Source organism: Podarcis liolepis (genome assembly GCF_965112155.1).
Source record: "Podarcis liolepis genome assembly, chromosome: 7".
Lineage (NCBI taxonomy): Eukaryota > Metazoa > Chordata > Lepidosauria > Squamata > Lacertidae > Podarcis > Podarcis liolepis.
The window spans coordinates 90746866-90869197 of NC_139561.1; the positions used below are offsets into that span (position 1 = coordinate 90746866).

Here is a 122332-nt window from a genome sequence, read left to right on the forward strand (position 1 = left end):
CAGTGAGAAAAGCCTCACCCTATCAGGTGGTGCTATTAAAGGAGGAGAGCGCAAAATATGGTCTGAAGCTCAACATCAAAAAACCCAAGATCATAGCCACTGGTCCCATCACCTCCTGGCAAATAGAAGGGGAAGAAATGGAGGCAGTGAGAGATTTTACTTTCTTGGGCTCCATGATCACTGCAGATGGTGACAGCAGTCACGGAATTAAAAGACGCCTGCTTCTTGGGAGAAAAGTGATGACAAACCTAGACAGCATCTTAAAAAGCAGAGACATCACCTCGCCAAAAAAGGTCCGTATAGTTAAAGCTATGGTAGTGATGTATGGAAGTGAGAGCTGGACCATAAAGAAGGCTGATTGCCAAAGAATGGATGCTTTTGAATTCTGGTGCTGGAGGAGACTCTTGAGAATCCCATGGACTGCAGGAAGATCAAACCTCTCCATTCTGAAGGAAATCAGCCCTGAGTGCTCACTGGAAGGACAGATCGTGAAGCTGAGGCTCCACTACTTTGGCCACCTCATGAGAAGAGAAGACTCCCTGGAAAAGACCCTGATGTTGGGAAAGATGGAGGGCCCAAGGAGAAGGGGACGGCAGAGGACGAGATGGTGGGACAGTGTTCTCGTAGCTACGAACATGAGTTTGACCAAACTGTGGGAGGCAGTGGAAGACAGGAGTGCCTGGCGTGCTCTGGTCCAGGGGATCCCGAAGTCGGACACGACTAAACGACTAAACAACAACAACAACAACATTAGAGGAGAGCCATTTGCAAGCTGCTTTGTCTGCCAGAACCGCTTTATTCCTCCCCCCCCCCCCCCCCGCCCTCCTTCCCCTCCGAGCTTGCCAACCTGTGGTCTATCCATGCGCAAAGGCGCATCTGCCTGCAACACCACGCTGGCACGCAAGGGTTAATGCCCAGCTGGTTGGGGGCTGGGGATTGGCTGCGGCCGAAGCCAATGGGGAGTGAGCATGGAGGCTGAAAGTCACCCTCGGCAAGGATTTGGGTGGGGAGGGAGAGGGGAGGGTGACAGGCAGGCCGGTCTTGTCTCCATGCCACCTCGCAGCCAATCGCAGCCCGGTGGGGCTGGCTCCCCACCACTGCGGCGGCTGGGCATTGGCTGGCGTGCTTGGCAGGGTGGGCACCGCCAGCCCTGTGCAACCACCCCGAGGGCCAGGCTGGGTCATGCTGGCCCTTTGGTGCACTCTAGCCTGCAAGAGGCGGCCGGGTGTGTGTGCGCGCATCCTTTCAGTGACAAGGCTTAAATAACCCCCTTGCCAGATCCCCTGCTTGCATTGCTCCAAAATGACAAACCCTTTGTTGCGATGGAGCGCAATTCATGCGTGTGCAAGAGGCTTAACTTCAGACGGCACCTTTCCTTTCGATTAAAAACCTTTCAGGCTGGGAGGGAAAGGCAGGCAGGGAGCGGACTGTTCCAAACATGAATCCATAGCAGGCAGGCACCTGGCAAATGTCAGGCCTCCGGGGCCTGAGCGGTGGCAAGGCAGCAGCTGAGACCGCCACCGTGGGCTGTTGTGGGCTAAGAGATGCCACCACCGATCTCTCCTCAGACTCAAATTTAGAGAAGAACCTCAGCCTCGGGACACTCGCCGCTGCGTGCAATAGGACAGCAGCAATCTGGGCGGCTTCCGCAAAGACCAAAAAAACACTAATATGTCACACATTAAAAACTTCCCTAAACAGGGCTGCCTTAAGATGTCTTCTGAATGTCAGGTAGTTGTTTATCTCTTTGACATCTGGTGGGAGGGCATTCCACAGGGCGGGCGCCACTACCGAGAAGGCCCTCTACCTGGTTCCCTGTAGCTTTCCTTCTTGCAGTGAGGGAACCGCCAGAAGGCCCTCAGCGCTGGACCTCAGCGTCCGGGCAGAATGATGGGGGTGGAGACGCTCCTTCAGGGTGCAGCAAGATGCTGCGCATTTGAAATGTGCTATATTAGGTATGTGGGTGGCACTGTGGGTTAAACCACAGAGCCTAGGACTTGCTGATCAGAAGGTCGGCGGTTCGAATCTCCACGACGGGTGAGCTCCCGTTGCTCAGTCCCTGCTCTTGCCAACCTAGCAGTTTGAAAGCACGTCAAAGTGCAAGTAGATAAATAGGTACCACTCCGACGGGAAGGTAAACGGCGTTTCCGTGCGCTGCTCTGGTTTGCCAGAAGCGGCTTAGTCCTGCTGGCCAGATGACCCAGAAGCTGTACGCCGGCTCCCTCAACCAATAAAGCGAGATGAGCGCTGCAACCCCAGAGTCGGCCACGACTGGACCTAATGGTCAGGGGTCCCTTTACCTTTAGATTAGCATCACCAGAAACGAGGATTCGCCGAGGTTTTCTAGGAGAGGGAAAACTCACCAGAACAGTTTCCTTTGATGCTTTCCCGAGGCACCTGATAAATTATGCCTGGCTGTAGCGGTTCTGGATGCTTTCAGAAGAAAGCAGGAACTTATTAATGCCATTATAGAATCATAGAATCCTAGAGTTGGAAGAGACCACAAGGGCCATCGAGTCCAACCCCCTGCCAAGCAGGAAACACCATCAGAGCACTCCTGACATATGGTTGTCAAGCCTCTGCTTAAAGACCTCCAAAGGAGGAGACTCCACCACACTCCTTGGCAGCATTAATATGTGTTAATACTAGGCTAGAACTCATGGGCATGCAATGATGAAGCAGAATGTCGGAAGGTCCCAGGCAGAAGGTTTTAATTCACGCAGCGCGAGGTGAAACTATGAATCTCCCAACAGTTAGTTTCATTGAAGAATCTCAGCTTCTGGTTATGAGAAGAAAGGGAGGGGAACGTCTCTCTATCCAATTTCTCCACACTGTACATAACTGTATATGCTCCCCTATCCCTTTACTACCTTTCTTTCTAAGCTAATCCTAGAACTGCAGAGCTGGAAGGGAACACCAAAGGTCATCCAGCCCAACCCCCTGCAATGCAGAAAGCCCAGATGTTGCCTTCCTTCCGGGGGGCCTCGCTCAAACCCCGTTTCTTTGCCATCATGGAACCAGAGGTAGCCTCTGGGGGGGTTCCCAAGAATTTCCCTCCAACTAGCCTCCCAACCTTAGGGTTAAACCACAGAGCCTAGGACTTTTACCCTTTACCCTTAGCCCCCCATCCTGCTTAACATCAGCAAGGCCCTCAGACTCCATTCCCTGGGATCCTCTGACAGCAGCCTTGGATTTCAAAGGAAGTCCCAACCCCTAAATTAGGAGAGTGTTAAAAAAAAAAAGAAAACAGGCACCCAAACTCTCCTTTGGGATTTTTCTGTTTTGAAACCAGTCCAGGGTTTGCCACTGCACACAGACAAACGCTGTGTCAGCAGAAATGCCTTTAACTGGGCCATTTCTGCCATGCCCCTTTCAAAGAGGGACGAGAGCCCAGCTGGCAACGGCTTTTGCCAGGCCAGCACAGCTTTACGCGTCTAATTATTAGGGAAATGGGGGAAATGAGCCTGCCCAGGAAAATGGATTGCCCATCTGTGTCCTCTAAATGTCAGCAGAGGCTCAGCGATAAGGGCCCACTTCACCCAAGCCGGCGCATTGACGCAAACTGGAGTGCAGGAGGTCGAGGGCCGAGATAAAGCCAGATTTAAGTTCTGGTGCAAGTTCTCCCGGTCTGATTTTGCAGCAAAGAGTTCTCCTTCCCTAAGGTGGCTTTGTAAACATTTCCAGCTATGGGTGTTTCATTCTTTTACTACAACTCCCACTAAGGGACGCGGGTGGCACTGTGGGTTAAACCACAGAGCCTAGGGCTTGCCGATCAGAAGGTTAGCAGTTCGAATCCCTGCGACGGGGTGAGCTCCCGTTGCTCGGTCCCTACTCCTGCCAACCTAGCAATTTGCAAGCACATCAAAGTGCAAGTAGATAAATAGGTACCACTCCGGCAGGAAGGTAAACGGCGTTTCCGTGCTCTGCTCTGGTTCGCCAGAAGCGGCTTAGTCATGCTGGCCACATGACCCAGAAGCTGTACGCCGGCTCCCTCGGCCAATAAAGCGAGATGAGTGCCGCAACCCCAGAGTCGGTCACAACTGGACCTAATGGTCAGGGGTCCCTTTACCTTTACCTTACAACTCCCACTATCTGTGACCATTGGCTGCACTGCCCAGGGGGGCTGATAGGATTTGTAGTGCAAAACAGCTTTTGGGCAACAGGTTGGCAAAGACTGTTTAATTCATCTTTTATTCCACAACTGAAGGCAGTAAACCTCACTACTACTACTACTACTACTATCATTATTCATTCATTTATTTATATCTCCCCATCCTCATTTATCCTGCCAACCTAGCAGTTCGAAAGCACGTCAAAGTGCAAGTAGATAAATAGGTACCACTCCTGCAGGAAGGTAAATGGCGTTTCCGTGCACTGCTCTGGTTCGCCAGAAGCGGCTTAGTCCTGCCGGCCACATGCCCCGGAAGCTGTACGCCGGCTCCCTCGGCCAGTAAAGCGAGATGAGCGCCGCAGCCCCAGAGTCGGCCACAACTGGACCTAATGGTCAGGGGTCCCTTTACCTTTACCTATCCTCACGACATCCCTGTGAGGTAGGTTAGGCAACAGCTAGCCCCCAGGTACACACCCAATGAGCTTCACAGCCAAGTGGTGATTTGAACCCTGGTCTCCTGGGTCCTAGTCTGACACTCTAACCACTACACCACACTGCCTTTCACATGGCAAAGTGGAAATTTGAAACAAGGATTAACTTGTTTCAGTTGTTACCAGCCGAACGCTAACCAACAAATTCAGCCCCCCAGTGCCCAAAGAGTTTCTCAGAATTAAAATTCTGGAAACTCTGGATTCAAACACAATCAAATTTAAATGTCTGTGCAATTTCACCGCAGTTCTATATGCCAGTCCAGTCCTGTTTGATCGTTCAACCTGCTTTTCATAAGCTTTGCCGCAAGCAGAAAGGATCTCTTGATCTTCTGAGGTCTAAGCCAGCTGGCAGGATCACTTCTGGGGCAGTTGGGCGAGGCTGCTTTTTTTGGGGGGGGGGGGTAAAAATATTTATATACTGCTGTGTCATGGAAACGTATCACAGCGGTTTACAACAATATAAAAAAGTAGAACAAGTTAGGTCTCAGAATTTCAGGTCCACCAGTCTCTGGGTGGCTTCCCACATGCAGGGACAATGGGGGAAAGCCCGTCTTATTATGGGAATCTATTTTAAGAGCGTTAAGAATAGCCTGAGGCTGGATCAGGCCCAAAGGCTCATCTAGCCCATAATACTCTTCTCTCAATGGAACAACCAGATGTCTCTGGGAAGACTGCAAAAAGACTTGAGCACAACAGCACACTAAGCACTTGTGATTCCCAGCTTTCAGTGGCATGTTCGGTTTTAGGATTCGGCTATGGCATATCACAGAACAAAAGGCATGGCTCCTGAGCACGTGCAGAGCGCTACCGCCAGAGCAACCCCAGCCCACTACCTCAGGAATCCGGGTTCAAGGGGTGAGATTTTCAGGTCATGTGTTGCAAGGCAGGTTTAATTTCAGCAGGGCTTCTGCAGGAATTGATGCGAGCAAGCCGGCACACGACTCCAGAGAACCACCTTTGTACACACTTCTTCAAGTGCTGAACCAAATATTCCTGCGCTAACAAGTTCCTTCCTGGGAGGTTTGCCTGCTACGCCACCCCTTTCCGAAACCAGGCAGCTAGGCTGCAGAGTTCTGCATGCTTTCCACTGAACTGAGCAGCCTTTTCCGCCAGGAACCTGCGCAGGAACCAGATGTGTGTCTTCCTGTTCATTGCTGCTGCAGAGGCAGTGAGAAGAGTCACCCTAGCCAGGAATGTCTGCCCTGGAGGACTAAAGCTTTGACCCCCCAAAATACAGATGATAATAATATATTTTTATGTATATGCCCCCCATCCACTCTGGGTGGCTTTCAATAATTAAACTCTCTCTATATATATTAGAGGGACGCAGGTGGCATTGTGGGTTAAACCACAGAGCCTAGGACTTGCCGATCAGCCCCCCCCCCCCACATGATCAGCGGGTGCCTGGATCCCAGTGACCAACTGCTGGCGAGCTCTTCCGCGACTCGGATTCTGGCAGTCCAGATTCCGCGATTCTGGCAGTCCAGCGGCGCACCAGCAGGGAGTTCCGCAGGTTTTTCCCAAGGCAAGGAAAAAAATAATCAAAAAATCCCAACCCGCTTTGCTTTTTCGGTGGGTTCCAATACAGGCGTCCCGTTTGCAGCCGCGTCACTTTAAGAAAATGCTAAATGAGCGTTTTTGCCTTTGAGAGGCTGAACAAAGCAGGCCAAAGAAACTGATTGTTACCTGGCGCTGAGTAGCTCAGGGGACGGGCAGAACCTCGCACACTTTTAATTACGTTTTAAAAAAAAAATAGGCCCGGGGAAGCTTCCTTCCCTTCCTCATTCCAGTATAGTTGAGTGAAAGCTACGGGCGGTTCCTCAAAGAAAAGCACTCTGCACATGCTCAGGAGCACGCTCTTCACTGCGCCTTCCCGCGGGTCGACATCCTGGCTTTGAAAATGGCAGGTCCCAAGAGAATTGGCCCCGATCTCCCTGCGCTCTCCTTTGCTTGGCGCGTTTGCTTCCCGTTTTCCTCTTAGCCCGGTCTTGGATGAAGCGGGGCACTCTGCCCATGCTCAGAGGCACCCTTCCTTACCAACACGCGCCCTCCCCATTGCCTGTGTGGTGGGGGGGAGGAGAAAAAGCTCCTTCTTCTCCTGGCGCTCCAGGGCGGCGTCCCTTTCCAACAATCCCCATAATTTTCCGTGCGCCCTCGCCCCGCTGCGCGTTTTTACGCAGGCGGCGGCGGTGGCGACGGCGCCTTTAAGCGGCGCCCGCTTCCTCCGCCTGCCGTGTGTGAGTCGTCCGGCCCAGCCCAGCCTCCTCCTCCTCCTCGGCGTCCTTTTTCCTTCCCCTTTTCCCCCTCTGCTCCTCCTCCTCCTCTTCCTCCCTCCTCGCGGTCTCCCGTCGGCGTTGGCAGGCTCCTGCGGGGGGCGCTCTCTTTCGGCTTCCTCCCCAAGCCCCCCTCCCCGCCCCGACCGCCTCCAGCCCGCCTGCCGATGGCGGGGAGCCCCGATGGCTGCCTCTCCGCCCGCCCGGAGCCCCGGCAGCCTTAGGTGAACCCCGCCTCGGCTGGCGCAGGAGCAGCGGCGACGGCGGCAGCAGCAGCAGAGCCACCGAGCTTTGTGCTGGCGGCGGCGGCGGCAACGACGGGAGGGGGCCTGCCGGTGGCTCGGATTGCGCCCGCCCGCCTTGGACGCCCGCATCCCGGGCGGACCTCTCTCCCTCCGCAGCCCTCCTCCCCGCTCGGGAGCCTTATGGGGGGTGGCAGGAAGCGCCTCTGCCCTTTCCTGCCTGCGGGGAGAACGCGGCGGCCGGGCTGGGCGCGCAGGCTCTGAGAGGCAGCCCCGGCACCAGCAACTGACCAGTGGCCTTTGCAGCAGCGGCGGCGGCGACGGCAGCAGCCTGCCCTCCACCCCACTCCAAACATGAGCCCCTCCTTGGGGAAATAAGCCCCCTTTCCTCGGGGGCGCACGGAGCGCCTTTCGCCTTCTTCCCCCACCCATCGCATCTCCCTTTCCAGCGCCCTCCGTCCGTCCGTCCCTCCTTCCGCCGGCCCGGTGCTTGGAGGCTTCTATGAGTGTCCGCTTGGGGGGAGGCCAGCAGGAAGGTAGCCCCCCTCGCCCCCGCGGCGGCCCGGCTCCGGGAGGAGGAAGAGGAGGAGGACGATGTCTTTGCGCACCGCGCTGGCGACGGGCAATGAGCGCAATGCCGAGACGGTGAGTCCCGTTTGTTTACCGGGCGCTGTGTGTGTGTGTGTGTGCACGCGCGCGCGTGCAAGAGCCGGTGGGGTGTGTGTGTATGGGTGGGTGGGTGGACGGGGTGGGGTCGGGGTGCGCCGGTGGCCCCTGGTTTGGCCGGTACGCGCGCGCGCCCGCTGGCTAGCCAGATGGGGGGCTCGCTTTTGCGCCCCCAGCCACGGAGCTGGGCACTGCGGAATGACTGGCAAAGGCAGGAACCTTCTCTCCACCCCACCCCCCACTGCCCCATCCCCCAGTCACTAGGGCGGGCAGCAAAAATCATCACAGGCTTTTTTTCTCCCATCGATCCGTTCCGGGACAGCTGAGCCAAGCCCGGCGTTGTTTTCCGGAGGCGGCTCTCGAGGTGACCCACCGGGCCCGGCTTCTTGGATCTCTCCCTCCGGGGGATGGAGCGCGCGACCCCGAGACCTCCTTCACCCTCTTCTGATGCGGCCTGAAAACACGGGTGGATAAGCCGCAGGGGGAGGGATGGGGGGGATACCTCACCCTCCTAACATTCTCCCTTGATTTGGCAAAGGATCCGCCCGCGAGGAAGGCCTGATGCCATCGGGATGGGCATCGTGCCCAGCCCTGAATGCCCGTTTTGCTTCCTCTGGCCTGCTGTTGTTAGGTAACATTTGGGTCTGGCAGCCAGGAGGTTTGGCGGCTCTGGGTTGCGGTGGTGCCTGCCTGCCGGTCAGTCAGTCAGTCAGTCGGGCAGGGTGGGCTCTCTCCCATGCGCACACCCCCCAGGTGGGCAGCCAGTAGGGGATATTTGCGTGGCTGGTTGGCAGAGCCCCAGAGAGATGCACCTGTGTGTTCAGGGGGGGTCCTCTCTGAGAAGGCAGGGGGTTCTGCTAATCTCTGCAGAGCTCCATCCATGCGGCGGCTGCTCATTTTGATGTGATTCAAAGGGCCTTGGCTGCTGTCCGTGGGGCCCGGAGGGCAATCCTTTGTCAGCCATGGAGGGTTTAAGTGGGTGCTTTGGAGGCAACGTGCAAACGCTCAGGCTGGGGCCTGTGTTCAGGATCCAGGTGTGTGTCCCCCATGCCAGAAGGCCCGTACACAGTGGCAGGCCTACACAGAGAGGGAGCAAGCTGTGAAGTCGAGGGATTCTCAGCCTTCATTCCGCTGCCTGTTGTGAACCCCCAAAAACAGCACACTAAAGGCACCCTGGAGATTACAAGAGGAACGTTTTCCAAGCCAATTTGTTCAGAGTGCTTGGTCTCTCTGCTCTGGGGGAAACGCTCTGTTCCAAAATATTATTCCTCAAGGCTGCAAGATGGATGGCGACTTGGCGGATATTGTGTGGAGCTCTGAATGGCCACATACTGACCCACAAGGCTCACGCCTCCTGCACGCAGCTGGCAGTAGTCCCTCCCTCTGCCAAAATATGCCCAGTGGCACTACCAGAATCCTTCATGGCCAGCTCTACATCTTACTCTGAATATTAGGCATTTGGCCTTCCGGAAATTTAACACACGCATGCACACACAAGTCCCTAGCCCTTATGATGGCTTAGATAAGCCAAGAAACGGAATACATAGCTTGAGATCTCGGGCGCTGCAGTGTGTTTGGGTGAGAGAAAGCTCAGGGTGGTGGTGGCAGTTCAGGGGGGGTGAGTTTCTCCTTCCCCTCCTCCCGTGTGGAGTAGCGGGTCCTGGGACAGGCGTCTAGAGCAGCCTTTCTCAACCTGTGGGTCCCCACATGTTGTTGAACCACAACTCCCATCACCCCTAGCTAGCAAGGCCAGAGCTCAGGGATGATGGGAGTTGTAGTCCAACGACATCTGGGGACCCACAGGTTGAGAACTGCTGGTCTAGAGGCACCTTCCTTTAGCGCAGGGGGTGAGAGAGAGCTGCCCCAGGTTATAAGAACATAAGAAGAGCCAGGTGCTGGATTAGACCAGTGACTCACCCCGTCCCGCTTCCTTTTCTGACTGTGGCCAGCCAGGTGTGTCTCCTGGAAAACTCTCGAGCACAACTACAACTTTGGAGGTGTTTTTAAGCAGCGGTTAGATGGCCGCGGGTGGCACTGTGGGTTAAACCACAGAGCCTAGGACTTCCCGATCAGAAGGTCGGCGGTTCGAATCCCCGCGATGGGGTGAGCTCCCGTTGCTCGGTCCCTGCTCCTGCCAACCTAGCAGTTCGAAAGCACATCAAAGTGCAAATAGATAAATAGGTACCACTACAGCGGGAAGGTAAACAGTGTTTCCATGCGCTGCTCTGGTTCGCCAGAAGCGGCTTAGTCATTCTGGCCACATGACCCAGAAGCTGTACGCCGGCTCCCTTGGCCAATAAAGCGAGATGAGCGCCGCAACCCCAGAGTCGGCCACGATTGGACCTAATGGTCAGGGGTCCCTTTACCTTTACTTTTAGATGGCCGCCTGTTGTGTATGATCTAGCTGAGATCCCTGCATTTCAGGGGGTTGGACTAGATGACCCCTGGCGTCCCTTCCAATGCCCCAGTTCTGTGATTCCATGGCATAACTTTCACTGATCCTGGAATAAATTGCTTTGGGGTTAGGGGCTGGGAGGGGGGGCACAGACCTAACTACAGAATGCAGTTCTCACGGACAGAGGGATGAGAGAAGGAACCCCCGACAATTTCTGCTCTTTTAATACAATAACCCCAGTCTTAAAACATATGCTTTTGTTTTTACCCAGAGGTAAGTCCACTGGGTTTTATGACCAAAAAAGTATACGATAGGTTCTGGTTTTCGACTTTAAAATTCTCAGGCGAGCCACGGGCTTCCTGGGCATGTCTCTCCCAGCCTCGGTTCCCCTGTGTGCGAAAATCGTAATGGGACGGCCTACCTCTCAGGCTTGTGGCAGGAAGGGACGGGAAGGGCTGTCGCTCAACGCTTGGCATGCAAAGGGTCCCTGGAGCATCTCTGGGTAGGGCTGGGTGAGAGAGCCCTTGTCTGAAACCCCCGGAGAGCCCATCTAATCAATCAAGAGGGACAGAGATGAGCCAGGGGTCCGATTCAGTGTGAGGCGGCAGTGGCGTAGCGTGGGGGGTGCAGGGGGGGCCAGCCGCACCGGGCGCAACATCTGGGGGTTAGGGTTAGGGGGCGCAAATCCACGGGTTAGGGGGCGCAAATTACTTGCCTTGCCCCGGGTGCTGACAACCCACGCTACGCCACTGTGAGGCGGTTTCCTCTGTTCCTCAAGAAGGAAGCGTCATTGGCCAGGCAAGCCGCAAATGTACATGGTGATGATAATGAAGATAGCAGTAATAGAAGAAATCTGTTACCCAGTCTGATAGGCGTGTGATTCCAGTTGCATCTGGCATGCGTGAGAGAGAAGAGAAAGAGAGAGGAAGGCATGTCTTCCTTCTCCCCTAGACGGTTCATTGTGAAATCCAGGTCTTCAGCCGTCATGGCCCACGTGGCTTTGAACGCACAGGTGAGACCGGCTCCCAACCCAAACAACGCTAGTTCACACCTTTGCTGTTGTCACCAGAGGCATTTCAGGATCTCGGGCCCCACCCTGTGCTGCTGCTGCGGCTGCTGTTAGCCGTTCTCGCCAACAACAAGAGCTCTTCTCTGTTGCAACCACCACCACTGCTGTGTTTCCATGGAAGCGAAGTCCTTGCCACGGCAGCCACGTGGGCCTCGCCCCACAGCCTGTCTTCGGTGGCAGCCACGCTCAAACTCGCAGGGCGGTGGCGAGGAGAAGGGTGCCTCTGAGCATGCGCCAAGCCCTCAGTGCCGAGCTCGTCTCTGCCCGCCCGAGTTGGGGGCTCGGGGACTCTGCAGAAACATTCCCTGCGGGTCAAGGGACGCACCCAAAGGACAGCGATGGCCACCGGATGGCTTTGAAAGCGGATTGGGCAAGTTAACGGAGGACAGGGCTATGGTTTTCTCAGGTTTTGGGGTGGCGCTGTAGAGAAGATGCAGTCCTGGTCCTTGCGGTTGGCAGGTATTGCGAAGCCAGGATGAGGCCTTCTCCTCTGCCGGAATCAAGGGATGGGAACTTCCTATTCTGTTTCAACAGCTCTGAGGCTCAAACTCTGAGATGCAGCCATTGACCTCAAGGGCCCTCGGCTGGAGAATATTTCTCTCCCCGCTGACCCCTAGACCACGGCATGGCTGCCCACTGCTAGCGCTGACCTGCTCCTGACATATTTGGTTTATCCTCCTGGCCTCCTTCGCATGGTTGTTGTAAGCATTCCAGCGGTGGTTACGTGAAGTCTTTTACACGTGCAGAAACTAAGCATGAAGAAGATTATGACGGTGGATCAGCGTAGGGGGCAGGTGTAAGGGCCTCCCCAGAATCCTTTGACCTCCCAGCCAACAGGGAGTTGTAGCACATCTAGAGGGTGCAGGGTTGGGGAAATCTGATGTCAGGCCACATCGCACCATACAGTGGTACCTCGGGTTACATACGCTTCAGGTTACAGACTTCGCTAACCCAGAAATAGTACCTCGAGTTAAGAACTTTGCTTCAGGATGAGAACAGAAATTGTGCTCTGGCGGCATGGCAGCAGCAGGAGGCCCCATTAGCTAAAGTGGTGCTTCAGGTTAAGAACAGTTTCAGGTTAAGAACAGACCTCCGGAACGAATTAAGTACTTAACCTGAGGTACCACTATACTTCTAAAGTTCTCTGATGCCGCTTCAAAGAGTCATGGCTTCTTCCCTCCAAAGAATTCTGGGAACTGTAGTTTAAGGATGCTGAGAATTATTAGGAGGCACCTCCCCCCCATTCCCCTCCCAGAGCCAAAAGGCCCAAAGCTTGTTTGCACTGATAAACCACCTTCTTCTCAAGTGACTTACCTCTTTCTCCTCTTCTTTGTTTAATGCCCACAACAACCCTGTGAGGGAGGTTAGGCTGAGGGAGGCGGTGACTGGCTCAAGGTCACACAGTGAGCATCATGGCTGAGTGGGGATTCGAACCCTAGTCTCCCAGGTCCTAGTCCGGCACACTAACCACCACACCACACTGGATCTCATTGGGAAGAGGATTTGAGGGTTAAACCTCTCTGAGAATTGTAGCTCGAGGTGGTGTTTGAAATTCCCCAGGCGCCAGGTGTGTGTTGCTACTGACACGAGTCCAGCTGCAAGTATGAGGAGATTTCTCACTGCCAGGTTTGGTTAAAGGTAAAAGGACCCCTGACCATTAGGTCCAGTCGTAGCCGACTCTGGGGTTGCGGCGCTCATCTCGCTTTCTTGGCCGAGGGAGCTGGCGTACAGCTTCCAGGTCATGTGGCCGGCATGACTAAGCCGCTTCTGGCGAACCAGAGCAGCGCACGGAAACACCGTTTACCTTCCCACTGGAGCGATACCTATTTATCTACTTGCACTTTGACGTGCTTTCGAACTGCTAGGTTGGCAGGAGCAGGGACTGAGCAATGGGAGCTCACCCTGTCACGGGGATTCGAACCGCCGACCTTCTGATCTGCAAGTCCTAGGCTCTGTGGTTTAACCCACAGCGCCACCCGTGTCCCTTCCAGGTTTGGTTACTACAGTTTAAAAAACCTCTGCCTTAGTCCATAGGTAATACCATTTCCATTTCCACTGTGGTTTTCTCTTTCCTGAACACTGGGACATGGGAATTGTAAGAGCAAGCTGCAGCCAAGCTGTGTATTGAGATCATAGAATTGTAGCTTCCAACCCTCCCGGTGAACAGACATTCCGTTGTGGCGACCACAACCTAGGTTTAAGGTGCTATTTGGCACCTAGCTTATACACCTGAGCTCCGAACACTAGCTCTGGAGTGTGTGTGAACAGGGGTCTCCCAATGTCTCTCAGCGGGTGGTGCTGTGGGTTAAACCTCAGAGCCTAGGGCTTGCCGATAAGAAGGTTGGCGGTTCGAATCCCCGCGACAGGGTGAGCTCCCGTTGCTCGGTCCCTGCTCCTGCCAACCTAGCAGTTCGAAAGCACATCAAAGTGCAAGTAGATAAATAGGTACCACTCTGGCAGGAAAGTAAACGGCATTTCCATGCGCTGCTCTGGTTTGCCAGAAGCGGCTTAGTCATGCTCTTACCTGACAGTAAGAGCTGTTCGACAGTGGGATTTGCTGCCAAGGAGTGTGGTGGAGTCTCCTTCTTTGGAGGTCTTTAAGCAGAGGCTTGACAACCATATGTCAGGAGTGCTCTGATGGTGTTTCCTGCTTGGCAGGGGGTTGGACTCGATGGCCCTTGTGGTCTCTTCCAACTCTATGATTCTATGATTCTATGATTCTATGCTGGCCGCATGACCCGGAACACTGGCTGCCTCGGCCAATAAAGTGAGATGAGCGCCACAACCCCAGAGTCGTTCACGACTGGACTTAACTGTCAGGGGTCCTTTACCTTTAATATCTTTCAGCACCCTCAAAACTATGCTTCCCACGATTCTTTGGGGGGAAGCGAGCCGTGGCTGTTTTGAAGTGGTGTCGTGGTGCTTTAAAGGCATGATGTGAATGTGGCCGTAGACTGAGGGCAACCCACAAGTGCGCTGGGTCCTTAGCCTTGTTCCCTTGGTGGCGCATTTATATACCGCTTCGTGCCGAAATCTCCGTGCCTCCCTTCTCCAACGAGGCGGTCGCTGTGTTGCGCTGAATGTCGGCAACCTCCCCGCAGCGTGAGGTGACCCGAGTGCTATACCGGTTTCTCTTGAAATTGCAGCTGGTTTTGCGGCCTCTGCACGCAGTTGTCTTTCGGGGTGAGGTGTCAGGGCAGGGCCTGTTTCCTGGCCGGCCTCCCTGCTCTGTTGATCTTCCTGAATGAAGAAGCCGATAGCATTTCATCAGTCTGGTGGAAAGCACAGCTCTCCTCCTGCATCCTCAGCCAGACGCTTTGGCCGACTACCCCCCAAATCCGCTGGGCTCCTGTTGCGGCTTGAGGGCTCCCTCTGCACGGAAACATCCGCGGCTGTCTGGGCGTGAGAAAGCCGGATCCTGCCCCAAGGAAATTGGAATCCTGCGCTCAGCAGAAATTGCGTGAGTCAAGGGAACTTAATGGGCCCTGTTTGTTTGCTCCAGGGTTTCCCCTTTTAATAACTGCGATGGCTTCGTAAGGAAAGCAAACCTGTACTTTGAGTTTTTTATTTTTTAAAGTGTCTCAAAAGTTAGGGTCGTTTTGCTCCCCAAGGAAAGCCCAGGGTAAAAGCGTACCTTTTTACTGGGACAGCTTAGATTGGTGTGAGAACATCTCAGCCCTTGAGTTGTGTGGAAGTTTTCGTTGGGAAGGACGCCAATGTTTATATCTCCAAAGCTATACAAATATATATATTTCAGTCTGAAAAAGCCAGGAGCTTTTCAAACCTGAGCGCCGGCTGGAATGTCTCATCCAAGTCTTGGGATTTGCTAGGTGATCTTTGAGTATCTCGCTGCCTCTTGAACCTCGATCTGCAATGTTGGCAAGGCTCCTGGGCTACCCTGCAGGGCTCCACAGAGACCATGGTGGTGTTTGTGAAGTATGTTGAATGCTGCGGAGTGCTCGGTCAACACTGAATGTGCCTGTATTTGGCCTAATCTCTGCTTCGTTCCCCAGTCCCAACCTGGTTATTGAGTTTGGGGTGGGTTAAAAAACTCAGCAAGCAGCCATGGCAGTGGAGCGGTGTTGTTGTTGTTGTTTAGTTGTTTAGTCGTGTCCGACTCTTCGTGACCCCCTGGACCAGAGCACGCCAGGCACTCCTGTCTTCCACTGCCTCCCGTAGTTTGGTCAGACTCATGCTAGTTGCTTCTATGACACTGTCCCACCATCTCGTCCTCTGTTGTCCCCTTCTCCTTGTGCCCTCCATCTTTCCCAACATCAGGGTCATTTCCAGGGAGTCTTCTCATGAGGTGGCCAAAATATTGGAGCCTCAGCTTCAGGATCTGTCCTTCCAGTGAGCACTCAGGGCTGATTTCCTTCAGAATGGAGAGGTTGGATCTTCTTGCAGTCCACGGGACTCTCCAGAGTCTCCTCCAGCACCAGAATTCAAAAGCATCCATTCTTCGGTGATCAGCCTTCTTTATGGTCCAGCTCTCACTTCCATACATCACTACTGGGAAAACCAAAGCTTTAACTATACAGACCTTTGTTGGCAAGGTGATGTCTCTGCTTTTTAAGATGCTGTCTAGGTTTGCCGTTGCCTTTCTCCCAAGAAGCAGGCGTCTTTTAATTTGATGACTGCTGTCACCATCTGCAGTGATCAGAGCGGTGTTAGAAACTTAAATATATAAGCTAGGAGCCATCTGGCTCCTTAAACCAAGGTTGCAGTTGCCAAAATGGAATGTCTAGTTGCCATTTAAGGGCAAGACGGCTCTCAATTCTTATTTTTCGAATGATGGACTGACTGTGATTGATTCTCAGTTAAACATCTGGCTAGCTTAGATGACAACCTTGAGCTAGGGCACAAACTTTGAGAACTTAAAGAAGAAAAGTCACTTCATCCAGGGACAGTCCACATAGATATTGGCCTATTCCAACCTCTCTTTCTTTATGGCGACTTCTCCTGCTCAGGCTCCACAGAAAAAGCAATTTGGTTCCAGAAATTCATTCCACTTGTGCAGATAGTATGTAACCGATACAATTCTACAAGATGGGGTATTAGTGTGTGAAAACAGTCCAGATCCAATGATCCCCAGATGGTGGAGAGGTTAGGCACTATCCTGGCCCCCAGGCATCTTCACTTGGTCCCAAGTGATCGAAGGTAAAGGTAAAGGGACCCCTGACCATTAGGTCCAGTCATGGCCGACTCTGGGGTTGCGGCGCTCATCTCGCTTTACTGGCCAAGGGAGCCGGCGTACAGCTTCCAGGTCATGTGGCCAGCAGAACTAAGCTGCTTCTGGTGAACCAGAGCAGTGCACGCAAATGCCGTTTACCTTCCCGTCGGAGCAGTACCTATTTATCTACTTGCACTGGTGTGCTTTCGAACTGCTAGGTTGGCAGGAGCAGGGACCGAGCAACGGGAGCTCACCCCGTCACTGGGATTCGAACCGCCGACCTTCTGATTGGCAAGTCCTAGGCTCTGTGGTTTAACCCACAGCTCCACCCGAAAGCCAGGTGCAAAATGCGTCGGGTGCCTGGCTCATTTTGAACACTGCAGTGGAGTAAGAATGGAGGACTCAGTACATCACTGGGCATGGCAGTTTGGGGAGGGGGCTTTGAGGGCAGGGTTTACTATGAGGGAATAATCAGGAAACTGTGTGGTGGTTTGGCGAAGGGCAGGTGTGGCCTGTCAATTTCTGAGCATCTCCGCTTGCGTCTAGAGCAGAGACAGATTTTTGCGGAGCTCAACCTATTCGCCTACACCGGGTGCTGAGCCGAAAGGGCACTGCGACAATGATGTGGAATGGAAGTCGAGAGGCAGGGGGTTGCCGAATTTTGGCGTTTCACAGGACGCTGCTGAAATTTGAAAGCCCAAAGTCCGGCACTGTCCAGAGCTGTGTTCTAGGTAAAATGTCACTGAGATTAGGCTGAGAAGCACCAGTCTGAAACTGAAGAGGGGTAGGTGACGCGCAGACTGTGTGTGTTGCCAACACATAGTTAATCTGTGGAACTCCATCCCACTGGAGGTGGGGATGGCCCCTAATGTGGATGGCTTTAAAAGAGGATAGGACACGGAGGAGAGTGGAATTGGTGGCTGCCAGCCGTAATGGCTCTGCTCTGTCAGAGGCAGCGATGTTTCTGAATCCTTGTCGCTAGAAAGCACAGAAGGGGAGCGTTCCTCTTGCGCACAAACGCTGCTTGTTGGTTTCCCACAGGCATCCGCTTTGGCCGCTGTGAGATCTGAATCCTAGGCTCCATGGGCCATGTGCAAGATCTTCTTACGTTCTTAATGCTCAGTTCAAGTTCCCCCTGCCTGGAAGATGCCAGGACCGTGGAGAAAGAGAGATCCCCTTCTGTGAGGACCAAAAAGCTTCCTGAGCCAGCCGTCTCCTTCTCTGGGGTCCTTGCCCATCCCCTTGGCTGCCAGGGGAAGATCCATCAGATCCGTCTGAATCCTGCAATCCCCACCTGCTTTCTCCCTGCCTGAATTGCCCAACCTGTATATCTTTCAGTCAAGTTACCTGTGATTTGGCTTGGACTCAATGAGCCTCAGCAACCCCAGTCTGCTGCTCCACGATTCTATTTTAGTGGAAGCTGTTTGGGTCGCTTCCGTGCCCTTTTCCCATTTTTTGTGCAACGTTTCATATGCATTTGGCTGTGTTGTTGTTTTTTGAATTTCGCACAATGCAGCAGCGCCTTCAATCCTTCTCTGCCTCGTCTTGAGCAGATTCTAAATGAATAAATCCCCCCCCCTCTCTCTCGCATGCAACACAAAAGCAGCCTCCTCTTTCCACACCTGTGTGCATGTGTGTGTGTTTTCATCCGTCCCCTGCTGGCACTCAGCACATCCCCTCGCCCTGCCCTCCGTTCCTTGTGGCGCACGGCGTGTTGTGTTCCAGTGCATTATTGATGGGCTTTGAGGTGGAGGCTGCAGAGGAGAGTGGGGGGGGTGGGCTGTGTGTGGTGTTAGGCCCTCCCCCCCTTTGCTAGCCTGACAGGCGTCCTTCCTCGGCGTCCCACAATGCAGCGAGGCATTCCTGAATAGCCTCCCGTGGGAATGCAGAGCCAGCTTTTCAGAAAGGCCAGGCTGTGACAGCGAGCATGTTACCAACACCAACTCCCTCCCCACCAAAATCTTTCCCAGACGGCACAAAAACCCCCAAACGCCAGAATGTGGTTTTTTTTCCCCCAGGGCTTGTGCGCAAGATAAGCTTGCAAGCAGTTCTCCCACCCCTTCCCCTGTCACCTGCCTCCGTCTCCGGAACCAAATTTGCCCTTTCCTTGCTGGGGAGCGAGCGAGATTCCTGGTCTGCGCACCCCCTGGAGACCAAGCTAGTTGCGTCCCAGAATGCATTGCTGCCGGCCAGCGCCGTCTCCTCTGGTTCGCGTTGGCACCTGTTGCCCAGGGCGCTTAATTTGGGGAGATCTCTAATCCCCCTTCCCAGGGAGTCTCTCTCCCCCCTTTATTTTGCAAATGTAAAAAAACAACAACAACAACCCGAACCACCAAAATAAGTAATTGGGAGTCTGGAGCTTTGATTTGGGCTGAGTTTGGCCTCTTTTGTTGTTTTTTGTTTTGTTTTTATAATAATATTTATTAAAGTTTCATAAACAATCAAAGCTTCCAAATTTAAACATAAAATACAAAAACCAAAAAAAAGCTACAAAAATGAGAAAATACAAAACACATAAAAGTACACAATAGAAAACAGTTAACAGAATAGGGAAAAAAAGAAGAAACACCGAAAAAGAAGGCAGAAAAGAAAATTAGTATTTTCATATCTTATATTTCATTCACTAGTTTCTTGACCTCCTCACACCTCCCTTTTTGTATTCCAGTTCAGATATTTAATTCAGCAAATCCTTGCCCTCTGTCATTTATCTTTACTCAACATCTTAACCTATAATAAATATATATTTTCCACCATTGTCAATCCATATTTGCATATTCTTATTAATCTTTTAACCAACACCGCTTATTTTCAATCCAACGTCCCTTTAACATTCATTAATTTTACAGTATTTCTGTAGATAGTCTTTAAATTTTTTCCATTCTTCTTCCACCGCCTCTTCTCCCTGGTCTCGGATTCTGCCAGTCATTTCTGCCAATTCCATGTACTCTATCACCTTCATCTGCCATTCTTCCAGAGTGGGTAAATCTTGTGTCTTCCTGGGTTTGGCCTCTTTTGAGTAAGCCAAGGCAGTGGGGCATTCCCAGAAAGAAAGAACACCGGCCTGGGTGGGAAATTGGGCTTTTGGCTGAATGTTAGTGGAGTCCCCTTTTGGGAATCCCACCTGTTTTTGCTGGGGAGGGATTCTGGTTCGAGATGGTGAGAGACATGGATGGTGTCGGTTTGGGGTTTTTTTTGCTCTTGTTTCCCACTTTCTTCTTCAAAGAGCTCAAGATTGGCCTACGTGGTTCTTCTCCCCCCTCCTCATATATAGTGGTACCTCGGGTTAAGTACTTAATTCGTTCCGGAGGTCCGTTCTTAACCTGAAACTGTTCTTAACCTGAAGCACCACTTTAGCTAATGGGGCCTCCTGCTGCCGCCGCACCGCCAGAGCACGATTTCTGTTCTTACCCTGAAGCAAAGTTCTTAACCCGAGGTAATATTTCTGGGTTAGCGGAGTATGTAACCTGAAGCGTATGTAACCTGAGGTACCACTGTAATCCCCACGAAACCCCTGGGAGGTAGGCTGGGCTGAGAGAGGCAGTGATTGGCCCAAGATCACCACCTAGCAAGCTTCATGGCCAGGCAAGATTTGAACCCTGGTCCCTCCCAGGCCCATGTCCCCATTAGGTCCAGTCGTGGCCGACTCTGGGGTTGCGGCGCTCATCTTGCTTTATTGGCCGAGGGAGCCAGTGTACAGCTTCCGGGTCATGTGGCCAGCATGACTGAGCCCCTTCTGGCGAACCAGAGTAGTGCACGGAAACGCCGTTTACTTTCCCGCCGGAGTGGTACCTATTTATCTACTTGCACTTTGACGTGCTTTCGAACTGCTAGGTAGTCAGGAGCAGGGACCGAGCAACGGGAGCTCACCCTGTCGCGGGGATCTGAACTGACGACCTTCTGATCGGCAAGTCTGTGGTTTAACCCACAGTGCCACCCGCATCCCATTAAAGTATTAATTAAAGAGATTAAAGTAAAGAAAGAAAAACGGGAAAAGGGCAAAAGAAAGGTGATATATGAGTTTGGCGCTATTAACCGCTACACCACCCTTTGGAAGAAGAGGATGTACAGGAAAACACATAACTAGCTTTGTCGAAAGCAGGTAAACCTAGGAACGTAGGAATCTGCCCTTACACTGAGTACCCCATTGCTCCACATTGATGTCTACACTGATGGGCAGCAGAGGCGCTCCAGGATTTGAGGGAGGTAGTCTCTGCCAGCCCTGCTTGGAGATGCCAATGGGGTTGAACCTGGACCTTCTACTTGCAAGGGAGATTCTACGTCACTCGGCCACGCACCTTCACCTTGAAAACCAGGTGGACTTAAAATCCGCCATGACATCTGCACTGCCTATGATTCTGCTGAGATTTAGGTATCTGTCCTGCTTGTTGTCGCCGGACAGATAGCCTGTAAATGTTGGCATAGCCCAAATACTATATATAGATAGATAGATAGATAGATAGATAGAGTGGTGCCCCGCAAGATGAATGCCTCGCAAGACGGAAAACTCGCTAGACGAAAGAGTTTTCCGTTTTGGAGGTGCTTCGCAAAACGAATCTTCTATGGGCTTGCTTCGCAAGACGAAAATGTCTTGTGAGTTCCTGCTGGGTTTCCCCCCTTTTTTCTAAGCTGCTAAGCCGCTTATCAGCTGATCCGATCAGCAGATAAGCCGCTAATAGCGCTAATCCGCTAATCCGTCAATGGGCTTGCTTCGCAAGACGAAAAAACCGCTAGACGAAGAGAATCACAGAACGGATTCTTTTCGTCTTGCGAGGCACCACTGTAGATAGATAGATAGATAGATAGATAGATAGATAGATAGATAGATAGATAGATGATATGGATATATAGTGTGGCCCTTATTTGCCCTCCCTGTTTTATTTTCGCAGCAACAATTTGAGGAAGTTTATGTTGAGGGAGTGTTTGTATATATAGTGTTTGTATGTATAAATATGTGTATATATATACAGTGGTACCTCGGGTTAAGTACTTAATTCGTTCCGGAGGTCCGTACTTAACCTGAAACTGTTCTTAACCTGAAGCACCACTTTAGCTAATGGGGCCTCCCGCTGCTGCCGTGCCACCGGAGCACGATTTCTGTTCTCATCCTGAAGCAAAGTTCTTAACCCGAGGTACTATTTCTGGGTTAGCAGAGTCTGTAACCTGAAGCTTATGCAACCTGAAGCGTCTGTAACCCGAGGCACCACTGTAAATAGACACACACACACACACACACACAGTGGTACCTCGGGTTACAGACGCTTCAGGTTACAGACTCCACTAACCCAGAAATAGTACCTCAGGTTAAGAACTTTGCTTCAGGATGAAAGAGAAATCGTGTGGCAGCGGCAGAATGGCAGTGGGAGGCCCCATTAGCTAAAGTGTTACCTCGGGTTAAGAACAGTTTCAGGTTAAGAATGGACCTCCGGAATGAATTAAGTTCTTAACCCGAGGTACCACTGTAATCAGTGTGGCACACGTGGTCCTTATCCCCCCCCCCCCCCGGTTTTATTCTTGCAGCAGCAATTTGAGGACGTTTATCGAGAGAGAGAGAGAGACTGAAGCAGGGATTCGAACTCAGGCCTCTCGAGCCCTAGACCAGCACTCTAACCACTGCTATGGCTTTCTTGGCTAAATCCTCCTATCAGCTTGTGAAGCCAGAGCTCTGTGATCCAGGGAACATCTCCTTGTTGCCAAATGGAGTATGCAGAGATACCAAAGGGCTTAGTTCTTAAGGGCTTCAGCAGGGGTACAAAAAAACATTTGCAAACTTCAGGACCTGAGCAGAGATTAAAGAGCAGCAGCAGGAGGCACGGCTAACTCTGTTTTTTTTTTTACACATGCCCCACAAACTTTTATGCACTTCCTACTCTCTTTAGCCACACACCCCACATTTCCTGTCTGCCTCCCACCAGCATGAACTTCTGTAATTCTAGTTCACAGCCTATTTCAGTGCCGAAATGATCAGCGCGTAGTTAACCCGTGGAACTTCCTGCCACTGGAGGCAGCGACGGCTACCCACTTGGATGGCTTTAAAAGAGGACCGGGCAGATTCACAGAGGAGGAGAGAGCTATCCAATGTCTGCTAGCCAGGACGGCTCTGCTCTGACTCTGTGGCCGGAGGCAGCAGTTGCTGGAAACCACAGGAGGAGGGGAGACTTGTGTTCGAATCCTGCTTGAGGGTTCCCCATGACGGGCATCTGGTTGGCCACTGTGAGAACTAGATGGGCCCCCTTTGGCCTGATCCGGCGGGAGAGGAGATGGAGGTGCAGAGGGCCAGGGTTATCAATAGCTCCTGGTCACAATGGCCGCCAGGATCAGAGAAACCCCAATATTAAAGCTATTGTATGGTCAACGCAGGACGCAGGGTGGCGCTGTGGGTTAAACCACAGAGCCTAGGATTTGCTGATCAGAAGGCGGCGGTTTGAATCCCTGCGACGGGGTGAGCTCCCGTTGCTCGGTCCCTGCTCCTGCCAACCTAGCAGTTTGGAAGCACGTCAAAGTGCAAGTAGATAAATAGGTACCACTCCAGCAGGAAGGTAAACGGTGTTTCCGTGTGCTGCTCTGGTTCGCCAGAAGTGGCTTAGTCATGCTGGCCACATGACCCGGAAGCTGTACGCCGGCTCCCTCGGCCAATAAAGCGAGATGAGCGCCACAACCCCAGAGTCGGCCACGACTGGACCTAATGGTCAGGGGTCCCTTTACCTTTACCTTTGTGGTCAACACAACAGAATATCTGTTCTCCAGGGGGTTGGACTAGATGACTCTTGGGGTCCCTTCCAGCACGCTAACCACTGCACCAAACCGACTAACTAGGCCAGGGGCAGGCAACCTAAGTCCCGGGGGCTGGATGCGGCCGAATCGCCTTCTCAATCCAGCCTGAGGACGATCTGGGAATCGGCATGTTTTTACATGAGTAAAATGTGTCCTTTTATTTAAAATGCATCTCTGGGTTATTTGTGGGGCCTGCCTGGTATTTTTACATGAGTAGAATGTGTCCTTTAATTTCAAATGCATCTCTGGGCCATTTGTGGGGCATAGGAATTTGTTAATTTCCCCCCAAAAAATATAGTCCGGCCCACCGCATGGTCTGAGGGACAGTGGACCGGCCCATGGCAGAAAAAGTTGCTGACCCCTGAACTTGGCCTTTGGTCTGATCCACCTTCTTGACTCTTCTTGAAGTCCTATCAGGGTTTGGAGAGCATGTAGGCACCCGCCCTTGGCTTCCCTTCCGAGTTTCCTTCTCCCAATGTAGGTTTTCTTTTACTCGAAAGAACCGAAAAGTAATTGACAGGCGCCACTTGCAAGTTAAGAAGTTCACTGTGCAGAATGGAGCGGGCTTTTGGTGGTTCCCAGTTTTTTTTAATCATTTTTATTAATTTTCCAATAAAAAAACATCCAATTAATACATCCAGTCATAATCCAATTAAAATAAAAAACTAAAATAAAAAAACCCAAATTATAATTATTGATTTTACGGAGCTCCCCATAGTCTGGACCTCTGAAGCATAACTCCACATCTCAGGCCTGCCTCTCCTTGGTGGTTCCAAGTTGCCCCACTTAATTTATGTCTTTGGGGAGTGTTGCCGTGGGCACCGAAGGCAGCACCTCCTCGCCCCCAGACAAGTTGCCATCTTATCAGCCGCTGCCTCCCAAAGCAATCTCCGCTGCCCCAGAGCACGGTGCGTGATGGGTCACAGAAAGGCGCTTTGTTCTCATTGGAAACAAGTAAACCGAACAGTTGCGCATCGTCGGGGCTGCTGCGTCCCAGAAAAACCTTCACCGCTGGTGGGAAAATAGCCTCTTGAAAGCCCCCCAGGGCCTGTCGGCCGAGCAAAATGCAAAGCGTACTGTGGCCTTCTACATCGCAGAGAGAACCTCTTATGCCCCCCCCCCCAAAAAAATCCCAGGCAGGCAGAAAAAAGGCGAGGTTATTTATTTATTTCTGTATTGCATTTATAGTCTACTTTTTTTAGTTTCGTGGCCTAAATTGTGTGTGGGGCAGGATTTGAACTCCGCTCACTCCCAAGTCCTAGTCTGACTCTAACCACTGCCCCACACTGGCTCTCAGTGGCTGGTAGGCTGTGCCCGGCTTGGTGGGCACCACCTTGGGCAGGCCTGGGTACAGTCATACCTCAGGTTACAGCCGCTTCAGGTTGCGTTTTTTCAGGTGGCGGACCGCCGAAACCAGGAAATACCAGAATGGGTTACTTCCAGGTTTCGGCGGTTGCGCATGCGCAGAAGCGCTAAATCATGCTTTGCTCATGCGCAGAGGTGCCGAATCTCAACCCGCGCATGTGCAGACGCAGGTTGCGAACGCCGCGGGTTGCAAACGTGCATCCTGCATGGATCACGTTCGCAACACAAGCGTCCACTGTATCGGTACAGGGGCAGGTGTCTCAGGCCATGCACAGAGGTAATAAAATCATTGAATTGTACATTTGGAAGGGTTCCCAAGGGGCATCTAGTCCAGCCCACTGCAATGCAGAAATCTCAGACAGATGGCCATCCTCCCTCTGCCAGTGTGGAGAGCCAGTGTGGTGTAGTGGTTAAGAGCGGTAGTCTCGTAATCTGGTGAACCGGGTTCGCGTCTCCGCTCCTCCACCTGCAGCTGCTGGGTGACCTTGGGCCAGTCACACTTCTCAGAAGTCTCTCAGCCCCACTCACCTCACAGAGTGCTTGTTGGGGGGGAGGAAGGGAAAGGAGAGTGTTAGCCGCTTGGAGATTCCTTCGGGTAGTGATAAAGCGGGATATCAAATCCAAACTCTTCTTCTGCTTAAAAACATTCCCACAAAATCCATTTCCCTGTCCAACAGACTCCCTCGGAAGGTGGTCATCTCCCTCCCATGACAGCCATCAAGGACAGCCTCTCCGTACCACCAGATAAATTACCGTATTTTTTGCTCTATAAGACTCACTTTTTCCCTCCTAAAAAGTAAGGGGAAATGTGTGTCCATCTTATGGAGCGAATGCAGGCTGCGCAGCTATCCCAGAAGCCAGAAGAGCAAAAGGGATTGCTGCTTTCGCTGCCCAGCGATCCCTCTTGCTGTTCTGGCTTCTGAGATTCAGAATATTTTTTTTCTCGTTTTCCTCCTCCAAAAACTAGGCACGTCTTGTGGTCTGGTGCGTCTTATAGAGCGAAAAATGTGGTAGATGTAGCTGAGATTTCGGAACAGGTGTAGGCCCCGGTACCTCCCTCTGGGGACGCAGTGGCTGAACAGCTGCTTGGCATGCAGAAAGCCACAAACTCGAACGTTGGCATTCGTAGTGATGCAGTCTCACTTTGCAAGTCTGGCAAAGACCCCCCCCCCATCTGCAAGAGACCCCAGGGAGCCTGTGGGGAGCAAGCTGTTCTAGACTTGATGGACCAGTGGTCCGAGTCAGTATGACAACAGCAACACAGCTATCCCTGCTCTGTTTAGCCGGTAGGATCATAGTCGTCGTCGTCGTCTTCTTCTTCTTCTTCTTCTTCTTCTTCTTCTTCTTTTTCTTCTTCTTCGAACAGGACACTCTAATGCGAGTTATCTCTTGCTTGGACTACTACAATGCGCTCTATGTGGGGCTACCTTTGAAGGTGACTCGGAAACTACAACTAATCCAGAATGCGGCAGCTAGACTGGTGACTGGGAGCGGCCACCGAGAACACATAACACCAGTCCTGAGAGACCTACATTGGCTCCCAGTACGTTTCCGAGCACAAATCAAAGTGTTGGTGCTGACCTTTAAAACCCTAAACGGCCTCGGTCCAGTATACCTGAAGGAGCATCTCCACCTCCATCGTTCAGCCTGGACACTGAGGTCCAGCGCCGAGGGCCTTCTGGCAGTTCCCTCACTGCGAGAAGCGAGGTTATAGGGAGCCAGAAAGAGGGCCTTCTCAGTGGTGGCATCCACCCTGTGGAATGCCCTTTCATCAGATGTCAAGGAAATAAACAATTATTTGACTTTTAGAAGACATTTAAAGGCAGCCCTCTTTAGGAAAGCTTTAATGTTTAATTGTTGTTGTTGTTGTTGTTGTTGTTTAGTCATTTAGTTGTGTCCGACTCTTCGTGACCCCCTGGACCAGAGCGCACCAGGCACTCCTGTCTTCCACTGCCTCCCACAGTTTGGTCAGACTCATGCTGGTAGCTTTGAGAACATTATCCAACCATCTCGTCCTCTGCCGTCCCCTTCTCCTTGTGCCCTCAGTCTAATAGGTTATTGTATTTTAGTGTTCTGTTGGAAGCCACCCAGAGTGGCTGGGGAAACCCAGCCAGATGGGCGGGGTATAAATAAATTATTATTATTATTATTATTATTATTATTATTATTATTATTATTATTAATTATGGAACCTCCAGGTCCAAAGGAAGTCTAGATAGACTTCTACTGGACCTGGAGGTTCCATTATAATATAGTTCTAGGGTCTTAGGGCTATTTGGCCACTGTGGGAAAGGGATGCTGGACTAGCAGCCAGGCTCTTTGTGGGTTCACAAAAATCCAGAATGCGGCAGCTAGACTGGTGACTGGGAGCGGCCGCAGAGACCACATAACACCGGTCTTGAAAGACCTACATTGGCTCCCAGTACGTTTCTGAGCACAATTCAAAGTGTTGGTGCTGACCTTGAAAGCCCTAAACAGCCTCGGTCCAGTAGACCTGAAGGAGCGTCTCCACACCCATTGTTCTACCCGGACACTGAGGTCCAGCTCCAAGGGTCTCCTGGTGGTTCCCTCACTGAGAGAAGCCAAGTTACAGGGAACCAGGCAGAGGGCCTTCTCGGTAGTGATGCCTTCCCTGTGGAACGCCCTCCCACCAGATGTCAAAGAGAACAACAACTACCAGGCTTTTAGAAGACATCTGAAGGCTGCCCTGTTTCAGGAAGCTTTTAATGTTTGATGTATTATAGTATTTTAATATTCTTTTGGAAGCCGCCCAGAGTGGCTGGGGAAGCCCAGCCAGATGGGCGGGGTATAAATAATAAATTATTATTATTATTATTATTATTATTATTATTATTATTATTATTAGGCCAAGGAGGTTTGAAGCGGCTGTTCTCTCTCGGGCACATCAGCGCCTGCCCTCCCTCCTCCCGAGAGGCCCATGGCAAGAGGGGCGCACGTCCTGAGTTCAGGATCAGCCCTATGAACCATCAGCGGAAGAAGGAGCTGCTAGCTGCAGAGTTTTACGGTGGGGGGTTCCCCAGGAGATTGCAGCAAGTTTTCGGGGAGCTCAGAGAGGTCGTGGCCACAGCTGCCGCAACCAGTGGAGCCGACCTTGCAGTGGTCGTAAGAACCACCTTGTGCAATTAAGAGGCTGCCGGCTGGGTGCACGGCTAGGTGACCTGTGTGACGCAGAGGCTTCCTTCCTTGTTCCTTTGTGTGACATTGTTGACCTCTGAATGCTCCCCAGTCGCCACCCTGTTTCTCTGTCACCTGCAAAAGCGGCAACACCAGCCAGCTGCGGCTGTCACGACGGCTTGATTCTGGCAAGCCCTACCTTAAGCTGCCCTTGCAAGAGCTGAGGTGCGTGGCGGCTCAGGATTAGCAAAATTGCTTCACAAGCGAGCCTTGTACTGGCTGTTAGGTATATGCAGAGAGAGAGGTGGACTTAAAACACAAGGAAAGAAAAAGTCACTCTCCAGTGCATCTGCCAGTCAGTGATTTATCCAGCTCAATTTACTTCTAGGTCTATCCACAAATATGTCACTGTGACTTAATACACAACAATTGCCTTTTTTTTTCTTAAGAAAGGGGGGTTTCGAAATCTCTAGTTTTAAATGTTGCTTTACATGATTATGTGTATTTCCCCCCCCCCCTAGCATTTTTAATGATGATGTAACAGAAGCTGTGGGATGCGGGTGGCGCTGAGGGTTAAACCACAGAGCCTAGGACTTGCTGATCAGAAGGTTGGCGGTTCGAATCCCCGCGACAGAGTGAGCTCCCATTGCTCGGTCCCTGCTCCTGCCAACCTAGCAGTTCGAAAGCACCTCAAAGTGCAAGTAGATCAATAGGTACCTCTCTGGCAGGAAGGTAAACAACGTTTCTGTGCGCTGCTCTGGTTTGCCAGAAGCGGCTTAGTCATGGTGGCCCGGAAGCTGTACGTTGGCTCCCTCAGCCAGTAAAGCGAGATGAGTGCCGCAATCCCAGAGTCGGCCATGACTGGACCTAATGGTCAGGGGTCCCTTTACCTTTAACAGAAGCTGCATGTGGAAGATTCCAGACGGATAAAATAGAGCACGTAGTTAAACTGCGGAACTCCCTGCCACAGTGATGGCCACCAGTCTAGATGGCTTTAAAAGAGGATGAGACAAATTCATGGAGGAAGAGAGGGCTATTGATGGCTACCAGCCAGGATGGATGTCCTCTGGCCTCCACAGTTGGAGGCAGTAACACATCTGAATATCAGTTGCTAGAAACCCCAGTGCCCAAATCCTGATGGCCAGGTTCCCATTGGGGCATTGGGTTTGCTACTGTGAGACCAGGAGCCTGGATTCAATGGGCCCTTGGCCTGTTTTTATGTTCTCCTTTTGCTCCTTTTCCAAACACATTTAGGAACAGGATAATAATAATAATAATAATAATAATAATAATAATAATAATAATATCTTATTTATACCCTGCCCATCTGGCTGGGTTTCCCCAGCCACTCTGGGCAGCTTCCAACACAATATTAAAATACACTAATGCATCAAACATTAAAAGCTTCCCTAAACAGGGATGCCTTCAGATGTCTTCTAAAAGTCTGGTAGTTGTTTATCTCTTTGACATCTGGTGGGAGGACGTTCCACAGGGCGGGTGCCACCACTGAGAAGGCCCTCTGCCTGGTTCCCTGTAACATGGCTTCTTGCAGCGAGGGAACTGCCAGAAGGCCCTCGGCACTGGACCTCAGTGTCCGGGCTGAACGGTGGGGGTGGAGACGCTCCTTCAGGTATCCTGGACCTTTGAGGCCGTTTAGGGCTTTAAAGGTCAGCACCAACACATTGATTTGTGCACGGAAATGTATGGGATGCAAGTGAGTGGCCTTGGGGCCGGGCTCATCGGCCACAGACCACGAGCCTCTGAGCACAGCCACCATTGAGACGGCTTGCTTTGAAAATAACCATTGCAAGGATGGCTAACCCTCTCTTTGTCTGCCCAGCCCATAACGTCTTGCTGCTACCGACGTTTTGCAGGCTGACCTCGTGGAGAGCAGCAACGGGCTCGGGGCTCCAAGCCCAAGATCCTTCACACAAACCCTCTTGTGGCATTTACTGTCCTCCGCTGTGCGATGAGCAGAGCGACTGGTGGCTGCAGCACAGCTTGCCTCCCTGCGCCGGGTCTGCCTTCTCCGCCACGCTCAGAGAAAGCGTCTTCTGAGGCAGAAAAATGCGCCTCCCGGCTCTCTCGCTCGGTCCACTCAAGGAAGAAATGGGGCAGAAAAGGGTTCCTTTGTTTATGCGGAGAAGGGAAGCCCGGGGTGTGTGGGTGTGTGTGTGGGTGTGGGTGTGTGTGTGTTGCAATGTGTCCTTTGGAGACAAAATTTGCTTGCACAGATTCTTCTGGTCTTCACGGGGACGTTGACAACATTTCCATTTACGGTTCCTGCTGGAATACCAGCAGTCTTGGAAGGGGCGAGTCTTGTCCGATTCATGCTTGTCTGTTTTGAAACTAGGCAGCAGGTTTCATAGAGTTGTAGCTTTGCAACCCACCCAAAGGACATCTAGTCCAACCCCCTTGCAGTGCAGGAAATTTTGCCAGCCTCTTATTCCCTTGGGATCATAAAGAGTATCAAAAGAGTGCCTGCTCCCACTCAGCCTTTGAGGTCGTTCCTTGTGGGGGGAGGGGCTCCCCACCCGCCGAGGGGCTCCAGCCCAGGGCTGACGCTTGTGAGATTTTGGGGCCAACCTGGAAAAAAACATTTCATTTCCCCCAGCCAATTTGCCCAACAGTGATGTGGCTTTATCTGCCTCCTGTGTTTACAGCTTTTAATAGAGGGCTCTCCATCACTGGAGATTTGTAAACAGAGGTTGGATGGCCACCTGTCAGGGATTATTTGTGATTCTTGAATTCCAGGGGTTGGACTAGATGGCCCTTGGGTTCCCTTCCACGATCCTGTGAATATGATGTTTAATGCTGCGTCGACCGCTGACATTCCTTTTGCTTTCCAATTGCCGCACAAGGGCCTTGTTAGCCGCTTGGAAACCCTGTTTTAGAAAACCAGGTATAAATACGCAAGCGGTTTTAAAATAGGATTAGGCTGATTAATTCGGGATAAGGCTATCGATGGCTGCTCACCACAATGACTATGTTCTGTCTACCTGGCTGGTAAGTGGAAGGGAGGAGTCATTGAGGCTTTTTGGAGGCATCTGGTAGCCACAGGTGAGAACAGAATGCTGGATTAGATGGTTGCACCATTGGCTTGAACCATCCAGCAGGCTCCTCTCAGCTTCTCATGTCAATCAATCAATCAAACATTTTATTATACAGTCACACACCTGCTAACAAATTCTTACATCCCCAAGTTGGATTTCTGAGATCCAGCTTCCCCCCCCCCCACCTGGTACTTTGCCCCCTTAGTGCCATGGGGTGTTTTGGGGGGGTTGTCTAGGCCAGGCACCCCCAAACTCTTCCCTCCAGCTGATTTGGGACTACAGTTCCCATCATCCCTGACCACTGGTCCTGTTAGCTAGGGATGATGGGAGTTGTAGTCCCAAAACAGCTGGAGGGCTGAGTTTAGGGATGCCTGGTCTAGGCCGATGGAAGCATCAACCTGAGCAGGTTCTGGGGTCAGCAAAGGGTGAAGGGGATGGCTGTTAGGTGGCAGGGACAGAGAACGCATTTGGACATATCTCGCGGCCATAATGCAGTTTTGGGTGGGAATAAAGGTAAAGGGACCCCTGACCATTAGGTCCAGTCGTGGCCGACTCTGGGGTTGCGGCGCTCATCTCGCTTTACTGGTCGAGGGAGCCGGCGTACAGCTTCCGGGTCATGTGCCAAGTATGACTAAGCCACTTCTGGTGAACCAGAGCAGCGCACGGAAATGCTGTTTACCTTCCCACCGGAGTGGTACCTATTAATCTACTTGCACTTTGACGTGCTTTCGAACTGCTAGGTTGGCAGGAGCATGGACCGAGCAACGGGAGCTCACCCCGTCGCGGGGATTTGAACCACCGACCTTCTGATTGGCAAGTCCTAGGCTCTGTGGTTTAACCCACAGCGCCACCTGCGTCCCTTTGAGTGTGAATACTCCACAGCAATTCATCAGTGGGGTCGATGGCATTTGGGGGGTCATTTATCTTCCCGGAGCCACAGAATGAAGAGCGACCGCTGGCAAGTAGCGGTGGGTTCATCTGGTCAGACTCCTAGGACCGACCCCCTCAGACAGCAACTGCTGGAGGGGGGGTGGACTTGTTGACAACCCCCCCTCCCAGCCATTCCTCCTAAACTTCCCTGTCAATTGTGCATGTTTAGGGGTCAGAGTAAGGCTACCCCACCACCAGGGCTGAAAGAAGATTCAACTGCTGGTCAGCTTCTGCATGTGGAATTGGGAACACATGGGCACTACCTTGCCCTTCTCAGGGAGCAAAACACCCTGGGCTGACACTTCTTGCTCCACATTTTCCATAGTTCAGCTTGGACTACTGCAATGCGCTCTACGTGGGGCTGCCTTTGAAGGTGACCCAGAAACTACAACTAATCCAGAATGTGTCAGCTAGACTGGGGACTGGGGGCAGCCGCCGAGACCACATAACACCGGTCTTGAAAGACCTACATTGGCTCCCAGGACGTTTCCGAGCACAATTCAATGTGTTGGTGCTGACCTTGAAAGCCCTAAAGGCCCTCAAAGGCCCGAAAGAGCATCTCCCCCCCCCCCCATCATTCTGCCTGGACACAGAGGTCCAGCGCCGAGGGCCTTCTGGCGGTTCCCTCATTGCGAGAAGCAAAGCTACAGGAAACCAGGCAGAGGGCCTTCTTGGTGGTGGCACCCACCCTTGTGCTCGGAAACGTCCTGGGAGCTGATGTAGGTCTTTCAAGACCAGTGTTATGTGGTCTCAGCAGCCGCCCCTAGTCTAGCTGCCGCATTCTGGATTAGTTGTAGTTTCCGAGTCACCTTCAAAGGTAGCCCCATGTAGAGCGCATGGCAGTAGTCCAAGCGGGAGATAACCAGAGCATGCACCCCTCTGGCAAGACAGTCCGAGGGCAGGCAGGGTCTCATCCTGCGTACCAGATGGAGCTGGCAGACAGCTGCCCTGGACACAGAATGGACCTGCGCCTCCATGGACAGCTGTGAGTCCAGAATGACTCCCAGGCTGCGCACCTGGTCCTTCAGGGGCTCAGTTACCCCATTCAGGACCAGGGAGTCCTCCACACCAGCCCGCCTCCTCTCCCCCAAGAGCTCTCTCTTTTCTGTGATTTCCAGCAACTGGGATTCAGAAGCATTCCTGCCCCCTCCTTCTCCATGAATTTGCCCTTTCCTCTTTTAAAGCTGTCTAGGTTGGTGGCCATCACTGAATCCTGTGGCAGGGAGTTCCACTGTTTAACGTTTAGCCCAAATACTAACATTGAGCTGAAATCTGGTTCCCTTCCACGTTCACCCTCTCTTGGTTCTCCTTCTGCCCCCGGAGGGCAACCCAGAGGGGCAAGAGCTTGCCCTGTGCTGGGGCGAACGGGGAGGGTCTCCTTGTGTCGTGGCAGCAGATTCGAGACCGACGAAAGGAAATTCGGATGCCACGAAACCAAGTCATCTCCCACAGGACGTCGTGGCGGCTGCTTCCTTTGGTGGCTCTGTCTCTAGAAAAAATGTAGACAAAGTCATAAAGGACAATGTCTGTCGATTCCTATTAGTCATGATGGCTAAGAATAGAACCTCTGTATCCAGAACCAGTATACCTCCCACATCAAGTGGGCTTGCCTTTACTTCCTCCTCTTGTTTCAGCGTTAAATTCCAAGGGATGTTTTTAACTGTTAATTGATGGTTTCGTCTTTGTCCGCCACTTTGAGCTCTTGGAGGGAAGGCAGGGGATAAATGTGTTAAATATCCCCCCCCCCCCAATCTTAATCGTCTGTTTCCTAGCCCAAACATAGCCCAACCTTTTCAACTATTCCTCCGAGGACTTTAGGCCTCATCTATTCTGGGCTCCCTCCTTCTCAAAAGTGTTGGCAGGCAGCTATAAGGAGCAGACAGGCTCTACCAGGGTTTCTCTTTCCTGTGCCCCCCCCCCCAAAAAATACATGTAGGGTTGCCAACATTTTTGCTCGCCTTGCTCCTGTGCTGTTACCAGCTGCCTGAGATGCAGATAGCTTAGCAGGCGAAGCTTTTCCTGCCTGCTTTTCTCTGTGCCTGGAAAAGTTTCACCGGCTGAAATGTCAACATCTAAGGCTGCTTTTAAAGCCAGCTGAGCAGGACGCACTAAATAAAATAAAATAAAATCAACTTCGCAACTATGTGGTCTTGCGGCAAACCAAGCAGGAGAGGACTGTGTTGCAGGGGGGGGGTGGTAGTTTAGATGACTTTTGGGGTGCCTCTGTGATTCTGTGACTGTCCTGGGTTTTTATAGGGGCAAAGACGAGCCCTCGGTTTATCTGCCAGGCAACTACCGAAACATCATTTTGCTTGTTCAAACACATTCGAAAGTGCGATGAAACGTAGATGTGAATTTATGCCTTGGTTCTAGCCCAGGGGTCAGCAAACTTTTTCAGCTGGGGGCTGGTCCACAGTCCCTCAGACCTTGTGGGGGGCCAGACTATATTTTGATTTTTTTTTTTTTTAATGAACGAATTCCTATGCCCCACAAATAACCCGGAGATGCATTTTAAATAAAAGGGCACATTCTACTCATGTAAAAGCATGCTGATTCCCAGAACGTCCGCGGGCCGGATTTAGAAGGCGATTGGGCTGGATCCGGCCCCTGGGCCTTAGTTTGCTTATCCATGTTCTAGCCCAGTGTTCCCCAACCTTGGGGCTCCAGCTGTTTTTGGACTACAGTTCCCATCATCCCTGACCACTGGTCTTGCTAGATAGGGATTATGGGAGTTGTAGTCCAAAAACAGCTGGAGGCCCAAGGTTGGGGAACACTGTATCTAGCCTAACCCTCACCCTCGCCAGATGTTTGGAACTACAACTACCATCAGCCCTAATTGGCATGCCCAGAGGCATGATGGGAATTGTAGTCCAACATCAACTGAAGGGACTCCCCTGCTGCCAACGAGCATAATAGAATCATAGAATTGCAGGGTCAGAAAGGACCAGGAGGGTCATCTACTCCAACCCACTACAAGGCAGGATATATTTTTTTTGCACAACATTGGGCTCGAACCCACAACCCAGAGATTAAGAACTCCATGCTCTGCCAACCGAGTTTATAATCAAGAGGCAGCTGTGAGGTGGAGGCTTCAAGGCTTTTGGGGATGTTCTTGTGACTTGTGGCTTTGTATGCTGAAGGTTGCGGGTTCAACCTCCAGGTGGGGTTTCAAAAAAAAGTCCTCTTCTGTCTGAAACCCTGGGGAGCAGCTGCCAGTCTGGGTAAGCACCACTGCGTTTGAGAGGCAGTGTGGTGCAGTGGTGAGAGTGTCAGGAGTAGGACCCGGGAGACAGCAGGGTTCAAATCTCTGCTTGGCCCAGAAGTGACATTGGGGGACGCTCCCTGCCTCTCAGCCCAACTTACCTCACAGGGTTGTGGTGAGGATTCAATGAAGAAAGGGGGAGAGCAACGTACACCACCATGGTCTCCTTGGGAGAAGAGAATGGGATGTAAATACAATTGTTATTTAGTTGTGTCCGACTCTTCGTGGTCCCCTGGACCAGAGCACGCCAAGCCCTCCTGTCTTCCACTGCCTCCCGCAGTTTGGTCAAACTCATGCTGGTAGCTTCGAGAACACTGTCCCACCATCTCGTCCTCTGTCATCCCCTTCTCCTTGGGCCCTCCATCTTTCCCAACATCAGGGTCTTTTCCAGGGAGTCTTCTCTTGTCAAGAGGTGGCCAAAGTCTTGGAGCCTCAGCTTCAGGATCTGTCCTTCCAGTGAGCACTCGGGGCTGATTTCCTTCAGAATGGAGAGGTTTGATCTTCTTGCAGTCCTTGGGACTCTCAAGAGTCTCCTCCAGCACCAGAATTCAAAAGCATCCATTCTTCGGCGATCAGCTGGCGATCCTTCACGGATCCCTGCCTTGCCGTGGCAAAGGGGCTCGAATAACTCAGAGAAGCTATGCCGTGCCACCCAAGATGGACAGGTCATAGTGGAGAGTTTTGACCAAACGTGATCCACCTGGAGGAGGAACCGGCAAGCCACTCCAGTATCCCTGCCAAGAAAACTCCATGGACAAAGACAACAGGCATATAAATACAATTAATAAACGAATAATTGCAGAGGGATATGATCGATGGCAGCTTCCTTGGGCAGGAAAAAAAGAAAGCAGTGCAGAGTTGAACTGTGGAACTCACTGCCACAGGAGGAGGCAGGGAAGGCTGCCAACCCAGATGGCTTTAAAAGAGGATTAGTGGGGAGTGCTACCGATGGCTACCTGCCATGATGCCAATCTGCAGTTGGAGGCAGCCGTGCTTCCGAATCGCAGTTTCCGGAATCCACAAGAGGGAGCAGAGTAGAGTGGTCCTGTGTTCGAGTCCTGCTTTCTGGTTTCTCCCAGGCACCTGGCTGCTCGCTGGGCCATTGGCCATTGGCCTGATGAGAGGCACAAATACAAGATGGGTGACACCTGGCTTAAGAGCAGTACATGTGAAAAGGATCTAGGAGTCTTGGTTGACCACAAACTTGACATGAGCCAACAGTGTGACGCGGCAGCTAAAAAAGCCAATGCAATTCTGGGCTGCATCAATAGGAGTATAGCATCTAGATCAAGGGAAGTAATAGTGCCACTGTATTCTGCTCTGGTCAGACCTCACCTGGAGTTCAAGAAGGACACTGACAAACTGGAACGTGTCCAGAGGAAGGCAACCAAAATGGTCAAAGGCCTGGAAACGATGCCTTATGAGGAACAGCTAAGGGAGCTGGGCATGTTTAGCCTGGAGAAGAGGAGGTTAAGGGGTGATATGATAGCCATGTTCAAATATATAAAAGGATGTCACATAGAGGAGGGAGAAAGGTTGTTTTCTGCTGCTCCAGAGAAGCGGACACGGAGCAATGGATCCAAACTACAAGAAAGAAGATTCCACCTAAACATTAGGAAGAACTTCCTGACAGTAAGAGCTGTTTGACAGTGGAATTTGCTGCCAAGGAGTGTGGTGGAGTCTCCTACTTTGGAGGTCTTTAAGCAGAGGCTTGACAACCATATGTCAGGAGTGCTCTGATGGTGTTTCCTGCTTGGCAGGGCGTTGGACTCGATGGCCCTTGTGGTCTCTTCCAACTCTAGGATTATATGATCCTGCAAGCTCTTCACTTGCATCTCCTGGGGAAAACCTGAGTGCTGGGTCCCTGCTCCCTGCTCCATCAGGGTGGCAAGTGGTGCATCGCTGAACCTGGCCAGGATCCAGCTCCTAATAAGCACCTTTCCACCTTTCGACAAGCTTCCCTCGGATGGGACAAAAGGGGACCCGCCTTTTCTCTTTCCTGTGAGCTTTGTGGCTGCGCCCTGCCTTTCAGGTTGGTTTTCATACCAACCCACTCTCTTTGCTCGCCAATTTTAGGAAGAGCCGGGCTTGCCTTCCGCAGGCCTGGATTCATAACTGGTTGGTGGAGATTTCCCCCCCCCCCTTTCCGCAGACAAGGCTGAGTCAAAAGGAGCGAAGCGGTCGGTTGGCAAACCCACTGGGGATCAGGGTGTGTGTGTGTGTGTGTGTGTGCGCGCGCGCGCGCACGCACGCCTTTCTCAGGTGCCACTCCAGAAAGAGCAAAACTTCATTCAAGCAACTCAAAAGTCTGGCACTCTGAGGTTGCCATGGTCTCTATCGTGGGTAGGCAAACTAAGGTCCGGGGGCCGGATGCGGCCCAATCGCCTTCTCAATCCGGCCCGCGGACGGTCCGGGAATCAGCATGTTTTTAAATGAGTAGAACGTGTGATTTTATTTAAAATGCATCTCTGGGTTATTTGTGGGGCCTGCCTGGTGTTTTTACATGAGGAGAATGTGTGCTTTTATTTAAAATGCTCGTTTTAGAGCATTTTAAAGCATTTAGAGATTTTATTTAAAATCTCTGGGTTATTTGTGGGGCATAGGAGTTCATTCTTTTTCCCCCTTCAAAATATAGTCCGGCCCCCCACAAGGTCTGAGGGACAGTGGACCGGCCCCCTGCTGAAAAAGTTTGCTGACCCCTGGTCTCTATCATGGGTAGGCAAACTAAGGCCCGGGGGCAGGATCTGGCCCAATCGCCTTCTGAATCTGGCCCGGGAATGCTCCGGGAATCCGTGTGTTTTTACATGAGTAGAATGTGTCCTTTTATTTAAAATGCATCTCTGGGTTATTTGTGGGGCATAGGAATTCGTTCTTTTTTCCCCTTCAAAATACAGTCTGGCCCCCCACAAGGTCTGAGGGACAGTGCACCGGCCCCCTGCTGAAAAAATTTACTGACCCCTGGTCTCTATGATCGATGGCTTTTGCCGTGGCTTAAAAAGCAAGCCCAGTCGCCATGTGCTGCGGCTAGTGTGGCCAAGGCAGTGCGCTCCACTTGTTGTCTCTTCACCCCTGACCATTGAGCATGTGCTGCCTGGGGCTTATGGGAATTGGAGTCACATGGAAGAGGGAACAAGCTTGTTTTCTGCTGCTCTGGAGGGTAAGACTTGAACCCGTGGCTTCAAGTAACAAAAAGGGAGATTCCGACGAAACATCAGGAAGAGCTTTCTGACAGTAGGAGCTGCTTGACCATTCGATGGAAGGTGGTGGACACTCCTTCCCTGGAGATTTTTAAGCAGAGGTTGGATGGCCATCTGCCATTGATACTTTAGCTGAGATTCGTGCATTGCCGGGGGTTGGACTGGATGACCTTTGGGGGTCCCTTCCAACTACAGTTTTGTGGCTCTATGATTCTAGCGGCCCATTAATGAATGGAGCTGCATGCGGGGAGATTCGGAACAGATAAAAGAAAACCCTTCTTCACACAGTGTATAGTTAAACTGCGGAACTCCCTGCCACTGTAGGCAGTGATGGTCACCAGCTGGTTGGCTTTAAAAGAGGACAAGACAAACTCATGGAGGAAAAAGCTGTCAATGGCTACTAGCCACAATGGCTATGCTGTGGTCAGAGGCAGCAATGCTTCTCAATACCTACGGGACCACCTCTCCTGGTATGCCCCGCGGAGGACCTCAAGGTCCACAAATGACAACATTTTGGAGGTCCCAAGTCGCAAGGTGGTTAGGCTGGCCTCAGCTAGGGCCAGGGCCTTTTCAGTACTGGCCCCGACATGGTAGAACGCTCTGTCACAAGAGACCAGGGCCCTGCGGGACTTGACATCTTTCCACAGAGCCTGGCCTTTGGTTTGGACTGAGTCTGACCCTTATGCTTCCCTCCCCTTATGGTTTTGATATATTGGCTACTTTTAAAATGAGGCTGCATTTTAAATGGCATTTTAACCTGTATTTTAAATTGGTTCCCCCCCCCCCCTTATTTTTTTGCTGTGATTTTATTGGTGTTAGCCGCCCTGAGCTCGGCTCTGGCCAGGGAGGGTGGGGAATAAATAAAATTTATTATTATTAATATTTGTTGTTGGAAACCAAGGGAGGGGAGTGTTGGTCTTGTGTTCAGGTCCTGCCTTCGGGGTTCCCTTTGAGGCATCTGATCAGCCACTTGTGAGAACAGGATGCTGGACTAGATGGGCCATTGGCCGGATCCAGCAGCCTCTTTTGATGCTCCTAAGCTTATTTTTCCCATCTGAGGTTTAACCCAAAGTACCCGTGGGAGAAAGGGGACGTGGCTGGTGCTGTGGTCCAAACCACTGAGCCTAGGGCTTGTTGATCAGAAGGTCGGCAGTTTGACCTCCCGTTGCTCGGTCCCTGCTCCTGCCAACCTAGCGAGATGAGCGCCGCAACCCCAGAGTCAGTTGCAACTGGACCTAAAGGTCAGGGGTCCCTTTCCCTTTACTCGTGGGAGAAAGGGGACGCGGGTGGCGCTGTGGGTTAAACCACAGAGCCTAGGACTTGCCGATCAGAAGGTCGGCGGTTCAAATCCCCACGACGGGGTGAGCTCCCGTTGCTCGGTCCCTGCTCCTGCCAACCTATCGGTTTGAAAGCACATCAAAGTGTATGTAGATAAATTGGGACTGCTCTGGTGGGAAGGTAAACGGCGTTTCTGTGCGCTGCTCTGGTTCGCCAGAAGCTGCTTAGTTATGCTGGCCACATGACCCGGAAGCTGTCTGCGGACAAACGCTGGCTCTCTTGGCCTATAGAGCGAGATGAACACGCAACCCCAGAGTTGTCCATGACTGGACCTAACGGTCAGGGGTACCTTTACCTTTACCTTATACCGGGGGTCGGCAACCTGCGGCTCCAGAGCCGCATGCGGCTCTTTAAAGCCTTTGCTGCGGCTCCGGGGCGGTGGCGAGGGGAGGAGGTGAGGGGAGGAGGCGAGTGGCGGAGGCAAGGAGCGGAGGCATAGGCGCAGACTCCATGGGGCCTGAGGGGGCCCGAGCCCCCTCAAAAATTCGTTTGGGGGGCTCCGCCCCCCCAATAATCTCGGGCGCCCCTCCAGCATCAATCCCCACGCCTGCGCCGCCAGCCCCCGACAGGCGCCCCCTCCCCGGCTTGCCAGCTCCGCGCGCGCTCCGCCTCGCCTGCCAGCTCGGCTCCCTCCTTCCCTCGTGCAGCTTGTTTTGAAATTCCCCTTCCAGCTCCGCCACGGCTCGCCCGCTCCCTCCGCCCTCGCCGCCGCCTCCTCCTCCTCCTCCCCCAGTCCCCTCCCCTCGGCTGTCCCCGGCACAGGCTGCCTCACGTACGCGGCTGCAGGCAGCCCCCGGAATGGAGTCCCCGCACGCGGAAGGGAGTGGCGGGCGCGCAAAAGGAGAGAAAGCCGCTGGCGCGCGGAAGGGGCCGGTGGATGGATGGACCGGCGGGCGGCGGAGTCACCTGGCTGGAGGGAGGTGGCGCGCAGCGGAGCTTCCAGGAGCGGCGGCAAGTTACCTGCGCGTCGCCAAGGGTGCACCTGCCTGGCAGCCAGCTGGAGGCTGAGGGCCGCGCTATCTAGACTTTTGGCTTTTGGTCTGCAGAAAATGCACCCACACCCAACAGGGGGTGAGAAAGGCCTAAATAGCTTTTTATTATCACTATATGTATGGTTCACTGGGGCCCTGGTTAATTTTCTTTGGCGTTTTGTGGCATTGATTATGCAGTCGCGGTCGCGTGGAATTCCACGTGGAGTTAGTTGCCTGAAGCCCCTTTTTAGTTGCTTGAAGCCCCTTTTTAAACTTAAGCAGGGGAAAGTTTGGTGAATTGCTGCCAAGGAGTGTGGTGGAGTCTCCTTCTTTGGAAGTCTTTAAGCAGAGGCTTGACAACCATATCTCAGGAGTGCTCTGATGGTGTTTCCTGCTTGGCAGGGGGTTGGACTCGATGGCCCTTGTGGTCTCTTCCACATATGTATGTGAGCAGGTCTTCTCCAACATGAACTATATTAAAAACAAACACCGATCATGCCTCACAGATGACACCTTGCAAGCCTGTGTGAAAATGAAGGTGACGTCTTACAGCCCTGATGTGCAGACACTGAGCACTGAGGTTCAGGAGCAAAAGTCCCATTAACCTGGTTACCTGGTTGTAAATTAAATATTTTAATTAGCTATTAATTTGTCCTTTTTTCTTGAGATTGACAGCTGACTGCACGATCCTGTATATATAGCATTAAGGCAAGAAACAATATATGCAGTGTTATATTTGTTTTAAATGTTGCAATGTTTTTGCGGCTCCCAGTTGTTGTTGTTTTTTCGGAAACGGGTCCAAGTGGCTCTTTTTGTCTTAAAGGTTGCAGACCCCTGCCTTATACAGTCATACCTCGAGTAATAGATGCTTCAGGTTGCATTTTTTCAGGTTACACACCGCTGAAACCCGAAAGTACCCAGAACGGGTTACTTCTGGGTTTTGGTGGTCGCGCATGCGCAGAAGCGCTAAATTGTGCTTTGCACATGCGTGGAAGCACTGAATCGCAACCCAGAGTTGTCCACGACTGGACCTAACGGTCAGGGGTACCTTTACCTTTACCCATGGGAGAAGCTCTGTTGAATTTGAGTAGGATTTCAGAACCACAGTTAAAACGATCTCCTGGTTGTGGGTGCCCATTGGAATTTGATTTTTGAAAATGCGTTGTCTGTTTGAAGCTAGTTTCGAAACGGAGGTCCCGTTTTTAGAGTGTGTGCGTCTGATTCGCAGATTCAAATCCAGGTTTTCTTGATTCCTAAAATGATGCTATGTGCTGGGATTCCTCCGGCTTGCCAAGGAGAAGGTCTCTGAGGTGGGGCACCCCTTGGCAGAAGCTGGGATGGGGCACCCGACAGCCTCCTCTCCCGGCCTGTGCCAGGCGGTTAAGATTGGGCCTCGGATGCATCCCGGTGGCTCTTGATCTCCATAATCTCCTCAGACTTAAAGATCTTTTGCTGTCTAAGCTTGTTAAGGTGACCGGCCTCCCCGGGGAGTTTTCTGGGACGTGGGCTTGCCAGGCCGGGATGCCTCCATGAACCCGGGCCAGGTGCAATCGCAGCCCCGCCAACGGTGCTCAGATCGCAAGCAGGCACAAAGCATATCTTTTAACCTTGCCTTGCAGTTTATTATCAATTGGAGTTGGGGGGGGGGGTTCAACATAGCTGTCAACCGTCCCTTATTTGGCGGGAAACTCCCTTATCCCAGCGCCGTGTCCCGCTGCTGTCCCTTATTGATGATGTCCCATAAATTTCCCGGGTTTCAAAGGAAGCAGCTCCTCTCCCTCCCTCCCTGCCAGCCAGGGAGGAGAGAGGCTCCAACTGTGTTGCTTGGCTGCGTGGCTCACCCAATAAGGAGTCTAAGAACGACTGGGGGGTGGAGCTTGCATGCCTTGTGCCAATCAAATCAGCCGCGTTGCCTGGGGACTCGCCTTTGCTCAGCGCTTCCTAGCGGAGAGGTGACGGTGGTTTTCCTTGCTGCATCCCCTTTGCCGGGTTGCTGCGCTGTGGGAACCACCGCTTGAGGCTTCGTTTGGCTGCTGGCTGGGCTTTCTGCCTTTGGCTCGGAGGGGCTCAGAAGTTGAACTGTGCTGGTAAAATCCCTTATTTTCAAGGCTGCTGATCCCTTATTTTCGAGGCTGCTGGTCCCTTATTTTCAAATCTGTAAGTTGACAGCTATGGGCTTCAATGGATATCTATCTTTCTCTCATCATGGGACCCACAGCCTTGGACATGTAGTTTCGAGGGCGTCACCTGCTAGTAGATTGGCAGGATCCGTATCTGCCTCTTTTGGTGAGCAGCTGGCCCCACGGACCTGTAAGCCAGTGGTTCAAAGGTGATGAGACCTGAGGACCAGCAACATCTGGGCCGGGGTAATTTTACGGTCACACGCAAGGACCAACGTGATATTTATTTATAAAAGTTGTTGGTGCACCGCTGTGCCAAAGAACATGAAAGTATTAAAGCAGTTGTTTGTTTTGTTTAGTCGTTTAGTCATGTCCGACTCTTCCTGACCCCCTGGACCAGAGCATGCCAGGCACTCCTGTCTTCCACTGCCTCTCGCAGTTTGGTCAAACTCATGCTGGTAGCTTCGAGAACACTGTCCTATCATCTCGTCCTCTGTCGTCCCCTTCTCCTTGTGCCCTCCATCTTTCCCAACATCAGGGTCTTTTCCAGGGAGTCTTCTCTTCTCCTGAGGTGACCAAAGTCTTGGAGCCTCAGCTTCAGGATCTGTCCTTCCAGTGAGCACTCAGGGCTGATTTCCTTCAGAATGGAAAGGTTGGATCTTCTTGCAGTCCATGGGACTCTCAAGAGTCTCCTCCAGACCAGAATTCAAAAGTGGCCATTCTTCGGCAATCAGCCCTCTTTATGGTCCAGCTCTCACTTCCATACATCACTACTGGGATGTATGGAAGTAGACCATCTGCTGCACCGCTGCTATGATACAGATGGTCCTGAGTTCAAAACTCCATGACATCTCCAGGCAGGGCTGCTGCCAGTCAGAGCAGACTATACTGAGTTTGGTGAATTAGTACAAAGCAGCTGTCAAAATGTTCCTGCGACCCTAAAACTATACCCCACCAACTCCTGGACAACTACAGTGGCACTGGTTGGCAGAGGGGAGGAAGATTTGGCAAAAAATGGGGGGTTGGAGCTCGTGGCCAGAATGAATGACCCCCCTACCCATAAATTTACAGCGAGAAGCGTGAAGAGGGCCAACTGCCAGACTGGCCCTGCTCTGAATCCTTTGCCCATTTGTGGGGTTTTTTTTAAAATCTCTTTTATTCAATTTTACATTATACATTTAAATTCAAACATTGATCGTAATCATCAACATTTAGCATTCCCTGAATCCTTAGACTCCACTCCCCATGGTTTCCATTATCAAACATTTTCTACTGCATCATATATTTTCTCTATTTTTCTTAAAATAATCCATTATTACCTTAGCTTTTTAATACATTACAAGCATTACTCTAATCCTGCTAAAGTTTTTAGTTGTTTACGGTGTTCTCTTAAGGAAATTGTAATCCCCCCCCCATTCCTTCTTAAAGTTTCTATCTTCCTGGTTTCTGATTTTCCCGGTCAGTTTCGCCATTCTGGCATAGTCCATCATCTTCATCAACCATTCGTCTCCGGTCGGGACTTTATCTTCTTTCCATCTCTGGGCCAGTAGTGTCATCGCATAGACGAATAATCATTCTGCATCTAGAATTCCTAGTAAAAAAAAGTGTCTGGTTTCCCCCCACAAATGTTATTTTAAACATTTTTTTCAACTCGTTATATATCACTCATTATATGTTGTATCAATAGGGACGCGGGTGGTGCTCTGGTCTAAACCACAGAGCCTAGGACTTGTCAATCAGAAGGTCGGCAGTTCAAATCCCTGTGACGGGGCGAGCTCCCGTTGCTCGGTCCCTGCTCCTGCCAACCTAGCAGTTTGAAAGCACGTCAAAGTGCAAGTAGATAAATAGGTACCACTCCGGCGGGAAGGTAAACGGCATTTCCGTGTGCTGCTCTGGTTCGCCAGAAGCAGCTTAGTCATGCTGGCCACATGACACGGAAGCTGTGTGTGGACAAACACCGGCTCCCTCGGCCTATAGAGCGAGATGAGCGCGCAACCCAGAGTTGTCTGCGACTGGACTTAACTGTCAGGGGTCCTTTACCTTTACCTTATACAGTCATACCTAGAGTTACAGACACTTTAGGTTGTGTTTTTTCAGGTTACGGACCGCCGAAACCCAGAAGTACCGGAACGCGTTACTTCCAGGTTTCGGCAGTCGCACATGCGCAGAAGCACTAAATCACGCTTTGCCAATGCACAGAAGCACTGAATCTCAAGCCGCACGTGCGCAGCTGCGGGTTGCGAACATGCATCCCGCACGGATCACGTTCGCGACCCGAGTGTCCACTGTATATTGTATCCCATGTGGTGATGGACGTGCAAGATAACAAAAGCATTCTGGGAAATGATATATCCTTTGCTCCTTAGTATGTAACGTCTCCATCTTCCATTTCTCCCCAGCACCAGCGCTGCCCGGTGGTCACCCTCGACCCGCCCCCCGCCCCGGCCACGCCTCCGCTGTCCCCGCAGCCCTCCACCCTGGCCAGCAGCCGCTCGGAAAAGGGCTCGTCATGGTCCAGCCGCTCTCTGGGCGCTCGCTGCCGCAACTCCATCGCCTCCTGCGCCGACGAGCAGCCCCACATTGGCAACTACCGCCTCCTCAAGACCATCGGGAAAGGGAACTTCGCCAAGGTCAAGCTGGCCAGGCACATCCTGACAGGAAGGGAGGTAAGCGGGGGCCGGAAGGGGTGGGGAGCAAGGATGGGCGAGAAGGGTGGGTGGGTGGATGGATGGATGGATGGATGGATGGATGGATGAGTTAGGCTTACTCACATGCCTCTTCCCACCAGCTTACAGGAAGCATTCGAAACATCGAAATGCAAGCAGGTGAAGCACAGAGCACATCAGCAAATTCCAAAATCAACTACTTAACCAGCACAGAATAAAATGAATTTCACATACACACACACATATACACATGTATTTTCTAGGTTTAAGTGCAGCATACCGTTTTACCTCCAATTGCGGACGGGATCCGTTCCAGAGCTCTGGACAGATCCTGAGGAATCTGCAACCGGAGGCCCTTGTTCTGCGCATGCGCACAGCGCAATTTAGCGTTTCTGTGCATGCGGCGAAACCTGGAAAAACACTTCCTGGTTTGCCGCGGACGTATTCCAAAGGATACGTAGCCAAAGGTGACCATAAGCAGTAATATGCTGTTGTTATGTGGGTGAGGCAGAAGGGGTCTCTGGAGGAAAAAGAAGGGGGAAGGTTGCCTTTGGCAGGAGCCTAAAAACACTAATTGCAGCAAGAAATTTTGTTTGGTGGGCTGCCGCAAGGCTGGGTCACTGTGTCCCCCTGTCAGGGGTCCCCAAAGCACAGGACTCCGGTTGCCGATTTATAAACCAGCTCATAGCCTACTGAAGCAGTGCGGAACAAGCCAAGATAAACTACGGAAGGTTACTAACTCGGTGAACTAAGAGCAATAAAACCCTTTCTGCAATTGTGGCAGTTAATATTCCATAAAATGACTCCGGTCACACTCCAGGGGAAGCCTTCTTGTACAAAATGTCTTGAGCAGACACTTAAGATAGCAAGGCGCTTGTTGAATCTCGGTTTCTGGACTGATTCTGAAAGTCCACCCGTTGCCGCAGTTCTTGCGCCGCCAAATTTTGGAGGAGGCAGTGGCGATGCTTCTGAATCCCAGTTGCTGGAAACCGCAGGAGGGGAGAGTTGCTCTTGTGCTCGGATCCTGCTCGGCAGCTTCCCTGGTTGGCCACTGTGAGAACAGGAATCTGGCCTGATCCAGCAGCAGGATCTTTGTATCTTCTCATGGAACCTCCAGCTTCACGGGCAGTCTATCTGCGCGAACAGGATGCCAGGCTAGGCAGGCCTCTGGGAAGCTGGGTTGCTTCTTTGTTTGTCCAGAACTCAGACCCTGCCTTCCGTCGCAAGGGCCCTGATTACCACAAATCAATGCATAGAACAAGTTATCGGAAATAAGCAGTTGGCCCCTTATCTCTCTCGCCCTGACCTAGCCACTGTGATCCATGCGACGGTCACCTCCAGACTGGATTATTGTAACTCGCTCTACGTGGGGCTGCCCTTGAGACTGACCCAGAAACTCCAGCGGGTGCAGAATGCCGCGGCGAGACTCCTTACGGGGTCTTCGCTGCGGGATCACATTCATCCGGTGCTATACCAGCTGCACTGGCTCCCGGTGGAGTACAGGATCAGGTTTAAGGTGCTGGTTTTAACCTTTAAAGCCCTATACGGCCTAGGACCCTCGTACCTACGGGACCGCCTCTCCTGGTATGCCCCACAGAGAAACCTACGGTCTACAAATAATAACACCCTCAAGGTCCCAGGCCTCAGAGAGGTTAGGCTGGCCTCAACTAGAGCCAGGGCCTTCTCGGCTGCAGCTCCAACCTGGTGGAATGCTCTGTCACAAGAGACTAGGGCCCTGCGGGATCTGACATCTTTCCGCAGGGCCTGCAAGACAGAGTTGTTCCGCCAAGCTTTTGGTCAGGGCGCAGCCTGACTCCCTCCTCCGGCAACCTGCACAGAATTTTGTTTAATCGGTTGCCATCAATTTGATTTTAACTAATTTTTATAATGAAATATTTTTAGAATGTGTTATTATTTGATTGTTATTTGACTGTTGTTAGCCGCCCTGAGCCCGGCTCGGCTGGGGAGGGCGGGATATAAATAAAATTTATTATTATTATTATTATTATTATTATTATTATTATTATAAATACCGAATGCAGTGGTACCTCTGGTTGTGAAAAGGATCCGTTCCGGAGGCCCGTTCGCAATATGAAAAGAGCGCAACCCGCAGCGGCGCCTCTGTGCATGTGCGGGTTGTGATCTTCCACTTCAGTGCATGCACGTGACATCATTTTGCGCTTCTGCACATGCATGCACGAGCGGCGAAACATGGAAGTAACCCTTTCCGGTACTTCCGGGTGGCTGCGGGACGTAACTTGAAAAAACGTACAGTGGTACCTCAGGTTAAGTACTTAATTCGTTCCGGAGGTCCGTTCTTCACCTAAAACTGTTCTTAACCTGAAGCACCACTTTAGCTAATGGGGCCTCCTGCTGCTGCCGCACCGCCGGAGCACGATTTCTGTTCTCATCCTAAAGCAAACTGCTTAACCTGAAGCACTATTTCTGGGTTAGCGGAGTATGTAACCTGGAGCGTCTGTAACCTGAAGCGTATGTAACCTGAAGTACCACTGTAACATGAAGCAGATGTAACATGAGGTATGACTGTACTTTCAGGGTCTGTCAATTTCTCACACAGACCAATATTGCCCCAGCCTTTCTGAAAGCCAGTCTTCACCTGTTCCCTGCTGCTGCACCGGGTGGGTGCCAGCCTGACCTGTGTGTGTGTGTGTGTGTGTGTGTGTGTGTGTGTGTGTGTGTTCCACAACTGGGGTTGCCAATCCTGAGGAGAGCCTCAGATTTCACTTAAGGCCAGAAATCAGCTTCAGTTTATTGTCCCGCACAAGAAGAGCTTAGCAGACTAGGCTAAAGCATCTCGCGGTGGCCAAATGCCCCAAAGGACCTGGGAATCTAGGTAGACTGCGCCTGAATCTGGAGGCTCCATTACAGCATCCAAAGAGCCAGTCCTGTTCCCACAGCCTGAAAGCGAAGTCTGCAAGGCACAGATTCAAGCACCTGCCCAGCTTACCCTTCTGCCGGGGAGAGTTAGAGCAGTTAACATTTTGAGTGCATGTGCGAATGGCGTTCTGGGTCCTCTTCTATCCAGGCACCCCAGAGCCACTTGGGGAGAGGTGATCTGAGGGGTTGTACCCCAGGACCAATCGGACACTGTTCTGGCAACCTCCTCAACGACGTTTTTGCAGCCATGGGGAAGGGGTGGAGCCAGCCTCAGGTGCGTCTGTCCTGAGCAGGTGGGATGCAGGTGCGACTTATAGGTGGCGAGGGGGCAGGCGTATAGGGCTCCACCCTTAGCCACTGGCTACTTCTGGTGCTGGGGGCAGTCTAGATGGGGGTGGGGAGGGAGAATGAGGAAAGGCAGAAAAGAAATCACGGGGGGGGGGCTGGATTTGGAAAGGAGGATTTAGCAAATTATAATTATTATAAATAATGTTTATTAAGGTTTCACAAACAATAACAAGTTTCAAAATTTAAACATAAGAAAAGCTTTAAGAATAAAAACATACAAGAACAAAACAGATAAAAAATAGACAGTAAAAAATAGACAGTAAAAAACAATTAGCAAAAGAAAGGAAGGAAGAAAAGAAAAGAAAGAAAAGAAAAACCAAAAAGCAGAACAGAAAATAGGTTAATATTTTCATCTCTTATACTTCATTCACTAGTTTCTTGACCTCCTCACACCTCCCATTTTGTATTCCAGTTCAGATATTAAATTCAGCAAATCCTTACCCTCTAGCATTTATCCTTTATCAATCCCCATTTACATTTTCTTAATAATCTTTTTACCAATACCACTTCTTTTCAATCAAACATCATTTTAACATTCCTTAATTTTACAGTGCTTCTGCAAGTAGTCTTTAAATTTCTTCCAATCTTCCTCCACCGACTCTTCTCCCTGGTCGCGAATTCTGCCAGTCATTTCCGCCAGTTCCATGTAGTCCATCACTTTCATCTTCCAGTGTGGGTAGCTCCTGGGTCTTCCAATACTTCACAATGAGTAGTCTTGCTGCTGTTGTTGCATACATAGGATTTAGCGAATTATTGCTGGCAGGAACCAACTATTGCATGGCCTTCTTTTTTTATACGTTTCAAGTTTATACATATCATTAGTTTTACCATCAACTGAACCTTTCAGAGTTTGACTTCCTTCCCCCTCTTTCTGCGGTTCGTTAAATGTATTTTTTTAATACCTTCTGCGTATCCAGACCCATTTGATTTGCTCATTTAATTATCTGCTTTAAATATACACTCTTATGAAACTGCAGGTTATTACAATAATCCTGCCAGGGTTTTTAATCTGTTTGCAATTTATCTGTAAATATCCAATAAAACCCTTTCCATTCTTTTATAAAAAAAAGTTTGCTATTTTGATTTCTTATTCTTCCCGGTAAGTTTCGCCATTTCTGCATATTCCATAAGTTGTTGTTTTTTAATCCGTTCTTCCTTTGCTGGGACTTCGGCTTCTTTTCACTTTTGGGCAAGTAGCATCCATAAGTCAATTTCTATACAATTCAGCTCGTTCTGTCCCTATAATTCCCAAAATTGCATAGCCTTTCTCTCTCTCTCTCCACCCTCAGCCGCCCCCACTTTTTCACCAGTCTGATTTTCTGGCATGTCATTTCTTCCAGGTGGCTATAAAAATAATCGACAAGACGCAGCTGAATCCAACGAGCCTCCAGAAGGTATGTTTGTTGTTGTTTCGAACCCACCACCTCTTTGATCAGAATCGTAAGAACTCTAGATTTGGAAGGGACCCCTAGAGTCATCTAGTCCAACCCCTTTGCAATGCACGAATGCCCCAAAGGGTGTTTTGGCCCTGGGAGGGGGGGGGTATTAGGGACTGCAGGGGTCGGCTGCTGGGGAACACCATTACCCAGAGGGGATTCCCCAGGAGGGCACTAAGAGGCAGAAGGCAGCTGGGGGGGGGGGCGGACTCTAAAGGTGTAAATAACAACAACAATAATAATTATTATTTTTACCCCGTCCACCTGGCTGGGTCTCCCCAGAAGCTGCTGGATCAGGCCAGAGGGCCATCTACTCCAGCATTGTGTTCCCTCAGGGGCTAGCCAGATGCCCTAGTAGGAAATCTGCAAGCAGGATCCAATAATAATAATAATAATAATAATAATAATAATAATAATAATAATAATACTTTATTATTTGTAACCCCCCCCCATCTGGCTGGGTTTCCCCAGCCACTCCGGGCGGCTTCCAACAAAGATTAAAAATACATCAAAATGTCACACTTTAAAAACTTCCCTGAACAGGGCTGCCTTCAGATGTCTGGTAGTTGTTCTCTTTGACATCTGGTGGGAGGGTGTTCCACAGGGCGGGCGCCACCACCGAGAAGGCCCTCTGCCTGGTTCCCTGTAGCTTTGCTTCTCGCAATGAGGGAACCGCCAGAAGGCCATCGGCGCTGGAACTCAGCGTCCGGAAAGAACGATGGGGGTGGAGACGCTCCTTCAGGTATACTGGACCGAGGCCGTCTAGGGCTTGAAAGGTCAGCACCAACACTTTCAAGACCGGTGTTGGTGCTGACCTTTAAAGCCCTAAACGGCCTCGGCCCTATATACCTGAAGGAGCGTTTCCACCCCCATCATTCAGCCCGGACACTGAGGTCCAGCGCCGAGGGCCTTCTGGCAGTTCCCTCATTGCGAGAAGCAAAGCTACAGGGAACCAGGCAGAGGGCCTTCTCGGTAGTGGCCCCCTCCCTGTGGAACACCCTCCCATCAGATGTCAAAGAGAAGAACTACCAGACATCTGAAGGCAGCCCTGTTTAGGGAAGCTTTTAATGTTTGATGTATTACAGTATTTTAATATATTCTTGGAAGCCGCCCATAGTGGCTGGGGAAGCCCAGCCAGATGGGCGGGGTATAAATAATAAATTATTATTATTATTCCTTGTCTGGTTCACACAAATGCCCCCCCCCAAATAAATAAATAAATAAATATATTTAGGGGTACTCTCATTTTGACTCGGGACAATCACCATTTTATAGTTCAAATTGGGGAAAAAAATTACAGTAAATGGACAAAAGTATGAAGATTCACAAAATGTTTAGGGGTATGCGTACCCCTGCGTCCCCCCCAGAGAAAAAAAGCACGGGGACCTCTGCCTCCCACAAGCCACTGACCCCCACCCCACCTTTCCCTCCTCTGGTGTGCTCATTGCCAAAGACACCCATCGCTCTTCACCCCCCCTTTCTGCCCCCCCTTCCCTAATTAGCGCCTGGAGTCCAAGTTGGTCGCTGTGGTAACGCCAGCTCCTGCCAGCATCTCGCTGTGGGGGAGGTTGTGGGGGGTGGAGCTGCTAATTAGCGGCTGGATTTTCCAGGCCAAATGAGCTTGGGGAAGATTGGGGGGGGGGAGATGGATATTGAAGGCTTTTCCTCATCCCCCCTTTCAAATTAGTCATTTCCCCTGGCAAGGGGGTGAGGGAAGCTCCCTGTTCAATGGGAGTCTTCCCAGTTGCAGCTCCCTGTTCAATCCAGTCTTCCCAGTTGCAGCCAGACTGGCACTCCAAGCATCCTTTTGACCCGGGGGGGGGGAGGGGGAGGCCCTGTACTCCCTTGAAAGCCTCTTTCCTTCTCTCTCTCCCCCCCCCCCCGAAATTCATCTGCCATCCATCTTACAGCTCCTTTTAAGGGGAAAACCCCCCATGAAATGAGTGCCTCCCACTGACTGCCCCCATTGATGGGTTTCATAAACAGATCGCATTCCTAATCCTGACATTTAATTAATAGAATCACAGGACTGAGCTGTGCTGAAGAGGCAGTGTGGGGCAGTGGTTAGAGTACACAATCTGGGAGAGATCAGGGTTCAGATCCCCCCAACTCGGCCACCTTGAAGCTCACTGAGAGAAAGCTTGTTTTCTGCTGCTCTAGAGTGGCTCAAACACTTAATACGATACCAAAGGCAAGAGGGCCTCTGAGCATGTGCAGAATGTTTTTGGCTGCTGTTGCCACTGCCAAATTGTCAGGGGTTTGCCAGGATTATGGGGAGAGGCTTCCATGTTAAAGGCCTCTTGCCTTGGCACCTCTCCTTTTTAGAAATTAACCTCTCCTGCCAGCCGCCTTTGGAATAAAGGTAAAGGGACCCCTGACCGTTAGGTCCATTTGTGGCCAGCTCTGGGATTGTGGCGCTCATCTCGCTTTACTGGCCAAGGGAGCCGGCATACAGCTTCCGGGTCATGTGCCAAGTATGACTAAGCCGCTTCTGGCGAACCAGAGCAGCGCACGGAGATGCCGTTTACCTTCCCGCCAGAGCGGTACCTATTTATTTACTTGCACTTTGATGCGCTTTCGAACTGCTAGGTGGGCAGGAGCAGGGACCGAGCAATGGGAGCTCACCCCGCTGCGGGGATTCGAACCGCCGACCTTCTGATCAGCAAGTCCTAGGCTCTGTGGTTTAACCCACAGCGCCACCTGCGCATAGCTGTCAACTTTCAGATTTGAAAATAAGGGATCAGCAGCTTCACCTGTCCCGGTGACAGTCTACGGGATATCTAACAATCCGGGATAGCAGCAGGAAATGGTGCTGGAATAAGGGGATTTCCTGCAAAAAAAGGGAAGGTTGACAGCTATGCATCCACGCCTTTGGAATACCTAAGAGCAAAGTATCCAATTTTGGGAGCAGAGTTTACTTGGGGAGGAACCCCACTTCCATTCCAAAAAAATCGTTTCCCCAAATACGTTCCTGCAATGGGAGCACGTCCAAAATGTGTGTGTGTGTGTGAAAACATGCTGCGACCGGCCCTAGGGGAGGATGACTTGGCTTAACCCACCTTCCTCCTCCTGTTTTTTTGCAGCTCTTCCGAGAAGTGAGGATCATGAAGGGTCTGAATCACCCCAACATTGGTAAGAGAGCCCGGAAAGAGGTCTGCCTCCGTTCACATTGACAGCTGCCTTTCTCTTAAGGAGCGCGAGGGCAGGACCGGGAGGGAGGGAGAGGGTCGTGTTCAAGAAATCCAGGCCGATCTTGCTCCGTGGAATCTGGGGGCTGAAATCTCTCTCTCTCTCGCTGTTGCAGTGAAACTCTTTGAGGTGATAGAGACGGAGAAGACACTATACCTAGTGATGGAGTATGCCAGTGCAGGTGAGTCTGGAGAATGTAGTGTTCCCTAAACAAGGAAGGATTGGACTCTGATTAATAGAATACACACAAGACTCTGGGGTGTTGTTGTTTAGTCGTTTAGTTGTGTCCGCCTCTTCGTGACCCCATGGACCAGAGCACTCCAGGCAGCAGGTTCTTTTGTGAATAAAACGACCTGGACCGAGGGGTGGACAGGAATTATTATTGGCCCCTCCATCTTAAAAAGCAGAGACATCATCTTGCCAACAAAGGTCCGTATAGTTCAAGCTATGGTTTTCCCAGCGGTGATGTATGGAAGTGAGAGCTGGACCATAAAGAAGGCTGATTGCCGAAGAATTGATGCTTTTGAATTCTGGTGCTGGAGGAGACTCTGGAGAGTCACATGGACTGCAAGAAGATCCAACCTCTCCATTCTGAAGGAAATGAGCCCTGAGTGCTCACTGGAAGGACAGATCCTGAAGCTGAGGCTCCAAGACTTCGGCCTCCTCATGAGAAGAGAAGACTCCCTGGAAAAGACCCTGATGTTGGGAAAGATGGAGGGCACAAGGAGAAGGGGACGACAGAGGACGAGATGGTGGGACAGTGCTCTCGAAGCTACCAGCATGAGTTTGACCAAACTGCGGGAGGCAGTGGAAGACAGGAGTCTGGTCCAGGGGGTGACGAAGAGGCGGACACGACTAAACGACTAAACAACAACAAAGAGGCAAAATGATGGAAGTTTATGAAAATAAGCATTGCCTGGGGAAAAGTGAGGAGGGGAAAGCTTTTCTCCTTTTCTCATTATACCCACATTAATTTATTTACTTTTTCCTATTTTTTTATTATACAGACAGCAAAACAAAGAAGTCTAAATTAACATTGCCTTCTACCAATAAGAAATAATAATATTACAATAATGAAAATACTAAAAGTACATTTACTTCCGCTTTTAAACTTCTATTCTGGTTACAATATATTACTATTCTATAAGAATCTATTCTTTCCTTTGCTGTCCCATATATTATTTTATTTCCCAAAGTCAACCTAACCCTCCTCTCCTCCCCACTGCTCTTCCCATCATAATATATTTTTTTCTAGTTGCTTTGGTAAAATTGAGTAACTTGAAAACTGTTAAATTATAATTACTTATTTTGTCCTTTCACGCTTAACAGTTGCCTATTAAGAGTTCTGCTTTTAACACTATATTTCTTCACGTATTCCCCTATGCATTCCCATTCTGTATCGAATTTTTGATTGGAGCAGCCCCTGATTGCTGCGGTCATTTTCGCCATCTCTGCCCACATTTAATTAAGCTGAATGTTGGAAGATGCAGGACAGATAAAATGATTTTTTTTTCGTGCATCACATAGTTAACCTTTGGAACTCCCTGCCACAGGAGGCAATGGTGGGCACCTACTTGTGTGGCCTTAAAAGAGGAACAGACAAATTCATGGAAGAGGAGAGGGCTTCTCATGGCGTCTAGCCAGGATGCCATTGGCCTGATCCTGCAGACTCTTCTGATGTCAGCCTAACGTCCTTTTCTCTCCGCCTGTAGGAGAAGTCTTTGACTACCTGGTTTCCCACGGGCGCATGAAGGAGAAGGAAGCTCGGGCCAAGTTCAGACAGGTGAGGAGACCCCAGCCGGGGAGCCGGTTGCTCTTTGGGTACCAGGAGAGGGGTGAGGGGTGATTGGCGGGAACATGGCTTGGCTGATGTTTTTGGTTTTTTAAAAAAATTATTTAATCATTTTTTTCACTACAAACAACCGCCGCAAACAACAGAAACCATAATAACACTAATAATTTGACAATTCAGATTTGAATACACAGATATACCTATGACTACACCTTTTGTGGTTTTTTTGCATTTTATTTATTCATTAACATTCTTCTATTACATTGGTAAACATTGTCATATTACATTACAGGACTTACTAGAATGTAATTTCCAACATGTATACAAAAATTATATACAAATTTTATATACCTAAAAAAAAATGAAACAGCAACAAAAAAGAAGGAAAGAACAAAGAAAAGAAATCCCCCCCAAAAAATCATATACATACCAACACACTAGACCTTTACTGTATTTTTGAACATATGTTTTATATCTATCCCACTTTCCCATAATTTTTTGTTTTGAATTGCCTCTCAGGGTATTTGTGACTACACCTTTTTAACAAAGTTTTCCCACCACACTCTCCTCCCGCCACTTCCCACCACCATCCGCCTTATCGCTTAAATATTCCTTCCAGATTTCTTCATATTTATCCATTCTTTCGTATGCAGCTAATCTGTCCATATTATCAATCCATGTGCTCAATGGAATCTTTTTGCAGTTCTTCCAATTCATCAAAACAAGTTTTTTTGCTTCTAATATAGCACGGTAAAGCCATTTTTTTGACCCCTTGTAATCTACCACATATCCTGGAATATAATTTAGAATGAAATTCAATTCCCCTACATAACAATTTCTTTTTGGCTGATGTTCTGGGGCAGAGAGGATATCAGACACTCCCTGGTCCAGATCCATCCCCCATGGCTTTCTCACGTGGCCAAGGATTGATTTCCTTTCTCTTTCCAGGCGAGGGGGCGGGGTAAGGATTGATCCTGGCAGCCTGGCTTGTTTTGCTTTAAAGGGGGGGCACTCACGACTCTAGACGGGGGGGAGAGACGGAGTGTCATCTCCACAGGAAGTGGGAGAGCCTTGCAGGGATCTTTCCCACACCCCAGGACATTTTCACCCACCACATTATCTCCCACTTGGACTACTGCCATGCACTCTACGTGGGGCTACCTTTGAAGGTGACCCGGAAACTACAACTAATCCAGAATGCGGCAGCTAGACTGGGGACTGGGAGCGGCTGCCGAGACCACATAACACCGGTCTTGAAAGACCTACATTGGCTCCCAGTACGTTTCTGAGCACAATTCAAAGTGTTGGGGCTCAGCTTGAAAACCCTAAACGGCCTCAAAGGCCCAGTATACCTGAAGGAGCGTCTCCACGCCCATCGTTTAGCCCAGACACTGAGGTCCAGTTCCAAGGGCCTTCTGGCGGTTCCCTCCCTGCAAGAAGCCAAGTTACAGGGAACCAGGCAGAGGGCCTTCTCGGTGGTGGCGCCCGCCCTGTGGAACACCCTCCCACCAGATGTCAAAGAGATAAACAACTACCTGACATTTAGAAGACATCTGAAGGCAGCCCTGTTCAGGGAAGTTTTTAATGTGTGGCATTTTGATGTATTTTTAATCCTTGTTGGAAGCCACCCAGAGTGGCTGGGGAAACCCAGCCAGACGGCCGGGGTACAAATAAATTATTCCTTTTATTATTATTATTATTATTATTATTATTATTATTATTATTCTTGCTCCTAGATTGTCTCGGCCGTGCACTACTGTCACCAGAAGAATATTGTCCACAGGGACCTGAAGGTGAGAGGGTTCTGGGCTGCTCCCCTCCATTTCCTCTCCCTCCCCTTCACCCCCTCCCAGTAACTACGATGTCACTCAGTAGAACAGCTGGGCTGCAAGCCTCTGCCCTGGACTTCACAGCATGGTCTGGGGCAAATCGCTCTATGCCTCCATTCCTCCATCTGTAAAATGGGCATACTTATTACCCTGTTGGATGAGCAGGGCTGGGGGTGGCCTTCAGCATTTTCTCTGCTTCGTGCCGCCTCTTAAGAACCCAAATCCAGGTACCCCAAAGCTGATTCAGATTCCTAGAATATTTCTGTGCCCCTCGCCTCACCGGGGGTTGGGCTAGTTGACCTTTGGGGGTCCCTTCCAACTTTCCAGCTCTGTCGTTCTGTGACTTCATCGTCCGTTCTGTGACTCTCCCCTTTGCTACCCAAAACAGGCTGAGAACCTTTTGCTGGACGCTGACGCCAACATAAAGATCGCCGACTTTGGCTTCAGCAACGAGTTCACGCTGGGCTCCAAGCTGGACACATTTTGCGGGAGCCCCCCCTACGCCGCCCCGGAACTCTTCCAGGGCAAGAAGTACGACGGCCCCGAGGTGGACATCTGGAGTCTGGGGGTCATCCTCTATACGCTGGTCAGCGGCTCCCTGCCTTTCGACGGCCAGAACCTCAAGGTGGGGCAGAGCAGGGTTCGCCAGGAAGCCTTGAAGGGGGAAGTGGGGGGTTATGGGGCCAGAGCCAGGCCCGGCGGACTGCGGGGTCTCCCAAGCCAGAAGCAGAGATAGGGTGGGGGCAAGGAGGGGGTCTGTTTGGGCCCCTTGAACTTTTCTCTTTTTGCAGACAGGTGGTTTTTTTTTTCAGGTTAAGAATCGTTTTATTTGAGTTGGGATTTTTACATACATTATATTATCTCCTTCCAATTTTTAAATATGCCGTACAATTTTTTCCTTTCCCTCCCATATTCATTGGAAGGGTTCAAACAATTATCCTCAGCCACGGGCATAGCATCCTTAAAGGTAAAGGTAAAGGGACCCCTGACCATTAGGTCCAGTCGTGGCCGACTCTGGGGTTATGGCACTCATCTTGCTTTACTGGCCGAGGGAGCCGGCGTACAGCTTCCGGGTCATGTGGCCAGCATGACTGAGCCGCTTCTGGTGAACCAGAGCAGTGCACGGAAACACCGTTTACCTTCCCGCCGGAGTGGTACCTATTTATCTACTTGCACTTTAACGTGCTTTCGAACTGCTAGGTTGGCAGGAGCATGGACCGAGCAATGGGGGCTCACCCCGTCACGGGGATTTGAACTGCCGACCTTCTGATCGGCAAGCCCTAGGCTCTGTGCTTTAACCCACAGCGCCACCCGCGCCTAGCGTCTTTAGTTTCCACCGAATGTCTTTTGTTCCAGTAGTTTTTATCCACTGAAGATAAGGGTTCCATCTGTTCCTTATCATGGTGGACTTGACCTTCCGCATTGTTTCCTGTGACGTTACTGCGACAAAGTCCGACTGAATAAGTTGAAACAAATAATTACTCCATGCCTCTACTTGCAGACTGCTTTGTTGAAATAGCGTAAGGGGTTCCTCTCCCCAAAAGCGTAGCCCGCCTCCCCAAACTACACTTCTCCCCTGAATTGTACATCCTTGGCTTTTGTGTTTTATGTTATGGAAATGCTTCCCAAATGAATCTTTTACAGGGGCAGACTGTTGACATCAGGCAGGTTGCCTTCACTGTACTCCTTCCTGCTAAAAGCTTGCTTATTCATTTATTTATTTATGTCTACCCGGACATAATAATAATAATAGTAACAGCAACAACATTTTCCTATAATAGATTATTATAAATAAGAATACATTCATTATCACATTGTCACTGGTCATTTCACTGTTTTATCCATTGCGTGAACCCCTTCGAAGTTCATTTCTTTTTTAACGATCACGCAGTACGTAACTTTTATGAAATAAACTGGTAAAAAAAGACCCGAAACAAAAAGATGAGGAACCAGAGAAAGGAATGACTCTGTGACAAAACGTGAAAGCCACAGATATTGTGCACGTCCTGCCCAGATAATGCCAATTCCTCTGCCCAGCAACTCTTTATTTTATTTTTGTTTCATAAAATTTGCACACTTCTTGATTATGACAACCCTCAGAGCAGCTATCACCAAGAAAGATTAACAGTAATTTAAAACTTTCAAAAACTCGCATCAGTGTTCTAAACATCCGAGCGGAATTGTCTAAACAAAAATGGTTTTTTTAGCAGGCGCCGAATTATATCATCATTACTATATTTATTCAAATCCCACCTTTTTCCCAGACCAGGAATCCAGGATAGTGAAGGCACCTGCCTGATTTCAATAGGCAGGGAGTTCCACAGGGCAGATCCCTGAGCGCCAAGGTGTTACAGGCCTCGCTCCTGTCAGCAATTCTACTGCAGCATTCCTTAACCACCGACGACCCCAGGCTGTGGCTTATGGGGCGGAAACCAGTGGCGGTGGCGCCCACAGAGACTGGAAGCACCATTAACTCCTTGCGGGTGCCCTTCCCCACCCCAAACCTCCCGCTTGTCTGCTGGTGTAGGGCGAAGCTGACCCAATAGTGGGGGGGGGGGAAAGGAGGGTGAATTTGAGGGAGGACGGGGGAACCCGGTTTGGATATGACTGACGCTTCCACCTGCTCATTCCAGGAGCTGCGGGAACGAGTCCTTCGTGGCAAATACCGCGTGCCCTTCTACATGTCGACGGACTGCGAGAACATCCTGCGGCGCTTCTTGGTCCTCAACCCCTCCAAGCGCTGCACCCTGGAGGTAGGGGCACCTAAGATGGCTGGGCGGGGGGGGGAGAGGGACTTGGTGAGTGGGCATCATGAAGATGGCCCGGGGGGGGGGGTGGCGGCTGAGCCACGTTGCAGGGACCAGGGCTTTACTGTGTGGAAGAGAGAGAGGGAGAGATTCCTGCACTGAAGATTGAGGTTGAATCCTGACAAGACAGAAGTACTGTTCTTGGGGGACAGGGGGTGGGTGGGTTTGGAGGACTCCCTGGTCCAGAATGGGGTACCTGTGCCCCTGAAGGACCAGGTGCGCAGCCTGGGAGTCATTTTGGACTCACAGCTGTCCAGGGAGGCGCAGGTCAATTCTGTGTCCAGGGCGGCTGTCTACCAGCTCCACATGGTACACAAGATGAGACCCTACCTGCCCACAGACTGTCTTGCCAGAGTGGTGCATGCTCTAGTTATCTCCCGCTTGGACTACTGCAATGCGCTCTACGTGGGGCTACCTTTGAAGGTGACCCGGAAACTACAACTAATCCAGAATGCGGCAGCTAGACTGGTGACTGGGAGTGGCCGCCGGGACCACATAACACCGGTTCTGAGATATCTGCATTGGCTCCCAGTAAATGTTGGAGCCAAATGTTTATTGAATCCATGGGGAATAACCGCGTACAGCTGAAAACGCTGTCAGCATTGAGATAGATTCAACAGTTGCGATGGATGTAATAATGGAATACCGAATGGGATAGTTTCTGCAAAACACGCAGGGATTCAGGAAGTGTAAAATGAACAATGGAAAGAAAGGAAGTCATTAAGGAGGTGAAAATGAGTGTTTTAAATGGCAAAACAGAAAATTGGATAAAAATTATATAAAATAAAAAATTGATAGATTGCCTCTGGGCCATAAAAACATAAGAAAAGACAGCCCAAAGGGGGCCTTCTCTTAGTCCAGCATCCTATTCCCGCATTGGCCAACCGGATGCCCATTATGAGAAAACCGTAATCCGGATCCGGGTGCAAGAGCAACTCTCCCCTCCTGCCATTTTTCCCGCAGCTGGCATTCGGAAGCATTGACCCTGGAACCGCTGCTTGCTTTTTCTTCCCTGTTCTCTAAGCCATTGCTTGAGACCTTGCTCGTTCCCTGGGGGAGAACGAGGGAGCGCAGCTGGTGCCCCCGCCTCCTCCGAGCCACGATTCCACCCCCCAGACCCGTTCTCCAGCTCCATCTTCTGCCCTCCAACCCGTTTCTCCTTACAGGAAGCTGTTGCTGCTGCTGCGGGAGAAGGCCTTTAATTAGCTAATGTCTCCGTGGGATCTGGCCCTGCCCACCCGCCTCTCCCTCCCCCCCTCCCACCACGGATGGCTGTAATTAGCCTAATCGACTCAGGGATAATTATACCGTGTGTCAGGGAGGCAGAAAGCAGCCTCAGCTCCCTGCCTGCCTGCCTGCCTTTTCCCCCAGCGTAGTTCACAGGCTTCTGGGGGTGGGGGGAGATGCTGTGAGATGGGGGGGTGCCCTGAGTGTGTGTGGGGGGGTCTTCTTCGCTGAGGGGGTCCCTTCTGGCTAAAGATGATCTCAGAGCCTCTTCTTTCCTGGATCCAGGTGGTGGTGTTTTTTAAAGGAAGCTGCCTTACCCAGCGTCAGCGTGTTGATCCATCTAGTGCAATACTGTCTTCACTGACCGGCAGTTTTTAAGCAGAGAGCCTCTCCCAGCCTTACCTGGATTTGAACCCAACACCCTTTCTGCTTGCAAAGCAGATGCTCTGAGCTGCGGCCCTGTTGTTGTTCATTTTTATTTTTTTACTGTATTTTTCGCTCTATAACACACTCCCAACCATAACACGCACGTAGTTTTTAGAGGAGGAAAACAAGAAAAGAAATATTCTAAACGAAATAGTGGATATATGATTTTTGTGGTTCATGCTGTGGCCACAGACATGTGATCTGACAGTGAGTTTGGAGTAGCCCAATGCAAAAATCCTGAGGATCCATGCTTTGTAACCACGGAGGAGGGAAGGAAGGGGAACCATGGATCCTCTGCTCACAACTGCAGCAGATCCCCCCCGCCACCCGCAGGCATTCGCTCCATAACACGCACAGACATTTCCCCTTACTTTCTAGGAGGAAAAAAGTGAGTGTTATGGTGCAAAAAAATACAGTAGTTTGTGCCTGGAGCTATTTTGTGACAACCAAGGGTGCCCTTGAGCAGGTGCAGAGTGCCTCTCCCTCACGGCTGAGTTTGCAGGAATTTCAACCGCGGTTCCCAAAGCACAAGCGATACATGGGGTGACCTAGCAGAATGCTAAGATGTATGTTGGGTGCAAACAATTTTGAGGTGCAAACGATTTCGTAAACCTGCTAGCACTGGATCAAGTCCAACTGAATGAACTACTTCAACTGAATAGTTTTAATTGGGCTTTGAATAAGTGTGCAAGTAATTGTGGCTGTTCTGGATTTTATGGCGCTGTTGCCTTCCTTGGTGTGCCATTCAAAGGGCTATTCCGAAAAAATTCTTTTTATATATATAGGTTAGGGTGGAGCCCACTGGGAGTGAGTACGTGGAACCCCCAAAAAAGTTAGGGAGCCACTGGGGTGAGAGAGAGGAAGGAGTTTCCAGGCATGGACGGAGGGTGTGCATGTGTCTAGGCCTCCCCTTCTTGCCCCTCCCTTTCACGAACGCTCTTCTTCTCCGCAGCAAATCATGAAGGACAAGTGGATCAATATTGGCTACGAGGGGGACGAACTAAAACCCTATAAAGAGCCGGAAGAGGATTTCGCAGATGCCAAGCGCATCGGTAAGGGCGTGTGGTGTGTTTTCGCTGGGTATGAAACAGCAGGTGCTGCCACACTCAGAGAAGAAGTTCTTGCAAATGTAGACCCTACCACAGGGTTGGTTCCACACTTTGAAGCAGTTGGGGGACAGGGGGAAGGTATGTATGGAGGACTCCCTGGTCCTGAATGGGGCAACTCTGCCCCTGAAGGACCAGGTGCGCAGCCTGGAAGTCATTTTGGACTCACAGCTGTCCATGGAGGCACAGGTTAAATCCGTGTCCAGGGCAGCTGTGTACCAGCTCCATCTGGTACGTAGGCTGAGACCCTATCTGCCCACAGACTGTCTCACCAGAGTGGTGCATGCTCTGGTTATCTCCCGCTTGGACTACTGCAATGCACTCTACGTGGGGCTACCTTTGAAGGTGACCTGGAAACTGCAACTAATCCAGAATGCGGCAGCTAGACTGGTGACTGGAAATGGTTGCCGAGACCACATAACACTGGTCTTGAAAGACCTACATTGGCTCCCAGTACGTTTCCGAGCACAATTCAGAGTGTTGGTGCTGACCTTTGAAGCCCTAAACGGCCTCAAAGGCCCAGTATACCTGAAGGAGCGTCTCCACCCCCATCGTTTTGCCCGGACACTGAGATCCAGCTCCGAGGGACTTCTGGCGGTTCCCTCGCTGCGAGTAGCAAAGCTACAGGGAACCAGACAGAGGGCCTTCTTGGTAGTGGCACCCGCCCTGTGGAATGCCCTCCCATCAGATGTCAAAGAGATAAACAACTACCCGATGTTTAGAAGACATCTGAAGGCAGCCCTGTTCAGGGAAGTTTTTAATGTGTGACGTTGTTGGATTTAATTTAATGTGTTAAATTGTTGGAAGCACAACAAAGATTAAATTGTTGGAAGCCGCCCAGAGTGGCTGGGGAAACCCAGCCAGGTGGGCGCGGTATAAGTAATTGATGATGATGATGATATTGGGTGAGGTGATCTTGCAGGTAAACTGTTCCCAAATTGTTATGGGCTTTATACATCAGTTCCTATCCCAGGTTAATCTTTGTATAAAAGGTAATAAATAGTCCAGGGTAACCAAAGAATTTTGCAATGTGAGGGGAGTCCTCTGCCTTTCAGTTGTGCCTTTCAATCCCTGAGGTGTTCTTGTTCTTCAAGCCTTGTGCCAACCACCCTTTATGTTTCCTGGATCTGGTTATTCTCAGCCTGGCCGCTAGGTGAAGAGAACTTACCGTACTAGGCACTTAAAGCTGCAAATTTAATATTATCCCCTGTGAAAAAAATTGAGGAGAGCTGGCTCCGGGCATTGGGTGACATTTTGTCCGGGAATTGCTTTTTATTTGGACGGACACTTCCTCCCAGAACTCAGAGGTTCATCAAAACATAGGATTGTAGAGTTGGAAGGGGGTACCCAAAGGTCATCCAGCCCAACCCCCACGATGGAGAAATCCTAACTAAAGCATCCATGACAGAGGGCCATCCAAACTCTGCTTAAAAGCCTCCAAGGAAGGAGGATGTGCCAGCTTCTGAGAGAGCCCGTTCCACAGCCAAATGGCTCTAACTAACCCTAAGAAAGTCGGGACGCGGGTGGCGCTGTGGGTTAAACCACAGAGCCTAGGGCTTGCCGATCAGAAGGTCGGCGGTTCGAATCCCCGTGACAGGGTGAGCTCCCATTGCTCTGTCCCTGCTCCTGCCAACCTAGCAGTTCAAAAGCATGTCAAAGTGCAAGTAGATAAATAGGTACCACTCCGGCAGGAAGGTAAATGGCGTTTCCGCGCACTGCTCTGGTTTGCCAGAAGTGGCTTAGTCCTGCTGGCCACATGACCTGGAAGCTGTACGCCGGCTCCCTCGGCCAATAAAGCGAGATGAGTGCCGCAACCCCAGAGTCGTCCGCGACTGAACCTAACGGTCAGGGGTCCCTTTACCTTTAACCCTGAGAAAAATCCATCCTAACGTTTAACCAGACGCTCCTTTCTTGCTATTTGAATCCGTTGGTTCGGATCCTGCCCTCTGGAGCAGCAGAAACACCTTCTAGCTTCCTCCATCTGAGCCCCCTTCCCTTGTGTCACGTAAGTTGGTGACTTGGAGACTAACTTTCTTCGCCGTCTCTTTCCTCTCCGTGCCCAGAAGTGATGGTGGGCATGGGCTATACCCGCGAAGAGATCAAGGAAGCCCTGACCAGCCAGAAGTACAACGAGGTCACGGCCACCTACCTCCTGCTGGGCAGGAAGAACGAGGTGAGGCCTGGGCTTACGGGCGGGGTGGGGGGTGTTGCAGGAATTTATGTCTAGGTTGGGGGGGGGTTGCCCCTCCAGCAGATATCATGCACATGCAGCCCACTACCAAAACCAGCACAATCAGTGTTGTGATTTGTCCCCACAAAACACTTCATCACAGTTTCTTCCTATTCCAAGGGCCTCTGCTGCACGATACCAAATGTAAGAATTCACTGATAAATGCATCTATGTACTGGCTCACTGGGAAACTTCAGAAATTCATATAGACATGTGAGCTCAGCTACTCAGCAGCGCCTCTGCCTGAGTGATAATCCCTGGCATCCTGATACCTGAGTGCCAGAGATGTAGCCATACTAGAAATAACAAACCCAGATGAAGACCAAAGGGTGTGGTTAACTTGGCTGGGAAACAGGGAAATGTAAAGATCTCTTTTGTTACACCTGATGGGTGTTTGGTGGAGGGCAAGGGGAATCATGGGGCAGGGTCCAGGATGCTCAGATTACTGCCACCAGACCTCCCCTTTCATGATGTAACCGTGATGTATGAGTGATGTAGTTTGGGGGGGGTGTAACATGGGGATTAGCAGCTAATAAAAGTTTGGGTTCTCTTTTGTTCGGGGCTTCCATCTTGTTCCACCTGGTGGCAGGTGGGAGTCCTGTCGCGACAGTCTTCAATCAAGACCAAGCCTACTGGTTTTCCTGGCTGGTGTCCTTGTTTTTTGCCCAAGGGAGCCCTCATATTTCTCTGTTAATGGTTTTTGCTGCGACTTCTTCCCCTTTCCATTTCTGGGATAGGTCGTTGTCTCGTTGTGCTGTGCGTAATCTTAAAAGCGTCTGCCGTGTCGCCTCCCTGTCTCCCAGCAGGTGGAAGGGGGCGAGTCTCGCACGGGCAGCAGCCTCTCGCTGGCCCGGGTGCGGGCGCCCAGCGAGGTTTCCAACGGCACCAGCAAGTCCTCTTCGTCTCACTCCAAGAGCCAGCGGAGCTCCTCCACTTACCACCGGCAGCGGCGGCACAGCGATTTCTGTGAGTGACGTGGGCTCCCTTCCCTCCCTGCGCCCCCCCCCAACCACTCTGTCCCAGTCTCGTACCACCACCCAAACTGATCAGTGCAGGGCTGAAACGGCTCCTTGCTCCATTTCCCGTGTGAGTTCCTAGGAGATTATTCCAGTCCATGGGCGTTTCATGACACCTTCGTTGCCTGAAAGGAAAAGGGAACCTTCTTCTTCTTCTCCTCCTCCTCCTCCTCCTTCTTCCTCTTCTTCTTCTTCTTCTTCTTCTTCTTCTTCTTCTTCTTCTTCTTCTCCTTCTCCTTCTCCTTCTCCTTCTCCTTCTCCTTCTCCTTCTCCTTCTCCTTCCTCCTCCTCTTCTTCTTCTTCATCTTCAGCAATCCTTCATAGCCAAGTAAGATTGTCTTCCATAAACACAGCCTTAACAGTGAGTCTGTAAGTGACTGTGGAGGCCAATTCTGGATCCACACGTCCTTCCACAGTGGGGACATTGGTTTCCAGGCGGGAGTTGATCCCGGTGTGGATTTGCCAAGCGTGCCTTCCTCTTAGCACTTTTCTCCCTTGTGTCCTGAGTTCGAGTGTCTTCAAAGCCCAGGACACCTTTGGGAAAGGCTGTTCTCCAACTGGAGCGCTCGCAGGCCAGTGTTTCCCAATTGTCGGTGTTTATACTACATTTTTTTAGATTTGCCTTGAGAGAGTCTTTAAATTTCTTTTGTTGACCACCAGCATTACGCTTTCCATTTTTAAGTTGGGAATAGAGTAGTTGCTTTGGAAGACGATCATCAGGCATCCGCACAACATGACCAGTCCAGCAAAGTTGATGTCGAAGAATCATTGCTTCACTACAGTGGTGCCTCACAAGACGAAAAGAATCCGTTCTGTGATTCTCTTCGTCTAGCGGTTTTTTCGTCTTGCGAAGCAAGCCCATTGACGGATTAGCGGCTTTTAGCGGCTTATCAGCTTATCGGATCAGCTGATAAGCGGCTTAGCGGCTTAGAAAAAGGGGGGGAGGGGGAAAAACCAGCAGGAACTCGCAAGACATTGTCGTCTTGCGAAGCAAGCCCATAGGAGATTCGTTTTGCGAAGCACCTCCAAAACGGAAAACTCTTTCGTCTAGCGAGTTTTCCGTCTTGCGAGGCATTCGTCTTGCGGGGCACCACTGTAGTTGCTTTGGAAGACGATCATCAGGCATCTGCACAACATGACCAGTCCAGCAAAGTTGATGTTGAAGAATCATTGCTTCGACACGGGTGATCTTTGCTTCTTCCAATACACTGGTATTAGTTCGCCTGTCTTCCCAAGTGATGTGTAAAATTTTTCGGAGACATTGGAAAATGCTGACAAGGCAATGATTCAGCAAGTGAGAAAAAGGAACCTAAGAAAAGCCAGGCTGGTGGATCAGGCCAGGGGTCCCCCTAGTCCATCATCAAATACCCCTGAGAACCTAGAATTCTAGGTAGACTGCCCCTATTTGTTCATTTTTTTTCTTCAAAATATAGTCTGGCCCCCCACAAGGTCTGAGGGACAGTGGACCGGCCCCCTGCTAGAAAGGTTTGCTGACCCCTGTGGACCTAGTCCAACCACAGTGGCTCTCGCCTTGCTTTTGTTTTTCGTGAACTAAAAGCTTCGCAGAGACCTGCGTTCGAATCCTGCTCGGCCGAGGAGCGCTCCTCTGGACCAGCCGCGGGTTCTCTCCTCTCTGTCTCTGACACCCTCTCTTTCCTCCTGCCCTCTCCAGGCGGCCCATCCCCAGTGCCCATGCACCCCAAGCGCAGCCCCACCAGCACGGGGGACGGGGAGCTGAAAGAGGAGCGCATGCCTTCGCGCAAGGCCAGCTGCAGCGTCGTCAGCAGTAGCGGCAGAGGCATCCCGCCCTCCAGCCCCATGGTGAGCAGTGCCAATAACCCCAACAAATCTGAGATCCCCGACCGCCGCAAGGAGAGTGCCGTGAACACGGTGAGCAGCAGCGGGCTCCGGGGTCCTGCGGGCGCCCCATCCCAGTGACCCCCACCCGTGGGGAGGCAGGGGTAGGGGCCTGCAGCTCTGGCGTGGCTGGAGCCCCATCCGCTTCTGAGCTGCGTGGCAGAGAAAACGAAACTTTCCTCCCCTAAACACACATTGCTTTTTGTGCCCAGAAGCCCTTGCGGAAGCTGTGCGTCCTTCTGGGCGCTGGTCTGGCCTGTGAGTTATTCCCAGGCAGCAGGTCGAGGTGGGGGGAGGCATGGCTGGGTTCGAGCGAGAGGCAAAAGCCTCAAACTACCCTGGCGCTGTGGGTTAAACCACAGAGCCTAGGGCTTGCCGATCAGAAGGTCGGCGGTTCGAATCCCCGCGACGGGGTGAGCTCCCGTTGCTCAGTCCCTGCTCCTGCCAACCTAGCAGTTCGAAAGCACGTCAAAGTGCAAGTAGATAGATAGGTACCGCTCCGGCGGGAAGGTAAACGGCGTTCTGGTTCGCCGGAAGCGGCTTAGTCATGCTGGCCACATGACCCGGAAGCTGTACACCGGCTCCCTCGGCCAGTAAAGCGATATGAGCGCCGCAACCCCAGAGTCGGCCACGACTGGACCTCTAATGGTCAGGGGTCCCTTTACCTTTACCCTGGGACCAGATTCACAGCACCCTGCAGTAGCCAAGTCCGGCAGGTCTTTTCTGGGAAGAAATATCTGTGTCTTGTAATGTGCGGCAACCCCACACGGGCAGCAAGCGCGCATTCAGGCGTGTCTGAAGCTGGAATCTGTCTCAGCAACAGCAAAATCCCTCTTGGACACACAGCCTTGACTTGCACCCCAAATCCCCATTCTGAGACGCCTGGGCATTCGGCTGCCTGCTTCCCGGTTTAGAGAGCTCTGAGCTGAGCCGGCAAAAAGCCGGTTTTCCGAAACGAGTCCGGCTTCTCAAAAGCTCTCTTTTGGGGGTTTTTTTGCCGCCGTTTCTCTCCCGCCTCCGCCTCTTCAGCCTGGGCTCTTCCTCTCTCGTTGCAGAATAACATTCCCTCGAGTATGATGACCCGGAGGAATACCTACGTCTGTACGGATCGGCCCGGCGGAGAACGACACTCCCTGCTCCAGAACGGGAAGGAGAACAGGTATTGCCGCGGTTATTCCCCTAAGGTCCTAGGACAGGCTGCAGCAATCAGAACACGACACTGGGGAAAAGTTTCAAAACAACTTGGAAAGGCAAATGTACTCCTACAAATGTACGCCTTAGCTACTCTGTTCGAAATTTGCCAGGCGCATTTTGCACCAGGCTGTTGGCCATTTGCAACCAGGTGAAGATGCCCAGGTGCTGGGATGACAACTAACATCTCCACCCTCTTTAGGTGGAAGCTGGGAGCCCTGGACTATTTTCACATACTAGCCACACATCCTGTAGAATTTTATCGACACAATCGGAAGGAATTTCAGAAGCCAAAACGGCTGTAATGAAAAATACGACTTTCCAGTCCTCTGGCTCAAAAATGGCAACTAGGCATTCTGTTTTGGCGGCTGTAACCCTGGTTTCGGAAACCATCTGGCTTCTATATCTGAATTTCTAACACTGCTTAGCTGTGATTTCTGCATTGCAGGGGGGTTGGACTAGATGCCTTCCAATTCTGTAATTCCATTGCTATGCAAAAATCTTGACATCTTTCCGCAGGGCCTGCAAGACAGAGCTGTTCCGCCTGGCCTTTGGTTTGGACTCAGTCTGACCCTTATGTTTCCCTCCCCTTACGGTTTTGACTTTTAAAATAAGGCTGCATTTTAAATTGCATTTTAACCTGTATTTTAAATAGTTTTTCTTTTTCTTTTCTTATTATGTTTTTACTGAAAATTTATTGGTGTTAGCCACCCTAAACCCGGCTTCGGCCGGGGAGGGCGGGGTATAAATTATTATTATTATTATTATTATTATTATTATTATTATTATTATTAGGAAGATTAGCCTCTCTTGGTTTCCCTGCTCTTCCCGAGTTCTTCTGGCCTGGGAGCTGGGCTCTGGCCTCCCCCTGCTCACCTCTCCATCCCTGTCCCTTCCCACAGACTTCAGCTTGCCGCTGGATGCCTGCCCAGTTTCCACTGGTCTCGTTCTGGCTCAATGCTGCCCTGGCCCCAGGGAGTCTCCAGGCCCTGGTCGGTCACCCGTGTGACTGGCTGTGGGAGAATCCAAAACAGTCTCCAGAGACCGGGGCGGGGGGGGAGAGAAGCCCTGTCTCTTTCAGCTCCTAGGAGGGTCCATTTGGGCCTCCTCCTCAGCTCAGAGGAACTCTGAAAACAGACCTTGTGGAAGAGCAGAAGGACATTTCTATGTCTCTTTGGGGAGGGCAGGCTGGAGGGGGTCATTTTATCGCTTTCCATTCCTGTTGTTGTTTAGTCGTTTAGTCATGTCTGACTCTTCGTGACCCCCTGGACCAGAGCACGCCAGGCACTCCTGTCTTCCACTGCCTCCCACAGTTTCGTCAAACTCATGCTGGTAGCTTCAAGAACACTGTCCCACCATCTCGTCCTCTGTTGTCCCCTTCTTCTTCTGCCCTCCATCTTTCCCAGCATCAGGGTCTTTTCCAGGGAGTCTTCTCTTCTCCTGAGGTGGCCAAAGTCTTGGAGCCTCAGCTTCAGGATCTGTCCTTCCAGTGAGCACTCAGGGCTGGTTTCCTTCAGAATGGAGAGGTTTGATCTTCTTGCAGTCCATGGGACTCTCAAGTCTCCTCCAGCACCAGAATTCAAAAGCATCCATTCTTCGGCGATCAGCCTTCTTTATGGTCCAGCTCTCACTTCCATACATCACTACTGGGAAAACCATAGCTTTTACTATACGGACCTTTGTTGGCAGGGTGATGTCTCTGCTTTTTAAGATGCTGTCTAGGTTTTGTGACTCTCTCTAATTTGTTTGTTTGTAGTTAGGATGGGACTGAAGGATTGTGATGGGGTGGTTTGTAATATTCGGTGCCGTTAATTACGGACAGCAGGCAATCGTTTTGTTAGAAATATTCTATCATTTCTGTCCAAAGGAAACCCCCAAAATGATGGGTGATGCTGACTTCTGCCTCATCTCTCTCTCTCTCTCTCTCTCTCTCTCTGTCCCCCCCCCCCCCGCCGCCGCCGCCCCATACAGCTCTGCCACCAGTCGGGTGCCCCCTGCCTCCCCCTCCAGCCACAGCATCGCCACCTCGTCCACCTCCTCGGACCGCACCCGGCTGTCTCGCGGCACCAACATCCGCAGCACCTTCCACGGGGGCCAGGTGCGGGACCGGCGTGGGACCGGCGTTCAGAACGGGCCCCCCACCTCGCCCACGCTCTCCCACGAAGCCACCCCTCTGCCTCAGAGCCGCAGCCGCGCCACCTCCAACCTCTTCAGCAAGCTCACGTCGAAACTCACGCGGAGGTGAGCAGGCGGCCGCGACAAAGCGGGCAGGCGGGCGGGCGGGCGAAGAGGGTAATGAAATCGAGAACGCTGGCTGGGTGGTTGCCGCTCCCCGACTCCTCTTCCTCCCGCCCCCTGCCCCCCCAGTTTGATTTACTGCAATGCAGGGTGGATTTGATTTAAATCAAATTGATTTAAATTACGATTTAAATCACTAGTCAGTAAGACTTGGTTTAATTCATTAGTCAGTAAGACTTGGTTTAATTTACTAATCAGTAAGACTTGGTTTAATTCACTGGTAAGTAAGACTTGGTTTAAATCACTAGTCAGTAAGACTTAAAACGGCATACATGCATATATCTAAAAGCAAACAGGTACCGTATTTTTCGCCCTATAGGACGCACTTTTTCCCCTCCAAAAATGAAGGGGAAATGTGTGTGCGTCCTATGGGGCGAACGCAGGCTTTCGCTGAAGCCTGGAGAGCCCCACTGCCAGACCCACAAGCTCGGGCGACAGTGGGGAGGTGCAGCGCGCCTTTCCCGCTGTCCCCCGACTTGGTTGGAAGGCTGGGGGGGGGGGAAGAAGCCTGCTCCTCCCCGTCGCAAGCCCCGCAAACTCAGGAGACAGCGGGAGGCGCAGCGCGCCTTTCCCGCTGTCCCCCGACTTAGCTAGAAGGCTGGCGGGGGGGAGAAGCCTGCTCCTCCCCGTCACTAGCCCCGCAAATCGCTCTGGGTGCTGTTCTGGGGGCCCCGCGCCTGGGGGAGGGGGAAATAATTTTTCCCCCTTTATTTCCCCCCCCCCCAAAATCTAGGTGCATCCTATGGGCTGGTGTGTCCTATAGGGCAAAAAATACGGTAATTACAATGATTAAAGCAGTAAAAAGGGCACGGCGCCAGCCCTTTCATTAAAAGCAGTCAGTTCCCCAAAAGCCAGCTGGGAAAAGAAAGGCTTCACCTGGAGGACAGCAAGGTGGGGGCCAGCCTGGCTTCTCTTGGCAGGGAGTTCCAAAGTTGCCTGGAAGCAGCCACCACCGAGAAGGCCCTGCAAAGGTTTTGGGGGAAGGGGTCGTTTCCGATCAGTGCAGACCCTGCAAAACCTGAAATCCCGCAACGTCTCTTAGCACAGATGTTCTGGTGTGTGTGTTTGCTTCCTTGAAGGTTTTTGAGCAGAGGTTGGAAGGCCATCTGTCAGGGATGCTTTAGCTGAGATTCCAAGAAAAAGGCACGCCAAGAACTCAGGCCAATGTAAGTTTCAGTAGTGGGAGTGGTCCCTCCTCGCAAATCAATAGTCAATAGTAACAAAAAACTAATCCATTCAAAAGTATGTATTCTGGCAAGGATTACAAACTCAAATAGAGAAGACAAACTCTAACAGAGATTACAAACTCAAACTCATAAACATATGTATAACACAATAATTTGTTACAGAATTAGAAATAAGAGTTTATGAGTAGAAATAAGTTTATGTTAGTCCGTAGTCAGATTTGACGTGAAGGTCTTCATAGAGCAGGAGTCAGAAGTCAATTACAGTGGTGCCCCGCAAGACGAATGCCTCGCAAGACGGAAAACCCACTAGACGAAAGGGTTTTCCGTTTTGGAGGTGCTTCGCAAAAAGAATTTCCTATGGGCTTGCTTCGCAGGACGACAATGTCTTGCGAGTTCCTGCGGGGTTTTTTTCCTCCCCCCCCCTTTTTCCCAAGCCGCTAAACCACTTATCAGCTGATCCTAAGCCGCTAAGCCGCTTATCAGCTGATCCGCTAAGCCGCTTATCAGCTGATCCGCTAAGCCGCTAAACCGCTTATCAGCTGATCCGCTAAGCCGCTTAACAGCTGATCCGCTAAGCCGCTTAACAGCTGATCCGCTAAGCCGCTAAACCGCTTATCAGCTGATCCGCTAAGCCGCTTATCAGCTGATCCGCTAAGCCGCTAAACCGCTTATCAGCTGATCCGCTAAGCCGCTAATAGCGCTAATCCGCTAAGCCGCTAATCACAAGACGAAAAAACCGCAAGACGAAGAGACTCGCGGAACGGATTCTTTTCATCTTGCGAGGCACCACTGTATAGATTAGAAACCAGGACAGGGCCCTGTTTTGACGTATTCACCTTTATCAGCTGGAAGCATCAAATATTACATGAAAATACATTTAAATTCTAAATTATCATAAATTATAAAACAGTCATAAATTATAAAACAATACTATATAACATTTGGTTCCTTACCTAATTTTTAAAGGATCGTGTAAGTTTGAAGACTTTCGGATAAATATATCCTGTTATTTTCTACTGTTTTATAATTTATGATCATTTAGAATTTAAAAGTTTCTAATCTAATAGATTCTCTATTTGAGTTTGTAATCCTTGTCATTATACATACTTTTGAACGGATTAGTTTTTGTTACTATTGATTATTGATTTGCGAGGAGGGACCACTCCCACTATTAAAACTTACATTGGCCAGAGTTGGTGTGCTTTTTTCTTGGTATATTTAATAACGAGAACTCCAATTTATTTATCGTTAGCTGAGATTCCTGCATTTCAGGGGACTAGACTAGATGATTCTTGGGGTCCCTTCCAACTCTACAAACCTTTGATATTATGATTTGTCTTTTGGTTGCACTGCAAGTCCTCCATGCAGCCGTCGTGTCGGTCGAGTCGCAGAACGGCTAGCAAAACAGAGCCAGTGTGGTGTAGTGGTTAAGAGCAGTAGTCACGTAATCTGGGTAACCGGGTTCGCGTCTCCGCTCCTCCACTTGCAGCTGCTGGGTGACCTTGGGCCAGTCACACTTCTTTGAAGTCTCTCAGCCCCACTCACCTCACAGAGTGTTTGTTGTGGGGGAGGAAGGGAAAGGAGATTGTTAGCCGCTTTGAGACTCCTGAAGGGGAGTGAAAGGCGGGATATCAAATCCAAACTCTTCTTCTTCTTCTTCTGAATCTGCCACAGACAAAAAATTCCTGCGGCCATGTTCATGGCGGGTGTTTTAAAGTCTCTTTAAACCGCCACCGCTTCCCCCAAAGAGTTCTGGGAGATGTAGTGTAACCTTCTTAGACTTTGCCGACTGGTAGGGTCTGCGTTGCTCCCGGGAGAGAGAAAGGAAGTCAAATGACACCGAGGTTTGGTTCAGAGAAAGAGTTTATTCTGCTCTTCGGATAGCAGAAGGCACTTGCGTGGTCAGTCCACAGCAAGTCCAAAGAAATGAGAAATTTCATGCAGTATATATATCCTCCAGGCACCCTCTCCCATCTTCCCCAGGAATCCAACCACGTCAGCTTATACACGTAAGTTGACATCCATGACCATAAAAGGTTGTTCCTGTTCCTATACTCTTATCTTGGGGCAGGAGGTCACCAACTCTAAGAGCACTCCTGGCGCCGTTCCCGGGTCTCTTGTCAGACCTGACAAGGTCTGTGCGTCTTTGTGTTCAGGATGTAAGATAAGACCCAGACGTGTCATCTCTGCTCCACTCGGAACTGGCAAGGCCATCCATTGCCGTCACGGACTGATAAAGGAGAGGGCTTTGAGCACTTGTTTATACAGCTGGCTTTCTGTTAACACATTGGCTCAAGAGCTCAAGTTAATGCATTTTAGAAATGCTCCCTTAGAGGAGGAAAAATGAGGATTTGGGGTCCCGTTTCAGACTGACTGCACCCATTCCATCAGTAGCTTGTTAAGTGTGACGAGATTTTGTTAGGGGGGGTGTCCAAATTCTCTTCCCAGAGCTACCAGCGTGGTTTGATAATCAGATCTGACGAGGAACCCTGGGAATTGAAACTCCGGGACTTGGCTCTCTCGGCCCACGAGGTGCCGGTTCCGATTCTTGCACTGCATCGGGGTTGGGCTAGATGACCTTTGGAGGGTCCCAGCTGTATGATCCTGTCCCCTTCCCCCTCCCCCATTTGGAGGTGTTTCTGCTGGAAGGAAGAGATTGCTCTCCCCACTAACCATAGCTGTCAACGTTTCCCTTTTTAAGGGAAATTCCCTTATTCCGAATAGGATTCCTCGCAAGAAAAGGGGAAAGTTGACACTAACCTCTCTTGCTCCCTTCTCCTCCTCCTCCTGCTGCTGCTATCGCTTTCCCCTCTGTGCTGGTTTCATTCTGCTTTTCTCTGTTTTCAGGGTCACTCTTGACCCATCTAAGCGCCAGAATTCTAACAGGTGTGTCTCGGGTGCTTCCATTCCTCAAGGATCTAAAATCAGTAAGTCCGGCTGCCTTTTCTTCTTCGCTGGGGGTGCTGGGGGGGAAGCCTTGCCTGCCTGCCTCCAGCCCCTTCCCCTCCTGCCCCCTCCCCACTTGCTCCCCCCCCCCAAATCCCATAAAAGCTTTTGCTTCTTTCTCGCTTGACTAGAAATCTAGACGTTCCCCCCCCAAAAAAAGTGTGTTGTTCGGGGCTTAGCTTCTAACACGAGTGCTTGGCGGGGTAGAAGGGGCTCCCCCACTCCACCCCCCACCCCCCGCTTCCAATCCCGGAAGCCCCTCGGCCCCCTCAATCCTGGATGGCTGCGGAAAGGCGCTCTGCACGTTCTCAAAAGCACTCTCTTCCTTACATTCCAGGTCTGAGCTAAGCTCTATGGCTCCACCCCCTCCCCGGGAGCTCTTAAGCAAGGCTGGGTAAGAGCCAGGCCAGGAGGATAGCTGGGCTAGCCGAGAGATAGCGTGGTGTAGTGGTTAGAGTGGCGGGGAGAGAGAGAGAGACCAGGGTTCGAATCCCCTGCCCGGCCCCGCTTGGCTGTGAAGCTCAGGGCGTGACCCCCGGGCCCAGTCGCTGCTAGCCTGCCTCCCAGGGTTGTTGTAGTGGGGGGGGGGGTTAAATGAGGAGGCAGAGAACCATGGGGTTGCCGCCTTGAGAAATAAATATGCAAGAAATAAAATAATGAACGAAGAATAGTTTGCACCACACCATATCTCAGCAGCGCAGAGGGGCTTGTGAGACCGGCCGAATGCCCCTTTACATTGTTGACACAAGTTCCAGGCTGGGGAGAAGGCCCTTCTCCCTGAAGCACTGGCTTTCTCCTTGCGGTGCGTTCCCCTCCCCAAGCCCCAGCCGGTATCAGCCATGTGATCCCACCCCCCCACAAATGCAGTTGGAAGTGGTACAGCCCTCATGCAGGTAGAAGAGCCCCAATCCCCGGGGAAGGTCTCTGATGCAGCCTCACTTAGCTGCCATTCCCAGCCTTGCAAGGGGGTTGGGCTGGATGACCTCTGGGGGTCCCAACTCCACGGTTCTGTGGCTCAGCCAGGGAAGGTTGGGCTCTCTCCTCACAGGGAAGGTTTGAGGGCGGGGCTCTCGGTCCCTCCACCTCTCTCCTGGCCCGGGTTCAAGGTTCCCCCGGCGGCTGGGAAGGGGGAAAGAGCCTGCCCACTCTTTGGTCCACCTCCCCACCCTCGGCCGTGCCTTCTTCATCACTCTCCTCTTCTTCCTCTTTCCAGGGTCGCAGACGAACCTGAGAGAATCAGGGGACCTGCGCTCACAAGGTGGGTACCCGGCACCCTCGCCGTCAGGGTCATTCATTCTTTTTTTATTTTTATTTTTTTTTAGAGCACAATTTTTATTAATTTAAAAAGACTACTGCGGGTGGCGCTGTGGGTAAAACCTCAGTGCCTAGGGATTGCCGATCGCATGGTCAGCGTTTCAAGTCCCCGCAGCGGGGTGAGCTCCCGTCTTTCGGTCCCTGCTCCTGCCAACCTAGCGTTCGAAAGCACACCAGTGCAAGTAGATAAATAGGTACCACTCCGGCGGGAAGGTAAACAGCATTTCCATGCGCTGCTCTGGTTCGCCAGAAGTGGCTTAGTCATGCTGGCTACATGACCCGGAAGTTGTACGCCAGCTCCCTCGGCCAGTAAAGCGAGATGAGCGCCGCAACCCCAGAGTCAGCCACGACTGGACCTAAGGGACAGGGGTCCCTTTACCTTTACCTTTACCTTTACCTTTACCTTTACCTTTACCTTTACCTTTACCAGCTTTTAGTACAGTTCCATGCAGTAGCTTCAATACAGGTGTACAGCAACAATCTCGTAAAAGTCAGTTAAAGAGAAAGATTGCAAGGAAGGGTTGTGGTTTTTTTCTCTTTTATTTTGAAAGAGTAAGAAGAAAGCAAGATGAACTGGGAATGTATCAAGTTGTTTAATCACAGTTCTCCAGAGCTTTTGCTTTAGTTTAAACAAAACCTATGCAACTATACATTGTGACATTATGTTAGGGAAAATAGGGGGGAAACACTGTGGAAAACACTTGTTGCGAATTCTGACTGGAAGTCAGGGTGATTCATTTGTTTGCAGAAATATTTGAAGGCCTCTGTGTCAGGGATATATATATATATAAATATATACACAGCTTGCAACAATGAGAATATAATATAAAACCATACAATGAAAACCATATTTAAAAAGTTAGAATCTGAAATCAGTTAGCCGAAGTAGAAGGATGTATTCTTGCATAGGGCTGGTGGAATAGAGACAAATTTCAGCAGGCATTAGAAAGTTGGCACAGAGGAACTATTTTCTTCTTCTCTTCTCCTTTTCCTTCTCTTCCTTTTCTGTTTCTTTGTTTTCTTCTCTTCCTTCTGCTTGCTTCTCTTCTGTTTATCTTCTTTAGTTTGGTTTTCATTGTATCTTATGTTAAAGACTCTCAATAGAATTGATTTTAAACGAAAGTAGGCCCGCAAGGCGACTTTCGGATCTCTAGTGGCAGAGAGTTCCACGGAACCTGGGCCAGCTCCAAAGTGCAGCTGCCAGCCCACAAAAAAAAGTCAATTTCCTACAAGCGCAGAACATGTGTTAGGCGGCACCTGCCAATCATCGGGGCCAAGCGGGCACATGTGGTTTGTGTGCCCTAAACATCTCTCCCTCTCAGTATGCCGATGACACCCAACTCTATCTGTTGATGGATGGCCATCCTGACTCGGCCCCAGACACACTGATCAGATGTTTGGAAGCTGTGGCTGGATGGTTACGTGGGAGCCGGTTGAAGTTAAATCCTTCGAAGACAGAGGTCCTTTGGCTGGGTCGGGACGATATGGGATTGGGGGGGCAACTCCCATCTCTTGCGGGGGCGCAATTAGTGCCAGCAACGTCCGTTAAGAGTTTGGGTGTAATCTTCGACACCTCCCTTTCCATGGAGGCGCAGATTGCAGCTATAACAAAGGCGGCATTTTTTCATCTCCGCCAAGCTAAGCAGTTGGCTCCTTACCTCTCTTGCCCTGACCTAGCCACTGTGATCCACGCGACGGTCACCTCCAGACTGGATTACTGTAACTCGCTCTACGTGGGGCTGCCCTTGAGACTGACCCAGAAACTCCAGTGGGTGCAGAATGCCGCAGCGAGACTCCTTACGGGGTCCTCGCCGCGGGATCACACTCACCCGGTGCTATACCAGCTGCACTGGCTCCCGGTGGAGTACAGGATCAGGTTCAAGGTGCTGGTTTTAACCTTTAAAGCCCTATACAGCCTAGGACCCTCGTACCTACGGGACCGCCTCTCCTGATATGTCCCATGGAGGACCTTATGGTCTTCAAATAAAAACATCTTGGAGATCCTGGGCCACAGGGAGGTTAGGCTGGCCTCGACCAGAGCCAGGGCTTTTTCGGCCGTGGACCCGATCTGGTGGAACACTCTGTCCCAAGAGACTAGGGCCCTGCGGGACTTGACATCTTTCTGCAGTGTCTGCAAGACGGAGCTGTTCCACCAGGCCTTTGGCCAAGGCACAGTCTGACCCCCTCCTTTGGTCACCCACACAGACGTCTGGCCCAGTGGTTGCCATTAATTTGATTTTGAATTGATTTTTAGAATGAATTGACTTTAGAATCCTGTGTTACTTTTATTGTTGTTAGCCGCTCTGAGCCCGGCTTTGGCTGGGGAGGGCTGGATATACCATATTTTTTGCTCTATAAGACTCACTTTTTCCCTCCTAAAAAGTAAGGGGAAATGTGTGTGCGTCTTATGGAGCGAATGCAGGCTGTGCAGCTGTCCCAGAAGCCAGAACAGCAAGAGGGATTGCTGCTCTCACTGCGCAGCGATCCCTCTTGCTGTTCTGGCTTCTGAGATTCAGAATATTTTTTTCCTTGTTTTCCTCCTCCAAAAACTAGGTGCGTCTTGTGGTCTGGTGCGTCTTATATAGCGAAAAATACGGTAAATAAACTTTTGTTATTATTTATTATTATTCTTTCCCCTGCGCAGTTGCAATCTACCTTGGCATCAAAAGGAAGCAGAACCCCGGCTGCTCCGATTTACCTGGAATGTGAAGCTGACCAGCACCCGCTCAGCTGAGGCCATTCTGGCTGCCCTCCGCCAGGCCACGGACTCCGCCAGCTGCTGCTGCCGCCAGACGGAGCCCTTCGTCCTGTCCTGCACCCACGAGAAGAGCCCCAGCGAGCACTTCTGCTCCTTCGAGGTGGAGGTGTGTCGCCTTCAGCGCCTGGGCGGCCTCCACGGCGTCCTCTTCCGGCGCCAGGCGGGCACCTCTCTGGCCTTCCGCACCCTGGTGGCTAAAATCTCGGACCAGCTGCAACTCTAGGGCAGGGGCACAGCGCTGGCTGGCGGGGCTTCCTCCTTCTGCGCCAACCCCACGGGCTGTTGGGGGGCCAGAGAGGGGGCGTGACCCTCGGACACCCTCTCCGTTGCGTCACCCCGAGGGCTTTCATCTGGGGCCTGATCCTGCTGCCTGATAGTACAAGGAGCTGCTCTTGGAGGCCTCCCACCGGCCTGCCCGCTGCGCTAGGGGTTGTGGGGTTGGGGGAGGGAAAAGAGGGGGGCGTTGAGGAAAGGGGGTCATGCTACCACCACCACCGGGGCCGGCCTCACCCTTGCCACCATACCTGGCCCAAGGATTGCCTCTAGGGGGGTCCCCGGATCGCCCCAGGGGGGTCCTCAGCTGCTGCGGGAATCTTAAAGGGGGAGCTCTCTCTTTCTCGGCCTGCCTCCCTTCCAAAGTTTTTTTTTGGGGGGGGGCTTTACTCAGTTAACTAGCAGACGCATGGCATGGGGAGCTTTGAAAGCAAAAGGGGGGTCTTTGGCAAATTGTGGTGTTGGAGACCCCTCTCCTACCCACTTTGCCCATTGCAGGAGAGAGTGTAGGAACTGGGATCCGTGCAAAGCAGGTCTCTATCAGAGACCCTTGAGACCCGGGTATAGGGCAGTATATAAATTCAATAAAATAATAATAATAATTTTGGTGTCCCCCCCTCCCCGGCCCCCCGCTTCCATCCATTGGCAAATGCTACACCCAGAAGTTGCAAACTTTCCCTCTGGCAAACCACTTTTTTGGACGGGTGTCTGAATTCCAGCTCCATTTTAGTATTTGGGACACAATTATGTCTCTGGCTGATGCAAATCCCAGTTCTTTGCCGGGGGGGGGGCGGCTGTTCGATTGCCAGAGAAGCCCGTGGCCACAAAGCAAAATCTGCCAAAGTCTTTCTGGAGCAGGGAGGGGGGACCCCGGCCTTTAGCCAAACTTGGGGGGCAATGTTGCCAAAAGAGGATATCCTCTTGCCCAGGCAGTGGTGGTGAGAAACAGGGGGAGAGTTGGGAGGTCCTGGGGCTGGTGTGACCCCGTCTTGCCGAGGGGCTGGCTTGGCCTACGAGGGCAGTTTTGGGTCCCGGTTGGTGCTCAGCCCCCTGGCTGCAGGATACGGCGGCAGCCATTCAACCGGTGCAGCAGCCGTGGTGGTCGAAGGCCGCTGAGCTTCTTCTCCTCTCGGGGAGGGTGGGTTGGGGGTTTGGGTTTTGGCTTCTCCTGTTGAACTTCCCCCGCAGTGCACCAAGGCCTTCAGTGGCGGGCCGGCCCCCTCACCGCCATTCCCCACCAGCCCTACATCGCTAGACACACTCGCAAACCAGAACCCCGGTGCTGAGACGGCCTTCTGGAGAGGAGGCTGGCCCTCCCGGCGGTCGCTTCAAGGGCTCAGATCCATCGTCCTGACAGCTGGGGCCCCCGCCAGAGCTGGTGCAACGTTGGGGGGGTTGCGGCTCCCCTCAGGAGGGGAGGGGGCAGCGTCCACCCCCCTCCCCAAAAAGAAAAGGCTGCTTCTCGCACACCGGACAAATGGGCATTGCACACTGGTTCGGGCACGGCCGCCATGCTCCCTGCCTTCTCTTCCTCGCCTGGGAAATGGGCTCAGCGGAGTGGAGGGGGCCTTGCGGCCAGCACTCCCCACATCCCGGGGCGGAGGAGAGGGGCAGCCTGGTCTCTGGTGGTGGGGCGGCTTAGAGGGGGGGTCCTGGTGGAGCTCACGGGCGACAGTGGCGACGCTAAATTCGGCAGCTCTGGCGGGGAGAAATTTTAAGAGGGTTTCCTTCCTCCTGCCCCCTTTTCCCCCTTGCTCCTTTCGCCTCACCCCACTTCTGTACACTGGGTCCCCCTGCTGTGACCTCCCCCCCTTCCTCCCGGACCCTGCCTCTTTGGGGGCACACCCCTCCCCATCTGTACAGACTCCCCTGTAAATAATTGTCCGGTTAGCCCCCGTTATCATTGGGTTAGCGATATTATTAAATGAGCCCACCCTTTAGCCTTGGGACGATTGTAAGTTATTCCGGCCCCAGAGCGACAGTTCTGTACCAAACCCTTAATAAACGTAGAAAGCCTCCGCCCGTCGTCTTCTCTGCCTCGTCCGCTCCTGAGCCGCTTCGCTCGTCCGCGGGGGTGGAATGGGGCTCAAAGCGGCCCTTGCTGGAAACTGAAGGGAACCCCAAAGGTCATCCAGCCCAACCCCACTTCTCAACGGAGAGGTAGAGTCCGTGGAACTCACACCCTTTGTGTGCCTGAGGAGGTGTGTCTCTGTTTGTGTGTTTGTGTCTTGGGATCACTCGGTTTTGAGAGCAGCCCTCTGCCCATGTTCAGAGGTGCTCTGCTTCCTTCTCGTATTTGGCGTGGGGGGGGGGTTGAAACAGGACTCTGTTTCCAAGGAGTGTCTGAGAAGGACCTAGATCGGCTTCTCCTGCTCTTGCCCTTCTATGTCGGGGTATACTGCCCCTCCCAATGGAGGCTCCACTGAACCATTGCAGCTACAATAACCCCCAAGAGGCGGACGTGTGTTTAAACCACTTCTAGAGATGTCTCAGCCGGTGCCCAAAATCGCCCCCCACGGCAGCAAACTCCACAAATAGGTGCTGTGTTGCGTGGCGAAAAGGCCCGTTTTTGAATCTCTCGCTTTTGGGGTTTGCTGACCTGGCCTCTGGCGGGGTTACAAGACTTGCGGAGAGCTCCTCCCGTACGTTTGTGGGTACTGGGTTGAGTGCGGGGTTGCCACTGGGGTACTTTTGACGCTTTGGGGACAGCTGGTGTGTGATGGGGAAGAGCTGAACTGAGACAAGGGACGCACACTGTAAGCTCCCCGGCTCACAGCCTAGTAACCCTTCCTAAACATCAGGACGTCAAAACCCCAGCCCTGTGAAACTCTTGATGCTGGTGATGGCAGGGAACGTCTGTAGGATCCTGCCACTCACACCTTCATAATCTCTTCTCTCCAAGCTGGGCTACCCAGTGCCCATCTGCTCCAGAATCCTCACCGCAGCCAAATGTCCCTAAGGACCTAGGAGCCGAGATAGACTGCCTCTGGACCTGGAGGTTTTCTAGGTACATAAGGTTCGCCCTGCTCTACCAAAAAATGGCCCCTGCAAGGCCAGCATTCACTTCTCACAGTGGCCAGCCAAAACCTGCAAACAGGTTTGCAACTCGTATCCAGACGCACTGCTTCCTCGTTTGGTGGCAGCAGGTAATTCATAGCCCTTGTCAAAAGGTAAAGGGACCCCTGACCATTAGGTCCAGTCATGGCCGACTCTGGGGTTGCGGCGCTCATCTCGCTTTACTGGCCGAGGGAGCCGGCGTGCAGCTTCAGGGTCACGTGGCCAGCATGACTAAGCCGCTTCTGGCGAACCAGAGCAGCACACGGAAACGCCATTTACCTTCCCACTGGAGCGGTACCTATTTATCTACTTGCACTTTGAGGTGCTTTCAAACTGCTAGGTTGGCAGGAGCAGGGACTGAGCAACGGGAGCTCACCCCATCACGGGGATTCGAACCGCCAACCTTCTGATCGGCAAGTCCTAGGCTCTGTGGTTTAATCCACAGTGCCACCCACATCCCATTTGCCTTCACTGTACCCTTTCTTTAAAAAGGTAAAGGACCCCTGACAGTTAAGTCCAGTCGCAGACGACTCTGGGGTTGCGGCACTCATCATAGAATCATAGAGTAGGGTCCCAGGGGTCATCTAGCCCAACCCCCTGCAATGCTTACGAAAAAAATACCTTTTTTAAAAAAAAACCAGCACGAGAGACTCCTTTTGGGAGGAGGCAAGGCTCTGGGGGCCATAATTCACTTTATTAACTCCTTCCACTAGGACTCAGGTGTCACGAGTGTCCCGGCTGCCCCGCCCCACCCCAGGCGGCCCTCCGCCCTCCTTCGCAAGAGAAGGGAGGGCGCCTAGGGATAGGGCAGTGGGTGGCCGGGAGTGGCAGGGTTGGGGTCACCCCCCCGGAGTCCAAGCCCCAGTCCACGCGGGGTCAGCAGGACGGCGGCCGCGGGAAACCTCTCACTTCTGCGCAGGGACCATGTCGTCGATGGCCTGGCCCTTCTCCAGTTTCTTCTCCATCTCCACCATCAGCTTCACGCCGTCCACCACCAGCTGCACCTGTTCCACCTCGGAGGAGCCCAGGCGGTCAGCGTTGGAGATGTCGAAAACGGCGCCCACGGCCTCTGTGTCCACACCACCTGCGGGTTTTGGGGGGGTGGGGGGAGAGTCGTCGTTACTTGGATCGCCTCCTCCAGACCATCTGGAAACTGGAAGTGGGTTGCAGAGCCCATAGGGCGCATTTCGTTTTGCAACTTTCAGTTGCCAAGAACTGCTTGTAAGTTGGAACAAGCGACTCGGCCATTTGAAATACTGTATTTTTTGCTCTACGAGACTCACTGTTTCCCTCCTAAAAAGTAAGGGGAAATGTGTGTGCGTCTTATGGAGCGAATGCAGGCTGCGCAGCTATCCCAGAAGCCAGAACAGCAAGAGGGATTGCTGCTTTCACTGCGCAGCGATCCCTCTTGCTGTTCTGGCTTCTAAGATTCAGAATATTTTTTTTCTTCTTTTCCTCCTCCAAAAACTAGGTGCTTCTTGTGGTCTGGTGCATCTTATAGAGCGAAAAATATGGTATATTTTGCTTAAATGAATAGGATTTAGTTTTTGGTCGGTAAGCAGAATGCGTGTGTGCAATGACGCAGCGGTCGTTGCTTGCCGTTGCACTATATATTAACATTTTTTATTAGTATTTAGCATTAGGCGACATTTTCAGAAGGTAAAGCGAAAAGAATTTGGCTTACTAGTTTATGCGATTTGTCGTTAAACCATAGGCTTGCCTAGCTAAATGGTGCCTGCGCTGCCACAGAAATAATAGCTGGTCGGAATTCCTCACGCCCCAAAATGTGTTTTTAAAGACTGCTCGCTGGATAATTCAGGTTCACCCCCTAAAACTGCACACCCTACTGAGCCAGGAATCCATTTTGTAGAATCGTAGGGTTAGAAGGGACCCCTAAGGGTCATCTAGTTCAACCCCTTGCAATGCAGGCATCACAGCTAAAGAATCCCTGAGATATAGCCACCCAACGAAGGAGAGTCCATCACCTTCAGAGGAAGTCCATTCCACTTGCCCATGGACCTCTTTTGTATCATGTTGCTAAGTTTCCCCAAGGGCGCAATGCACACAAATGGGCCTAGGACCCTCGTACCTACGGGACCGCCTCTCCCGATATGCCCCACGGAGGACCTTAAGGTCCATAAATAGCAACACCCTAGATGTCCTGGGCCCTAAGGAAGTCAGATTAGCCTCAACCAGAGCCAGGGCCTTCTCAGTGATGGCTCCAATCTGGTGGAACGCTCTGTCTCCTGAAACCAGGGCCCTGCGGGATCTGATTTCTTTCCGCAGGGCCTGCAAGACAGAGTTGTTCCGCCTGGCCTTTGGCTTGGAATCAACTTGATTGCCTTCCCCTCTTTCTTTTTTCTTTCTCCTTCTGTGATGGAACTCCTATTTGGGGACTTCCCTGGCTTTTTTCTGGCCCACGTAGGACCAGTCTGGATAGTTGGCCTTGGTGAAGACTTGAGGTTTTCATCCCCAAAAAAGTTTTTGATTTGAGTTTCTACGGAAATGAGGCTGCATTTTAACGTTGTATTTTAATCAGTTGTTTTTATACCTGGTGTTAGCTGCCCTGAGCCCGGTCTTGGCTAGGGAGGGCGGGGTATAAATAAAAATAAATAAAAATGTATACCCACAGTTTTGGGAGGCAGGTCGTGGAAGATATTTAAAAATAAGCATCTGCCCGGGTTATTTTTTCCTTGTAGTGTGGATTTCATAAAATCGTAAGGACCCCCAAGGCTCGTCGAGCTCAAAACCCTTGCAATTCAGTTTTAGCAAAGCATCCCTGAGTGTTGGCCATCTAAACTCCGCTCATAAACTTTCAAGGAAGGAGGGAGACTACTTGAAGAAATCTCCTTCCTGGTCATCCAGAATCTATCGCTTCGGGCCCTGCTGGCTCCCTCCTTGATGCAATAATAATAATAATAATAATTTATTATTTGTACCCCGCCCATCTGGCTGGGTTTCCCCAGCCACTCTGGGCGGCTTCCACAGAGACCAAAAATACACTAAAATGTCACACATTAAAAACTTCCCTGAACAGGGCTGCCTTCAGATGTCTTCTAAATGTCAAGATAGTTGTTTATCGCTTTGACATCTGGTGGGAGGGAGTTCCACAGGGCAGGAGCCACTACCAAGAAGGCCCTCTGCCTGGTTCCCTGTAACTTGGCTTCTCGCAGTGAGGGAACTGCCAGAAGGCCCTCGGAGCTGGACCTCAGTGTCCGGGCAGAACGATGGGGGTGGAGATGCTCCTTCAGGCCTACTGGGCCTTTGAGGCCGTTTAGGGCTTTAAAGACCAGCACCAACACTTTGAATTGTGCTTGGAAACATACTGGGAGCCAATATAGTGTTATGCGGTCTCAGCCAAATAAGTCACCAGTCTAGCTGCCGCATTCTGGATTAATTGCAGTTTCCAATTCAAAGGTAGCCCCACGTAGAGCGCATTGCAGTAGTCCAAGTGGGAGATAACCAGAGCATGCACCACTCTGGTGAGACAGTCTGCGGGCAGGGAGGGTCTCATCCTGCGTAGCAGATGGAGCTGGGAGACAGCTGCCCTGGACACAGAATGCAACAGCCCTTCAGATATTTGAAGAGGGTCATTGTATCAGCTCTTGGCCATCTCTTCTCCAGTCTAAAAATACCCAGCTCCCTTAGGCATCCCTCATAAGGACTGGATTCCAGACCAAAGATTTATCTCTGCAAAGAAGCGCATTCCCCAGCCCCTTCCCCTCACCCCTCTGCCTAATTCAACATTGCAGTCATTGAACTGTAAAGCTGGAGGGGGACACCCAGAGGTCATCTACTCCAACCCCCTGCAACGCAGCAACCGCCAGTCAATTGCCTGGCACGAGATGGGCGAGGAGAGCCACAAATAACAGCACGAGCCTAACCCTGTCTACTCAGAATGAATCCCCGCCCCCCAGGGGCTCGCTCCCAGATAAGTGGGGCCAAGGGAGCGATTAAAAATAAATTCAAATCCCTAGTCCCTTTGAGGTGGCTCCAGCTTGTCATATTTCCATCGTGGGAATAAGGATGGAAATCCCCTCCTGCCCTCTCACCTGTGCCACGTTTCTGCAGGCGGAGACGTGTGAGGATTTCCTCAAACTTGGCATGCTTGCTGAGATGGGGCAGTTTGACGTGGACTCCCCCACGCAGCCCAGTGCCCAGGTTAGAGGGGCAGGTCAGGATATAGCCCAAGTGCTCGTTCCAGCTGAAGGGGTGGCCAGCTTTCTTGAAGATCTCCTCAATCTTCCCCAAGAAAAAGGAAAAGATGAGCAGGATGAGAGATAATAATAATAGTAGTAATAATAATAATAATAATAATAATAATAATAATAATAATAATAATAATTTATGATTTATACCCCGCCCATCTGGCTGAGTTTCCCCAGCCACTCTGGGCAGCTTCCAATTGAGTGTTAAAAACAATACAGCATTTCTGTAAATATTAAAAACGTCCCTAAACGTCCCTAAAAACGTCCCCCAGAGGTCCTCTAGTCTAACCCCCTGCGATGCGGGAATCATGCATCACATGATACTCCTCTGCCTGCCAGGGACTTTCTCTCTGGGCTACCGTTCTCTGCCAGCCCAAAACCCCACAGCTCTCCCCACATGGCCTCTGAGACAGCCAGGTGCCTCTCTCCCCCCCTTCAAAGCAGCCCCTCTGCAAAGCTCACCTTCTGCAGCCCGACGCAGAAGCGCCGGAAGACCTCCTTCATGTTGCCGCCCTTCTGCATGGAGATGACGCGCAGGTGGTCCTCCTCGTTCACCCAGACCAGGAAGGTTTTGTTGTCATTGTGCCTGGGGGGGGGGGCAGAGGGGAGAGTGTGAACGCCGCAGGCCTGAGCGCCTCAAACCTCACGAGTGCATTGGAGGTACTGTGACAGCACAAAAGGGCATTGAAGCGCTCCAGGAATGTAATTATTATCATTTACACATAACACCGGTCCTGAGAGATCTGCATTGGCTCCCAGTATGTTTCCGAGCACAATTCAAAGTGTTGGTGCTGACCTTTCAAGCCCTAAACGGCCTCGGCCCAGTATACCTGAAGGAGCGTCTCCACCCCCATCGTTCAGCCCGGATGCTGAGATCCAGCTCCAAGGGCCTTCTGGTGGTTCCCTCATTGGGAGAACTGAGGTTACAGGGAACCAGGCAGAGGGCCTTCTCAGTAGTGGCACCCGCCCTGTGGAACACCCTCCCTTCAGATGTGAAGGAAATAAGCAGCTATCTTCTCTTTAAAAGACATCTGAAGGCAGCCCTGTTTAGGGAAGTTTTTAATACAGTATTTAATGCTGTATTGTTTTTAACACTCGATTGGGAGCCGCCCAGAGTGGCTGGGAAAACTCAGCCAGATGGGCGGGGTATAAATAATAAATTATTATTATTATTATTATTATTATTATTATTATTATTATTATTATTAATTAGCATCTTTATCATGATCATTTCTAGCCAACCTTTCTACCAGGGTGTTCAAGGCAACTTTCAGCAGAAGCTAGAAACCATACAGTACGAATTCATTTTGCACAGGGGGTATGTTGTAGGATGGTGTATATATGCAAAAAGGCACATAGCCGAACCATCCCCATCCTTACTTCGCAAGCAAGGCGAATCTGGGATGCTCTCGCGAGATCTCGTGGGCCCTCCAAATTCCCACCAGAGCAAGGCTTTGAAGCTCTTCCCATGTCAGGAAAACCTGGTGCAAAAGGGGCTTTTAAGCTCACGGTCTTCCATGCAATTAATCTGCAAGATTTCAACCAGTGTAAGGTTGAAACTGCATAAGATAATTGCACACATGACGTGATCGGGCGGTACAATGCAGATACGCACTGCAACGCTTTCAAAAAAGGGGGAGGACACGTAGAACAGGGAGCAAAATGTTTGTATCGTTTGCAGAAAAAACGTATCTATGCTATATTTTTGCCAGCCGCACAATGCAGTTTGGGTGGCCCCTGCTCCCTTAAACATTTTGCAAGCTGCGAGGGAAGGGCGTGAGAGGTTGGGTGGAGCTGGACATGCCCAGAGTGACTGGGGCAAACCAGTCAGATGGACAGGGTGTAAACAATAAAATTGTTCTTGTTGTTGTCACTGAATGAAAAAGGTAAAGAAACCCTGACAGTTAAGTCCAGTTGCGAACGACTCTGGGGTTGTGGCTCTCATCTCACTTTATTGGCCGAGGGAGCCGGTGTACAGCTTCCGGGTCATGTGGCCAGCATGACTAAGCTGCTTCTGGCAAACCAGAGCAGCGCACGGAAACGCCGTTTACCTTCCTGCTGGAGCAGTACCTATTTATCTACTTGTACTTCGTGCTTTCGAACTGCTAGGTTGGCAGGAGCAGGGACCGAGCAACAGGAGCTCACCCCATCGCAGGGATTCAAACCGCCAACCTGCTGATTGGCATGCCCTAGGCTCTGTGGTTTAACCCACAGCGCCACCCGCGTCCCTCTGTCACTGAACAGGATGTCCCTATTTTCATCAGAAAAACGTGGCGGGGTATCAATGTGTTGCTGCTTACCAGATGCCTCTGGCATCGGGCCAGTCCCGGGCCATGCCTGAGGCGAGCAGGAGAGGAGAGACGGGCTTGTCAAAGAGGAAGTGGTCGTCAATGAGCTGCTGCTGTTCTGCGTCGGTCATGTTCTTCAGAGGGTAGTACTTGCCCTTGAACTCTCCGGTCAAGCTGTTCAAGGCTGTGCAATAGGGGGAAAGGCAGGGAGGTGAGGTGGGGAGAGACACCAAGTGGAGGAGGCCACGCCTAGGCGCTGACCATTTCGTAGAACCATAGAGTTGCAGAATTGGGAGGGACCCCCAAAGGTCATCTAGCCCAACCCGCTGCGATGGAGGACCATTTGGACACAGCCTGCATGGCCCGCTATGGTGCATGGGAGTGTGGACCAAAGAGGCCTTACAGCAGTTGCTGTCTGGATGTGTGGCTCGCTATTTCATCCTGTGACACCCACACATTTTGGTGGTGGCGCTTATTTACCGTTTTGCTCCCCCCCCCCAAGGTTCTACACTCAGGTAGGAATATAAGATGGGGGACGCCTGGCTTGCCAGCAGTACATGTGGAAAGCATCTATGGGACTTTGTGGACCACAAGCCAAACATGAGTTGACTGTGTGATGCAGCAGCAAAAAAGGCTAACGCTAGACATCACCTAGCCTACAAAGGTCTGTATAGTTCAAGCTCTGGTTTTCCCAGTAGTGATGTATGGACCATAAAGAAGGCTGATCGCCGGAGAATGGATGCTTTTGAATTCTGGTGCTGGAGGAGACTCTTGTGAGTCCCTTGGACTGCAAGAAGATCAAACCTCTCCATTCTGAAGGAAATCAGCCCTGAGTGCTCCCTGGAAGGACAGATCCTGAAGCTGAGGCTCCAAGACTTTGGCCCCCTCAGGAGAAGAGAAGACTCCCTGGAAAAGACCCTGATGTTGGGAAAGATGGAGGGCACAAGGAGAAAGGGACGATAGAGGACAAGATGGTGGGACAGTGTTCTCGAAGCTACCAGTGTGAGTTTGACCAACTGCGGGAGGCAGTGGAAGACAGGAGTGCCTGGTGTGCTCTGGTCCAGGGGGTCACGAAGAGGCGGACACGACTAAATGACTAAACAACAACAACAATGAAAGCGAGGAGTGAGAGGAGTTGACCATCGGCTGCCCCATCCCGCCTAAGTTGGCTTGTCCTGTCAGGAGTTGTTCCCAGCCCAGATGCCGGCCAAGGCCAGAAGGTGCAGAAAGTGATGGTGCAGATACCTACAGATGCCTACAGAATAGGTCTAGAATTCAGGTGTGGCTGTATGAACAGGTGAATGTGAGGCTAGAAGGCGATATTATTGGATTTGATGAATATATGAACTTGGTTCTGGATGATGCTGAGGAGATTCACTCCAAGACAAAATCAAGGAAACAGCTGAGTCGAATCATGTTAAAAGGAGACAATATTACTCTTCTACAGAGTGTTTCTGACTAGAAATAGCTATTGAGTCTGTTTTGCTTATTATTTTAATCTTTAAACCTATAGAAGAAAATACGCAGTGGTTTCATTGTATCACTCCCAATTCTACCGTTGGTATCTGAAGAGCGAAGAATGAAGCCAGTTACTTAATTTGTGCTTGCATAATTTTCAATAACTTTTCTACATTGGTGTTGAATTGTAGTTCTTTATAAATAAAACTTTTTGTTAGTAAAAAAACAAAAAAAACCCACCAAGGTCTTAATATGCTCCCCATATTGCCAAATAAAAGCATATTTCGTCTATCTGTGTACGTACACAGCACATTCTGAATAGGGGGCGTCTCTCCCAACTTTGAATTTTGGGTGTGCTTTGTAGCTGAGGGCATTTTCCCTCATTCTTTTGATTTGGGTCATATGTCAAATTTGAAGCTTCATGAACTGACATCTGTTAAAGACTGGATGCCATTGCCTGCTATTTACTAAACACACAAGTAAACATCATCAGACCTTTGCCAAATACCTCATGCCATTGCATGTCAGCTCTCAAACAATTCAGAGACTGAAATCAAATGCTGCCCAGAGTCAGCAGATATTTGGCAAACGTCTGATGGATTTTCATCCCGAAAGAGATCCTGAGCAGATTGTTCCCTCTTGATTCCAAAGGCTGCAAAAAGCCCTCTTTAACTGCACTTCAAACTTAGAATTTCTTCTTCTTGTAATCTAGTTTGGCCCTGCAAAGGCTTTTCAAAAAAGACACCCTAAACCTACAGTTCCCAGGCCTCCTTAGGAAGAAGGAATGAATTAAATTAGTGTGAATAGTGCAGAAATGGCCCAAAATTAGGGGGAATGCACTGATCTTTCAAAGAGAGAGCCCTTAAGACATTCCCAGTTCCTCTTGTCACCTTAAGAACATAAGGAAAGCTGGCTGGATCAAGCGAAGGGAGTTCAAATACGCCAGCATCCTGTTTCCCCCCACAGGAAACCTACCAGCAGGATTCGAACACAAGAGCACGCTTCCCTCTTGCGGTTTCCAGCCACTGGTATTCAGGAGCCCAGCTGCCTCCAGCTGTGGGGCCCAGAGCCCAGCCATCGTGGCTAACAGCCCTCTCCTTCTCCCTGAATTTGCCTAATTATATTTTGAAGCCATCCTGTGGCAGGGAGTTCCGCAGTTCAACTCTTGCGCTACCCAAAGAAGGAATCTGTTTTGCCCGACGCGATTCTTCCAGCCTTACCAGTGATGGAGAGGTTCTCAACAGCCCGGCGCTCTCCGCGGCTGCAGTGGGGGGGCAGGGTGTACCCCTTGATGCTGCGCCCAGTCCTCACGCGGCTGCTGAGGACATAGTTGGGGTCCAGGTCATCTCCACCCTGTGGGGAACAGAGAGGCAGAGGCCTGCCGTGAGTTGGCCAGGCAAGCCCCTGACACACTTCCCTTTCTCACAAGCACGGGGCCCATCAAGTTTTGGTGGCCATCCCTGCCTCTTGTGGGAGGGAGTTCCACAGGCTAACTTGGCCTCTGTCCTTCTTTTTATCTGTCCTGAATCCAGGTTGATAGTTGTCGCTGCCTCCTGTGCAGGTGAGTTCCCTTGTTCAGGGAACCAGGCCCTGGGGGGGTTAAAATTTGCATGTCCAAAGCATGGGCGCCCCTATAGAACTACGGCTCAGCCCTCCAGCCCCTCAGCCCTGGCCAGTCCTGGTTCCTACCTTCAGGTTCTCGTGGTTCAGGTCAGTCTTATGCTTGTCAGTTGGCTTGTAGCCGCCATGACGGTCCCGGATGACAGGGTCAAAGAGTCCGCTGAATACGGTATAGCTCTCTTCATCACCAGCCACACAGCCCACGGTCATGATGTAGGGGTGGCCTGTGTGTGAACGAGGGAGGAGGCGTTAGATTAGGAGAAGGGCCTGAAGCAGCGTTCTTCATTGATGGCCATCTGCCAGGGATTATTTTAGCTGTGATTCTCTCGTTGCAGGAGGCTGGAGTACATGACCCTGGGGGGGGGGAGTCCCTTCAAACTTTACAATTCTATAATTCATAAATAATATGATCAGGGACATTGCCCTGCCCCTTAAAAAACGGATGACTCCCAGAGGCCTGTGGGAATGGGATTAGAGTGTTCAAAGTGGGAGATTGGCAGGTATGACCAGTGGGGTGCTCTCTTTGGCAAGCCTTGTTGAAAAGGAACAGGCGCTGCACGTGAGATCTCACTCTGCAGGGTCAGGGAATCATAGAATTGTAGGCTCCTGTGTTAAGAGCTCCAGCTCATTTTGCTTATTTCCCATGCTCTGGGCATTAGTATAGAGACAACCAAAACCACAAGTATTTCCCTCCAGTGTCTTTTCCATGCTATGATGCAATTGTTTTCATAACTTTGTTTTCTTTGTTGTAAGCCGCTTTGAGCATGATTTTTGCTGTGTGTGTGTTTGTGGAAAAATTGCATACAAATGAATGAATGAAGCCTGGTCTCTGCTGGAGACATGCAGAACTATACACAGGGTTTTATGTGTATCCCCCACAAATTGAACCCAGCAAGGGGGCCTGGCTATTTAATCCAGGAGTGGTCAGCTGGTAGCCTCCAAAGAAACCACTTCCTGTTGTTGGCTGGAAGTCACCACTCCCAGTAACATTTGCAACTTGCAAGAGGTTTGTTTGGGCTTTTGTATGTAATATGTGGGCCCTTGTATTCATACTACAGCTGGGGACCTGATTTGATAAATTGTTATGGTTTAATCTTTTCTCAAGGGACGCGGGTGGCGCTGTGGGTTAAACCACAGAGCCTAGGACTTGCCAATCAGAAGGTCGGCAGTTCAAATCCCCACGACGGGGTGAGCTCCCGTTGCTCGGTCCCTGCTCCTGCCAACCTAGCAGTTCGAAAGCACAACAAAGTGCAAGTAGATAAATAGGCACCGCTCTGGCAGGAAGGTAAATGGCGTTTCTGTGCGCTGCTCTGGTTCGCCAGAAGCGGCTTAGTCATGCTGGCCACATGACCTGGAAGCTGTACACCGGCTCCCTCGGCCAAGAAAGCGAGATGAGCGCCGCAACCCCAGAGTCGGTCACGACTGGACCTAATGATCAGGGGTCCCTTTACCTTTAATCTTTTCTCAGTTAGGAACCTAGGAAGCTGTCTTATGTCAAGTCAGACCCACTGGCTCATTGAGCCAAGTGTTCCCAACACTGACTGGCAGCCCAGCTCTCCAGGGTTTCAGAAGGGTGACATTGTCAGGGCCATAGCTGTCAAGCGTCCCTTATTTGGCGGGACAGTCCCTTATCTCAGCGCTGTGTCCCGCTGCTGTCCTTTATTGATGATGTCCCTTAAATTTCCCGGGTTTCAAAGGAAGCAGCTCCTCTCCCTCCCTCCCTGCCGGCCAGGGAGGAGGGAGGCTCCAACTGTGTTGCTCGGCTGTGTTGCTCACCCAATAAGGAGTCTAAGAACGACTGGGGGGTGGAGCTTGCATGCCTTGTGCCGATCAAATCGGCCGCATTGCCTGGGGACTCGCCTTTGCTCAGCGCTTCCCAGCGGAGAGGTGACGGTGGTTTTCCTTGCTGCATCCCCTTTGCCGGGTTGCTGCGCTGTGGGAACCACCGCTTGAGGCTTCGTTTGGCTGCTAGTTGACTAAAATCCCTTATTTTGGCTGCTGGCCCCTTATTTTCGAGGCTGCTGGTCCCTTATTTTCAAATCTGTAAGTTGACAGCTATGGCCAGGGCTTCCAGGCAGATGTTCTGCCACAGGGACCTCCCAATTAAATCTCCACAGGAAAAGGAGTTGTTCTGAATTATAGGTGCTATTCCTCCATTGCAACGGGTGGGACCAGATGACCTTGGGATCCTTTCCAGCTCTGCCCTCCTGCGATTCTCATGCCTTGCTACTCTTTCTAGCTGCTGGGGCTCAAAGTAGGCTGGACTTTGGACTCTTTTGTTTCCTCCCCCCTCCCCGCCCCCCCCCCGGCCTCCACCCCCAGCCCACCCTGCACTGTGTGGCAAATGCATGTAAAATTATGCAAACTGGCCACCAGAGGGAGATGGCAAGCCGGATTGGGGAGAAATTGCATGCCTGGCTTTGGAAGAAGAAGAAGAGGAGTTTGGATTTGATATCCCTCCTTTCACTCCCCTTAAGGAGTCTCAAAGCGGCTAACATTCTCCTTTCCCTTCCTCCCCCACAACAAACACTCTGTGAAGTGAGTGGGGCTGAGAGACTTCAGAGAAGTGTGACTGGCCCAAGGTTACCCAGCAGCTGCATGTGGAGGAGTGGAGACGCGAACCCGGTTCCCCAGATTACGAGTCCACCGCTCTTAACCACTACACCACACTGGGTGACATCTTTGCTTTAGCGTTTGGTTCGTCCAAGAGGGAGCACCTACCTGGGTTGTCCACACCGGTCTGGATGCAGTCGTCCAGGGTGAAGCCGCTGGGAGTCTCCTTGTCACGCAGCTGTTCGTAAAGCTGTTTGGTGAGCACCTTGGCCATGTGGTTGTTGTGTTTGGAGAGGTCAGGGAACTCCTCATCACACTTGTAGTTCAGCTTGTACTTGTTGTGGGTGTTTCCGAAAGGCATGGTGGCGGTTGGCGGGGCGAGTCCTGTGGCAAGAAAGCAGGGCGTTGAGGGCTTTTTAAGTTGCAGGTAGGTGCAATAGGGCTTTATAAAAATTACCGTGTTTTGTGCTCTATAAGACTCACTTTTTCCCTCCTAAAAAGTAAGGGGAAATGTGTGCGCGTCTTATGGAGCGAATGCGGGCTGCGCAGCTATCCCAGAAGCCAGAACATCAAGAGGGATTGCTGCTTTCACTGCGCAGCGATCCCTCTTGCTGTTCTGGCTTGTGAGATTCAGAATGTTTTTTTTTCTTGTTTTCCTTCTCCAAAAACTAGGTGCGTCTTGTGGTCTAGTGCGTCTTATAGAGCGAAAAATACGCTATGTGTGGCATGGAGATAGCAGAGAGAGAGAAGTTTTTCCACCCCGCAAGGTAAAGGTAAAGGGACCCCTGACCATTAGGTCCAGTCGTGGCCGACTCTGGGGTTGCGGCGCTCATCTCACTTTATTGGCTGAGGGAGCCGGCGTACAGCTTCCGGGTCTTGTGGCCAGCATGACTAAGCCTCTTCTGGCGAACCAGAGCAGCGCATGGAAACGCCGTTTACCTTCCCGCCGGAGCGCTACCTATTTATCTACTTGCACTTTGCCGTGCTTTCGAACTGCTAGGTTGGCAGGAGCAGGGACCGAGCAACAGGAGCTCACCCCGTTGCGGGGATTTGAACCACCAGCCTTCTGATCGGCAAGCCCTAGGCTCTGTGGCTTAGACCACAGTGCCATCTGCATCCTCTCTCCATAACACAATGAGACTGAGCGTTGGATGATTTGGGACGGAGGAAAGAAAGTCGTCCTTCGTACAGCACATAGTTAAACTATGGAACTCGCTGCTGAAGGAAACTGCGACAGCCACGAACCTGGATGGCATTAAAAGAGGATGGGGAAAATTCATGGAGGAAGAGATGCCTCTTGATATCTATTAGCCATAACGGTTATTCCACCGTTGGAGGCAGCAGTGCTCCTGAATCCCAGCTGCTGGAAACCACAGGAGGAGAGGAGAGGGCTCTGGGTTCGAATCCTGTTTGCAGGTTCCCCAGAAGAAGCATCTGGGATGCTGGACTTGTTGGGCTGTTGGGCTGAACCAGCAGCCAGGCTCTTCCGAGGTTCTTAATGAGGGGCCTATCCACTTTCTCCACCTCCTTCTTAATTTGCCCAGCCATTTTTCTTGAGATCTGGGAACTTGAAGCGTGCAAAGCACATCGGCAGCCCCTGTGGCAAGGGCCGTTCCATGGGTCAGTGCTTATTCTAGATATGCATTATTAATTATTATTATTATTATTATTATTATTATTTATTCCCCTTCCGCCCAGCCTCTCTGCTGGGGAGTGGAGAGTTCCCAAGGTGGCGAGGAATCCCATTCCCAGCTCTGTGGCCTGTCTGTATGGAACCCATATGGAGAGGTCAAGAGGGGCCCCCCTGGGTGCCAAGTGGGTGGGGAGGTGTGGGGCAGGGGGGCGTGCAGGCTCCAGCACTCCTATCTAGTTGCCGCCGGTGGAGAGCCAGGGATAATTTTAGCCCTCGGCCCCTCGGAAACCGGTTTATTTATAGCCGACTTTCTTGTCCACAAAAGGGCCCCCGATGGCGTGGAGGAACAGTTTGGCTGCCAGCTCAGCTTGCATTCCTGCGGCTACTTTTGCAAAGTGTCAGCGGTCCCCGGATCCAAGTGCCCAGCGAGGAATCCAATCTCCAGGCGGGGTGAGGGGGCGGGGAAAGCACTCTGTATGCAGCAAGGGAGGAGAGAGGGGGAGAGTTTGGCAGGCGCTTGCGGGAGGGCTGGCCAGTGGGCGCATGCCAGGGTCTTCCCGGACCTCCTCTCCAGCTCACAAACAGCAAGGATGCCCGTCTAGGGCACTCAGCAAGGTCATTGCAAGGTTTGGGGGTCACTGGCGCCATTTGGGGCCGTCCGAAAAGAAGGGCAGCTCTAGGAGCCTGGCAACCCCATACTTGGCCATTCTAGGGGGCGAAGCACCGAAGCAGATTGCTGGAGTAGGGGGCCCCTGCTGGCGCCCCAAATTCTCTGGACTGCCACCCACGCTCCCCATCCACTTGATAGATCAAATTCCAGATTTTAAAAAATCTGGCCTGCTTTGTAGGCGACGCACCTGCAGCTGTTGCTGCCCTTTCTCTGTCCTCCCTTCTCCCACCCCACGCGCCCAAATTTGGGAACCAGAGACGGCTGTTACCTGACAGGGAGAATCAAATCCTGCAAAATCCCCAGGGGCTTGGCGTTGCCTTGTCTCACTCCAGCACAACAGGTGACCCGAAAGCCTGGCTCAAGGACCTAGACATATATACCCTGTGCCCCGCTGCCATTGGCCCAACACTGACAAGCAGCCAGCCTCTGATTGGGCATTGCTTCCCTGTCCACGCTTGAAATTTGGGTCGGGAGCTTTCTTCGCCTCTGTCCCCTGATGGAGCACAAGCGTCTCCTGCAGGGCTCTCCTTTCCCACCCAGAGGCAAAGCTCAGCCCCAGGTCCTGCTTCCGAAATTCAGGGCCCCAAAATACGTGAAGCGAGTGGATTGGAGCATGTGCAGAGTGCTCCTTCACAATGTGTCGGGACCAGGAGCTGGCTCTTCGTATGTACCGCATTTTTCGCCCCATAGGACGCACTTTTTCCCCTCCAAAAATGAAGGGGAAATGTGTGTGCGTCCTATGGGGCGAATGCAGGCTTTCGCTGAAGCCTGGAGAGCGAGAGGGGTCGGTGCGCACCGACCCCTCTTGCTCTCCAGGCTTCGGGAAGCTATCCGCAAGCCTTGCAAGCCCGGTGGGAGTTCCCGCAGGCTCACAAGGCTTGCGGGCAGCAGCCTGTAGCCCCGGCGAGTGTCCACAAGCCTTGCGCGCCCGGCAGGAGGTCCCGCCGAGCCCGCGAGGCTTGGGGCGGCAGCCTGTTGCCCGAAGCATGGGGAGCCCTCCAGAGGGTGCCTCGTGCTTCGGGCAGGTGTGCGCAAGGCTTGGGGCAGCAGCCGCGGCGGGGGGGGGGAATAATTTTTTATAATTCATTTCCCCCCCCCCAAAAAAACCGAGGTGCGTCCTATGGGCCGGTGCGCCCTATAGGACGAAAAATACGGTAATTAAAGTGCAAAAGAGAGGTTGCTGGGTCAGGCCCATCTAGTCCTCCAGAATCCTGTTCTCACATAATACCCCTAAGAACCTGGGAATCTGGGTAGACACCCTCTGGAGCTGGAGGTTATGATAATAATAATAATTTAATAATTATTTATTATTTATACCCTGCCCTTCTGGCTGAGTTTCCCCAGCCACTCCGGGCGACTCCCAATCAAGTGTTAAAAACAATACAGCATTAAATATTAAAAACTTCCCTGATCAGGGCTGCCTTCAGATGTCTTTAAAAAGAAGATAGCTGCTTATTTCCTTCACATCTGCTGGGAGGGCGTTCTACAGGGCGGGCGCCACTACCAAGAAGGCCCTCTGTCTGGTTCCCTGTAACCTCACTTCTCGCAGTGAGGGAACCGCCAGAAGGCCCTCGGCGCTGGATCTCAGTGTCCAGGTAGAACAATGGGGGTGGAGACGCTCCTTCAGGTATACTGGACCGAGGCCATTTAGGGCTTTAAAGGTCAGCACCAACACTTTGAATTGTGCTTGGAAACGTACTGGGAGCCAATGCAGATCTCTCAGGACCGGTGTTATGTGGTCTCGGTGGCCGCTCCCAGTCACCAGTCTAGCTGCCGCATTCTGGATTAGTTGCAGTTTCCAGGTCACCTTCAAAGGTAGCCCCACATAGAGCGCATTGCAGTAGTCCAAGCGGGGGATAACCAGAGCATGCACCACTCCGGCAAGACAGTCTGCAGGTAGGTGGGGTCTCAGCCGGCATACCAAATGAAGCTGATAGACAGCTGCCCTGGACACAGAATTGTCCTGCGCCTCCATGGACAGCTGTGAGATTCCACCTAAACATTAGGAAGAACTTCCTGACAGTAAGAGCTGTTCGACAGTGGAATTTGCTGCCTGGGAGTGTGGTGGAGTCTCCTCCTTTGGAGGTCTTTAAGCAGAGGCTTGACAACCATATGTCAGGAGTGCTCTGATTGTGTTTCCTGCTTGGCAGGGGGTTGGACTCGATGGCCCTTGTGGTCTCTTCCAACTCTAGGATTCTATGAGTCCAGAATGACTCCCAGGCTGCGCACCTGGTCCTTCAGGACCAGGGAGTCCCCCACACCCGCCTGCCCCCTGTCCCCCCAAAATAGTACTTCAGTCATGTCAGGATTCAACCTCAATCTGTTAGCCGCCATCCATAAGAACATAGGATGAGCCTGGTTGCTGGATCAGGCCAATGGCCCATGTAGTCCAGCATTCTGTTCTCTCAGGGGCCACCCAGATGCCTGGATCCTCGCGAGCAGGATTCAAGCCCCAAGACCCCTCTCCCTGGGCCAAACCCTGCTGAATCAGACAAATGGATTCATCCTGGCATCCTGCTTCTGCTATCCAGATTCTTCTATGAAGTTCAGAACACGATGGTGACAAGAGCCCACCCATCCCTAGGAACTGGTATTCAGAGCTAGACTGCCTCTGAGCATGCAAAGAGGCCTGCGTCTGATCCTGCACCCTGTTCTCACAGTGGCCGCCAAGATATAAAATCATAGAATCATAGAATCCTAGAGTTGGAAGAGACCACAAGGGCCATCGAGTCTAACCCCCTGCCAAGCAGGAAACACCATCAGAGCACTCCTGACATATGGTTGTCAAGCCTCTGCTGAAAGACCTCCAAAGGAGGAGACTCCACCACACTCCTTGGCAGCAAATTCCACTGTCGAACAGCTCTTACTGTCAGGAAGTTCTTCCTAATGTTTAGGTGGAATCTTCTTTCTTGTAGTTTGGATCCATTGCTCCGTGTCCGCTTCTCTGGAGCAGCAGAAAACAACCTTTCTCCCTCCTCTAGGTGACATCCTTTTATATATTTGAACATGGCTATCATATCACCCCTTAACCTCCTCTTCTCCAGGCTAAACATGCCCAGCTCCCTTAGCCGTTCCTCATAAGGCATCGTTTCCAGGCCTTTGACCATTTTGGTTGCCCTCCTCTGGACACGTTCCAGTTTGTCAGTGTCCTTCTTGAACTGTGGTGCCCAGAACTGGACACAGTACTCCAGGTGAGGTCTGACCAGAGCAGAATTCCAATGGGAAGTCCACCAACGGGGCCTGAGTGGATCTGCGGCCGTCTCCCCACTTCTGAGACCCCTCAGTGGGTATTCAGAGGCGTGCCTTCTCTGAATACAGCCATCCTGCCTAGTAGCCCTTTTCTCCCCCATAAATTGGTCCAATCGTCTTTTAAAGCCATACGCGCTCCTGCAGCAGGGAGTTCCACCGTTTAACTCTGCACTGTGCGATTTCCAACAGTTATGAACAAGTTGAAATGAGGTTGAGTCGAGGATAATTTTTTGTAAAGCGTTTTTTAAAAAGTCTGGCAGTCTTTTATTTTTTACGTAAATGACGTCGAGAACATCCAAAGTGTTCCTGCGAGAGATGCCAGCTCGACTCCTGCCAGTGAGCGCTGGCGGTTGAGGACGAACCTTTGGATCCTGGAAACGGAAGCTGCGAATGCAAAGAACTGGGCAAGTTTTAATTTAAGCCATGGCAGAGTTTCCGTGGCAGGTTGCTACCGTATTTTTCGCTCTATAAGACGCACCAGACCACAAGACGCACCTAGTTTTGGAGGAGAAAAACAAGAAAAAAAATATTCTGAATCTCAGAAGCCAGAACAGCAAGAGGGATTGCTACGCAGTGAAAGCAGCAATCCCTCTTGCTGTTCTGGCTTCTGGGATAGCTGCGCAGCCTGCATTCGCTCCATAAGACGCACACGCATTTCCCCTTACTTTTTAGGAGGGGAAAAAGTGAATCTTATAGAGCAAAAAATGCAGTATCTTACCTCTTTTCCTTCTCCTTTCACTTGAATTTCTTTACTGCCTTCTTTAAGTTACAAACATGTCTGTGTACCTTATTGAAAATGAAATGGAAATACGTATATTTGAAGACAAAACTCTGCTGCAAGAAGAAAAACTGTCTTTGTCCTGAACCTCCCAACATTCACCTTATTTGGGTGTCCGTGGGTTCTGGTGTTAGGCGAGACAGAGAAAGGACTTTCTCTCTCCAATTTCTCCATGGCATGCCTAATTTTATAAACTTCTATCACGCTGCCTCTTCCTCAGCTTTCCTCTAAACTGCAGGCTCCATCCCTCTGATACTTTTTTGTGGTCCTTTTCTGACCCTTTCCTAACTATAGAGGTAAAGGTAAAGGTAAAGGGACCCCTGACCATTAGGTCCAGTCGTGACCGACTCTGGAGTTGCAGCGCTTATCTTGCTTTATTGGCCAAGGGAGCCGGCGTACAGCTTCTGGGTCATGTGGCCAGCAGGACTAAGCTGCTTCTGGCGAACCAGAGCAGCGCACGGAAACACCATTTACCTTCCCACCGGAGCAGTACCTATTTATCTACTCGCACTTTGACGTGCTTTTGAACTGCTAGGTTGGCAGGAGCAGGGAACGAGCAACGGGAGCTCACCCCGTCGCGGGGATTTGAACCGCCAACCTTCTGATCGGCAAGCCCTAGGCTCTGTGGTTTTACCCACAGCGCCACCCGTGTTCCTAACTGTACAGCATCCTTTTTGAGGTGAGGCAGCCAGAACGCTGCGCAGTGCATTGCAAGGAGTTTGACCAGATGACTCTTTAGTTCCCTTCCAGTTCGACAATGCTATGATTCGATGATTCCCTGTTTGTAGAGCAGCCTTACGTTAATTGGCAGTTTTGTTTTCAGTTTCTTCCCTAATGATTCCTGGCAGAGCGTGTGCCTTTTCGCACAGCTGCTGCACCCGGGTAGCGCTTTGAGCTGCCCTGGCAAAGAGGTCCAGACCAGACCCCTTCTGCCTCCATCCAATCACTCTCACCCTCCCTAAGGACCCTCTGAGTCAGAGACCATTATCACCCTCTGCGCCAACTGGTGCCAATCATTTGTCGTCAGCAGAAGGACCTTCTGTTTTCGGCTGTCCTTTGGCAAGCAATTGCAAAACCACCTATCATTTGTTTTTGTCTTTGTTTTAATTTTATTTAACATAATTATTACAAAATATAAGCAAAATATTGCAAATGCATGCATACATATATATTTCAGATAAGCACACATATAAAAAAGAACAAAAAAGAAAAAAGGAAGAAAAGAAAAAAAGGAGAAAAAGAAGAAGAAAAGTTGGAAGAATTTCTTCCCAATTTATTCCACAGAGATCTCAATAATAAAATTTCATTGATTGGCTTCCATCGCTTACACTGCACTTCCTATATACATTTTCAGCAAAATCGTATCTGTTATTCCGTATTTTCCCCATACAATCTCATACAAAGATTCCAACTGATAAGTTTCCTAAATCTTTCATAAACCTATTCTAAACACGACCAATACCTTATGTTTAATCTTTGTCTACATAAATAATCATTTAAGCATTTCCATTGTTCCTGGATTATATTGTTTGGGTGCAAAACCATCTTATCATTTGCATAAGGTTGAGCCATCACTGGGTGTTGGGGGGGGGGGCAGCCTGCTAATTGCTCTCCCCGCCCCCTAAATCCAGTGGGTCTCATCCAGTGAGCAGAGAGGGGGGCGGTTTGGCCCTGAAAAATGCCCACCCTGCTTGGCAGCAAAAGCTGGAGGAAGCTGTAGAAATTCTTGCCCTTTCCGGATTCGCAGGCCTGGGAGAGCCGCAAGGCGTTTCTTCCCCAGGGTCTTTCCTTTTGGCCGTGCCAAAGGCCCCCCCCTCCCCGAACATCCCAGCCCCCAACTAGACAGCCTCCACCCCGCCCTCAAGTGGCATGTTGCACCTGCTGGGGGCTGCAAGATGCTCAACACACAAACACCATTCCAGGACTGTTATGCGTTGCAGACGGACCCTCTCTGCTTTATCCAAATGGAGGAGACCCCCTCTGCGCTGCTGACAGCTGCAGGGAAAGTGGGGCCCCAGCCACAGATGACACTGGTGGTAACTGGAACCCTGACAGATGCATCTGGGGGGGGGGCAAGTTTTGATCTCCTGCCGCCCCCTCCCTTCTTGGGCACGAGGGAATCCCCCCAGGGTATGTCCGTTGGATTAGAACAGTGGAGTGGATGAATTCATGGAGGGCAAAGCTATTTGACACCTGCCATTTTTAATTTGCAGCTACTGCTCTCATCATAGCATCAACAGGAGAGAGGAGGCAGTGGGACGTAGTGGTTAGAGCAGCGGTTCTCGAACTTTTGTCCCTGGGCCACACTTTCAGAAGAAAAAAATGTCGCCGTCACGCCAGTTTGTTTTACTGATAAGAAATGCGTTGGGAAACGCAACAGGGATTGTCCTCTGTATAACGCAGAATCGTAGAATTGTGGAGTCAGAAGGGATTGCTGAAGGTACATTCTTTCACCTTTGGTGGACGTGCCCTAGGATTAAGGCTTTCTGGGAAATGATATATAATGAATTGAAAAAGGTATTTAAATATACCTTCCTGAAGAAACCAGAGGCCTTTCTCCTGGGCATAGTTGGCCAATTGGTGCAAAAGAAGGACATAACTTTTTTTATGTATGCCACAACAGCAGCAAGAATACTAATTGCTAAGTATTGGAAGACACAAGATCTACCCACTCTGGAAGAATGGCAGATGAAGGTGATGGACTATATGGAACTGGCGGAAATGACTGGCAGAATCCGAGACCAGGGAGAAGAGTCCGTGAAAGAAGACTGGAAGAAATTTAAGGACTATTTAAAGAAATATTGTAAAATGAATGAATGTTAGAAAGATGTTGGATAGAAACTAAGTGGTTTCCAGCTGTAATGCTTTAGGAGACATGAAAAAAGGATTATAAATGGGTAAAAGTTTAATGGTAAGGATTTGCTGAACTAACAGGTTGAACTGGAATACAAAGAAGGGAAGTATGAGGAGGTCGGAGGAAATAAGGGTATGGAAGTTATGTCATTGAAAATTAATGTGTGTTTTTAATTGTTTATTATTCTGTATGTTTATTTTTCTTTTTTTTCTTATACTCAAAAAACTTTTAATAAATATCTTATAAAAAAAGGGGATTGCAAGGATCATCTAAGTCCAACCGCGCAGCAATGAAGTTATCCTTTGCCCAACGTGGGGCTCGAACCCGCAAGAGTCTCGTGCTCTACCAATGCTCTCATTTTGAGAAGCTATCCCTCCATATTCTGCAAATAACAAAAAATATTTTGATAAAATACTGTACTGTTTAAATGTTTCTTTTATCATCCTGGAGTCTTCTTGCCACATTTTAGCCTCCTCTCCTGCCCCAATCTTTGAGAACCTCTGGGTTAGAGTGTCGGACTAGGACCTGGGCGAGACCTGGGTTCAAATCCCCCCTTCAGACATGGAATTCACATGTGACCTTGGGGACCAGTCTCTCTCTCTCTCTCTCTCTCTCTCTCTCTCTCTCTCTCTCTGCCTAGCCTTATCTCACAGGGTTTCGCTGTGGGGATTAAATGAGGAAGGGGAGAATCATGCAAGCCACCTAGCACACCTTGGAGAAATTAGGTGGGATAGAAATTCAGTAAAAGGGACGTGGGTGGCGCTGTGGGTTAAACCACAGAGCCCAGGACTTGCCAATCAGAAGGTCGGCGGTTCGAATCCCCGCGACGGAGTGAGCTCCCGTCTTTCGGTCCCTGCTCCTGCCAACCTAGCAGTTCGAAAGCACGTCAAAGTGCAAGTAGACAATTGGGAACTGCTCCGGCGGGAAGGTTAACAGTGTTTCTGTGCGCTGTTCTGGTTCGCCAGAAGCGGCTTAGTCCTGCTGGCCACATGACCTGGAAGCTGTACGCCGGCTCCCTCGGCCAATAAAACGAGATGAGCGCTGCAACCCCAGAGTCGGCCACGACTGGACCTAACGATCAGGGGTCCCTTTACCTTTACCTTAAGTTCAGTAAACAAATAAATAAATAACATGGCAGAAAATTGAGAACCTAGCTGGAGCTTGGTGGCCTTTCTAGTCCAGAATCCTGTGGCTGCCCAGATGTCTCCATGGGGAACCCGCAAGTAGCATTCAAGCATAATAACTGCCTCCCCTCCTGCCGTTTCCAGCAACTGGTGTTCAGAAGTATTACTGTCTCCAACTGTGGAGGCAGTGCATAGCCATTGCATTGTAGCAGCCATTGATAGCCCTCTTCTCCTCCTCTGTGAATTTCTCCAGTCCTCTTCTGTGTCAGTGGCTATTGCTGCCTAAAGTGGCAGGGAGTTCCACAGTCTTAACTCTGCACCGCATGAAGAATAGCGGGTCCTTGCAGAACAGCAGAGCACCACCAGCTGCCCACAGATGCTTGGCGCTGATGCCAGCCTTGGGAGATAATAATAATAATAATAATAATAATAATAATAATAATAATATTTATTCATACCCCGCCCTCCCCAGCCAAAGCTGGGCTCAGAGCGGCTAACAACAATAAAAGTACAGTGGTACCTCAGGTTACATACGCTTCAGGTTACAGACTCCGCTAACCCAGAAATAGTGCTTCAGGTTAAGAACTTTGCTTCAGGATGAGAACAGAAATCGTGCTCCAGCAGCGCAACAGCAGCGGGAGGCCCCATTAGCTACAGTGGTGCTTCAGGTTAAGAACAGTTTCAGGTTAAGTACGGACCTCCAGAACGAATTAAGTACGTAACCAGAGGTACCACTGCAACACAGTTTACATAAAATCACAACCAATTGCCGTATTTTTCGCTCTATAAGACGCACCAGACCACAAGACGCACCTAGTTTTTGGAGGAGGAAAACAAGAAAAAAAATATTCTGAATCTCAGAAGCCAGAACAATAAGAGGGATCGCTGCGCAGTGAAAGCAGCAATCCCTCTTGCTGTTCTGGCTTCTGGGATAGCTGCGCAGCCTGCATTCGCTCCATAAGACGCACACACATTTCCCCTTACTTTTTAGGAGGGAAAAAGTGGGTCTTATAGAGCAAAAAATATGGTAATTGAAATATATGGTGGCAGAGGGTGGGATGTGGTGGCAAACAGGAACAGGTGAAGGATATCATCCTTCGATCTGAACACAGCTGGGGAATTGTGGGGGGTGGGACGGGGGGGACTGAGGGCTTGTGCTCCAGGTGCCCCTCTATCTTATTTGACATCTGCCCCCCCCAAAGACTGGATACCTCCTGGGCTGCCCCCTTAGATTATGGGGGGGGGGGGCGCAGAGGGAAGACACCTCCTGCATGTAATTTGACATCCACAAAACCTTCCAGGGCGTGGGGTCATCTTCCTTGCTGCCCCCCCCCCAGGCGCACATTTCTAAGCTCAGGGCTTTATATAGGCTGCAATTTCTCAGCTGGCCCCCTTCCCAACCTCTGCGCCCTGGGGCCCCCAAACAGCCGGGCGATTGGGTTTCGCCCTCCCAGCCCCCTTTATAAAGGGGCAGTGAAAGGAGGACGGGGGGCTGACAGCAGCTGCTTCTCAACAGTGATTTGTGGCAACCTGATCTCATCATCTCGCGTGGCCCCCACCCCCAGGTTGGCATGCCCGCTGCCTCCTGGCGAAGGACTGCCCACTCAACTGACCTTGAGGCCTGCGAAGGAAGGGAGAGGCCTCAGGGGGTGGCACGGGGAGATTAGAGGTGTGGGCTTTGGAGGGTGAAAGCATTTTGCAGAGCTGATATGGGGGGGGTCATAGAATCACAGAACTGTAGCGTGACCGGAAGGGATCCCAGAGGCCATCTATCCCAACCCCTTGCAACGCAGCAGGATCAAGGGTCATCTAGGGAGAGGCCGTTGCTCAGAGGGCAGAATGTCTGCTTTGCATGCAGAATGGCACAGGGTTCAATCCCTGAACGGCTTCTCCAGGTAAGGCTGGGAATCTTCCCCTTCACTGCCTGAAAATCCAGAGAGCAGTGTAGACCAGGGGTCAGCAAGCTTTTTCAGCAGGGGGCCGGTCCACTGTCCCTCAAATCTTGTGGGGGGCCGGACTACATTTTGAAGCGGAAAAAATGAATGAATTCCTGTGCCCCACAAATAACCCAGAGATGCGTTTTCAATAAAAAGGCACATTCTACTCATGTAAAAACATGCTGGTTCCTGGACCGTCCACAGGCGGATCTAGAAGGCAGTTGGACCGGATCCGGCCCCCGGGCCTTAGTTTGCCTATCCATGGTGTGTAGACAGCACTGCGCTAGATGGGCCAATAGGTTTGGCTCAGGATAAGGCAAGGTTTATGACGAACGGCTAAGGGAGCTGGGCATGTTTAGCCTGGAGAAGAGGAGGTTAAGGGGTGAGATGATAGCCATGTGCAAATATATAAAAGGATGTCACATAGAGGAGGGAGAAAGGTTGTTTTCTGCTGCTCCAGAGAAGCGGACACGGAGCAATGGATCCAAACTAGAAGAAAGAAGATTCCACCTAAACATTAGGAAGAACTTCCTGACAGTAAGAGCTGTTTGACAGTGGAATTTGCTGCCAAGGAGTGTGGTGGAGTCTCCTCCTTTGGAGGTCTTTAAGCAGAGGCTTGACAACCATATGTCAGGAGTGCTCTGATGGTGTTTCCTGCTTGGCAGGGGGTTGGACTCAATGGCCCTTGTGGTCTCTTCCAACTCTATGATTCTATGAAGGTTCCTGCATTCCCGTCCCTGACTTGTTTGCTACTACAGTGGTACCTCGGGTTAAGTACTTAATTCATTCCGGAGGTCCGTACTTAACCTGAAACTGTTCTTAACCTGAAGCACCCCTTTAGCTAATGGGGCCTCCCGCTGCCGCCACACGATTTCTGTTCTCATCCTGAAGCAAAGTTCTTAACCTGAAGCACTATTGCTGGGTTAGCGGAGTATGTAACCTGAAGCATCTTTAACCTGAAGCATATGTAACCTGAGGCACCACTGTAGTTAGAGCACAGTCCCCAATCCTTTCGTAACACTAGGAACCTGTGGATGTCCATTGATCCTGAACGCTGCTGGAAGATCGAGGACAGAGAAAAGAAAGTCTAATTATCTGAAGCTCAACATCAAAAAAATGAAGATCATGGCCACTGGTCCCATCACCTCCTGGCAAATAGAAGGGGAAGAAATGGAGGCAGTGAGAGATTCTACTTTCTTGGGCTCCATGATCACTGCAGATGGTGACAGCAGTCACGAAATTAAAAGACCCCTGCTTCTTGGGAGAAAAGCGATGACAAACCTAGACAGCATCCTAAAAAGCAGAGACATCACCTTGCCGACAAAGGTCCGTATAGTTAAAGCTATGGTTTTCCCAGTAGTGATGTATGGAAGTGAGAGCTGGACCATAAAGAAGGCTGATCGCCGAAGAATGGATGCTTTTGAATTCTGGTGCTGGAGGAGACTCTTGAGAGTCCCATGGACTGCAAGAAGATCCAACCTCTCCATTCCTAAGGAAATCAGCCCTGAGTGCTCACTGGAAGGACAGATTGTGAAGCTGAGGCTCCAAGACTTTGGCCACCTCATGAGAAGAGAAGACTCTGATGTTGGGAAAGATGGAGGGCCCAAGGAGAAGGGGACGACAGAGGACGAGATGGTGGAACAGTGTTCACGAAGCTACCAACATGAGTTTGACCAAACTGCGGGAGGCAGTGGAAGACAGGAGGGCCTGGCGTGCTCTGGTCCAGAGGGTCACGAAGAGGCGGACACAACTAAACGATTAAACAACAACAACAAAAAGATCTCAGGGTGGTTTGCAACATAAAAATACAAGGAGAAGAAAAACACAAAATACGGCTCAGAGTTGAACTATGGAACTCCCTGCCACAGAAGGCAGTGAGGGCCACCAATCCAGATGGCTTTAAAAGAGAATTAGACAAATTCATGGAGGAGAGGGCTGTCGGTGGCTGTGCTCCATGGTCAGAGGCCGAAATGTTCAAGAGATCAAATGTCTTTGACCTGTCTTGCATCTTCCAGTGAATCCCAGTGTTTTGAGAGAGGATGCAAGCTTTTCCCATGCCACACGCTCCATGCCATTGTATAAATTCCTATCATGTCAGTTCTCCCTCTGCTTTTCTCTAAACTGGAAGTCCCAAACGCTGCAGCCTCCATCCCTTCGACCATCTCGTTTGCCCTTCTCTGAACTGTACAATATCCTTCCTGAGTTGACGCAACTCTGCCCTCTGGCTGGCCGCTGACCAGCAGGTCGAGAAGCAAAGAGGTGGTGAGATTGGTGCAGAGCCAGCTGGGCAGTCCATAGACGCTGGGTTTGCACCTTGCTGCCCTCGCCTCACCCCTCTCCCTGCCAGCAAGAGTTCAGGTGAGAAGACCTCAGCCAAGCCAGGACCCATTAAGTGTCCCTATTTTCCATGCAGACTCCCGGATTTGGTCCCAGAATGCCCCACTTTTCCTTAGGACAACATCCCTGCTTTCATCCGAGAAATGTTATATATATATATATATATATATATATATATATATATATAGTCTTTTTTGCTCTCTAAGACTCACTTTTTCCCTCCTAAATAGTAAGGGGAAATGTGTGTGCGTCTTATGGAGCGAATGCAGGCTGCGCAGCTATTCCAGAAGCCAGAACAGCAAGAGGGATCGCTGCTTTCGCTGCGCAGCGACCCCTCTTGTTGTTCTTGTTAAGTTGTGGGCGAACATATCAGACGACACAGCGATTTTTCCAAAGCAGCTCTTTATTTGTAAGCTGGAACAGAACTGAACTGAGGAGCTCAGTCAGCCTGCTTATATAGAGCAGTGTTTCCCAACCGGTGTTCCGCGGCACACTAGTGTGCCGTGAGACACCGGCTGGTGTGCCGTGGGAGGAAGGCGGGCGAGTCGGGCGGTGAGAGGCGGCGGCGGCGAGGATCCGCGTCGAGCCGGGGGCGGCTCCGCGGTGGTGGTGCCGAGCGGCGGGGCAGCGCGCGCAAAAGGGAGGAGCGCGAGACAGCGGAGGAGGAGGAGGCCGGCATGTCCGGGCAGCAGCAGCAACAACAGCAGCAGCAACTCCCGCCGCCGCCCCCTCCTCCGCCCGCTATCGCCGCCGCCGCCTCAGCTGCCCTCGCTCTGCTGCCTCCTCCCACCCCGGCAAGGGGGAGGGAAAAAACTTTCGCTTTTGTGCGTCCCTCCCGGCGTGACGCTGCGCGCTGACGTCACGGGGCGGGGCTTTAATGGTGGTGTGCCGCGAGATTTTTTTCCGGCTAACAGGTGTGCCGTTGCCCAAAAACGTTTGGGAAACACTGATATAGAGCTCCAGAACAATGTAACTGTTGCCATTTTCTAAAACTATCCAATCACTGAACGTCACTTTTGATCCTTCATTTGCATACAAACTATCCAATCACTGAACGTCACTTTCAATCCTTCATTTGCATAACTATCTACAGTATCCCCCTGCTGGCCCAGGGTGAGAACTTCAGTACATAACAGTTCTGGCTTCTGAGATTCAGAATATTTTGTTTCCTGGTTTCCCCCTCCAAAAACTAGGTGCATCTTATGGTCTGGTGCGTCTTATAGAGCGAAAAATATGATAAGTTTTTTAAACATATAATTTTCAACAGTAATTAAACATACTTTTACATCTTATACGATTTTTTTGACTTCCATCGATCACATCTGAAAATTTTCCAATCTGATCACTTAATATACATTTCTTGTGGGTTAAACCACTGAGCCTAGGGCTTTCCAATCAGAAGGTCGGTGGTTCGAATCCCTGCGATGGGGTGAGCTCCCATTGTTCGGTCCCTGCTCCTGCCAACCTAGCAGTTCGAAAGCACGTCAAAGTGCAAGTAGATAAATAGGTACCACTCTGGCGGGAAGGTAAATGGTGTTTCCGTGCGCTGCTCTGGTTCGCCAGAAGCGGCTTAGTCATGCTGGCCACATGACCCGGAAGCTGTACGCCGGCTCCCTCAGCCAGTAAAGCAAGATGAACGCCGCAACCCCAGAGTCGTCCGTGACTGGACCTAACAGTCAGGGGTCCCTTTACCTTTACCTATACATTTCTTACTTTCACTATTACATTCAAATCTCATAACTGATATCTCTATCCTTTTTCTACTTTGCAATGTTTCATATATTCCTCCTAACAAAACTTCTTTGTAGTCCTACTAACGTAATTTGTTGATTACAGCTGCTCTTCAAATAGTTCATATATTTCTTCCAATCTTCTGTGAATCTCTGGTCCCGCAGAGACCTTTTATCCAATTCTGCATAGTCCATTAACTTTGCCTGCCATTCTTCTTTCATCGGAATTTCTTCCTGCTTCTATTTCTGGGTTAACAATACAGTGGTACCTCAGGATGCGAACAGGATCCATTTCGGAGCCCTGTTCGCATCCCGAATGGAACGCAAGACACGACGGCGCATCTGCGCATTCGTGGGTCGTGTTTCGCCGCTTCCGCGCATGCGCGTGACGTCGTTTTGAGTGCGCATGCGTGAGCGGCGAAACCTGGAAGTAACGCGCTCCGTTACTTCCGGATTGCCGCAGAGCGCAAGTTGAACACGCTCAACCTGAAGCACATTCAACTCGAGGTATGACTGTACTTTCATCCGAGAAATGTTGGAGCATTTGGCAATCTCGCTGGCTGTTGCCTGGGGCCCAGGGCCACTGCCCCATCTTGTCTTTCTCCTCTTGGCCAGCCTTGGCGACCCAGTGGCCAGCTCCCAGCAGCCTTTGTGTCCCGAGCAGATGGAGACCGGGAATAGAACACCAGCCCTGGGACCCGTTCTTTGGCTCTGGTTGGCTTAGAGAGGAAGGAAAGGATAGAACTTTTTTAATGTATGCTACAACAGCAGCAAGAATGCTTATTGCAAAGTATTGGAAAACACAAGATCTACCCACCTTGGAAGAATGGCAGATGAAAGTGATTGACTATATGGAACTGGCAGAAATGACTGGCAGAATTCGAGACCAGGGAAAAGAGAGGGTGAAAGAAGATTGGAAGAAATTCAAGGACTATCTACAGAAATATTGTAAAATTAATGAATGTTAGAATGATGTTGGATTGAGGTTGTGGTTTCTAGCTGTAAAGGTTAAAAGAGTATGGGGGGAAAATGGATTTTTCTAAATAGATTAAAATTTAAGGTTATCAGAAATATACATTCAGATTAATGACTAGGGTGTAAGAAGGAGGGAAAGAAATTGCTGAGCGAAATAAATTTGAATTGGAATACAAAAAAGGGAGGTATGAGGAGGTCCGGGAAATAAGTTAATGAAAGACAAGTGACAAAAAGTTGGAATTGTTTTTAACTGTCTTTTATTTTTGTATTTTTTCTTTTTCATTTTGTAATAATATGAAAATTTCAATAAATATTTATTTTAAAAAAGGAAGGAAAGGGAGTCCCTGAGCACACGCAGAGCGAAACAAACGCCCTACATGGGAACGTGGGGAGGCACTTTCCAGGCCGCTGGGCCCCTGAAGCTTTGGGGAAGGAAGTGCCTCCATGAACATGAAGAATTTGGGCCTGAGCTCTGCACTGCATGGGGGTTGGACTGGATGACCTTTGGATAGCCTTCCAAGTTCAGTGATTCTTTCCCTCCAGAAAGAGCATATCTGGCCTCAAGCCTTTTTGCTGAGCGGGTGGGGTGGGGAAATGGATGCTTTAGAGCAGGCCGGAATATGGATCGGGACCAAGAGAAAGGCGAAACCATTTGGCTGAAGCGTGTAACAGGACCTCACACTCCTTTTTAAGAAGACGCACAAACCGCTGATTAGTATCTTCATCGCTGCAGCAGCCCACCAGGCCTGCAGTGGGGCTCCCTTGCTTCTGGGTTCACACGCATCACAGAGAGAGCAAAATTGGCAAGATCCACTGTATTCTCCCCTGTATTCGGATTTTAAATGAAGGGGAAATGTGTGTGCGTCCTATGGAGCGAAGACGCCATAGCCTGGTGACCCTCTCCCAGCTGGAGAGGTAACGCGGGGCTATGGCAGGAGCCTCTATAGCCGCGTGTCACCTCTCCAGCCGGGAGAGGGTCGCAGGGGGCTGCTTTAGCCCCGTGCATGCTCTCCCGGCTGGAGAGATGACGCGCGCCTATGGAGGCTCCTGCTCTCCTGGCTGGAGAGGTGACGCTCGGCTATGGAGGCTCCTGCCATAGGCACGCGTCACCTCTCCAGCCGGGAGAGGGTTGCGGGGGGCTGCTTTAGCCCTGCGTGCGCACCGACCCCTCTCGCTCTCCAAGCTTCCAAGGTAGCCGCCTGAGCGCACCTTAAACGGCACCTTGTTTTAGAGGGGGAAAACAAGAGGGGGAAAATTCTCCCACTCTCTGCACAGCGCCTCCTGCCGCTTCACTGAAGGGGCGCTGGGCAGAGAGCGGAAGAATTTTTTTCCCTTGTTCTCCCCCCTCTAAAACAAGGTGCGTCCTATTGTCCAGTGCGTCCTATGGTGCAAAAAATACGGTAATGCAGCATTGGGAGAGAGACACACAAGAATCCAGAACTCCATAGGGACTTGGGCACTCGGCATATGCTCAGAGGAACCCTCCGCCAAACATACCCTCTTTGCATTTTTCAGGATTTGATTCTTTTGGGAAAATCCGCGTTTGGCGTTTCTCTCTCTCCCCCGCCTCTAGGCCTGACGTATGACTTGGTTGGAACAAACTGTCCTGGGGACATCGGATCAGTTTCGGTTCCTCGTATTTGATAGCTGAGGCGGCAGAAATCTAGACCTCGAGCTGCGTCTCCTTGCGGGGCAGGGGGCGAGCGAGAAGCATGTCAAATCAGACATTTTGGAAACTGAGGCCTAGGTGAATTGGGGAGGGGGAGTTGGACACACATATCTGCAGCGTCAGGGCAAAAAAACCCCCCACAACAACAACCTCTACACAGTCTCTCTGGCAGAAAAATAAAAAACCCCAAATCCAGATTCCAGGCCACCGTTAATTTCCCCAATTAGCCCTTTCGCTAATGGGAAGGGGGGGGGAGCACACAGGATACCTGGTGTTAGAGGGTGGGGAGTTGTCTCTCTACATATTTTGCAAGGAGAGTGAAGGACTGGGGGCCTTGTGGGGCTGCTCTTTGCCTCCACACCCCAATAAATCAGCCCACTCATGGGAATTCAATCCTGGCAGACGGTCAGAACTAGGCTGGGCAGCGTATTTTTAGAGACCTCTCCAGCTGCAAGTCCTGTCTCCAGTTTCACGCCAAAGAGAGGCAGCTTTTGGAAAGGAGGGTGCAGAAAACTGTCTCCCTGTCCCCGGCTCCCCAGAGAAGCGGCCAGCATTCTCAGGCTGGGGGTGCAAATCCTGACCCCCCCCCCCCCAGAAAGCGGAGGGCTGGAGATTTTAAAGATTTGAAATGTTTTTTTAAGGTCTTATGGTTTTTAAGTGGAGGTCGGATGGCTCCCTGGCAGGGATCCTTTCGTTGCGATTCCCACGGTCCACAGGGTGAGACTAGATGATCCCTTGGGAACCCTCCCAGCCCTACAATACTATGGAAACCGGAGAAGGGGAGAGTTGTGGTCTGAAATTGCACCCTGCTTTTCTGGGGTTAGGGCATGGGGCGAAACACCTTTGCACTGGACTGTTTGGCCATTGCCTGTGGGCACCTCCCAGCTTAGGTGCAAGCGCATTCCTGTGCTGCAGGCGGGTTGGTCTGGATGACCTCTGGGGGTCCCTTCGAATTCTGAACTCTGCGATTCGGCTCTCTTGCGGGAGCCACCGCTTGCCCTGACCCACATCTGCGACAAGCCAGCACCGGCAGCCGTTTTGGGGAGGCTTCCGTTGCGTTTCAGCACCGAGGCTTCCAGAGGAGAAGTGCGCTCCATGTGCAGACCAGGGGCGGGGTGTGGAGGCGCCACTTGCCGTTTTCCTCCTCGGGAACCAAAGAAGGAAAGCTGCTTGCTGCAGAAGGTGGCGCCGGCTCCTGCAAGGTTTCCGAATCGCCTGCCAGGAGCAGCTGTCTCTGGCCCAGCGTTCATTTATCAGCTGACCCACACATGCACACTCGCACACTGACACACACCCACCCCGTGGCCTCCCTCCTCTGGCATTCCAAGGCTCACAGGTTCGCTGGGGCTCCCCGCGCCACCTGCCGCACCTGTCACAGGGCTCTTCCTTGCACCTGTGGGGAGAGATTATGGGATGCAGAGCTCATTAATGGGTCGCAGCATGAGGCCATACCAACGAACGAAAAAGCAGGCAGGGGTTGTGGGTGGCATGCCCTGCCCCCCCCCCACACACGCTCTCCTCGCACACACACAGAAAAATTCCCTCCCAAGGAGACCGGCATCTCGCCGGCGCATTCCTTAGAAGCCCAGCCCAGCTCCTTAAGAACTTAAGAAGAGCCTGCAGGATCAGGCCCAAGGGACCAGGAACTGCCTCTTCTTATGTAATTAAAGCGCAAAAGAAGTGCCAAAGGGGTCCCACCCAGTCCTCCAGAATCCTGTTCTCACAGTGGCCTAATACTCCTAAGAACCTGAGAATCTGGATAGACTGTCTCTGGAGCTGGAGGTTCCTGCTATTGTTGTTGTTTAGTCGTTTAGTGGTGTCCGACTCTTCATGGCCCCCTGGACCAGAGCATGCCAGGCACTCCTGTCTTCCACTGCCTCCCGCAGTTTGGTCAAACTCATGCTGGTAGCTTCGAGAACACTGTCCAGCCATCTTGTCCTCTGTCGTCCCCTTCTCCTTGTGCCCTCCATCTTTCCCAACATCAGGGTCTTTTCCAGGGAGTCTTCTCTTCTCCTGAGGTGGCCAAAGTCTTGGAGCCTCAGCTTCAGGATCTGTCCTTCCAGTGAGCACTCAGGGCTGATTTCCTTCAGAATGGAGAGGTTGGATCTTCTTGCAGTCCGTGGGACTCTCAAGAGTCTCCTCCAGCACCAGAATTCAAAAGCATCCATTCTTCGGCAATCAGCCTTCTTTGTGGTCCAGCTCTCACTTCCATACATCACTACTGGGAAAACCAGAGCTTTGACTATATGGACCTTTGTTGGCAAGGAGGTGATGTCTCTGCTTTTTAAGATGCTGTCTAGGTTTGCCATCGCCTTTCTCCCAAGGAGCAGTCATCTTTTAATTTCGTGACTGCTTATTTCACCATCTGAAATTGTTGGAAATTATATTATAGTAAGTCCTGTAATGTAATATGACAACGTTTACCGATGTAATATAAGAATGTTAACAAATAAATAAAATGCAAATTCAAAAAATAAATAAATCAGAGAGTTGGAAGGGACCCTGTGGATAATCTAGTCTGACTCCCAGAAATGCAGGAATAGGCAGCTGTCCCACAGGGGGATCGAACCTGCGACCTTGCGACAAGGCCCAAAGTCACAGCCAGCGAGCTTCGCAGCCAAGTGGGGTTCTGCGCAAGCAACTTGCATCTTGCTCATCAATCCATGTGCCAGCAATAAGGGAGATTGGATGTGACCCATATTTTTGGGGAGGGGGGGGAGAAAAAGTGCAGCTCGTTAGCTCAGGCCACCCCCAGAGGCCAGCCGGTGATTAACACACTTTCTGTGACTTAAGCACAGTTTGGTCCCTGTGGGGGGAACCTGTCTGCCAGAACGGCTCCTGCCCCACATTCTGCCTCGGGAGACCCAGCTGGCAGCAGTTTTCTGAAAAGCACGGGGGGGGGGAGGGAGGGCTGCCGGGAGCCCTCCAATGAGAAAACCCAGCCCCTGATAACCGGGGGGGGGGGATGGGGATGACTGACTCTGGTTCCTTAGTGGTGTGCTTTCTGCACATGCGCAGAGGCACACACACCCCTTGCCCAGATTGTCCGGAGCTTTGGGCTGAGTTGTCACCAATACAGTGGTACCTCTGGTTGCGAACGGGATCCATTCCAGAGGCACATTCGCAACATGAAATGAGCGCAACCCGCAACGGCGCATCTGCACATGCGCGGGTTGCAATTTGCGGCTTCTGTGCATGCGCATGACATCATTTTGCATGTCTGCGCATTTGTGAGTGGCAAAACCCGGAAGTAACACGTTCCTGTACTTCCGGGTTGCCGCAGGACATAATCTGAAAGAGCGGAACATGAAGCGGACGTAACATGAGGTATGACTATATGCTGATGATACTCAGCTCTATCTGCTGATGGATGGCCGCACCGACTCGGCCCCGGACACACTGAACAAATGCTTGGAGGCTGTGGCTGGATGGTTTTGTGGGAGCCGATTGAAACTAAATCCTTCGAAGACAGAGGTCCTCTGGCTGGGTCGGGATGGCATGGGGATGAGGGACCAACTCCCTTCTCTTGCGGGGGCCCAATTAGTGCCAGTGCCTTCCGTTAAGAGTTTGGGTGTAATCCTTGACGCCTCCCTTTCCAGGATGGCTGTGCTTACACATCACTTGGGACGACAGGCGAACTAATATCAGTGTACTGGAAGAAGCAAAGATCACCTGTGTTGAAGTAATGATTCTTCAACATCAACTTCGTTGGACTGGTCATGTTGTGCGGATGCCTGATGATCGTCTTCCAAAGCAACAACTCTACAGTGGTACCTCGGGTTAAGTACTTAATTCATTTTGGAGGTCTGTTCTTAACCTGAAGCATCACTTTAGCTAATGGGGCCTACTGCTACCGCCGCACCGCCGGAGCACGATTTCTGTTCTCATCCTGAAGCGAAGTTCTTAACCTGAGGTACTATTTTCGGGTTAGTGGAGTCTGTAACCTGAAGTTTATGTAACCTGAAGCGTATGTAACCCGAGGTACCACTGTACTCTGAACTTAAAATGCTGGCGGTCAACAAAAGAGGTTTAAAGACTCTCTCAAGGCAAATCTTTAAAAATGTAGTATAAACACCGAAAACTGGGAAACACTGGCCTGTGAGTGGTCCAGTTGAAGAACAGCCTTTACCAAAGGTGTCCTGGGCTTTGAAGACACTCGAACTCAGGACACAATGGAGAAACGTGCTAAAAGGAAGGCATGCTTGGCAAATCCACACCAGGATCAACTCCTGCCTAGAAACCTATGACCCCACTGTGGAAGGACGTGTGGATTCAGAACTGGCCTCCAGTGTCACTTACGGACTCATTGTTAAAACTGTGTTTATGGAAGACAATCTTACTCAGCTACAAGGGATCGCCAAAGAAGAAGAAGCATGAGAAGAGTTGTTCTGCTGAAGGCAGCTGTCTACAAACCAGCCCCAACAGTTCATGAAGCTACTGGGGAAACAGCAGACGATTCTGTCCTGTGGAAACAGGTTCGGAACTTTGTCAGGGAACTGCAAGGACTTGCAAATGGGATCGAGGGGCCCAGGCTGGTTCCTCCAGCAACCGCTTGCAAACATTCACCGCCCAGTTGGCATTGTTGCGGGGGGGGGTTTCTCAGGGCCTTTGAGGAAGGGGCTGGAGGAGTCTTGGCAGGCGAGTAAAATGGTGAGATGCTGTCCTCTCGTGGCCGGTTGCAAACGGCACTGTTTCCGACTGCAAAAGAAGGGAATCCTAAGTGCAGGGTGAAGAGAGCTTTCCAGGCAAAGATAAGAGCAGAATAACACCCACCTGCTCATCGATTAAGCAGGGGTTCCTGGGCACCTTAAGACGCATGGCATTTTTCTGCTTTGTTGTTCATTAATATTTAACTGAACCTTTCACTGACTGCGTTCCATGAAAAACTTACCTGCTTCACCTTTTCTTTTTTTAAGTAAAAACAAAGTGGTTTTTAAAAAATAAATAAATCATTTTTTCAATACAAACAGCAACCACAAAAGACACATACAACAAAAACCGCAATAACACTAATAACACAATTTAACAATTCAGATTTGAGTACTTTTAACTACACCTTTTTAACAATAACTACACCTTTTTAACAATATTTCCCCACCTCTCCTCTCCCTACTTCCCACCACTGTCCGCCTTATCGCTTAAATATTCCTTCCAGATTTCTTCATATTTATCCATTCTTAATTTGTGTCGATATGGAATTCGTTCGTATGTAGCTAGTCTGTCCATATTGTCAATCCATGTGCTAAATGGAATCTTTTTGCGGCTCTTCCAATTTGTCAAAACAAGTTTTTTTGATTCTCATATGGCACGGTTCATCCATTTTTTTGACCCCTTGTAATCTCCCACGTTTCCGGTATATAATTTAGAATTAAATTCAAATCCCCTAAATAACAATTTCTTTTTATTACTCTTGCTGTATAAACAAAGTTAACCTCTTTCATCCGAGTTTGGTGGGATGTTATCGAATGCATAAAGAGATTGTATTTGTCTCTTCCACAAATCTCTCAAGAAATCTGGGATAAGTTACATCTAATTGGCTGAATATTTTCGGATGTAACATGGAGCCTTTTATTCTGCGTACTCCTTGTGCCTCTGAGGGGTTCAGCGCTAGGCTTACGTATATCTTGCGAGTCAGGTGGGCTCTTGCTCTCTCGATTTTTACAAAAGCTCTCTCCACTTGTACCTGCCTGTTAAAGGTAAGGGGACCCCTGACCATTAGGTCCAGTTGTGACCGACTCTGGGGTTGTGGCGCTCATCTCGCTTTACTGGCCAAGGGAGCTGGTGTACATGTGGCCAGCATGACTGAGCCGCTTCTGGCAAACCAGAGCAGCGCACAGAAACGCCATTTACCTTCCTGCCAGAGTGGTACCTATTTATCTACTTGCACTTTGATGTGCTTTCGAACTGCTAGGCTGGCAGGAGCAGGGACCGAGCAACAGGAGCTCACCCCGTCGCAGGGATTCGAACCACCGACCTTCTGATCGGCAAGTCCTAGGCTCAGTGGTTTAACCCACAGCGCCACCTGCGTCCCTTACCTGCCTGTTATCTCATCGCAAATATCCGGATAACCTGCTTCATCATTTCTTCCGGCAAATCCAGCATCCCACTCCAGGCTTGGTTTGGATCGGTTTGCTTTTTTATGTGTTGGTCTCATGAAGTTCTGTTTTGTTACTTGGGTTATAGGGACGAAAATCAATAAGTATAGTTCAGGAAAAACAGGCAGGCCGTTTGGGGCGGCTTTGGGCGCCAACGTGGAGCTGAATCAAGGGGCAGAAACTCAGGAAAGGATTCTTTCTTATTGCACCAACACCGTTTGTAGAACATAACAGTTCTGGTCCAATAAAACAGATTGGCTTTCCGGTTCCCGTCGGCTGGGAACAAGGCAGAAAGTGCAGCGCAGGCTCTGGTTTCTGCCAAGGGGGTGCCTGGCTTGGCCTCCCCCCACCCCCTGCACTCAGCCAGCCTTTTACTGCCTGCGCCTCCTGCCTCCCTCATCGATCCGAGACGGCTTCTGCCCGCTCAGCATCCTCACTGGGCGTCCATCATATTTATTTCCCCTCTGCGCTCTCCCTCCACTCCACCTTCCACTGGAGAGCAAGGCTGGGAGCTTGTCTGGCCTCCTGCCAGCACAGCTCTTTATGGGCTGAGCAGGGAGATGGAAGCACTTTCCATGCAATATTCAGCGGGGATGTCTGCAGGCCAGGCAAAAAGGCTGCCAAGCCCCCCTTTGCCACCTGCACAACAGCAGGTAATCTCTTCCCTGCAGCAGAGTCTGAATCAGGGATAGGGGTATGTGTTCAGGTTTGGGGGGGGCAAATGTGGCCCTTTGCACCCCACAATCTGGCCCACGGGACTCTCTCCAGGCTATACTGCACCCTTCCCTCGCCAGTCTTGATTTGCAGCGCCCTTGAGGGCTTTTGTTTGCCTGAAGAGCATACTGAAACTCTCCTCACAACTCTCCTCTCCTTGTGTGAGTGTGAAGAACCTGGTTTATTGCACAGGTAAAAAAATAATCATCGCATTCATCACCCACATCTGTCTGTGGTCCTCAGAAGATGGCCTACATCAGAACATGAGGAGAGTCGGTGTGATGGCCTGGGACTTGGGTTCGGAACCAGAGGAGTCTCAGTCCGCACCGGATCCTTTGCCTCAGGCATCATCTGAACCAAGTCTGGGGCCTGATCCTGAAGAGTCCCAGGTTCCCCTGCAACAAACACCAGCTGGGCCGAGTCAGGGGCCTGAGCCTGCCCTGGCTCCAGATGTGGGGATTCCCTCGTTGCCTCCAGCTGGGCCATCACTTACAGCTACTCCACTACCAGTTGGGTCAGGGGAGGCTGAGGCGGCCTCTGGGTCTAGTCACCCACCGACGTCTCCCGAGCTGCAGAGACTCAGGTCTGAGAGAAGGAGAGACCTGAGTACTCGCAGGAGGAGTGCTCACCTTCGGGTGAAACAGGGAGGTGAGTCGCCGGGGGATCAGGACCGGCCGCTACCCTGACAAAGATAAAAGGCTGTCGGACCCCGCCACAGGTTGCGAGAGCAACATTGCTGTATGCTAGATCCTGCCTGAGATCCTGTACCTGTCCTTGCCTGGTTTCCTGCCTTGGCCCTGTCGGACTGACTCCTAGCAGAACCTTCAGATTCTGGACCGGTCCTGGACCGGGTTACCCCTGGGCCCAGCACAGTCTGCTGGATCAGGCCAAAGGGGGCCAATCTAGTTCTCACAGTGGCCAAATACCCCCAAAGAACCTAGGAATCTGGATAGACTGCCACTGGATTTGGAGGTTCCACAAGAACATAAGAAGTGCCTGACTGCTGCATCAGGCCAGAGAGGGGCCCATCTAGTCCCGCCTCCTGTTCTCACAGTGGCCAACCAGATGCCTGTGGGAAATCCCCCAAGCAAGCAGGATTGAGCATGTTATGGAAAAAATTTCGGGGTGAGAGGCTGCTCAACAGCCCAGCTCCTCGGGGTGCACGTCCCCCATGGGTCCATGCAGTCAGTAAAAGAAGGAAGTCCCAGCCAAGTAATTTGGAGCAAAACAGCAGTCAGTAGACCATGATCTATATTGTTGTGCGACAGGTTCCCACAGGAGTAAGAACCCCGAGCACGAGGTGACACCCTCTTTCAAAACTTCCCTCTTTCCCCCAGAATACACTTCAAGCAGCTGCATTGATACATCATCACTACATCACCAGCATGTCACAGATGGGGAGGGGTACACAAGGGTTACACAAGTTCAACATTAGGTCACTTGATCAGAGACCTTTCCCAACAACCTCTTAAGTGTTGTTGTTTAGTCGTGTCCGCCTCTTCGTGACCCCCTGGACCAGAGCACGCCAGGCACTCCTGTCTTCCACTGCCTCCCGCAGTTTGGTCAAACTCATGCTGGTAGCTTCAAGAACACTGTCCCACCATCTCGTCCTCTGTCGTCCCCTTCTCCTTGGGCCCTCCATCTTTCCTAACATCAGGGTCTTTTCCAGGGAGTCTTCTCTTCTCACGAGGTGGCCAAAGTCTTGGAGCCTCAGCTTCAGGATCTGTCCTTCCAGTGACTACTCAGGGCTGATTTCCTTCAGAATGGAGAGGTTTGATCTTCTTGCAGTCCACGGGACTCTCAAGAGTCTCCTCCAGCACCAGAATTCAAAAGCATCCATTCTTCTGCGATCAGCCTTCTTTATGGTCCAGCTCTCACTTCCATACATCACTACTGGGGAAACCAGAGCTTTAACAATAAGGACCTCTTAAGTACCCATCGAGGAAAGAACAATAAAGCTCTTGACATCTCCTTGCCCTCAGGACTGGTCTGGAGATGGGCTTTCAGAACACCTGCCTTGCTCAACTGCC

At 51.0% G+C, this 122332-nt stretch overlaps 2 protein-coding genes and 1 pseudogene across 8 annotated transcripts; 2 read left to right on the top strand and 1 right to left on the bottom strand.

Moving 5' to 3' along the window:
• Positions 1 to 6899: 6899 nt before the first annotated feature.
• MARK4 (microtubule affinity regulating kinase 4) lies at positions 6900 to 81371 on the top strand. Of its 6 annotated transcripts, none has more exons than XM_083516161.1 (18): positions 6918 to 7762; positions 44959 to 45225; positions 49812 to 49865; positions 52991 to 53039; positions 53212 to 53277; positions 54809 to 54879; positions 56625 to 56681; positions 57106 to 57342; positions 59351 to 59470; positions 62130 to 62229; positions 64347 to 64456; positions 65317 to 65479; positions 67202 to 67350; positions 68442 to 68545; positions 70549 to 70818; positions 74910 to 74989; positions 76222 to 76266; positions 78967 to 81371. In XM_083516161.1, exons 1-18 carry the CDS (start codon positions 7712 to 7714, stop codon positions 79029 to 79031), a joined length of 2058 nt encoding a protein of 685 aa, XP_083372287.1. In that variant the 5' UTR covers positions 6918 to 7711; the 3' UTR covers positions 79032 to 81371. The 6 variants fall into 6 exon arrangements, with proteins under 6 accessions (XP_083372283.1, XP_083372285.1, XP_083372284.1 ...); XM_083516160.1 differs by having other exon boundaries at positions 6920 to 7762; positions 67202 to 67419; positions 78967 to 79166; XM_083516162.1 differs by lacking the exon at positions 78967 to 81371 and adding an exon at positions 75346 to 75402 and having other exon boundaries at positions 6920 to 7762; positions 67202 to 67419; positions 76222 to 76262.
• A 1693-nt stretch (positions 81372 to 83064) lies between these two features.
• On the bottom strand, positions 83065 to 97245 carry CKM (creatine kinase, M-type). The gene is made up of 8 exons (XM_083516296.1): positions 97109 to 97245; positions 94706 to 94921; positions 92054 to 92208; positions 91585 to 91717; positions 88919 to 89090; positions 87081 to 87204; positions 86463 to 86652; positions 83065 to 83494 (listed from the first exon to the last, which is right to left on the bottom strand). The coding sequence occupies exons 2-8, from the start codon at positions 94896 to 94898 to the stop codon at positions 83316 to 83318; spliced, it is 1146 nt and encodes a 381-aa protein (XP_083372422.1). The 5' UTR covers positions 94899 to 94921; positions 97109 to 97245; the 3' UTR covers positions 83065 to 83315.
• LOC310711111 (small nuclear ribonucleoprotein E-like) lies at positions 89238 to 90995 on the top strand (annotated as a pseudogene). Its single transcript has 2 exons — positions 89238 to 89277; positions 90089 to 90995. The product of its transcript is annotated as a small nuclear ribonucleoprotein E-like (transcript).
• Positions 97246 to 122332: the final 25087 nt, after the last annotated feature.

Bases quoted from the DNA above. Each gene is read 5' to 3' on its own strand.
- MARK4 (XM_083516157.1), top strand. From the start codon at position 7,712: ATGTCTTTGCGCACCGCGCTGGCGACGGGCAATGAGCGCAATGCCGAG. The intron at 7,763-44,958 runs GTGAGTCCCGTT...ATTTCTCCCCAG, and splicing joins ATGAGCGCAATGCCGAGACG to CACCAGCGCTGCCCGGTGGT. The intron at 54,880-56,624 runs GTGAGGAGACCC...TCTTGCTCCTAG, and splicing joins CTCGGGCCAAGTTCAGACAG to ATTGTCTCGGCCGTGCACTA.
- CKM (XM_083516296.1), bottom strand. From the start codon at position 94,898: ATGCCTTTCGGAAACACCCACAACAAGTACAAGCTGAACTACAAGTGT. The intron at 86,653-87,080 runs GTGAGCTTTGCA...TTCTTGGGGAAG, and splicing joins TCTGCGTCGGGCTGCAGAAG to ATTGAGGAGATCTTCAAGAA. The intron at 83,495-86,462 runs GTGAGAGGGCAG...CAAAACCCGCAG, and splicing joins CCTGCAGAAACGTGGCACAG to GTGGTGTGGACACAGAGGCC.